General features: G+C 39.2%; 1 protein-coding gene across 1 annotated transcript; it reads left to right on the plus strand.

The window, feature by feature from the left end:
• Nucleotides 1-9881: 9881 nt before the first annotated feature.
• Nucleotides 9882-113368, plus strand: PAK3 (p21 (RAC1) activated kinase 3). The gene is made up of 17 exons (XM_063083211.1): nt 9882-9928; nt 29867-30068; nt 49549-49649; nt 52303-52365; nt 53954-53998; nt 55175-55328; nt 57288-57325; nt 64981-65112; nt 65590-65755; nt 73767-73830; nt 89593-89641; nt 89948-90060; nt 91372-91489; nt 93579-93678; nt 94222-94418; nt 109730-109867; nt 113279-113368. Exons 2-17 carry the CDS (start codon nt 29894-29896, stop codon nt 113366-113368), a joined length of 1743 nt encoding a protein of 580 aa, XP_062939281.1. The 5' UTR covers nt 9882-9928; nt 29867-29893.
• The last annotated feature ends 8528 nt before the right edge of the window (nt 113369-121896 follow it).

A 121896-nucleotide genomic window follows, 5' to 3' on the forward strand; every position in this document is an offset into this window, starting at 1 on the left:
GCAAGAGGAGGGATTTCTTTAATAAGTGCAGCTGCTGGAGCAAAAGATGTAAAGACGGAGAGCCACAAAGACCCAGAATCCACTACTGGGAGTGATTTCTGGCTGTGGGACTTGAGGTGGGGGTGGGAAGGGACCAGGAAATCGAGATTGCTTCTGCCCGTTGGGTGTACATTGCTCCCCTGTACCCAATGCCTGTGCAGGCATGGCTCAGCTCAGCCTGGCACATCATGGCTTCTATTGCTGCACTTGAACCATTGACCTGGCAGCCAGACCTCTTTCAAATAGCAGAAATGGTTTGTTTGTTTGTTTGTTTTGTCTTAATCCAAAGAAGGCTATATTTTTCCTTTTTAATGTTTCTTACAAGCAAAATACTTTATATGCTTATTGTAAAAAAGTACAAACAATACAGAAGTATTGTAGAAAGAAAACAGTTAGCGCCTCCCCACCACACACACTTACCCACATGTCTTCCCTCTCACGTTTTATTCCCAGAGTTACCCTATCAGCAGTTTGGTGCATGTAATTCCAGCTTTAACACACACACACACACACACTTTTTTTTTTTTTTTTAACAAAACTAAAGTCATAGTACACATGCTGTTCTGCAATTTTTCACTCAAGAATGTATCAAGGTGTGTTTCTATTTTAGCACATAAGGATCTACTTGATTCTTTTAGCCAATGCATAATATTCCAATTATCTCATCTACGAAATGCAGATTATAATAATTGCCACGGTAAATTGTTGTGGTTGTTGGAGGATCAAATGGGGAGATTCGTAACCTGAGAAGTAGGATACACATGCCAAGTGGTTATTATGGTAGTGTTGTCATATCTTTCAATCAAGGCGCTCCCAAGCAGAAGAGCAGGGAATGATGGGAGTTGAGCGGGAAAATTACACAAAATGAAATCTTTAAAATATTTCAGCCTAGAATCCCTTCCCTGAATGTTCCCATGCAATTTCTCTATACTCTTGGAGAAGAAACCATGTTGGCAGTAAAGACTGCTTTCTGGTGTCAAGAACAGTGTAGGTTATCACTCACAGGAAGACCAAAAACTGTGCTGGGCTTGGGTCCTAATTACAGTCCTCTTTCTGTGACATCACTATGCTTTAATTTGTCAAGTACCTAATAAGATTTTGGCCCCATGCTAGTTTCTGTAATCACTAGGGAGAGAAGTAATACACACATGAAGTGTTTAAATAACCATGTGCAGTGACTGCGTAAATAGCTCTGAATTATAGCTGAGGTATATGTAAAGATTAGAGTGAAATCAAATACCTTTTAATTACAGTTTAAATCAATAGTCTAGAAGACCCAAGTTAAATCATTAGCCAGGAAAATTCACTTATATCTTTTTATTTCTTTACAAAAAGAAAAAGTGCTCTTGTTTAAAATAAGTCAAATAAATGCATTTTACAAATCAGAGATGTTAAGATTAAGTAAATGACATTCATTTATGTCAGTAATTTTTTAAGGTTACTTTTACCACAATGTAGATTTTAAAAAATCAATGTGATGTGGTTACTTTTTTTTAACCCCAAAGTTAATTTAAAAGATATCTGTAAAATCACTGGAAGCAGAACCATCTCGATTTCAACCTATTAATCATGGATTCGAGAGGGACAGTGTTGGGCATATTTGCATTAGAAGACAGCCAACACACCAAAAAAGCTACTTAAAAATGCCTGATTTTTTAAAAATGCCAATCTTGTATAGTCTGTTTTATTTAAAGCAAGTGTGTATTTTAACAAAATCAGTATTACCACGTTTAATTCTTAGCAGGAGTACACTGCATCATATTAGAAAAAACATGGGCTTCGGACTCAGATTTAGATATAAATCCCAGCTCTGCCATTTTCTACAATGTTCATGTATGCATAATTCTATATTTTTTAATTAAGAAAAATAAAATGCAAAGTGATACTTAAAAATAGTCTGGATTATGTAGTTTACCTAGTCTTTGCCTCTCTCTTTCCTGTTGTCATAGATTGGGCCATTGTTCTCTTTTTAATTCCCTGGAACATCACAATTGAAAATGAATTAGTACAAAAGAAGCATCCCATTCTCCATCTGCCTGAGAAGTTATCTCTGGTGAATGTAGAGATCTGTTGTGTGACTTTTTCTAAAAGGACCTGGTAGATATATTAGTTCACTCTTGGTCTTGAAACTTATTTTGTTGGCATTATGGAGACATGGTTGCTGGATGTTATGCAGTGTTGAGAAAATTGAATAAAAGTGCACTGGGATAAATCATGACCCATTTTGACCATTCAAGTGTGTAAGGATATATTTATCTTTTTAAAAAATTTGAAAGAAAAGAGAAAAAAATCACCCATAATTCTACTACTTTAACCAACTACTATAATTTTATGTTCTTCTGTGGGCATATTTTACATCATTATCATTCATATGTATTTATTATATTATTTGACATTTTTTATGGCTGCTTACTGTCTCCTTGCTGGGATTTTCCATAATTTACATAATCTTACCAAATCCTAGGAAGTATGGATTTTGGAGTAGCAAGAGATGATTTTTGGAGTTAGATTTTAGGAGGCTTTTGACACCTGCAAAAATATAAACCTTACCTTAAAGACAAGAGAAGCCATTGAAGACTTTAGGGAAAGGATGGACAGGAAGAACCGTATTTAATGAAGTTATAATTATATATATATATTAAATTATAGTAAGATAAAAACAAATAATATATACAGTGATATATTATGTATATACACACACTCAATTTGAAGTAGAATAGTTATTTTTCCTTTTTGTTTAATGCTCTGTTTTGAAATGTGTGTGTTTCATGGGCAGAAAAGTAGTTTCCCTGTCTAGATTGCCATCTCTTTGAGTCCCACTGCCACATTTGCCTCTCTCAGTTTTCTAGGTATTTTAGAGACTCTATTGGTGTAACCTGCTTGCCTGACAGGTGGTGTCCCAAATCCAAACCATTTTTCCCCAATAAAGCGTGCCCTTGTAGCTGGGTGGATTTCCTCTCCTGCAAAATCATCCGAAATCCCAGTCTTTCTGAGGTTGACAATTCAGGAAGAGACATGAAATCCCTCCTCCCCTTCCTCCTGTCAGGTGCCTCTCTTTCTCGATGGACTCACCTTTTACCCTCTGTCTAGACAACCCTGACAGTGTAGAAGTTTCCATCATCTCCTTTCCCTCTCCCTGTTCCCTCCCCTTCGGTTTCCCCCCCCCCCCTCCCGGGCGCTTCCTGCCTGGAAACAAAAGATTGGTCCCCGGTAGCCCACTCAGGGCGATTTTAGTTTTATGCTCACCATCTGATTGGCCTAGGCCCGGTGCAGAGCCCGGGTGACGTCATGGGAGAGCAGGGCTAGGGAGCGGTTGCCGAGCAGGGGCTCTACCGCGGGCGGGCAGCTGTGGCAGCGAACCGCCTGCGATCTTGCACTGGGGCTGCATCTTTTCCCCGCCTGGAGCCGGTGTGCGGGGGCGGGAGAAGAGCCGGGGGGAGCGTGCTGGGCCCCAGGCTGCGGCTGCGGCCGCGGGGCTGCGGCTCCCGGGGCCCCGCTAGCTGGAGCGCTCCGAGGTACAGAAAAGATCTTGCTTGACAGGGTGGCTGGAGCGGTGGCAGGTAAATCCCGCGACTTACGGCGCCCGGGCTAGCTCGGGGGAGGGGTTGAGCGGCTAGGCGCTGCTTTGAGGCTGCTGGGCAGATGTTCTGTCTTTCGGGGAGGAGGGGGGCTCCCGTGGCGCCCCAGCTTCGAGTCCCCTACGTGGCTCCCCGGAGCCCTGACACCAGGCTCGCAGTTTGCATGATCCCGGTTCGCGAACGCGGACAAGTGGGTGTGTCAGGGCCGTTCCGGAGGGCCTGGGCTCCTTCTCTTGGTCAAGCCCCTAGACTCGCTACTGGGGCCTGGGCCGCTTGAGGCAAAATCCGCCCTGAGAGCTACGTCAGCCTGTTAAGTCTTATACCATCTTCTCGCACCCACCCCCCCTCCCGCCACAGTAGTGGTGACAGCAGCCCCCCAGAGAAGAGGAGGGGGTGTGGCCACGGTCAGGCCAAGTCCTCGGCAGAAGAACCCGACCTGAGCAAACAGAAAAAGTGACAATTTTCTTAAACGGGCGGCTTCCCTCCTTTCTTTTATTTTTCTTGCTCCCCCTCCTCTTTTTTGGGGGGGGGGCGGTAATGACAGGAGGGCTCTTTTCTTCTCCTGTGGGGATTGGGATGATGCAATAACCTCCCGAGAGAGCCCGTGATCCCTCGGTTGGCCCTCGTCTTTGTCTGGGGAGCAGGGTCATTGGGTCCACTGCCTCCCCCCCTTCCTTGTCCCCTCAGTTTGTGAACTGGCTCTGGCAAAATTACTGCCGCACTTTCAGGCGAACTGAACCTTTTAGATTCTTGCTGTCTTAGGTTTTCCTTCCCTAGATGATGGTTTGAGGATTGGGGTGGGGGATCGGTGGGGAGGGTGGTTCTGGCAAAGAGGGAGCCAGAAGCCCCACTTGTTTTTTTTGGTCCCACCTTCCAGATCCTGGACTTGAGGGTTCTGGGCTGTGGTCTGTAGAAGCAAAGGAGAGAAGGGTGAGTGGCTTGGCTTTGGGAAGCATGATGGGGGCGGTTGCAGTGCTGTTTTTTAAAAAATGGCTTTTGACAGGGAAGCCTATAGCAATATTAGTCTTGCTCCCCCCATGGTTTTGCAGACTCAAATCCAGGCCAACTGTATGACTGTCTGAGGTGTTGGAACAGAAGGAGGTCCATTCCTGTTGGTGACAACACTGTGGCCCTGTTCTGGGATGAGCGAGGTATAAAGGTCAGTGCGGTTTTCACTGGGCCATTTGCAAAATTATAACTGGGCAGGATCTGTGATTTGGTACTTGAGGCCCCCAGTCAGGGGCACCTTTGGGCAAGAGGACTTAATATGATAATGGATGATTAATAGGTTGGGGCTTGGAGAGAAAGCCATGTAAGCCTCTGTTTCTGGAGACAGATGTCATACCCCACCCCCCTCCCATGGGAAAAGCAAAATTGGAAGAGACTGGGAGGTATGCTGGGTAAAGGCCGACAACTGAGAATCTTGAGACCAGAGAAACTTTGGGATGTCAAGCAGCAGACCCTCTAAGCCTATAGACAGGCAAGCAGGCCTTGTTAGGAGAGACCTAACAGAAAAAGGAGGTTCATGTGCAATAGGAGTGCAGGCAGGGGGCCACAACACCCTAGGGACGTTCTCACTAGCTGACTATTCCCACAGGTTGCAGAATTTTTGGTGGAAGGTGGAAATGTATATAGAGCGAATAAGTCTGCTGAGATCTTGGGGGAGGGTGGGCAGTGGAAGTGACAGGTAAGAGAAATGAGTAATAACTGCAGGGATGGGGAGGTCCTGCCATCAGAGACTCTGCTTATATGAGGTCAAAGACTAAGATACTATGAGGTCAAAGAGGGTGGCCAAGACAAAAAGAAAAAAAAATTCAGATCTAGAAATCAGATAGAGTAGGTAGAATCAGATAGAGTAGGAAGAATCAGATGGAGTAAAGGAGAAGAAGAAAAGTCATCTTCTTACCAGGAGCCTAAAGGCCCTGATTTCCCTGGCGACTTGAGGCAGCTACGGCTCAACCAAGAACTAGGGAGACGATTTCTAGATATTTAGGGAATTAGTAGCATTCCCATCTGTGTAACCTACCTTCATGCACCAGTAGCTTTGGCCAAGGGAAGGAGAAGAAACTCACCCGATGCAGCAGCCTCAAAACTGGCTCTTTCCTTACTGGGTACGGAGACCGAACTGGGGGGTGGGGGTGGAAGAGGAGAGGGGACAGGTCTCCAAAGGGGAATGGGGGGGAGTTATGAATCTGGTCTAGACAGGTAGGTTGACTAGGTTGACTGTTTTTACATAGATAGGCTAGGTCCAGGTCTGAGGCCCCTGCTCAAAAAAAAAAAAAAAAGCCCTCCTTCCCAGTGGGACACTGTGTGCCTGGGGGACAGCGGAAAACCTCTGCCCTGGAAGGTAAGGGCAGCTCTCCTTTAGGCATCTAGGGAGCAGCTTAAGCCTCAGCTGCACCCGCGTTACCCCGCACCGAGGCTAGGCGTTTCCCTTTGCAGGGCCCGGGGTGAACTCGCCTGCCAACTCGGCACTACACAGCTTCTCCAGCAGGGGGCGAGAAGGGGCCCGCAGCGGCGCGCGGGACCCGAGTCCTCCATTTCAGGTGTGAAGCCCAAGCCTCGGATCAACTAACAGACATATATTTAAAATCTGATTTAGGGGTACCGGAGAACCAAATGAACTTCCAGTTCTGGCAGTCTGTTTCCATTCCCTCCCAGAAATGCGTCGTTTCCCACCGCGCTCCGCGGCTTTGGAAGGCACTTGCAAGGCATTTGCATTTACATACGCGGTGATTACTTGAGTCACTAGTACACACAGCCTAACCAGGAGTTTAATTGGAAATGTTAATCAATGCAATATTGGTGTCTGATTTGCACATTCGGTCAATTATCTGTAGGTTGGGGCAATCTGCGCTGCACCCAGGGGATGCAATGAGCGACAAATCAGTGCAGCTACAGCTGGGTCTGGGGGAGGAAAGCAAAAATGGGGGAGGTGGACCTTGAAGACTGGGAAGAGATTAACAATTTATTGGTGGGGAGAGGGAATCGTTCCAAAGGTGTGGTCACAGAGAGGGCCTGATCGCTGAGAGTACCCACAGTGGAGGGGGAGGCTAGGGTTTTTCCGTGAGGTGGGAGGGGACTGGATTTGAAGAACAAAGTTTTTTACGCGCTGGAGGACCAGGAGCTGGAGTGGAACGAATCCCGGGAGTCAGAAGTCAGGCATTCTGGTCTGAGTGTGTCTTTCCCTCCCTGGGCCTCAGTTTCCTTGTCTCTCAAATAATGGAATTGGATTAGATGTTCTCTATGATGGAAGTGACATTTTAGGAAGTTGGTTTATTTATTCTTGGTAGTGAAGACAGGTCCACTAAAGTACAGCCCTCCCCAATCCCACCCTCAAATTATCCCTTCTAAATCATGCTCCCTATTTTATGCCCTCTGGTTTGAGGGAAAACAATATTAAACAAATAGCCTTACAACCATTAAACATTTTATCTCTTTCAGCAATGTGGCTTTTCTTTTATTTCATGCAAATGGGGAACAGAAGGGAAAAGAGAAGTCCAAGTCGAGAATCTGCTAGGGACCCTAAAACCAAGCCCTGAAAAGCTCTGTATGGGGGTCTTATATATCTAAGTAGGATGGGTGGGCAGCAGACATTCCCTAGTGACCCTTATTCCTTGGAGGTAAAGAAAGGTCTTGGCTTGGGGCGTATATCCCTTTCCTTTGTGTCCTTCTCCCCCATCTCCCACTGAGCTCCTGGGACTTTTTGGAATTCTGCACCCTAAAGAGACACTATCAGTAGCAATCAGCACAATATCGCCCTCTAGTGGTCTCAACGGGGACACCTTTGAAAGAGCTCTCCATGCATGCAGTGGCCCAGCCTAGGCACCAATGCCCCTGTGCCCTATTACTCCCTGTAGAAAAGGGCACCAGTCCTTCCAACCAGCCTGAAGGACAGACCCAGGCAGCTGCTGCTTCCTGCAGGTTCTTCTCCTTTTCACATATGGATGGAGCTAGGGGTTTAGAGAGGGAGTCCCCCCCCACACACACACACACCAACCCCAGTGCCGTTTCCTTCTTTGGGCCTGAAAAAGGTTCTAAAACTCCTTTCCCAGAATTCCTCAGTGCTGGGAAAGGCACTTGCCATGGGAGGGCTCTGTGGTAGAAAGAGTAGTTGTCCACAGCTTCTCCCTACCCCCAACCCCAAGGTGGCAACCCTAATCTTCAGACAGGGATTCTGGCAGGAAACTGGATTGCAGCAAAGTGGTGGAGGTGGTGCTGGGGTATTGGGTATGTGTGAAATGTGTACACTGATCCCTACTCCGGTCTCCTACAGGAGGCTGAGTTTCAGGTGCACAGCAAGGCAGTATAGACACATGGTGCAGGGAGCACAGATACACGTGACCCAGCATGTACACACAGGGCCCCCCCCCCCCACACTCAGCACAACACACCTCCAGGGAGGTGAGAGGAGTGTGGCCACCATATGGAGTGCCGTGTCCTGCCGGTTGCCTCTGCACTGGCTCCAGCTGCACAACCGGTGGGTTCAAGGCAGGCTGCCATAGAGCTAATAAGCAGTGTTACAAATGGGGAGAGGTGGAGGTAGGCTTAAGGAAAACTCTTGATCTTGCTCAAAAACATGGAGGTTCTTGGTTTGTGTAGGCTGGTGGGTCCCCCTCCCCCTCTCTCCCCACTCTTGCGCTGTCCCACCACCACAGGAGGATTCTGCCTCCCCAGCTGGTCCTTAGCCCCAGGGATGCACAGGGGACTCCTTGAGGCCATTTTTCCTGTTGCCTCCTTGAGCTCCGCCCCTCTCTGGAGCTTTGGCAGCCCTCACACCTCTCCTCACACCCTACCCTCTTGCAGGGTGAGCTCATGCAGTGAGAGAGGGGGGTGGGTACACCACTTGGTGGCCTAGTGGGTGGGATTTGGAAAGGCTGCTTGGAGTGTGCATGTGGGAAGTACTCAGGGAATGCCAGGGAAACTGGGGGACAGACATGCTCTGGAGTCTTGCCCAACAGCAAGAGACAGACCCAGGGTATGGCTTGGTCTTTTTATTTAGGAATGGGTAAGTGGAGATCACAAGGGCTTTTCTTGGCTCCCTAAGGCTTCAATTTGCTATTCCACCTTTAGATATTCATTCATCTATCTCTTTGGATTAGTGCCCTGTGCATTGTGTATCCATTAATAAAATGGGTGCTAGCCTGGATCATGGTTTCTTGGGAATTAGCATACAGTTGCTGCTTTTCTTTGAGGACAAGCACCACTGAGGGAAGGGGAGAGGGAAGCAGATCTGGAAAAATTACAGAGTTTGGGGTTCTACAAAACCAAGTCCAGGCCTCTCCTTTGAGAATCTCAAGTGATTGTGGGAAAAGGCAGAAAAGGGAGAGGTTAAACAGACCCTGTCTGCTTCATGGTTAGACATGGAAACCTTTGTGGAGAGGATAGGGTAAATTGTCACTAAAACAACAACAACAACAAACAGTATATATTCACCCTAAGATACCTGGGGAAGACTGTGGAAGATATCCCTGTGGTGGGGATAGGAGGAAGGTAGAGAGAAGTTTTAATAGGATCAGAAGGTTGAGGCCCCCAGCAGCTGTGAGATAACAAATTAGGCAACCTCAGGGTGATTTTGCTCGGCAGACAGCGTTTTTTACCCGCTGCGGTAAAAAAGGCTAGTGAGAAGCAGAATGGAAATGGAGGTGGAGAAGTGGAGTTGAAGGATGAAATGAGCTGAGTCAGCAGGTACCAGTCGGTCAGGAAGCCCAGATATTCACAGAGCCAACTTGCACTGACCATAATCTCTGTTTTCTATTGTATACCGGATTCTACCACCTCCTGTAATTGTGCAAATGTACCCATCTTTATGCAAATTATAGAACATTTTACATCTGCCTTATTTGATTTAGTCCTCCCAACACTTGTCCAAGGCAACTATGGCAGGTTTTTTTCACTTGTTAGCAAGCAGGGTCAGAGCAGTGAAGTGACTAACAGCAGTTCTCAACTTGTAACTCCCATCTCCTAACTCCCAGTTCTGCGCCTTTTCTGGAATCCTACAGAACAATGCTTTTTGTACACTTTGGCTCTCTGATTCTCCAGTCTTCTTAAGGGATTTTCTGAAATTCACTTTAGTGTATGTGCGTGTTTGGGGGGTTGGAGAAGGGAGTAGTAGCAGCTGGGGAAAGAGGTTCCCTCTCCCCCACGATGCTTCTCTCAGCAGGTTTCCCCCAAGAAAGAGCAGCTGAGTCCTTGCATCTTGTGGCAGCTGGTGTTCCCAGCACTGAGTCCGTCGGAGCTGAAGCCAGCCCGGCCCCCTCTCATGGGCAGCGCCCACCTGTATTGAGGTCCTGCAGCGGTGGCAGTGTGAGGTGAGTAATGGATTCCAGGGCAGGGAGTTAGGGAACTCTAAATCCAGGTAAAAGCTACCTTTCCACCAAAGCTCCCCATATCAAAGACCCTATTTGGGTTTCACCAGTTATGCCTTGGGACATGACCACTATTTTCTGGGGGATTTTTCCCAGTACAGCTGCCCTTGGTCTTTTGATTCCCCTATCTCTAATATGGGAATGACAGCCCTGACCTCCATCTTGGGGGTGAGGAGAAACAGCATAACAATTATTGCCAAGTCTTTTGCAAACATCAAGCACCATCTAAGAGCTTCAGTGTAACATAGGCATGCTTCCCATCAAGCTGTCGTTTTCTTTTCTCCTCCTTTCCTAATGTCTAAGTGGCATTTCAGCCACATGCTACAAATCAGCCAAACAGTTTCTGTGATTTCGACTGCCCCATAACCTTAATTTTACCTTTCTATTCAAAGTGTACCCTCACCCCATCCACCCCTGTTTCTGGGCCTGGCAGTCCTAGCTTAAACCTTCCTGAACCTTCCCTCTGCCTTCCCACCCAACCAGGGCGCACTTCTTCCCCCAGCTCTCCAACAACACTTGAGTCTGTGGCATGCAGTGTAGCCCTTGTTTATCTACTGCCTTGAATAATTCTTGCATGGATTCTGGAGTATGCAAGGGACTGGATTTTATAGGTCTCTAGTCTCCCTTACAAAGTGACGGACAGTTCCCTGGCACCTTTTCAAGTTGGGCCTCTCTCTCTCTACCTCTGCACCTCTTTCAGGTTTCTCAGCCTGCTTCTCTCATCACTTACCTATCTCTTTGTCTCCCTCTTAGGCAGTCATTCTAGCTTCTTCTGTCAGCTCCTCTGTCTGGCCTTCTGTTGTTATACCCAGCAGTCCAGCTACCTGTTCTTCTAGCTTGCTGTTTTTCTGTCTCTCTGTCTGGTCCTCTATCTGTCTCTTTGTCAGCTACTTAGGTGTCTCTCCTATTACCAAAATCAAAAAACAACCAACTAAAGAAAAAAAAAATCCAACAAGAAAACAAACTAAAATAAAAACAAACAAGGAATACACAATGCAGTTCTCTTTCACAATGAGTGTACACGGGCTACAGGACAAGGTAAAACTGCAGCTCAGTGGCAGGTGTTTCTGTGATGCCTTCTCATGAAAGGGAAGCTCCAGAGTTTCAGCCGTGGAATTGAAGGTATGAAATTACAGCCTTACCGATACTGATGCATTCAACTTCTTAGAGATGTTCTGGTAGGAGATCCTCTATAGACCTTGACTGACAGAAGGTAACTAGAACGGACTAAAATAAGAAGCAAGCCCCTGGATCTCTCCTGGGTGTTCTGTGACAACTGTAATAATAACTTATTTGTTGAGAGTCTGCTGTTGCCAGCTCCGTGCCAGGCACTTGACTTGCATGATAACATTTTCTCCTACAGTCACCTGCAAGGTAAGTATTTTTTCTAATAGTTATTGTTTCTGACTACAAGTTAGATATTATTATCATCACTGTTTTATCAGTGAGGAGATAGAGGTTGAAAAGAGCTAAGTAACTTGTCTGTAACTGGAGACCTGTTGTGGCTTTTGGAAGGAAAGACACTTCCTGGAGAGTTTCCGAGCATCCCAAGTCATTTGGTGCCCTTCAGTTCACACACACACACACACGTACACACTTCACACTTACCCCCAAGACTCACGCTCACTTTTTACACTGGGCTTCTTCATAGTGGTGGGCACTCTTACCCTCTGACCCTCACACACAATCACACTTACAAACACACTACATTCAGGCACATTCATACTGCCATGTGCCGCCACACACATATATTTGTTTAGTCACATTTCATATGGACCCACATTCCCACTTATTGTACACTCACCCTCATGTTCACACCCACTCACACCTTTATGCCATGGATTGCATTCTCTCACACACATATTTTTGCACGCACTCACACTCACACAGGTGACACAATCACCATTACCTGCTCAAATTCCTACACAACCACATGCACTCTACACACAGACACACATTGACTTCACCCTTGCTCTCACACAAACTGCTTCTCATACAGTCACACACACACACACACTCAATTTCATGTATCCCAACGTGCATGCACAGATATCATCATCGTTTCCACCTCACAGTCACACACGTAACTCCTCTCAGGGACACACACGTGTGCACACATGCTCCTAGACACATTTATGTGTGCTCACCCCATAAACGCCATCTCAGCCACTTGCACTCTTACACGTTCTTGCTCTCTAGCACTCAAAGTTACGTTCTTGTACTCATATACAGAACACTGAAACCATCCCCCTACTCCTGTCACGTTGACACATAATCGCATGTGCACATGGAAGCACATTTTGACACACATTCACACTCAGACACACACCTTCTTCACACTGAGACATAATCCATCGCACTCTACACCAAACTCACAGGGATACACCCTGAAATAAAACCATACACACACTCATTTTTGTAAACTCAGCCATTTTTGCTGACAACCATCGCTCTCCCCTCTCACACTCATACACAATCACTTTCACACCCAGCCATATTCACATTGACACGCACTGACACACACCTGTGCTCATTCAGATGCAGTACTTATACAAACCCACATTAACACACAGTCACACTGCACACCCATGTTCACGTACTTATACTCTCACACTCTCACATTCATAACCACACACTCAAAATTATACTCTCACACATTCCCATGGACACACAATCATACTGATGTACATTCACATGTACACCCTCTCACATACCAACTCTCACTTGCACGTCACACATTTTCACACTGGCACAATCACACTTACTACACACTTACATTGTTATATATTCCCACTCTCCTGCTCTCATACTGATGCACTCTCACTCATGTTGCTACACACAGTCATACCAGGGCACATGTAGTGACAGGCATAGCCACTGACCTGCATTTATACTGGCACACACCATGCTGACACACACAATTCACCTGCCAGCAGTCAATTCACATATATACATACATGTATTCACACATAGGTAGTTACCGATCCCACATATGTTCATATAGACTCACACTCTGCCTGCAGCATCCTCACTTACGTGGATACACTTACTCACACTGACCCACGTGCCTGTGCAGTTTACACATTCTCCTGTAAACCGCCATGTACTCTTCTTTTTTGAAATTTGTGAATTGTTTATTTCTGTAATTTTCTCCTTTTTTGCGTGTTGTTTTTTGGGAATTTTTTTGTTTGGGGTTTTTTTGACAGTTTTTTTATTGAAAGATAGTTGATTATATATATTTGTGGGGTACAGAATCGAATATGGTGCTCAAATCAGGATAACTAGTATACTCACATTTACAAAATATAATCAGTCTTCGTGACTCTTAGCTAATTTCTCACCGAGCCTCCTCCCCCTCTCCCACCTCTAATAACCACAGTTCTGTTCTCTCTTTTCTTTTTTTGAAAGTTTAATGTATTATTGTGATTCTTTCTTTCTTCCTTTCTTCATTCTTTCTCTCTCTCTTTCTTTCTTTTGTCTTTCTTTCCTTCCTTCCTTCCTTCCTTCCTTCCTTCCTTCCTTCCTTCCTTCCTTCCTTCCTTCCTTCCTTCCTTCCTTCAGCTCCCACTTGTGAGTGAGGACATGCAGTATTTCTCTTTCTGGGCCTGGCTTATTTCACTTGACATAATTTTATCCATGTTGCTAAGTTTATCCATGTTGCTGCAAATGGCAGAATTTCATTCTTTTTTAGTATTATTTAGTATTTATTATTATTATTATTTTAGTGTAGATTCCATTGAGTATATATACCACATTTTCCTCATCCAGTCATCCGTCAATGGACATTTACGTTGGTTCCATATCTTGGCTATTGTAAAAACAGAGCTGCAATGAACATGGGAGTGCAGGTATCCCTTGAACACGATGATTTCCATTCCTTTGGGTATAATACTCAGCAATGAGATTGCTGGGTCATACTGCCTTGTACTCTTACTCAGACTTGCATGGACACATTGACACTGGCGTATACTCCCTCACCGAGATAATCACATTGACCCCACATCTACTCACGTTGATTCACAGGTACTGATAGTGACCCAGACTGTCATGCACATGCTCATACATACCTTCCCAAACTGTTACACGTGGGCAATCAGTGGCCAAAAGAAGAGTGTTGGTCTCATCCAGGATACCAATGAGAAATAGATCCTTCTACAATAGAAAGGAGCAGAATTTATGTCTGGGATTAAAAAGAAATAGCACAAACCCGCAGATCAAGTTTTCTACCCTTTTCCACATAGTTTCCTTTTACAGAGATTGTCTCTAATAGAGCCCTAGCCAGTCCTGTCTAACAGAGGTTGGGGTTTAGATGATGTGTTTATTTTCTGGAAGTTTATGGCTTAACTTGCCACCTCATTTCTCTTTCAAGGGGAGGAAAAAATGAAGAATATGTTTCTTTACGCATTCTTAATGGTTTCCTATGCAAAAGCATGTGTCTCTGGTTTTATGTTTATGATCTGGAATGGCCTGCTGATTACACACATGGAAAGAGCAGACCTGCTTCCACTAGGCATCTCTAATCTAGCCAGGTCCACTTAATATCCTGTTAACCCTGGAACATGGTGTTCAAGAAAGGGAAAGAAAAGGTTAATGAGCTAGCTGGATGATAAAACAAATTTCTCCTGTGAGCATGCAGGTGCATGCATAGACCCCACTGAAATTTCAACAGCTGTTACTTACTAGTTACCAGAGGCGATTTCTCAGTAGGCCTGGGTAAAGACAAGCTGAAGGAAGTTTCCTGAACTCCAGACAGACTGTAGATTTCCCTGCAAGAAGGTAAACAAAAAAAAAGGTACAAACCCAGGAGTCAACCAGTGGATCAGGAGCCTGATGCTAGAACTGTGTGCCACCAGAGATTTAGAAACACGAGAGCACCTTATAAGAGCCTTTCTAGTACAGGACTTCCCCTGCTGGAGTCTCCCTGACGCAAAAATGAGTGCAAAATATGTCCAAGTTGCCATTTGATATGGGTCTGGTATGCCGTGGAAAAGCCTATACTCTAGAATATTACTCAGCCCCTCTCCCCACTCTCTACCCTGCTCCACCATTCGATTAAGAACTTCTTTGATAGCAGGAACTATATCATCTTACTCATTTTGGATTCTTGCTTAGCACAATGCTAGGCCTAGAGCAGCTACTTGTGAAACAATTAAGAAACTAAAAAGGGGTAGGTGGACAGTGACATGTTGTCAGTACAGACCCAGTGTCTTTCTTCCTCAATCCCAGAATTCCAGTGGCCTTACCGTCTCAGATTGAGGATCTTCTATGAGCCCCACGTAGTGCTGGGCCCAGAGGGAGATTTAAATGGGTGAAGAACACATCCTCTGCCCTTGAGGTGCTTTCATTTGTGTGGAGAAGATGAAGTCATGAAATAGTAGTACAAGGCATCAGTCCTGAAGCTTGGGATTGGAGGTGTCTTTATCCAGTGGTTGTCAGGCTCTGAAGGGCTTGAAGGCCCACAAGAGGTTGGGGACAGCAGTCAGGATTTAGAGACGCCACTTCCCAAAGTAAAACTTCTCATAGATATCTTGTTTAGCACAGGGCTGTGCCATCTTCCCAGAAGATTATGTAACAGAGCCCTTTGTCACTGGGCCTAAGGTAGAGGAAAAAAAGAGAGCTACAGACCTTATGGGAATATTGTACTTAATTAAGATTTAGCCACCACCTCCTCTGGAGACAGCTTTAGAGAAACAGCCTGGCAATTTTACATGTGATAGCTTTCTTCTGATACCCTGGCATGCACTAAAAGCAATTTATACAACTTACAGGACTCGCTGAATTTTAGGAAGGGAAAAATGCACCTGCCTGAATTCCCTTGAATTCAGTGTGAAGCACCAAGTGAGAAGACCCACCCCCTTGCATTTATATGACATTTTATACTTTTCAAAATATTTAGTAACCCGTTCTTCCATTATGATAGGGGCACCAGCTCTAGAGTCAGCCAAAGCAGCATTTGAATCCCAGTTTGGCCACTTCCTAGCTGTGTAACCTTGTTTGAGTAATAACTTATCCCCCTTAAGCCTCAGTGTCCACATCTGTAAAATGGGAGTAACACTAATGTCATCTACCTCTTGGAGTTGTTATAAGGATGAAATGAGATAATATATTAAAGCATTTAGCACAATATCTGTCCTATAGTAAGTATTCAACAAATGATAAATATTATCATTATCTTTACTACAGCCCTTTGAAGTAGGCACCTTCAGAGGGACAAAACCCTGGGATAACAGAGAGACAGTATGGTGTTTTACAGCCAAAGATCTGATTTTCACAGGACTTGTTGCCTATTTTCCTTTAAGTCTTTATTTCTGCTTAGCCACAAGCTGGGTGTCAGTGCTCATTCCCACTCAAGAAGTTGAGTGAAAAATAAGATTAATCCGTGGAGAGTTTCCTCAATTCCTGTGTCACTTTAGCACATGGTTATCTTGCCACTACAGCAATGTTTCTTGTTCAATTAGGTGTCCCCTCTAGTCCTACAGCTTCCTCCTTGAAATCAGTGAGGTCCTCAGTGATGCCACCTTCATTCGCTGGTACAGAACCTTGGGGGAAGGGGGTGGAAGAGACTCCGATGCTGGTGGAGCCAGCGGTCAGCTCTCTAACCAAAGGCAATCTTCTGCCCTCGATTCTAATGTTGAAATGTCTGCTTTGTGGGAAGAGGGTCTGCTCATTTCCAGGCTTTAGTCCCAAACACCACAGTGGTGACACAGTTCCCTTACTTGGAAGCCCTAAGAACATTTGTGTCCATGCAAATGCTGTGAGTAACTGAGAATACATCACAGCATATGAAACTGCGTAACTGAGGGAGCATAAGTAAGAGTGTGGGTTTCACAGTCACGCAGATACGGCATTGTATAGTCTAACTCTACCACTTAACTATGACCCTGGGCAAGTGACTTAATGTCTCTGAATGTCAGTTTCTTCATATGTAAAATAGAAATAATAATAATACCTCATGTGGTGATGCAGGTTATGTGAATTTCTACATGAGTAACTTTTAGCAGGGTGCCTGGGACCTGATAAAATCTCAGTGAATGATGGTGATTTTGCTTATGGCTTGTGAAATCCGTAGCAGTAATTGTAAACATTTTTCTATTGGTGAAATGCCTTAAATTACTTCAAAGTGGTTCCCACATGTGGCTCATTTGATCCTCACAACCCTCTGGTGAGGTGGTTACTTTTTCCAGATGACGAAATAGATTTGGAGGGGCTAAGTAGTGTACCCAAGGTTATGCAGCTAATTAGCAGCAGTGCTAGGCTGAGAAGGCACCAGTCCAGACTGAATATTTACATCTTCGCTTGGCAACCCCTTTTGGGACTACAGTTAGCAAAGAAGAGCTATTTGAAAGGAGCATAATCTTTCCTGTGAAAAAATATCAAAATGCCAGCTGCAGTGTATCTACTAGCTGAACTATATTGTGTTTCTCTCTGCATCCTGTGCAATGCCCAGCAAGTTGCAAGAGTCAACAAATGTGACATCATAACAGTACCTTTTGGAACAGGCCATGGTGGTACTATTCACCACTAAGAGGAAAGTCTTTTTCAGGGCATTCTACGTGGTTCTGTTTATGCTGCTCCAGTAGCACCAAATGTCCAGAGTTTGGGAATTCTTAAAACATATTGAAAGACATCAACAGACCTCTGGTGCTACCTGGCCACTTTTCTCCTGATGTGAAAATTATAAGGCATCAAGCTTACCAAACGTTAGGGAAAGGATAAGGGGAGAAAAAAGATAGGAGCGCTTTTGACCTCTCTATAACATTTGCCTCATAGCCATACATTTGTCTTGAAATACTCTTCTCTTGGTTTCCATGACATCATATAGGCAGTCCCTCCACGTCTTCGACCATCTTCCTCAGGGATCACTGGTTCCTCTTCCAGCCCCTATTTGTTGGTGTTCTGCAGGAGTCCTTTCTTTTCTATTATTCTGTACTCTTCCTGAGCAATTGCACATATTCCCATGCTAATGGCCTTCAAATTAATATCTTCAGCCTGCATGTCCAGCTGTCCACTGAGCAATTTTATAATGCTGAATGAATGTGTTAGAACTGCTGCTACAATTATATTTACTGTCTTAATTTTGCTATCTCTATTGAGAGGAATAGATGCAGCTAGAGATATATTTTTTCCACCACATGTGAATTGAAGTTTCCTTCAGCATTTTATTACTTGCTATGTGGTTTATACCTCTCAAAGACAAGATGCTTAGATATTTGTCTTGCTTCCTACTAGATACTTCTAATTTAATTTTTACTGAGATTTCCAACATGTCACTGTTTTTATTCTCTCATCTTTGTATATTGACTTGCACAAAAGTTATATGTTTGAGGTCTATTTGCAGGTATTTAGTCTTTATAGAATTATGTCTGTTGGTAGAATCTGTTTAAAAATTTAAATGAATTTTCTATAAAACTCCTTATAAGTGCTTTCCCACTGGCCAAAAACATTAGAAAAATTTATTCTTATTCTCTCGAGAATACAATTATTAGTAGTGGCCCAATGGCTGCTAATACAAGGCACCTCCAACATAATATTTGTTAAAAGCACACCAACTTCTTTAGTTGTTTTTTAATCACCATTCTAACCTATGTTAGTTTTTCTCATTTTATAAATATGGAAATTGAGGCACAGTTCTGTTTGGTACACTAAACACAAACTAAAGGTTATAAAAACCATTAGGCCTCCCATACTACTCTGGGCCTCTTGGGATAGAAATGTATTTCTACCTAGATTCCATTTAGGATCCTGACACCAGTTAATCCCACCAGGCTTAGCACCCCTGCCATCTTTGGTCAATGTCCAAAATAGAGGCCCCTCTTGAAATCTCTCCTCTCCTGTCCTCCTATTTCTGTATTGCCTGTGCTTCCTCTCCCTGGGCTCATTTTCTTAGTGTTGTCACTTTTCAAAATTATTTCTGTGGTGCTACCTGGAACATCCCACTCCATGGGAAAATGTCCCCGAAGTCTTCAACCTTGGACATCTGCTACATTGTCACCCAAGTAATAATTCTGAAATTCAAAGCTAATCATACTATCCCACTGCTTGAAACCTCTTCGTATAGACAGGAAGAGTCCCAACCTGGTAGAAAGGCATATATGGCCCTTCTTAATTTGTCTCTACTGTTCTTATTTTTTTTCCATCTCCCTTCACACACATTGTTCCCTGTGCCCGAAACACACATTGTTCTTTGTGCCTGAAACATGTCCTCCCCATGGTTTGTTTACTTGTTCTTTCTAATTCAACTCGAGTGTACATCCCCTGTGAAGCCTCCTTTGCACTGTTGGGAGCCCCCCACTCTGTCTTTCCATAGCAGCCTGTTCTCACCTTTGCACTGAGCTGTCATGGCTGGCACTCATTAGATTTTGAGTCTCTTTATGAGGAGGACTGTTCATCTCTTGTTAATCTCTCACCCTAGAACCTCGTGAACTCCTACTTATCCTTCAGTATTCTGCTCAAGTGCTATGTCCTCTGATCTCTCTGGGAACATTAGTTACCCTTCCTGCTGTGACCTTCCAAAGCGTCTTGTGCCTACCTGGGTTGCATCCCGTTGTATTTCTATTGTATGTGTGCGTGGTTGCCTTCCTTACTAGACTATGAGCTCTTTAAAGACATGGACTGGTTTTTATTCATCTCTCTTTGTATATCCCCTGAACTTGACACAGTACCTGGTATATAGGAATGTTGGTGTCACGGGGATGTAAGACCAGGTAGTGAGGTCATTTGGAACAATATCAAATGTGTTCCTTATGTGTGGTAGTGTGATTATTGGCACTGAGTTCTCATATAATAGGATAGCATTCAGTTAAAGAGAGCGTTGCCCTCTTCTAAAGTGTTATAGCCCCCCCCCACTGTTTTTCTAGCACTCTTCACTTTGCAATGCATATACCCTTACTTGTTTTATAGTTCTATATTTGTATGTATATTTGATATATGTTTTATGTATAATGCATGGCCAGGGATGAAACCAACCATTCAAGCCTATAACCTCACTCAGGGCTGGACACTTATTTATCTCTTTATGCCCATCACCTAGCATGTAGGCACCAGTAAATATTTGTTTTTTTGGTAAATGAATGCATGCACAGATGGGTTGTTTAAGGGGCCTTGATAATAGATAACTTTTTGGAGTTACTATCTAACCTCTCAAAGGAGGTGGTAATATATCTGTGTTTTGGTCTCAGGATTCTATGAAATAAAAGTCAACCAGAAATCAACAAGAATAAAACATTAATTGGCGTGTTTTTCTGTAAAAAAACAATGTTGGGCTGATATAAGATCTTTTCCTCTATGCAGTTATTTAACCTATAGATCCTCATCATTAAACTGTGTTGAAAAACATTGGGCATGTCTAAGCAATCTGCTAAAGACCACAAAACCAGCTAAAGGTTGGCTGACATGATTGGGAATGCTGTGATATAGGGAATTTGTCAGACTCAATCTCAAAGGAGAAGAATGTTGAAACGAACATCATTTGATACAGTTATGTATATTTATTATGAACACCCAGGTTTCTTCCTCTTTCTGTCCCCAATATATTTTTGTCAGGATGTATTCTAGGCCGTATTCCAGGCTCCTCAGGAATAATTTGGAAACTACTGACTAATTCTCCCTTAGGCCTGCTGACTCCAGCTTCTTGCACCAAACCCTGCTTCTGCTTTATCTGCAATTTTCTTCCCATAATATTACATCTTCCTTCCTTCGAGCTGCGGGCTAGGCCCTGTGATTTCAGCTTGGGGGCTTCCCAGAGACTTAGGCACATAGCAATCTTTGTTTTGTATGTCTGTGAGCACTGGGGAAGCAAAGCTGATAATGTGCTGCGGTAGGGATCTGGCCTAGCATGAACAAGTGATGAGCCGTATCTTCTATAAGTGGATAGTGGAATCTGCGACCAGGTAATAGAGTAATGGGCAGCAAGAGAAACGAATGACTTGGTGGAGCCAGCAAATTTCAAATGAAGAGCTTGTGTAAGAAGTGCACAGGAAGGCCGTGGGGAAGCCAGCCTACTCAATTGTGAGGTCATTCCTCAGATCAGGCTTTTTCTTTCTAGAGGAATTGCTTTGGGTGGATTATGATCTTTTCTTCTACCCATGGCCAGTTTTCTTTAAGGCTAAACATTTGTTTTTGGTGGGAGTCAGAGATGGGAGATCCTACAACTGGAGCCATGGCCAGCTGAATGTTTATCTCCTACCATTTATGAAGTGGGATAGATGGAATGTAGGTCATGTCATGTCTCATTCTTCCTTCAATATTTGAGGGAAGCCTTTTTTATATATTACATTTCTCCTTCCTTAACCATAGCTCCCAAATAAGAAGTTGAAACACATGCTCAACTCTTTTAAAATGTGTGCATGTACATTAAGATCAAAGGGCAAAAGCTTGAAGACTTGCTGCATTTTACGCCAGCTCACATTCCTTGGCCTCCATTTCTGGCAAGGAATCTTTTTTTTAGTGGAATGTTAGCTTTGCTAAATTGATCTAAGTTGCTGCCTTGTAGCTCTTCTCTTCAAACATGCAGTGGGCACCCTCCCTGTATAAAGCTGATCTGGGTACAGAGAAATTGGGAATAGAGCAAGGGCCTAGGATGATGAGCCATGATGCACAGGCTGAAAAGCAATCTCTATGGTATCTATAAATGGATGGTGGCAGCTGCAACCAGGTAGTAGAGTAATGGTAAAAGATATCTTTATGGTATGCAGTAAGCCCTAGCAAATTCAGGAATTGAATTTCTGAGCGTGAAGTTGAGGAAATTTGTGGATATTTCACTGGGGTGAATCAGGGAAGGGTATAATTATCATCCAAGCATAGTAACAGAGAGCAGCTAGAACTTCAGAGACTCAAGACATTGGTTTACCATACTACTTGGGCTATTAGTCTGCATCTAATTTGTTCCATCTAAGTGCATCCAAGGACGTTACATTCTCTGTTTGAGAACTAAGAATTGTCTTATTATTAGGTTGTATTAGTCTTTTTGGTGTTGCTATAACAAATACCTGGAACTGGGTAATTTAGAAAGAAAACAAAATGTATTGCTTACAGTTTCTGAGGCTGGGAAGTCCAAAGTCCATCTGGATGTGGTGACAGTGACCTAGGGGTCTCACATTGCAAGATGGTGGAAGCAGAGAGAGCAGAGAGAGACTCTCCTTTTCTGTAAAAGCCCTCAGAACCATACCCCTGACCACTATTTTTAATCCATTCACTACTGCGTGGTCCTACAATCCAATCACCTCTTCAAGTCTCCACCCTTCAATTACCATTACAGGATTTCCCACCCTCTTAACGGTCACAGTGGAGGCTAAGTTTCTAATACACAAAATTAGGGGGACACAATTCAAGCTTCAGTGAGTTTTGGAGGGACATAATTCAATCCACTACATAGGTTTTGCTTCCCTTTTCTTTTTGCCAACCATTTTAAGGGAATCTTTTAATTACTTCCTTTTATGCTTAAACATATTTCTGCCTCTGTTCTTTGTGAATCTTATTTTTTTCTTCTTAGAAACATCAATATTAGAAATGAAAAGCTGAAACCCTAATAATGCATCAGTTTGCAAATATAAATACATGTCAGGTAATCATTAGCATTTTTTTGGCATTAGCTCATGCAGCGTACACAATGAATAATAAAGTATGGTGCTGTATATATTTAGAGGTTTAAGAAGTCATTTGAATAAGAACGATTTGCCCCTCATAATATTTGCAGTCTGGATGCTGGGGTATACCTATTGATTTCCTTATTTGTGACCTGACATTGAAATTTGCAACTATAATATGCGGGCTTATTTGACTTAATTAATGTCAAGTTCCTGCTGAAAACAATGGAAGTCACTCATAAAAATGTTAGCAGAGAATAGGACTACAGTAGGACTGACCTCGTTTGCTTGTGCATATGAGAGAGAACATAAATGTATTCTGTGTGAGTGTGCTTGTATATATGTCAGCAGTGAGCTATCTCTTGCATGATCTAAGATTGAAACTAGGCAGCTGTAAAAAGAGCTAGTGCCTCCCTTGCTTGTCCGGCTGCTTTTGCAAATCTCCTGCCTAACAAGTAGCTCAGCTCTTCCTGATCAAATGATCTTAGAAATGGCTTCCCTCCATTACACAGTGTAATGGTATCTCCCTGGCAAGGCTCTCTGAAACAGCACACCCCTGTCTCTGATAGCAGAGTTCCCTTGGTGAGTGCCCCAGAAGAGGTGACTTCCAAAACAAGGCCATCTAAGAATTGGTACAACCAGGCAACGAAACCTGTTGGAGTTCTGTCGGGAAATCACCTAGTCGTGGTTCTCTGGATGGGAAAAGCAATTAAAATCAGTAAGTACCAGCCTGAAGTGGGTTGAAATGAAAAAGCTAGACCTGTTGTATGAATATCTTGGAGGAAAAGTGTATATATGAAGAGTGCGTGCACATTTGTGGGTTTACTTGGATACACATTGTCGTGGTGTAGTGGAAAAGGAATTGACAAGAGTTTAGAAGTTTAGGAGATTCTAGTCTCAGTTCTTTCACTTATTTTGTGACCCTGGGAAAGTCACTTGACCTCCATGCTTTGTAAATTTCTCATATGGAAAATGGGGATAGTACTCTATTCTTCATAGTATTGATGTCAGACTAAAATAAGAGCCAGACATGGAAGTTCCTTGGAACATTACAAAGTCATATATTTTAAAATGAGGTATTAACAAAGAAAGCCAGGGTGCTCGGGATTAACAAGTTTGCAGCACAGCACTGGCACCAATGGCAGAGTAGGAGTCAGGACCGAGACCCAGCTGGGTCTTTCCAGTGGTTCCACCATAGTCCCCTGACATCAACAATCATGAACCTGTACCCTTTGCTCAGTTTACTCCCAATATTTTTGGTGTTAAAGAGACTTAAGTAATTAAAAAATGAAGTGTTAATAATCAGATGGTATCTAGCTTCTAAATGATGCCTAATTGCTTGACAGTTTGAGTAGTGCTGATATTTCCAAACATGCCTTTTTATCTGTGACCTGCTACAAGTAGGCATATAGGCTTATGCAATACTATGAAAAACTAACTCATAGCTGCAACAAATACATAGAACGTGTAGAGTTACATTTCATTACCTCACACATGTATGTACTGCCTATTCGGAAGAAGACATTGTACTGGGTAGTATGAAGGCATACAGTTATGACTGAGGAGCTCTTCCCCTCAAGTAGCTTATGATCTAGTGAGGGGAATGACATGCATAATGACTGTGCAATTTTAGGCAAGATGATGGAAATGCTAAGCTGGGCCCATCTTGCTGGCTATAATTAGTTGTTGAGCTGTCCATTTTCCACCTAGTTTGGGAATGGCAGTGTAGGTTCAGAGCTACTGGAAGATCCAGACCTGGCTCATTCTTTTCCCTGTAAAAATGCCCTCTTTGGTATCTTAGCACATTATGGAAATTAATGTCTGAAAAATCGCAAGAGAACCTCAGATACAAGTTGCTGTAGAAATGCAAAGCAATTTATAATATTTCTTCCAAATCATAAGACATTGACCCCTTTGTGGAAGCCTAAATGAATTTTCTTTTCTTTGGCAATTAAAAAGTATCTGCTACATATTCCTACATTGTCAGTCATGTCTGAGCCAGTTGGTTCATTTGCTAATGGTGCATCCAAGATAAAGTGGGTTTAGTGTCAGCATAGGCTAGTTATCAAAGCGTGGTTTGTTTCCCAGTCAACTCTATACCTAAAAGCTCAGCTAGCCGTCTTGAAAATGTGTGCTTTTGATTATAAGAGAGCCCAGGAAAGAGCCAGCAGGTGTTACTCTTAGATCCCTTTTCCCACAGCCAAAGTACAATTCAGTGTACACATCATTCAGATAGTCAAACCAGCAATATCACCCTCAATACAAAGAACCCCCCTCCCCCTGTGTTTGATGCCATTGTCTAAGGAGACGTTAGCTGACTTTAAGTCTGTGTTTACTTAATACCTTGAAGTCTGGAGGCAGTCATTAAAGTTCAATTCTTCTTGATCTATAGAGCCAATTCCTGTTATAAAGAATCCCCAAATTCAAGAAATTGGAAATACTCTCAAGTTTTAATATAGTGAGAGTTATTTGACCAGTTCACTATGCCTTTGAGATCTTGAAGTCCATCTTCTTTTAAATATGCTTGTGTCAGTTTGTTATTGTAGGGCTGTCATCTCATCAGCTCTTGGTTTCTTCCAGCCCTGTTCTTCATGTATGCGTATCAAAAACATTAGGAAGTTCACCCTCAAATTCCCCTAGGCTACATCTCAGCCCTGTGTTAGATCCCCTCATTTGATATGAAAAAGATATTAAACAGTATTGGTGTGCTCACTGATTTGTGGTAATCGCCTTGTGTGGCTGGTGATTTTGAAGATTTACCCCTGGGTTCATTAGATCATGACTGTACATCAATCTGCTGGCGTGGGCTTTTGTTTTTGAAAGGAAGTCAGTATTAGTTTGTTTTTCATTGGGAAAAATATGCAAATAGTTATTTTGATTTTGAAAGCAGAGAGAAGAATAGATATATGATTGTTTCTCTATGTATCTTAGATGGTATCAGATCTGATAAAAATATTTATTTCAAGTGCTTATGGCTTAATAGATGGCTTTGCAAGTTGTAGGACCAGTGTTTCTGGATTCTCACCCTTCACATACCTGGGTATAGTGCCTGTGGCAAATGGGCACAATTGGTATTTTTGGTCGTCCAATTCCACCCATATGCCATAGTATGAATTTTGATCTCATTAGCTAGAGTATAGTTGATTACCCATCTTTTCCCTTGACTTCTGGATCCATGCAAGTTGGTGGCTTTTTTAACCTACTGTACATTCCCCGAGTGTCTACTTTGGCACTGTACTGATTAAGAGAATGCATTGGAATGAGAGAATAAGGACAATTGTTTATAATTCCTAATCATTTCATTTATAGTTGCCATGAATCTTGGTAATAGTTTTTCTCTAAAACACTTTGCAGTAGAGCTCTGCATCAAAAGGCAAGTCAGTGACGGGCTGTGTATGTGTATTTGCCTGTGTGCACGTGCCCTCGCACTTGTGTGTTGGGGGGGGGATTGAGGGGTTAGAGGAGGGAGAAGGGGAGAGAGAAAAAGAAAAGAGAAGAAGAGAGGGAAAGAGAGAGGTTATCTGTCCTAATACTCTGAAAAATGGGTGTTCAGTCTCCTTGGTCATTATGAAATAAGAGGCTTATTTCTTATTGCTGATGAATTTCAAATATAATTACAGATTATTGGTAAACCACATTAAGTCCCAAGAACTGGATCAAAAATATACAACAGCTACAGAAGCCATTTGCATTATCTCTGAAAAACCTAGTAGCCAAGTATGAAATCAATTTGTGAATGAAAATAAACTGTTGCTGGTAGTCCCTTAAATTTAGCTATTTCTCCACGATGCTAAGGGCTGAGTTCTAAAAGTGAAATGAACGGCCTATGGCTAGATCCGATGTACCACTCACTTGCAAGTTTCTGCTCTCTTGTAGAAGTGAACGACAACAGTTAAACTTCAAAGATAGCTTTTTGATTGGGTTTCTGGAACATAATGGCGCTTTTGTACTATGCTTGAAATAAAGCCTACAGCCACCCCAAACAAAGTAGTCTCTCTCAAGATCTTGGAAATAATGACATCATAGGTAGATTGAACCAGCAATCCATTAATAGTGTCCTTTGTAGAAAGCTTCCTCAAGGGAGTACCTGGCTTAGTAAATTGGCATTGTTTACAAATATAACATAATAGAATCCCCCTTTTTTCTGCATTTGTGGAATAGTAGGAGATACCTTCCACTTGAAAAACAAATACATTAACATCGAGGCTTCTTTACAGATCCCTAATCTCTCTCTGTTGGTCTTCTAAAAGTGTGCTTTGAAGTACTTGCTTTGCAGGTAGGTTAACAATAACAAGAATCGCCTGTACTATTCTTTTGTCACCAAATCAGAATTATCTGGAATCATTAGAAGAAGATGACTATTGGTTGTACCTTGTAAAGGGTAGTAAAGAACTGAAGTAATTTTAGGATAATTTGACCTAAACCAAATCTGAAATATCTAGATAAACAGAGAGATTATTTGGTTCATGCTTTAGGTTCCTGGTGTGGAATTGTACATAAGATGTTCAATTTCATTTCTGCCTTTGTAAAAAGTCTATTTCAGCTCCTTTTATGATCTCCAGATAAGTTGAATTGGGATCAAAACACTTCCAGTTAGGTGGACAGTAGAAAGGTATGTCATATAAACTGGGTTCTTTGCAGGATATCTGTGATACTGACCATAGCAAGTGTGTGTTGTTGAAATTTTGGTCAGGGATTTCTAGTGCAACATAGGGAAGTATAGTTGAGGTTTTAGATCCCAAGTAGTCCTTTTTCCCAACCTAAAATACTCATATACCTGGTCAAATAAGGTCAGGGTAATCAGGCAGCCTGAAAAGAAGCAGGGCATCCACCTGCTTCTCTGGTCAGATGGAGTAATTACGAACAAAAAAGCCACTCTGGGGCCGAGCCCGTGGCGCACTTGGTAGAGTGCTGCGCTGGCAGCGCGGCGACGCTCCCACCGCGGGTTCGGATCCTACATAGGACTGACCGGTGCACTCACTGGCTGAGTGCCGGTCACGAAAAAACGAAAAAACAAAAACAAAAAAGCCACTCTGTTGTTAGCCACACCTATTTATCAAGAGCAAAGGAGCATAGTATTTAAATCATGTAGTTGTACTAGAGCCCTGACTGGCCAAGACTCTTACTTAACCTTATTATGCAAGATCAGCTTTATGTATCGTTTTAAAGAGGTCATGTGTGCTTCTCTGACTTCTTTCATCTCATGTTAAGTAATATGTCATCAGAAAATATGTAATCCAGAAAATGGTGGCTCACTCTCCCTGTGAGACACATTTTTCAGAAATCTGTCTTCTAGGTATTTCTATTTAAATGCTCAGTTCCTTTGCAATAACCAAGTTAGATTTTGTATATCTGAGATTTATGCAATAACTACCTCATATTCAGGCATTAATTTTGAGCCCAGAAAAGTAAATGAAAGGAAGAAAGAAAAAAACTAGTGTCTAGAGGCAAATTCTTCTCAGTGACTAAGTTAAAACTATGAACCTGTTCAATACAGTATAATGCCACTGGCGAAGTCAAGTCTTAAACTGACTTTTCTTCTAGAGCAACAGTGAATTTAGAAGGACCAAAAATCAAACTGCAAAAGATAGTGTAGACACATTCTCACTGGTTTCATGTTCTACTTAAAATATTTACTAGTACCAGTAGCAACTATGAATATACTTTTTCCTTGACATCAGTTATTCTGCATTATACCATTGCCATAGTTTCACCTATATAGGAATATGTGAGGTTTATCAAATTTTTGTTGATGGTGACAAAACATTTATTACTTAGCATTTTCATTATTGTGATTACTGAAAAAATACAGAATTGGTCTCAATTCATTAAGCTAATACAAGGCAAAAGAAAATAAAAGAGATCTGTCCAAATCAAGATCAGGCCAATCATCGTTAGTTGTCATCTGTGCAGTTGGGGAAGCTATTAATTGATACTAACCTATTCTTGAGTAATTACAGACTGTATATATTTGAGAAAATTTAAAATATAATAATGTTTTAAAAATCTCCATATAACATGATGTAACTTAGAGTTAATTGCTGAAAATAGTAAGCACGTTGTAACCACTAAAGGACTAGAAAACATTGTGATAGATTGTTTCTCATCATTACAATAGTTAAAGAGGAGACCTCTGCTTTTGTTATTAGCAAATGTTGTTGGAATAAAGTGATATGCCAAGTCGGCTTGGAGAGTTCTCATGCTTCTAAATTACTGCCAGGTAATACTTAATAAGTTTACAGAGATTTTGTTGTAATGGGATTTGATTTTCCTTGTATTCAAATTGAGGATTCACTTGAAACATACTCTTAGCACCTGACTTGTGCTGGAGAGTGTCAGGACCTAATGGAAGGACTTGAGTTCAAGTTGAGAAATGCCTGGAGACAGAAACATTTCCTCAGGGAGTCCATGCTTTTCCAGTTCACTTTATCCCCCCCAGTGGAATGAAACCCAAATGTACTCATACCTACACACAAGATACTAAAGAATAATGAAATTAAGAGCAAATAAGTTCCTAAAACCCAGACGGGATCTTACAATCCAGTTACCTCTGTCAACTCCCTTGTTGTTCTCTGTTCTGCGACATAAGTATGACAGGGAGTAAGGGTATGGTGTCTCCTCAAAAAGCGGCCTTGTTCTCTGGATCTCCTCCTTCCTCATGGTGACATTCGGCCTGCCTCTGTCTTTTACCTGCATAGGAGAAGATGGGGCATCGTTTGCCCAAACAGTACACCTTAACTCTGCTGAAACTGCCAGATCTACGAGATGGGTTCCCAGTTCATTACCATAAAAGCAATAGAGTGAATTTTGTAAATCAGGTACACACATGTAAGAAATAGACACCAAGGGCCTCCCGTTGTTCAAGATGGTGACAAATTGTTGTGGGCCATTAAAAATCAACAGCCGAACCTGTGTCAATTCCAAACTATGAGGAGGTTGTGTTCCCTGACTATTGCAATCATTAGGGTAGAATTTTTAAAGAACGATTGTAAACTGTCTGTTAAAAGACTTTGAGTGGGCAACCGAAAATAGAGTTTCAGTTTGTACGTATTGAAAAGCCATTCACTACTGAATGGCTTCACTTTCCTCCCTTGGAAATTGCATCATTGGTCTTTGGAAGGAGGAGGCAACTCCCTTCCCTTCAGAAGAGGAATCCCTGCCAAATGATTCACACGAAACCTGAGAAAACCTGAGACCAATGTTTTTGTTTCTAAGATGTTAGAATCCCCATATTTACTAGCTTTTTTTTTTTAGACTTCTCCTTCCTTAATTCCTGTTTTCTCCTCCTTTTCTTTAGGAGCTGTGAAATTGGTTGTAACTGAAAATGTCTGACGGTCTGGATAATGAAGAGAAACCCCCAGCTCCCCCACTGAGGATGAATAGTAACAACCGGGATTCTTCAGCACTCAACCACAGCTCCAAACCACTTCCCATGGCCCCTGAAGAGAAGAATAAGAAAGCCAGGCTTCGCTCTATCTTCCCAGGAGGAGGGGATAAAAGTAAAGTATCAGTGGCTGGGCATTGAAAAGGGGCTAGTTTATTCTTTCACTGTCACTTTTTTCTTGGGTAGTCATTTCTTGAGCATCGGCTGTTTGGGGCCTGCCTGATCTTTACATTTACATCTTCGGAGGTTGCATTTTGTCAGAGAATAGTGTTTGATTGACTTACTGTGGGCTGACAAAATACACTTATGCTCTGTTTGCCTTTCACATAAAATTGAATTCATAGTGGTAAACCAAGGGAAATCAAAGCAACAGCACTATCTTGAATATATAAACAGTGACTTGAGAGTAGAATTTACAGTAATCTCTTCCTAACTGCAAGTTGTTCTTTTTGGAAATTTGAGTACAGGTAGATTTACTTCTGTATACCTTTTTGGTAACTATGAAGATTTTGAATTGAGTATATGGGAGTCAGTCCAAGTTGCCACAATATTGTGCTTCTGACTTTATCACAAGGTGGGAAGAGTGTTCTGAGTCATTTATTTCCTTTCTCGTTCTTTTACCAGTTATCCCCTACACAATCAGCCCCGACTATCACAACAATATATTATAATTTATCCTTGTGTTTATTAATACCATTTGGTGCTTAAAAATCATATACTAATACTTTGTGACATTCGGGGATATGAAATCTCTAGTGAGTAACTGTCAGGTTGCATTAGTTAGCATAAAGCTGAAACATGGCTTCTATATGTATGACTACTGAGGGGAATGAGACTAAAGCACATACAAGAGCACAGGCACCACAGAAAGTTGCCAAAAGGCAAGATGGGTGATGTCTTTAGAAGAGAAAAGGGATATTCTTGATCTGCTTCCTCAAGGTAAAACAAATCGTTTTGTAGGTTGCTTATACAGTGTTAATGAATCCACAATTTGTACCTTAAGGAAAGCTGAAACTCTTATTGCGGCCAGTATTGCCTCTTATACTTACACCACTTAAAAGAAGCTTTATCCCTCATAACCCAAGAACGGAAAAGATGGAAATGATATTAAACTCTAGATTGAAGATAAGCAAAAGAATAATGAAATACTTTTCATGCAAAGGACCTGTGACCATGCAAAAAGAATTTTCAAATACGTGTTTTCAGACAGTGAAGTGGATCTCGAAAAAACATTTTTGCTTGGAACAAGAGACAATTTGAGAAATTTAAGGTGTGCTGTGACCTGGCACCATGATCTCGGTGCCAAAGAATGACTAGATCCTACAGCTCCTGTGCTGTATCCTCCACAACTGTGGATTATGTGCCTGCACAAATCTTTGGTACTACTGAAACTTCCATACTTTGAGAGTCCTTTTGAATAACCCTACTTGCCATTTTGAAGAGCAAAAGCCAACTGATGCTGACATGAGGTCAGCAAAGACTGAGAGGGTGACATTTCTGTTTTGTGCCAATACTTCAGGTGACCTCACAGTGAAACCGTGGCTACTGTATGGAAAACTATGTCCAAATCTTCTCAGGGAAAAAAACTGAGCCGAGTTTCCAGGGTACTAGCGTGCAAACAGAAAAGCCTGGAGGACTCCTTCTCCCCTTAAGGAATGGTTGAACAGTATTTTCTTGTAGAAATTTAAGACTATTTAAAATTTAAAAAAATCTTTAATTTAAAGTCCTGCTGATCTTTCACAGTCTGTTTGGTGCCTCAGATGCATTCTCCAACAGGCATCCTGATGTTAAGATTGTCTTTATAACTAGCCTCATGTCTCAGATCCTTGAACCCTTAGAGCAGTGTTTGATCTGGCCATGTAAGAAGACTTAGGCTAAACTAATACATAAATTTGTTGTTTAAAATCTTGCAAAAGTTCCTCTGCCTGAAGATCCTAGTGCATGGAATTCCTACAGCATCACTCTATTCTTAATAAAAGAGGCGTTAGATAGTTCAACAGAGCCTGTCATTAATGTGACCTGGGAGAAGATATGGCTAGATATGGTGAAATTTCTTTCAGCAGTTTCTCCCAAAGACAATGAATCTTTGGATCAAGAAGAACCTATGGATGAAGGTGAACATCTGGCGCAGGAGGAGTCATTGGCTGAAGTTGTATCTGAACCTGTCAACACTAATTCAAGTGATGTGATGCTGCTAGAAGTTAATCCCGAGGAAGTTTCAGTACTCCAGAGGTGATTATCATAAGTGATGATGAAGACAATTAGGAAGCTATGAGAATGGAGACAAATACAGTTATAAGCAGCAGGAGCAAATTTTTTAGAACAAGATTAAAATCTCCCCAAGAAAATAATAAAAACTGATACCTTTACATGTCTAATCTTACTTGTTCAAAGCTTAAGTGATTTAGCAGAATTCAATAAAGAGGTGCTATGATGCCTTTAAACACAATCCCATTGGACAGAAACCATCTTCAACAGAACTTAAATCAAGTGCCATTTTAATACCATTGCTAGACAGCGAATAAGCTACCTTCAGACAAAGCTAGGATGATTTCATTGAACTCTATAAAGAGCTGCTAAGAGTCTTTTTAAAAGATCATATTGGGAAGAAAGCAACCTCAGAAAAGCCTAAATTATCAAGGAGTGTCATTTAAGTACCTTTACTGGACAGCTGATAAACTGGCTTCAGGCAAAGTTTGAATGATTTAATTGAAGGTGTCTTCAAAAAAGACTTCAGAAGACAGAAGGTGTCTTGAGAACAGCCAGTCTTTGAGGAATGCCACTTAAATTTACTTGCTTGCTAGAGCTAAGGCCACAAGCAAGTTGTTACAGCTTCAGGATTGGACTTCATTGACTTTGAGAGCAGAGCCATCCATAATTTGAACTAAGTCCACCTCTGTACATTGCTTCTCTGTCACCTCATTTTCCACTACCATAATGAGTGAGTGGTACATACATCCTCATCATCTGTGGAAATCATCTCAGGATCTAGGTAGAAACTGTAAAGTCTATCATTTTTACCAATATAAACTATGTAAACTCTCATTATTCTTTTTATGTAATGTACTGTTATTTCACTGTGCATAAAAAAAAATTATGATAGCTTTCAAAAGTTCACTTGTGACCTCATTCCCCCTGCGCATTTGTTTTTTCCTCCTGAAATCATAATTTCCTCTGCTGAACTCTCCCGCCTCTGGGTTTGTTCAGGAGCCTGACCCTGGTGGATGAGGAGAAATTACTGTTTCTCTGTTCCTGCTGCTAGGGAACTACTTGTGCTACTCTGCAATCAGTCTTAGGTTCTGTAGACCTGGGTTCATGTGTAGCTCTGCCAGTGATTGTTGTGACTTTAGGCCAGCCACTTAGCTTCTCTGAACCCCAGTTTCATCACCTGTTAAGTGAGGAAAGTGATACCTGGCCTACCTCACAAGATATTGGTGATATTCAAATGTAATTCTAAATATCAAAATGCTACTAAAAGTAAAGTTTAAAAGTGCTAAGTAATTGTGAGGTGTTATTATATTTGTAGCATTTTGGAACTTACGGACAACCGACCAAAAAACTCAAATTCTTATTTTTTTTAAAAGTAACTTTCTCCCTAACTGAATTTATGTATCAGTTATAGAAATTTTTAAAAGAAAATGAAAATTGCTTGTAATTTCACAAGCCAAAGGTAACTGGGTTGATATTTTTTCTCCTAGTCACTCTTCTTCTCATCATATAGAAATTGTTCATCAATGTTAAAAACTTGGAAAATAAAGACAAGCATTATAGAAATAAAATAAAAGTACCCATAATCACAAATCTCAGAAATAATGTTAACATTTTGTTGGATTTCTTCCCAGACTTTTTCTGTGGCTATATAGGCACATATGTACTTTTTACATAGTTAAGATCATAATATATTCAGTTTTGTATCCTGCTTTTTTACGTAATGTTTTTATCATGAACATTCTTTTACATTTTAAAAAAGTACTCATAAATATTATTCTTGGTGGTATAGAAAATTTCATCATATAATGGCATCATGGTTTATTTAACCATTTTCATTTGTTGGATATTGGGATCCTTTCCAAATTTTTCTCATTATAAATAGTCACAATGTCTATTTCATTTCTTAAATTAAAATGTTTGCATTGGTGACAGCACAGGGGTTTTCTGTTTCTGTTTTTGTTTTTTTAAGAAGTCTCTTTAATTGACCAAATCAAACCTCAAGAGACAGGTAGAGGAAATATAAGTAGTAGTAGATGAAATTTTATGACTGAGAATCTGTCTTTGTTGGAGACAGTTCCAGGAGCTGAATCTTGGTGTTAGAGCAATTGAGGAGGGACAATTTGCCACCATTTTATGATACTTCACTATAGAAAAGTTTTCAGGATTTAGACCAGGAAAAGGACATCCTGAACAAGTGGTTTGATCTTATTTTTTAGAGCCTGTGAAGGGTGGGACTGATCAGGTTTCTCCTTTGTTGGCTGCTAGAAAGCTTGGAGCCAAATGTGCAGGCCATGCATAGCGCTTGTAATGGGACTCTGTATTAGCTTTCTTCCAAGCTCCATTTTATGTTCCTATCTTTGTTTTTAGTTTTTGTTTCCTTTCACTTTCTTATCTACTTTAAATTTATACTATCATGTTGTATTTTGTGTATTCTTGTAAGCCACCTTGCATCTATTTTGGAACAAGGTGAGGAATAAATACAGGAATAAATAAATCAAGGCATGAATAAATAAATGAGTAAATAAATCAATAAGGAAAAGGCAATAAGGCAGATGATTACAGCCAGGACTCTGAAATGGCATAGTGCCTCCAAAAATAATCATTGTTAAGGACTGGAAGCTCAGAAGAACATATGGGAAAGAAGCAGGTGAGGCTGCATTTGGAGGTGACATGTGTTCTGTGTGACGTCTGTGTCTTCTGAAGCGTGCTTATGTGTCTTGTATCTTGTGCTGCACTTGAGCATTAGGCGTGTTTCAGAGGACATGCAGTGCTGTGTTAAGGGCTGTGTCCTTAGCACAATTCATGTGCATTTTTTGTGTGTGGGGAATTCAGAAAGATTTGGGAGCTGGTGAGCCTGGGAATGATGTGATGGTACCTCTTCCTGGAGGTGTAGGAGGGGATAGTTGTATATAAATCAAATCGAGACAAATGGGGAGTGATCTACCGTTTACTGACTAGTTACTGGGTGCCAGGCTGTGTGCCAGGCACTTTACATGTACTGAGCCTTAATCATCACAGCCACTCTGTATTATACCCTTTATACAGATGAGGCAATTTAAGCTCAAAGCATTTAAGTAGACAGCCTAGGGTCACATAGCAAATGATGGAAGCTAGAAATCTCCTGAGTCTGACTCCAGGTGCTATGCCTGTTCTATCTACTCTATCACACTGCCTTGCAATGGGACAAAGGGAATAAGTGGTAGACTGTGGCATCCAAAAGCCAGCAGTGGCTTTCATTTTTCCTTAAGAAAATTGCAGTGTGCTTTGAAATGTATCTGAATTTCAGAAAAGGGGACATTTTTTTTATTGCCACTCAGAAGGAAAGAAAGAACATTTTCACTGTGTGTGTGTGTGTGTGTGTGTGTGTGTGTGTGTGTGTGAAAGAAATGATGGTGAGAAAACATTCTTGACAGTAGAGACGTGTTAACATTCAATTTGGTGTTTTGTAGGTTAGATTATCATTTGATGTATATTCTTAACAGGCTTACATATTGCTTACTTTAAAAAGTTGAGGCTCTAAATGAGTGTGTTCATATATGTGAAAAAGTTCGTAAAGTACTATATAGTTTTGTTATTGTGTTGAATATATATTGTTGTTCTAATATCCTACACAGCAGGAAGCATTGCTATGCAACAATTATATTAAAGGAAACTCTCAGTTATCCATTATGGTCTTGTTAATCAAATATTTTGGTCAATGCACATTACTAATTTTCATCTACTTAATGCACAATAAAATATACTTAGTGTGATAACACTATGCAATCTTTTTTGGTGATGCTGAAGACCCTTTGGGATCTTGCAGTAGCTCAAGATGTGTGAGAGTGTGAATTAATTGAGGGTTCTGGTATGAGAAAACCAGATGTCAGAGACTGCTACAACCTGAACGGTGCTTACATTCCTCTTGGTTCTCCAAATGTAGCCCGTACAGCTCAACAAAGAGTGCTCTTCAAAGATCACTGCACTGCTCTTTGGGAAGCCTGAAAGGCATGATACATTGCTTGTCCTCCAGGTGGCCCAGGAGAAGAGCCTCCTGTACTATACCTTTCCTCTTAGAAGCCCCCTGTTGAAATGGGAAGAAGGTGGGATATGGATGCACTCTGTATCTAGGAGGGCCTGTGGTTCTACTTCGAGTCCAATAAACAGAATTTGGGCACAAATTTGATAGCCTGCTGAAACCACCAGACATATTCAGGAGAAGTCTGAAATGTAAGATTGGGAAATGTATACACTAAAGTGAAGAAGCAACAGGGAGAAATTGAGAGAGGAAATAATGTTTGAGAGGGAGATTAGGAGATGGAGAAGATACAGGGGGTGCATGGGAAGAGGGGGAGGACAGAAGAGCACTGTATCAGACATTAAAATGAAGTGTTGCAAGGAGAGGAAAATTGACAATGGCTAAGGGATACAAAGTTGCTTTCTGCCTTAAAGCAGATGAGGCCTCCCCTTCTCAATTTGCACCTTATATAACTATCCACATGATCAGAGGCGTCTAGTTAGGTAGGACATTGCCTCACCTTTGCTTTTTGTTTTGAAACATTTTCCATTAAAATTGTTGCACATGTGAATCCGATGTAAATGAGAGTGGAACCAATATGTGTTGCCTGGAAGGAGATGAGTAAGAGGCAACTTCCTAATGATTTCCCAGAATGATCACTTTTGCTGAATGTTTTTAAAAATGATACCACTGAAGGTGAAGGCTGTCTCTGTGTGTGAATGGGCATGACTAGAAAGGCTCATGTGGGACTATCATTCCCCCCCACCCCCATCCTATCATCTTCACAGAACATCCAACCTATGATTTGGGCTTGTAACTGCTCTTACCGAATCAGATTACCATTTTGAGTTTTTATCTATACATTAAAGGCTGCTAATTTATGGAGGATATATATTTTCCATAGCCACTGAGGATCTGGTAGAAGAAAATGAGCTTAATATTCTACCAGAAGGAATGACACTAGATAAATAAATTCCAGATAGGCTAATTGGATGCTATGAATTACTAAGAAGGAAATTTTCTAAGTTTTCCATTGGGTCTCTCATGGCTTTAGCAAGTTCTACCTGAAGGCAAGAGAATAAATCTTCCACCACAGGCTATCCCAACTATATGTTTCTGGTATTTGCTAATAATAAAAGATATTATAAGAGCAATGGATGTTTAAAACAGCCCAGTTAAATCCTTTTTCTCTGTAGTTATATTTCCATAGCCATCATTTGGAAGTGCTGGGTTTATAAAGTGGTAGATTATTTGGTTTTCCAGCAAACATAGTCACCCAGTTACTTAGTATATTGCTCGTGAGATGATATATTTTGAAAGGCTATTATAGGGGTATTACTATGTTCAAGTACTTTTGTATTAGTTACCTCCTTCAAACCTCCTGTGATAGAGGTAAGGTAGGGATTATCTTCATTTTATACAGGAAGGCAGAAGTTCCGAGGGGTTAAATGACTTCCACAAAGTTGCTGCATGACTTAATAACAAAGCAAAGCAGACCTCGAGTGTAGATCCCCCAACTGCTAGTCCACAGTGGTTGTTGAACACTATATTACTTGCTGTAAAGTGAGAGTAACCTAACTTGCTTTGAAAAAAAGGTTTTAGCTAATGGAATATGCAAAGAGATTTTTTTTTTTTTAAAGAAGCAGGAAATTTTTCAGAAGCAGGTGAAACCTAGGCAGATCAGCAATGACAGCAGTAGTCATACCTTAGTATTTACAAATTATTCCTCCTGAGAGCCTAATTCACTAGCAGGAAGTAACTTAACCTTTGTTAAAAAAAAAAAAAAAAAAAAGAAAGAAAATTGTTATTTTTCTCAATTTTTGTGTTATTTTGGGTTATTTAAAATTATTTTTAGTATAAAAATAATGTTTAATGCTTATAAAAATTGAAATATTAAAGAACTATATTAAAATAGAACATGAGAGTCACCTATTATTCCTCCTTAGTTTTATTCATAAGCCAGTATTTAAAGGAGATTTGGGCCCTCTTTCTCACTTAATAAACACCCTCCTTTTCTGCTCAGAATCAGTATGTGTTTTGCCCAAGATGTTAGGTGTAAGCCAGAAATATATCTGTTATGTGGAATTTCTTTTTAAATATTTTTTTTACCCATCTTTACTTTAAATACTTAGAGCCAACAATAAGATCTGTGTTTTATTCCTAATTTTCCTTTGTAGTTACCACATAATACTTCCAAATATTTCCAGTGGAAAAAATAAATTTGAAGGCCCACACAATGACATTCTACCAAAAAAAATTAGATGAAAATTAGAGAATTAATCTCTCCCCTGTGTAAAGGAAAATATACATCTTGTAAATCCAGGAGGTAAGAAATTCCAGTGTTGATATCCTCTCACAATATGCCCCGAAACAGGATATCTGTTTCTAGAGCAGATGCGTCAGGGATCAGAACTTTCTCTGCCGAAATCAGTCCCTCTAGGACTATTGCTCTCACAATGAGGGCCTGCCTCTGCCACCACCTTCAGGGCTGCTGTTGCCATAGGAACAACTATTCTAGGATACTTACTAAGTATAAGGAATGCTTCAGAAGGCTTTCCTTTGGAGGGTTATGGCATGGTGTGCTCTGTGACCTGCAAATTAGATGATGGAGCAGAATGACATTTTTAAAAATAAAAAAGGTAATGACCTCAGTACCTAATTCACTTTCCAGGTAGTTAAGTAGACACTGAAGCATTTTAATTCTTACAGGCCACAGAGGCAACATTTTGCAGACAACCTTTGTTGGGCACTGACTAGCAGCCTCTTAATGACTTAGAGAAATCAATGAACCTCTGAAAGCATCTATTGCCCAGCTAAAAGGTGACCAAGTCACTAAGGATCATGTGTTAGGAAAAATGAAGGTGGATGGCCTGTTGAAAATACTTCTATATTTTTCCAGCATGGCTTTCCTAGAGCAAAGCCCAGGAATATTGAGATGAAAAACAGGCCTTTTAATGTGATGGATCTCTAAGCCAGCTATTCCCACCGCCTCTGCCAGATATGACCCCTATGTCTGCACAAGTTGTTTGGCTTCAGGAATACATAACACTGAATGAATACAGATTGCACCTGGGCAGGGTGGGAGAGCAAACAAGACAAAGGGCAGGGCAAGGGAGGAGGGCTTCTGGTGTCAAGCTAAGGGTTGTGGGATAAAGGTACCTCCCAGGAGAATCCCAACCCCAGCAACTCTGGTACAAGCCTCCTAACAAAATGTTTTATGAGACCTCCTTTATCTCAAAGGTCTTCATGGAAGACCATGGGATAGAGACATGTGCAGCCAGCCAATGCATAAATCTGAGCTGCATGCTGACTTTGAGCACAGATCTAATTTATTAGCTATCTTGGTTTAAAAACCACACACAGCATGATCTGGAGCATGTTTTTAACCACCTATATACTTCACTCAGAAAAGATTTGTGCCTGCTTCTTATGTGCCTAACTCTGTGTTGAATATTGTGAAGGACACTACATATAAGACAAAGTTCCCCATCAGGTAATTTTCAGTCTAGTTGAAGAAATCATACATACATGCGCGCACACACACACACACACACACACACACACACACACACACACACACACACACACACGGTTTATAGGAAATGCCCAGTAAGTGATCTCAGTGGCAACAGATGCAGTGGTGGGTAGGTCCTCCCCATTCCACACTCATTTTTCTCCTCAGCCTGAGTGAAACAGCAACCATCTTGAAGCCTGCCTCTGCCACGGCATGTGTACCTTAGCATAGCTACCTAGCTTGTCTTCTGGGAAACACCTTTTCTGTTATGACATCCATCTGCTCAAAAACCTTTCCCAGCACATTCTTTATTACTGTCTCCAATTTCATCTTTCTTTCCTTCCTGATTTCTGACGCTATATCCTATCCATTTACCCTCTGTCCTCTCACTTTCTTATCAATATGTTATATACATTCCTACCTTCAAACTTTTGCCTCTACTGTCCTTCCTACTTGAGATGCCTTGTCCTTTCCTACCTATCCAGTTTTTAAGGCCCATCTCTCAAGTTCTGCCTCCCTCAGTAAGCCTTGACTTCCACCACAGATTTCTATGATCTTCTTTTCTTTTGACATGCACAGCATTTATACTCTAGTCTTCTCAGCTTAGCACCTAATTTTCTTTGTTCTGATAATATTGGTTGCTATTTCTTGTTTGTTAAGCTTATTTCCCCAGTTAGATTGCAAGTTTAGAATATTAAGTTCCCAATGGATCACCCAGCATAACCTGTCACTACGCTGATCTACGGGTCAATGGATACTTGCTAACTGACCCACTGATTCAAAGAAAAAGAAGCTGGGACAGTAGCAGGAGGGGGTTGTCCCTTAGAGACAGGGTTGTGAAATGCTACCTTCAAGTAGCCAGCCTATGTGTTTATTTTTCTTTGGAAAAGTTATTTCTGCATCTTAAAAATATGTTTTATATGATACTTTGTTTTTAACTTTCTGTGTTATTGTGGCTTTCAATGTTGCTTTTTAAATTATGCCGTATACCAGACCACTTTGCATGCTTTCCATTGCTTTTAAACGGTTACTATTGTTTTGTGCTTTTAGGCTAAATTTATATAGGAAAACATTTACCTGTGCCTCTCTTCTGTCATTTCTTTTCTTTTCCTGCATGCTCTGTTTTCAAGGAGCTAGAAAGTGTTCTAAAAATTAATTCTGGACATGACTATATGACTTTAAAAAAGAAGGCTCAACAAAACTTTCATGAATTTTAGGAAAGATGAGAAGCAGAACTCGTACAACAAGGAAGACTCAGGTGACAGTTTTCTAAAATGTTTTCAGAAGGCAAACAGAGTACCATCTAGAGATATCATCTGGGGGAGAATTGGTTGTCTTGCCATACCTTGAACCCTGCCCAGCTGTGTTGCCAGTATATCTTTGGCCCCCAAGTGGTACCTGGAAAGAGATATACTTGAATGATACAGAGTTATCCCCACTGTTGGAGAAAAACAACAACATTGCCACCAACAACAACTTCAACCACAAAAACAACTCTAAAGCATGCTCCCCACCCCCCTGGCCTTCTTGGCAAACCTGGATCATTGTTTCCTCATCCATGAACACATAATAGCAAGTAGGAACTGCCTGTCTCCATATATTGGGTTTCATTCCATATAATGAAGGTCATTCATTCATCCATTCATTTGTTCATTCATTCATTAACTATTGAGTCAGGTACTGTGCTAGATAGATGCTTTGGTGCAGAGGTGAATAAATCCCCGTCCCTGCCTTTAAGGAGCTGATGGCCTAGGAAGGGATACAGACAAGTTAGTCAATGGTTAGAGTTTAGTGTGGTAAGTACAATATGAGCACTGAAGAGGGGCATCTATTCCAGACTCAAGGGAAGGGCGGAAAGGGAAGGCTTCCTAGAGGAAGTGCCCACTGAACTGAGGTGAGTCTTAAAGGAGGAACAGAGCTAGTCATGTAAGGAGTGAGTGGCATTCCAGGTAGAAAGAGCAACATTATGAAGGCAGTAGGCATGACACACTGTTAGTTGAGTTTCTGTGAATACACCTACAAGTGGTTCAGAATAACTAGTGCACAGAGTGGGAGAGGGGTGGGAGATAAAGCTATGAAAGTAATTGGGGATCATATCCTACAGGATTAATATATGCCATGCTAAGGACTTTGAATTTGATTCTGAAGGCAATGGGGAGACATTGAAGCAGGGGAATGATATTAGATTTGTGTTTCAAAATATCACTCTAGCCACAAAGGGAAGAACAGATTGCAGGGGACAGATAGAAGGAGACAAGTCAGGCTGTTGGAATCATGCAGGTGAGAAATGAGAGTGGCCTGGCCTAAGGGCCAGTATCATTACAAATAGGAGAGGACAATGCAGAGGGAATATTTAGGAGGAGAATTAACAGAAATAGGCAACTAATCAGATAGAGAGAAGAGGAACTGGAGAAGGGTGAGGTAAGGGACAAAGGAGAATTTGTAGTTGCATGTTGTTTTAGGTGGGGAAAGACAGTGGTGAATTAGTTTACTTTTGAAAATATTTAGTGTGGGGGGCCTGTGAGGCATCCGAAGAGAGGCGTTCAATAGCCAGTTAACTACATGGGGTTGGGGTGCAGCAGAGAGCTCAGGGCTGGAGGTACATATGGGGAGTCACTAGCATAGGTGGTAATTGAAACCATGCGTGTAGATGAGATGACCTAAGTAAGAGGTGTGTTGATAAGAGATGAGAACCAAGGACAGCTTCTGGGGAATGCTATTTAAAGAGCTGACAGAAAGAGCCTCCTGCAAATGAGATGGAAAGAAAACCCAGACACGTAGAAACAGACTTTAGGAAAGAGATGTGTGAAAGAAGGTAGGGAGGCGTTAGTTTCAAGAAGTACGTGGTCAGCAATGTCAGTTTTGACTAAGAGATCAACAGTTGTAAGGACTGAAAAGTGACCACTGATCAAAGAGGTAGTTAATTTGTAACTTCAGGGAGTTATTATAGTGGTTTGGGGAGTGAGGGCTAAGGAAGTGTAGACTGCCTTTTCAAGAAGTTTAACCTAAAGATGGAAAACCTGAGAGACTGTAATAGCTAAAGAAGGATGTGATGAGGCAGAGGGTTTTAATTTTTTTTAATTTTTATTTTTATTAGCATATTCATTATTACAAATTGTAATTTTTCTTTATATCCTTTACCCAATGGATGGTTTTTAATTTTGAAGAACAAAAGAGATCTCAGCATGTCTTTTAAGCCAAAAGGAAAACGCCAATAGAGAGGGAGAGATTGAAGAGACAAGAAGAAATAGAACATAATTGATTGAGTAATGAGATCCTGGAGAAGTGAGAAGGACTGGGATCTAGAGCACCAGCGGAGGGATATTCCTTAGGTGGAAGGGGAGACCTGCTTCTAGTGAGATGGGAAGAGAGAAGTGCTACTGATGGAGATAAATGCATGGGGATAGGAGAGGAAGTGAAGTCAAAGGAGTTCCCAACTGGTGGCCTCCATTTTTTTCAGTGAAGTAGAAGGGAGGTCATATGCTGAAAGTAAGGGAGGATGGGGTGGAGCAGAAGTTTGAGTGAAATGGTGAGATTCTGGAATATTTGGGGGGGGGGTGGGAAAGGAAGTTCACAGGGAGTGAGGAAAAAATTGCCAAGCACCATTAATGACCCAACTAATGTCTGTGACCTTTATTAAAAGCACCAATCTGCATGGCTACATGATTTTTCCCCAGCAACTCTCAGCAGCCTCAGTACAGAAGTGAAGTTTCAAGGTTGGATTCTGTCAGGGTAGGGGTTTGCAGGACAATTGTAAGAGGAGGCCAAGGGGTGAGAGTTTCCAGGGCAGTGGCTGAAGAGCATTTTAAATGATGTACTATAGAGTCTAGGCCAGAAGGGAACTGAGAAATTTGCTAAAAATGGAGGGATCCAGGGATTGGAGGTTTTGTTGAGATCAAAGAGCAAGTAAAATAGGAGTAATGTCTCAGAGTTAGAAGGCTAGCAGGATGGGAGGCCGGACTCAGAGAATGAGATAACAGGATTGAATATTTCAGAGAAAGGGTCATTCTGGATAATGAAAAGACCTGAGGTAGCTGTGGTTCTGCACACTGGCTGCAGATTATCTATGGAATTTAAAAAATTATTTGCCCAGGTCTCACCTCCAGAAATCCTGATAGAGTAGGTTCTGTGTGGGCTCTACACATTGATATTTTATGGAATTCTACAGGTTATTCTTATATGTAACCCTGGTTGAGAACCACTGGTTTAGAAGATAGCTGTGAGAGTGGATTGCAGAAGTGGAAGGAAGGTGAAGTTCATTAGAGTTGAGGGAGGTCAGGATCCATAAGGAAAGGGTGTGAAGGAGGTGTCCATTTATATCCTATGTTTCACAAAGTGATAGCAGCATGGAGTGTAGGAGGGAAACTGGCAGCCAAAGTCCTCAGGGGATAAGGAGACTTGGCCAGGAGAACTAAGTGGCGACACCTTAAAGGCGAGGATTCTGTAAGCAAGTGCAGAAGTACTGATATCAAGTAAACAATTTATCGTAAAAAAGGGGAAACTCTGCCTTCCTCATTCCCTCTGACCTAAGGACTTGTGATGGTGACGAATGAGCAGCCTCCATCAGGATTATCTGAGGAAGTAATATCCTTGTTGGATAACAGGGGTTAAAGTTGTTGTTCTCAACCCCAGCTGCATAGTAGAAATACCTGAGGAGCTTTAAAAAAATAAAGATTCCTCAGCCTACCCCAGACTAACTGAATCCAAATCTCTGGAGATAGGGCTCTAGCATCTCTCTCTTTCTCTCTCTCTTTCTCTCTCTCTCTCTCTCTCTCTCTCTCTCTCTCTCTCTCTCTCTCTCTCTCTCTCTCTCTCTCTCTTTCCCAGATGAGAGTGATGCACAGTGAAGCTTGAGAACCTAAGGCAAGAAATAAAGAAATAAGCATTTAATAAAGAGGTTGAAAGTGTAGGGGAATTTATTTGTAATGGGACAAGCTCTAGGTGCTAGAAGAACCACAAAACATTGGAGTGGGTCTTATAAGAGAGGATTACTAGAGGGGTTTTTCTTTACAAGGTAATAGAATGGAGAAAGATGTCGGGATGAGAGACTCTGGAGTTACAACCAGAACTCATGCACACCCACAGGGTCCCAAGGCCAAATGATGTTTTCAGTTTGTGAAAACAGTCAGCATTTTGTGGCCTTGTTCTAGGTGCCAACAGAATACGGGGGATATGCTTAGAAAGTGATATTCGTTTGAGCTTTTGCTTTCTGCTATATCAACCCAGAGCTGATCAGGCTAAGTCTCATCAGCCCAAGACTGGGGTTAGGATGAGTCTTGATATAAATGACCAGTACTCAGAATATTCTGGAGAGATAAAGACATTTTAGTGTTCCTAAAAATAAAACAAAGCAAAATAAAACAAAAACCAGTTCTCATTTAAGCTTCATTCAATCGCTCCACATTTACTGAAGGCTAGGGCTCAAATATGTTGAGGTTTTTGTTTGTTTATTTGTTTTAATGTCACTGAGTAATAAGTAGTGTAGCTATTAAGAGCTTAGGTTCTGGAGACATAGTGGGGACATAGGTTCAAATCCTGGCTCTGACGCTGATGGCTGTGTAACCCTGGGTATATGGTTTGACCTTACTAAGTCTCACTTTTCTCACATATAAAACAATGATAATACAATAATATAAGACCTATCTCATAAGATTGTTGAGATTAAATAAGCTAACCCTGGAAGTACTTTGCACATGGTCAGTGTTCCATAAATGATAGTTACTAAGTGTGCAGACCCAAGCCAGGTACTAGGGAATATGAAAATGAATAAGATACAGTCTTTGCTGTCAAGGATCTCAAATTTTATCTAGAGAAACAGGTATGTAAAAAAGAAATAATAATCCAGTGCTGATAAGTGCTAAACTCAGAGTATCCACTAGGAAGTTCTATGGGAGCATGACAGCAAGGGCATTTAACTTTTTCTGTGAAGGGAAGACAGGAAAAGACCTGCCAAAGGAGAGGAAGCCCAAGAGTAAGTCTTCAAGAATAAGGACTAATGGGAGTGAATCACACAAAGCAGGAAGGAGGGTGGAAGAAGTAAGACTTTCCAGGCTTAGGCCTACCATGTGTAGAAGCTTGGAGGAGGCAAAAGCTGGCAGTTTAAGGGGCATGGCATGGGTATGGATAGTGGGTCCATGGTATGGATAGAGGTTGGAGAGGTAAGCTAAGAACAGATAGATCATGCAGGCCCTTGGATAACATTCTGAGGAGCATGAACTTTAAACTTACGGTTAGTGAGGGAGGGCATTTAAGGACCTTAAAGGCAAGAATGCCATCCGGCCACAGAGTAGAGAGATGAATGAGAGGCTGCAAAATTGCAGGCAGTGAGACCAGGTGAGAAATGCTGATGCCTTGGATTGAGATAGAGGTTTGTGGAGATAAAAAGAAGTGGATTCAAGACAAGTTTAGGAGATAGAATAGAGAGAACTTAGTGACTAATTAATGTAAAAATAAAGTAGAAGTCAAAGATGACTCCCAAATTTCTTGTTTAGGCAGCTGGGCCAGAGCTGGATTACCCAGTAGCCAGAGTAAGCATGTGCTTATGGCATCTAGCAAGTCAGGGGTGCCCAGAATGTGGAGAATTTTGATTCTGGATATATAGCTTTTAAAAAGACTCAAATTAACTATCATAGGAACATTAGAACTTTTTGGACTTTCTTACTTTTTTGTGCTTTAGTATTGTTTTGTTTGAATTATATACTTGTATTGGAGAAGGGGATCATAACCTTTTCATTGTTTAGAGCCTCCCAAAGGAGGAGGAGTCTAAGGCCCTACTCTTTCTCTAATCTGGGTGGTTAGTGGTATCATTTCACTGGAGGAGGAGCTAGTTTGGGCTGCCTGCCTCTGTTATGCTTAGCCCTGATTAGGCTGGTAGGGGACTGACAAACAGGTGGCCTTCCAGGGAGACACCGTTAAGCCAAATCTTCACATAACTCAGCACAAGTGGAGTGTTTATGTTTAAGTCAATATGCTACAAATGTGCAGCCGATACTAAAAAGAAGATGAAAGTTTATTTGCTGGCAAGAGAGGTCATGAATGCAAGTTGATATAAAGATTGGAGATATAAATTAAGGTAGAGGCGCTTAACCTGGAGCCCAGGGGAATTACGAACCTCTGAAAGTATATGCAAAATTGTGTGTATGCATATAGTGCATTGTTATGGGCAGAAGTTCCATGGCTTTCTTCTTTATTTTCGAAGTGATCTTTGACCCAAAAAGGTTACCAAGAGCTGGGTAGTATTAAGTGAAAGAAGCTGCTTCTTCAGTGTTCCTCACTTGCCTGGGACGCTTTCAAGGCCCTAGAAGAGACCCTAGCAATTTTCGTGTTTGTGATTAATTATTGTTTTTACTTAAAGGGAGCCTTCCTCTCAAATTACAGTTGACCCTTGAACAATGCAGGTTTTAGGGGCACCAACCCCCTATGCAGTCGAATAGCTGTGTGTAACATTTGACTCCCCCAAAACTTAACTACTGATAGCCTACTGTTGACCAGAAGCCTTATCAATAACATAAACGGTCGATTAACACGTTATATGTATTTTATATTGTATTCTTACAATAAAGTAAGCTAGAGAAAAGGAAATGTCAAGAAAATCATAAGGAAGAGAAAATACATTGACGGCACCTATGGTATTTACTGAAAAAATCGACATATAAGTGGACCCATGCAGTTCATACCTGGGCTGTTCAAGGGTCACTGCATGTAAAATGTTGTTTGGTCCCACAGTAATCTTGATCCACTTGTGCCAACCACAGATTAGGGAATTAACTGAGTTAGTATCTGGGAGTGGATCCAACTAAGAACAATGGGTATAAAGAAAGGATTGCAGAAGGCCAAAGACTGCACTCGGAAAGGCAGAAGGAGGAGCAACAATGAGGAAAGAATTGTCACTGAGGGAAGACAAAGGTCAGGCCACATCATTAAGGAAGTGGAAAGAGAGCTGCTTAACCATGTCCTGCATGGACAGGAGATCAGGAAAGAGGAAAAATAGAAAAAGATTACAGAAGTGGCTGGGACACCTTCAATGGAGTGGCAAGAATAGAAGGCTGGTTGTTCTTTTTTTAAAAAAAGATGGCTGGTAAGGGGATCTTAACCCTTGACTTGGTGTTGTCAGCACCACACTCTCCCAAGTGAGCTAACCGGCCATCCCTATATAGGGATCCGAACCTCTGGCCTTGGTGTTATCAGCACTACACTCTCCCAAGTGAGCCGCAGGCCGGCCCTGAAGACTGGCTGTTCTGTTTGCCTTTCTGAACAAGTAAATATGGTAGCTACAGTCCACAAGCATGCAGGGGAAGTATGAGTATCAACAGAAAGCTCTAAATTTCACTGTTCATTTAGGAATATATCCATCAATGAAGTAGGCTCACTGTAAAAATGGAATCTGTGCTGAGGTTAACTTAGGAGACATATATTTACTTTTTCAAAATGAGTCCTAAATGTGTTCTATGACCAGGCAAAGGCTTTGAGTGACTCTTGTCCTCCTGCCCCAACCTTTCTTTCCTGATCATGTATAGTCCCTCTCACTATTTGAATTTCCATATTTCTGCCCCATATCTCTGTCCTCTGGCTGGAGACAGGGTGAAAAGAGAAAAGAAGTCATTAGAATGGCATTTGAACATGTAAGATTTTGAATTTAAAATTTATCATGGGTAACCCACAAAGCCAGTAATACATATATGGTTAATTGAGTGTTGTCTGTAATTCAGGCCAAGGAACCATCTATTTGAACCAGAATGTTCTAAATTGGCCACCCTGGCAATTCTGAAGTTGATTGGTTTGAACTGGATAAGCCTGGTTCATGCTGACTTGCCCAGTATTAGGAGGGTGAGTATTATTTTTTTTTCAGTGTGAAAAGCAGTCTTATCAGACATACATGCTCAAATCTGCTAATATGTCTTTTATGGAAGCTACTAAATGCCATTTTAGAACATTTCCACAGTAACTTCCTCCTGGGATCCATTTCCAGATAGATAAATTTCATTATAGTTCTAGACTAACTTTATTCTGTGATGATATCTTTAAAAGCTTTTAACTTATTAACTATCAATATGTTTACTCATAATTGTGTCACTATGAAAAATCTGTTACTTGAGAAAAGCAATGATTTGGAATGGCTGATATGACAGAATATAATGGGGACATGGAAACATAGCTACAAACTGGAAAGACTAAACCAAAGAACTGGTTTGAGGTTTCTAAGAACTAAATAAAATTAATTTAGTAAAAAGCGGCAATTTGTGGCTTTTTACTAGCAAAGTGCTGGGGAGAAAATGATTTTAATGATAAAGAAAAATTTGTAACATCATTGATTTGCGATAGTATTCTTGTTGAAAGAAGACCAGGAGTCTGTTCAGATATGCTTCATAATGTAAACATGTAAATTAAAGAAGTTCTAACTACTTGATATTTGGCTATAGTCAACATGGAAACAATTCATAACATTTTTATAGATAGTTGAAGTTCTTTTCTTTTCTTTTCTATTCTTTCTAATAGTAAGCCTTTGCTTGACTTGAGCATAATGAATTTTTTCTTTAGTAAGTGGTATTTGATTCAGCAAAGCCTGTTAAACACACTATACATAGATACCTGTCGATTACACCATTAGGCTGGTAAAGGACATAAATAAGTTTAAATGAGGGTTTTGTTTGAATTGGATTTTGGAAATTTTTGAATTATTTGTACATGACATTTTTTGTCAAACTCTCAGCCACTTCTGCAAATAAAATTGGAATTTTTGGAGTTAAATATTGTTAAAATTGTGTTGAAATCAATTGCCTTTTAACTTTGCAATTGTTTTTATGAACCTAATTGTACAACATATGGATGCCAAAAAATACTCCAAATAAATACATGTTAACGTTTTGCCTTTAGCCAATAAGAAGAAAGAGAAAGAGCGCCCAGAGATCTCTCTTCCTTCAGACTTTGAGCACACGATTCATGTGGGGTTTGATGCAGTCACCGGGGAATTCACTGTAAGTAAGCTCCTCATTTTGTTTTGTAAGCCATGAAAACATTCCTTTGTGAAAATAGGTTTCAAAGAAGAATTGCCATGTCCCAAAATGTCAGACTTGATGTTTTTGATGATTCCAAGTAAGATGAACTTTACCTAGATAATCATAGATGGAAGCAGAGAGTGGCAATGACACTGGCAGAATTATTTTGTCTTAACAAAAATGTCTGATCACTGAAAAATCTTCAACTTAGTTAAGACATTAACTTACCATGGCACAGAAAAATGTGGTCCTGGTAGAGAAACCCTGCCTGAGTCTGTTCTTTATAATGTGAAGTGAATCAAAAAATCATCTACTCAACTTGGCTAGTGAAGACAATTCATCTGAATAATTCAGACATTACATTGGAACCTGGATTTCCCAGATCAGCTAACCACAGTAACCAAAAGTCTCTATAAAACTGACCTGTTCTTTCCCTTTGATTTCAAGAATAGAGCTTATTTTTAGGATTATTAATGGGTACCTTTTGTAGACATTCAAAACAGCAAACCCCATGTTTCAGGAAGAAATGTTGATGGATATGTTATGTATGCTTTAGTGGTTATGTGCTTTCTTTATACATATATGAACAATCAATAATAAATGCTAATAAGAATTTTCTGGAGAGAACATAGCTATAGATCAAGTCTTTCTCTGGATATTTGTAGCGCTCAAGTAGCACAAGATCACCGATCTATGACATTTTATACTTTTTTTTTTAAGATCTGGCAAATTTTTTTTCTTTTTTCTTTTTCTTTTTTGTTTTTTAATGTGGGTGAGGGAAAAGATGTGGCTAGAAATATGTCCCCAGGAAGGTCAACTACCTTTTTTTCATGCTAGTGAAGAACACAATCAAAATGTGCATTCTGAAATTTTGAATTCATTCAGGAAAAAAATTTTTGATAGAATAGAACCATCAACATCAATTCTTGGGTTGTTAAGCCAGAGAAAAATTTCGATATTAAATAGTTGAATTTTCTGTTTTATAACATGATGGTTAGTGAATAGACTGTGTCGTGATTAAGTGAAAACAAAGAAGCAAATTAATTTGCTGTGGAGAAGCAAACCATGTCGTTGAACTGACAGCTAAATTATCTCATTTTTTTTCAATTCTGGAAGTAAGCAATATGAGAATGAAATGAAAACTGAGTAAACATCTTGGCCTCATAAAATGGTATGAGCTGATTATTTCTGCATTCCCAATTACAAGCAGAAGAGAATGTTAAGAAATATTGACAGTGATAGAGTGGAGGTAGGTAAGATTTAACCAATTTCATCATTGGAGTAAGAGACATTCGAATGGCCTTCAGTTTGAGCCCAGCCCTTACTATATTTTCTTAGCTACACTGAGAAACTATAATCTCACTATTACCACTACCACTACCATCATCACCACCAGAAAAAAAGTCATTTTTATAACCTGAAAAAATTTTATATTTTTTAAAAAGTCATAAACAAAGAGATTATTTTCTGACATTTGAAACAGAAAAGGCCCTTAAACTTCATAAAATTTTTGTCTAATAACTCTATTCTTTTTTATTTTAAGAACTTTATCTTTCCAGTTTTGACCTTTTTATTTTCTCTGGGATTTTTTTCTGTTTTAACTTCTCCTATGTTGTCATTCCATATTTTTCTTTTCTGTGTTTCTTTCGTTTTGTTTTCAGATGTGAAAGTTTTCTCCTCCAGTTGTCTCATGTCATGTTCTGATTCCTTTCCAATATTTTATTCTTTCCACTTTTTCCAACCTACCTGACATCTTATGATGTCTCTATCTTTAGCTCTTTCTTTGTTCCTTCTGGGTTCTGAATGGAAATGAAGAAAAGTGAATCACCACCATTTTGCTGACTGCAGCGCCAGCCATTTTCACTTTGCTGTCAATTAGAACCCAAAGAACCAATCAGAGATGGGTGGGGTGGGATATATGATGGGCAGTCTTTCCAGTAGTGAAAAACAGCTGTATTCAACCCAACCAAACAAGACAAATGCCCCACCCCCACCATATAAAAACCCAATTTGAAATGAAACAGCCATTTGGAAGCAATTAGTTGCTAGAATTCCATTGTATATATAGACCGATGCAGGCTAAATTTGGAAACCAGAAGTATTTTATTGTCCTCTTGATGATCTTTTTTAACTACTTGTCCACATGTTATTCTTAAAGACGCCAAATTCTGCTTTTTATATTTGCTGTCTTAACCTGTGATTTACATTTACCATGTTATTATGTTTATTAAATCTATAAATGCCAAATGATAATAAACATTTAAAAAAATATTTTATTGGTAGGATTTAGAATTGGGTCCTAATTGCCACAGTACCACTAATTCATTGTGTGTTGGAGGAGGGATCATATTACTAAATTTTATTATTGTGGTTGTTGAGGTTGAATTTTGAAAAATTTATTGACCTGTCTAATCCAGTTGTCTTACAAAGGTCTGTTATTTTGAATATTTGGACACTGGTTTGGTGTGTTGCTTGGTGATTACCCCATGGCGAATTGGCCCATATATCCTTGTATACCTCGTCATACACTTGGACCCTGAAGCTAAAATTAGGTTGAGAGGTGAGATTTTGGGTATTAAATTATTGCAAGTCCTTACCCTTTATATTGCCATTTTTGTCCCAAATACTTCAGAACTCCCCTTTCCAGACCTCTAGACCTGTGACGGTCGCTTCAAGTCAATCAGAGGGAACAATGGTATGAGTGATATACATTATCGTTTCTTATGATAAGATAAATGCTTGGCCTGTTATATCATGCTGCCATTCTCCTGGGCTACACTGGACAATCCCCAGCTTGATGTACATCTAGTTGTTATCGTATACATGGTCAGACATTGATATGTGCTCCTGCTTCTGATGCTCAGACTCCTAGGTCTCCATTAGCTGTCTAACTTTTGGGATTAGTGCCTCAATCTGGAGTAATGAGATGGCTTTCTGAGTATGTGCCTTTGTGGCATACATTCAAATTTAAGTGGTCAGGTTTTATTGCTAAACTGGTTCGTCTCAACTTAGAAAAAAGAAATTATGTTAGCACTATAGTCATGTGGTAAGTATAGTTGTCTGGAGGATCTTCTGAAATTGACAGCATTTTTTTCTGCTGTCTAGTGATCACAGGACTATTTATCACAAAAGTTTAGAAGTGCCATGGGAATGTATAATATCTGCAAATATTCTAATGATTAGGGTAATGATCATGCCAGTGATGTCTGCTCTAGTGGTTATGTGCAATGCATACCTGACTTCGTAACACTTAATAACTCCTTTGGCCATTACAGTATTAACCAAATGCTATTAATTGCACTTAGAATCAGAACTGGGATCATGCATGAGCTCCTGAGTTCAGATTACTGGCTTAAGGCTTTAGCATCAAACTGCGTGATTAATGCATGTAAAAGTTTCGTTTCACTGTGCTTGGAGTAACCCCAAATGCCAGGAATCAAGGACGTATATCCCAAATCAAACCAGTTAGGTGAAAGCATGTTACTGCAGCATTTGAGGTATCTTTTTTTAGGCAAAGCTGTTACCTTATATCTGATTTTATTTTATGGGAAGTGGGATTTTGCAACTGCAGCATTAAAATGGAAATTATTCATATATGGCTTGAAATGAAATGGTTTCCCTATCCCTGCTCTAAATGTCAAAGAAACTTAAACATAGAGTCTGTCTGTGTGGGAACGTCCTTTATCTAGTTTTCTCTAAACCAGCCATTACTTTTGCTACAAAGAAGAGAAGAATCAATCAATGAGAACAAAAATTTGGTGTTACCATATAGCTATCCTTTGAATTTTAGCCACATGGACACTTCCAACGTGAAACTGAAATTGGTTAACCAGAATTGGGAACTGAAATTTGTAAGTTCATCACATGGCCATTGGCTACCTGTGATCACCAAGTTATAAAAACAACTTACAAATTATTGTCAAAGCTTTTCATTAATGCCATCCTCTTCCCTCCAAATTCATGTTCCCACCTTTTAGTAATTTATCCAGTCATTTAATGGTAATTCTTATCATTGCATATTTACGGAGGAAGCATCTGGCCAAAAATGGAATAGTACATCCAAACTTTGTAGCGTTGTTGTTTTCTCTGTTTTCTTAAATCTGTTGTCCTGTAGCCTGTCCTGTCCCTGATTTAGTTAAAGCCTCCCTATTTTCATAACTGCCCCACTTTAGAAGGGATTCCCCCCCCCATTCAGACCCATTGGTTTCATCTCCTCCCACCTTCTAAGTTGTCCCACATTCTGTTTTAACTTTCTTTTCTTTCTTTATTTACGTCCATTACAGCCAGATCTCTATGGCTCACAGATGTGCCCAGGGAAGCTCCCAGAGGTGCGTCACAGGCCCAAAAGAAGCTTGCATCAAAGTGCTTCTTTGAGATGTCATAGCACTGCAGAAGCAGGTTCATGTGTGTGCAGTAGAGTTGTTGCTTGGCTTATCTCACTTTTTTGTTGTCATTCCCAAACTCTGGAGGCCCACGTCACACATTGTTTTGCCGAGACTTCATAGGACAAAGCCACATAAATTGTGTCCGGATGCACTTAGGAATAGTGTGTCTGTTTCTCTCTCCAAATTGTTCTTAGAGATTGGATAATTTATGAAACGGGGACATCTGTAGGCTGAACGTACAGGAAAGAATGTTGAATGCTCAATGCAAAGCTAACCTTTCTGTACAATTTTTGCAATTCTCCCTGGTTAGATTTCCAAATACTCCCTTTTCTCTGCTCTAAATGCTTCAGATTATTACAATTTCTCACGAGGCTTTGGAATGGTTTCCATAGTCCCCAGGTTCTATGTGGCCAACGAATGAAGTGGGGAGGAAGGGGAGGAGGGCGGAGAGGAGAAGGAGGGCAGGCCCTGGAGAAAGCTGCAGGGAAAATGCCCAACGCAGCATTAATGTTACCATTTAGCATCTCAGAGGTTATTGCTCCTCCACAGTTCTATTTTTGTCTCCTCCCAATCCGCCTTTATGTTAAAGCTCTAGACCCCCAAAACTTCATTTTATGATCACAAGTATAAACTGACCAAGGGTGAGGCTTTCCTTTTATTCTAAAAGATATTCTGATTACAACATGCCCAGAAACAGCTTATGTGATTCCAGTCGTATAAAACCCATTGATCTGCACTATACTATGCTGTGCACAAATTTAGAGAAGTCTTGCTATGTCTGCCCTGAGTCGCCAGAAAAAAATAAGCTAAGCCGTAAACATCATTTCATGGATGAGCAGAGTCAACATGGAGGTGATTTTCATGCGCTTTTTTTTTTCTATCACAGTCATACTCCCACCCACCCTTTTTAAGTTGGATCCTAGTTTTACCTATGTGTTGTAATTAGAGAAGAGAATGATTGCATTATTAAGTTACTAACTTTAAATCTAGAATGTAATTTCAGTTTCCCAAGTGTAATCCTACAGGTAGCATGGGCTTCTTGGTGAAGAACTTTACTGGAAAGTGAAAATGCCACCCGAACGTTCTGAGCTGCGATTCTTTCCCTTTGGTTGTCCACAGGGAATTCCTGAGCAATGGGCACGATTACTCCAAACCTCCAACATAACAAAACTGGAACAGAAAAAGAACCCACAAGCTGTTCTAGATGTTCTCAAATTCTATGATTCCAAAGAAACAGTCAACAACCAGAAATACATGAGCTTTACATCAGGAGGTAAGACAGGTCTAGGGTATTAAAAGGTGAAGAAGTAATTTTAATCTTAGAGCCTCATGATTAGAACAAAATGTCTGTAGAACATTTGAAGTCAATTCTAGTACCTTCTCCAAATGGCTTCAGCATAAGTAAACCAAAAGATGAGTTGTAACTTGAGGTTAACGTTAGAAGATATACATTACTAGAATTTTTTAAAAACCCAAATAAGGAAATGGTTCAGTGAAGCAGTACTTGTTGGCTTGAATGAGCCAGCACAACTGTTTTGTTTCTTTACTGGCATGAGGACAGTCACTTAGGATCAGGCCTTGTGATATGTTCATGAAGTAAGAGGTATATGGATCAAACCATGGTCTCTGGAAATTTATTTTATCACTTAGATTTATCGATTTGCACCATGATGACACAGCACAAATTTTGTGGTTGTCAGGTTATTTTGATCAGACCTCAAAATCAGACTAAATGAAAGAACCCATGTCTTGCTATTTATAGAGATTGAAAGGGCCCCGTTACTGCCAAATCTTGACTTCATTTGATAGTGTATATACCTGGCCTTTGTTTAAGAGTGCTGATGTTCAAATTTGCACTATAAGCAACTGAAAAACTTATAACAAACAGCACTTCTGCATTTTAAGAAAGATGATCTGGATTGTCTCTGTAAAACAGTTAATTCTATTTATTTTATTTTTATTTTAACATTTACTTGTACATATTTGGGTACAGTGTGTTGTTTCAGTACCTGAATATACTGCACAATGATTCACTTAAAGTAGATAGCATAGTTTTGTACCTGTTAGTCTACCATTTCTCCTCCCATGCCCACCCCCAGCATCTGGTAACCATTATTCTACTGTATACTTTTATGACAACCACTTTTTGTGAAACAATTTATTATCTAATATCTAAAGAAAGAAGGGAATACTGTCATTAGCACCCCAACTATAAAGAGCCCCTACCTCTTGGCATTGGACTTAGTATAGGGCAGGCTTGAAGCCTCTCTGAGAATGGTGCGAGGATACACTTGGAAGGGGAGGAGAGTCTGACTTGGCCATATCAAATTTCAAAGCCCAAACTTAAAGGCATGTGGCAATTCACATGCAAAATAGGGCTTTTTTAAATGAGAAAATTGCTTAACTGCCACCATTCAATATAGAAAACCTAAAAAGAAAGACATTAAGGAGGATTTTTTTATGATATTTAGTCTTCTGCACGGAATAAACTATCCAAGAGTTCTGGTGACACATCAGTTTTGAATGTGAGGAAATCAAGAGCTGTACTCCAAATTAGAACCATAGAAGACCAGAACTGAAAATGCATTCAGGAAATCATTTCGGCCTAACCATTAATATCCTTCAGATTCTCAGAGTTTGTTCTTTACTCCAAGTAGCCACTGCTGTTTAACACTTTTATTTTTATGTGCCAAATTCTGTCAACATACAAAGATGAAATTCTGACAACTATGTTAGAACTCAACAGTATCTGAGTTATTGCACTATACTGAGCTGAGTGAAACTTACCTACCGTATGTTCTCTGAATGCTCTAGTATTGAAACTAATGGGATAGGAAGGGAAGAGGAGAAGGGTGGGTGGAAAGAAGGAATGAAAGGGAGGGAGAGAGGAGGAGGGTGAGAAAGGAAAGGGGGAGAAATCTTGGATATAGATGTATAGAATCATACCAATCAGGAGTGAGTATGCTTGACATTCCTCCATATAGATGAGATTCACTGGAGGCCTTCATTAAGGTCTGTAAAATGATTTGGTGAGGATGTAATGCTTTGAGCTATTTAAGAAACACTATGTTGTCTGTCATAATATCTATTCAATACTAAATTGGAGAATTTCCTTCTGGTGAAAGGCATGCTTTTTTTTTTTTTTTTTTTTTTTTTTTTTTTTTTTTTAGTATGGTCTCTAATGAGGCAGTGTTTATGAAACAAAGGTAACCTCTTTATTCTCACTTTTCAGATAAAAGTGCACATGGATACATAGCAGCCCACGCTTCGGTAAGTGAAAAATTGAAAACTATTTCTTATGGTAGGTGTTTCTGGAGATCCAACTGAATATAATTGCACAGATCCACTTGTTAGGTATAGAATCTTTTTAAAACAGATTTTAAAGATGTAATTTAGATATATAAAATTCACCTATTTTTAAAGGTACAAGTTCAACGAGTTTTAGTAAATTTGTACTCCTGTGCTACCATCAACAATCGTCCTAGAACATGTCTCCAGTAAAATCCCTCGTGCCTGCTGACAGCCAATCCCTATCCACCCCCACCACAACCCTGGGCAATCACTAATCTGGTTTCTGCCTTTATAGATTTGCCTTTCTGGACATTTTATGTAAATGAAATCATACAGCATGTGACGTTTAGGGACTGGCTTTTTTCACTCTGTATAATTCTTTTAAGATTCATCCAAATTGTGTGTATCAATAGTTTGTTCCTTTTTATTGCTGGGTGGTATTCCATGGTATGATGATGGTACCAGTTTATTTAACCATTCACCTGTTGAAGGCTTTCTAGATTATTTCTAGTTTGGGGCTATCACAAATGAAGCAACTATGAACATTCATGTACAGGTCTTTATGTGGACAAATGTTTCTATTTCTCCTACATATAGAATCTGGAAAATAATAATCATATTAATAGCAACTTCTCTTTACTAAATACTTGCAATGTACACTTACAAACTACAATGTGGACTAATATTATTTTTATATTCATTTCATCTTTCCTACAACCCAATTAAGTAAATATTACCATTTTCCCCATTTTACATATAAGGAAACTGAGGTTTAGAGAGATGAAATAACTTGTCTAAGGTCACAGCACTATACCCTTTAGTGTCACTTGTTCCAACAAACTAAAGTACAGTTGGGGAGGTAACTTTGCCCAAAGTCACATAGATGGTTTTATCTGATAAGTGACTGAAAAATAAGTAACAGCCCACGGAAGTGCTATAGTATCTGAAAGAATACCCACACATATAAGGCAGAAAATAATCTCAGACAAGGCTTCCCTTTCTGTGATTTTTATTTTGACATCCTGATAGAAATTATTACCTGCCTCGATTGCTTCCTTAGGAGTGAAGGAATTAGCATTAGTGAGAGTCTCCTAACTGTTTATTCAGTCATGGATGGCCAAACTGATTCTTCCTTATAGGGAAGACAAACGCTGGCCTGCTTGACATCACCCTGGGCGGCCAGTGTGACAGCAGTAGATCATTAGTGGTAAAGAATAAAGGCTCTAAAATAGTATGGCAGTTTCTCAAAAATTAAAAGTAGAATTACTGCATGATCCAACTGTTACACTTCTGAATATATACCCAGAATTGAAATCAGAGCCTCGAAGAAATATTTGTACACCCATGTTCATAGCAGCATTATTCACAATAGCCAAGAGGTGGAAGCAACCCAAGTGTCCATCAGCAGATGAAGGGATAAACGAATTGTGGTAAATAGGAACTATGGAATGTTATTCAGCCTTAAAAAGGAAGAAAATTCTGACTCAAGGATAAACCTTGAGAACATTATGCTAAGTGAAATAAGCCAGTCACAAAGAGACAAATACTGTATAATTCTACTCAGAAGAGCTATCCACAGTAGTTATTTTAAACACTAACCTGCTAGAATGGTTTGTGTATTCATTTTTATTGTCTCCTGAGATATAAACTGTTTCTTTTGAGATTGCTCTTATTGGTTTTGTTTGTAGTGTTAAAACTAAGTCTTCATAATGGCCAGAATATTCCACTAAATCCGAAAAAAATGATGATCTCACTGTTTGGAGATAAAAAAAAAAGTAGATAGTCACTTATTTAACATATGCTTTTCAACTGTCTCCTTATGAGCCCTAGGAGGTTTGAAGCCATGTCTGATAGGGGAAGATAAGTTGAACCTAAGAAAGCACAATACAATATGCATAGTATTACATATCATAAAATATGTCCATTTGCTAGGAGAATTCAGAGAAAAGAGATTGCTTTTAGCTAGGGAGGGAAAGGGAAGCGGGCTCTTGTCTCCAAGGGCTTAAGCTCAGTGCCTGTACCAAATAGGCACTAGGTATATATTTGTTGAGTGTTGAGTTAGAAAATGTTTTATACAAAAGGTGGCATTTGAGCTAGATCTTGAAGGTCAATTGAGATTTGGATCTGTGAAGATGGGAAAAGTATTCTAATCAAAAGGAAAAGCATGAGAAAGGGCATGGTGGGGAGAGCAAAGGAATGAGGGGTATGGGTTTGGATGAAGACTGAGATGCAAGAAAGGGAATCATAGGAGTTAAGGCCTGAAAGTTAATTTGGAGCCAACTCATAAAGGCCCTTGAATAGTATTCTAAGGAATCTAGCTTTTCCAGTGTGCATTGGGAAGCCCTTGAAGTGTTTTGGAGCATGAGAGTTAGCTGATTAAAGCTTACATTTTGGGAAGAATAACCTGCCAGAATGAATTAAAGACAGAAGGTGAGACTGGATGAAGGGAGACCAGTTGAGGGAATATTGCAAGCTTCCAGGCTAGAGATAATGAGGGCCGGAAGTGAGGTAGTGGCAATAGAAATGGAGATTAGGTTTCATTTCTAGAGGTGTTTAGATTATTGATTGAATATTTGGGGAAAGTGTGAGGTCAAAGATGGTTGCAGGCTTAAAATAATATGTGGATGGGCAAAAAGGTGAGACTGTTATCTTTCAGGAGAAGCAGATTTCTGTGGGAAGATGCTGAATGTCCTATTGGACAGTTTGTGTTTGAAGGGCTGACAGGACTTCCAGGTGGAGATAATTGACTAAACTGCTTGACTAAAGCTAGGTTTCTATTGATTGAATGAACTAAGTTGGGCCTTTAAGTTCAATTTGGATCACTTTAGTGAAACTCAGTTACTTCGGAATTGAGAACTGCACCTTGTGTTTTCCTTATAGTTCTAGGGTGAAAGTGCATCTCCCACACCTTTTTACATTAGAAACACTCCCAGTAGACCTGCTTATCCTACAGGATCTGATTTAATGGGACTGACTATTCCATATAGACATGGCCTGAACTGATCACAAAGTAATCCTTTAATAGCCTGGGTGGGAATTGTAATAGAAGCAATGCTGGATTCTCTAAATGGTTTAGACTGATGGCTATGTAATTAATATTGAATTCAGTGATACCTCTCATAGTCATATGGCATCTCCTTTACTGCTCGCTTGTGGTAGCTTCTTTGATATTAGTATATTAAATTCCAAGTACCGTTCAGGGACCCTTATTGGATTTGAGGCTAATTTTAAAATTTTACATTTTAATTGCACTGTTGAGAATTAAACAATGTATTTAGAATCCTGAGCTAGTATTCCAAGTGGAAGGTAACAGTGATAATATGAATATGCCATGATTTGTGCCTAGAATAACTGGGTGTGCAGTTGACAGATTGCTCTTTTGTGGTTTGCAGTACTGGTTTGTTTTGTTCATCTAGTTTAGTGGTTCTTTTACTTCAGTATGCATCAGAATTGCCTGGGGAGTCTGTTAAAATGCAGATTCTAGGGCTCCACTCCCAGAGTAGGTCTGGGATGCAACCCTGAAATCTGTATTTTAAACAAGCACCAAATCTGGCCCCCACAACACATTTTGTATTACCTCAAGTTTCCAAAGCCCTTACCTCTAAATCCTTTGGCCTTTAAAAATTAAGCTCAAAGAAAGGAGAGTTTTCTAAGGTAGTTCCTCTAGCTGGTGTACTCCCTAGAGCAGAGTCCATAACCTGGAGTCCAGAGATGGCCTTCAGAAGATCTTGGAACCCTTGAAATTATATATAAAAGCATGTATAAAAACCTGTATTTTTCTGGGGAGAACAGGCAAACCTTTTAAAATTTTAAGATTCCAGGATCCAACTCAGGTTAAGAACTACATTTCCTGTCCCAATGAGTGGCATAATAAGAGTGTCAAAAATATCTAGTTTTGATAAAACAAAAATATTTCTTACTAACTATCCATCTATCTATATTTTTACAAGTTTAGAAATATTAGAAGTAATTCTCAACCTGGAAGAAAGAGATCAGAACATTGCACCATTGACTCCCAAAAAGACCACCAGAAAAACCTGTAAATCAAGCAAAGCTAAGTTTATTAAACTTATGGTATCATGAAAAAGCACTACCCTGAGGGAGTCTTAGTGTCTTAGAAAGGGGATGTCAGGGGAGAATATTTATAGGGTTTTAGGGCCTGAGCTATGATTTTAAAACAAGTCTTGCAAGGCGAGGAACAGGTTCAAATTGTGCAGTGTTTATGATAAAATAGCTCTGTATTGGTGAATACAGCAAGATGAGGGTCTTGAAGTAAGTCTTGGTAAGCATGCTGTTAGTCTTAATAAGCAAACTATTTTATAGTTGGTTTACAGTATCTTCCAGAAACTAGTATATCCTAAAGTAAGAAGCTAAGTTATTTTTGCTCATTCTCAGTATTGTTTAACATAGGAACAGTAAAGTATGTCTGTCCTGATATTATTTAACACAGGAAATAATAATTATGCTCAGTCACAGTATTATTTACACAGGGATAGGAAAGTATGCCTGGTCCCAGTATTTTTTTAATACAAGGGCAGGAGATTGCTAATTTCAGTTCTCAGTACCGAAGACTGGTGTTGTAGGCAGATTGCTGGGAATTAATACTCCCTGGCCCAACCATAATCCAAAATATACTGTCTACTGAAAACCACATATTCTTCTCAGCCAACCAACCAACAGGGCAGGAGAGTGTTTCGTCAGGGGTAAACAGAAATATCTATCTTCCTTCTCCCTCACACACCTCTAGAGGACAATAACTTTCAGGTTTTCTAATAATTTTCTGAGTCCGTCCTTAGAGTTGGGGAATGTCCTTCATTTGAAATTAGAGTAGTGAAGGTAGTAATGAATGTTAGGAAATAGTCATTGAAATTTTGTAGCTGGATTTTATCTAGTGAAGTATTAAGACTTGAGTTGCTCAAGGTTACCTCTTTGCCAGTAAGCACTGATTAGTCTTCGTACTATTCTAAGGGGTGGGCCAAGAAGACTAGACCTTGAGTTATTATATTTGCCACCAAGACCATTTTTAGATTCTTATACACTGTATGTACTACTCGTGGAGGCCACATGGTGCATTGTATCAAACATACTAAAGGACCCCCATATCTCACTTTATATTCTTACTGTAAGTTCTTTGAAGTGATTTTTAAAGTATTGATTTTGAAATTATTTGCTTGCAAATAACGTTTAATTTGTGGTTAGGTATAATTTCTTGGCAAATCATTGTGAATACTGAATTGTTGCTAAATAAGAATATCTAGCCTATAATTTGTTTTTAGTATAATAAAATTTCTATAAATGCTAAATTTAAATGACTAATGATTTAAATTGACACATTCTTATGCTCAATTGACATTTAATTAAGTATTAATTAATTTAGATTTTATAATTTTCTTGTCACTATTTGGAGCTGGTGATTTGTTTCTGACCTCAAACATTTTCATAGGCCCACATAAAGCTTATCATCCCTGGGCAAAGCTTATATTGCCTAATGGATAAAGTAGCACCATTTGCCGTACAAAAAAATACTCAGCTTATGCACAGGTTTTGCCCTTCTAACAAGGAACAGTGATTGGGTGTATTCTTCATCCCAGCAGGCATAAGATAGAGCAAAATTTCCTGGAACATATCTAAGCAAATGCCAGTAACCCAAGGGTGATTTCCCCCTGTGCCCACTGAAGTGCCCTGAAGAGTTAGTGTTTCCCAAGAAGAACATTTTTCTTTAATCTGGAAACAATGTCATTAACAAAGGATGGTACTTCAAAAAGTTCATGGAAAGATTCGTATTATCTTTTAATTCTATTTTTCCTTGAACTTTTTGTAGTACCCTCATATGTTGCCATCCACATAGCCATAATACAATATAATAGCCCAGTTGTTATGGCTAAATAAAGAATAAATATAGGTGCAAAACTTAGAAAACCAATGTCCAGTAAACATGTAAGCTTCAATCTATAAACCACTGAGCATCTATATCAGGGCAATCAAATATTCTTTCAAATACTTATTTATAAATTCTAGATTGTCTTCTTTCTCACAACAGATAAATCTTGCTGGCTCCTATCAGATATATGATTACACCTTATTAGTTTCTACATGATTGTAAAAAAAATCCACATTGAATTTTTAATCATAGACTGAGGTGCTTTTATATAATAGTCTACAAATAGGCTGCCTATAACTGCCTCAGGAACTTTGTCCTCAAGGTATGAAAATTTGTTGTAGGATCACCTTGGGCCAGTACACCCAGTGGTATAAACAAAAAACAAATAAATACACAAAAAGGAAAACTTTTTAAATCACCTACAATAACACTGTCCAACAGAAATAGAATATAAACTATATATGCAACTTTATATTTTCCAATAGCTACCTTTTTTTAAAAAGTAAAAATAAATAGGTAAAATTAATTTTAATAATATATTTTATTTAACCCAACATATTAAAAATGTTATCATTTCAACATATGAGAATACTTCAAAAAGTTCATGGGAAGATTCATATTATCTTTTAATTCTATTCTTCCACAAACTTTTTGAAGTACTCTCATATGATCAATATAAGAAGCATTAATGAAATATTTTACAATTTTTCTACATTAATTATATAATATCTGGGATGTACTTTGCAGTTAAAATACCTCACAATTTAGACTAGCCATGTTTTAAGTGTTCAATAGTCACATGTGGCTAGTGGCTGCCATATCGAACAGAACAGACCTAAACCATAGTTCATGTTTTTTAAACTTGAGCATGCATCAGGATCACCTGGGAGACTTGTTATAACACAGATCGCTGGGCCCCACTTCCAGAGTTTCTCACTCATAGGTTGGATGGAGCCTGAGAATTTATATTTCTAACAAGTTCCTTAATGATGCTGATGATGCTGATCTGGGGGCCACACTTTGAGAACCATGGTCATAGTTCTTTCAGAATCCAACCTTGGAACCATTTTACCCCTGCATTAATGTGAATGATTAATAACTGACCCTAGGTACTGTGGTTGTTGATGTTATTGTTGGTGGTGCTATTATTGCAGTTTGTAAAACATTGCAAATCACCATTTGCCTATTGGTTAATACTGAGTAATTATTTATGTAGATGGGTGTTCCTTAGATCTTCATGTCTATTATTCTCTGAGTGCTTCTTTCCAGGAGGCTGAACAGGGAAGAAACATTTATTGGCTTGCTTGTTCTTAGTGAGTATTTGCAGAGCTGTATTATTACCATATCCATATGCATGCTCTGATCTTTCGGCAGAAAGTAGCCCTTTTCAAATTGACAATCTGCCCAGTACAGATTCAAAACTTTAAAAATTAATTTGATTTTATTTAACATATTCATTGATTTCAAAAACATTGAACTTGAAAGCATTAAGCGAATAGTTCACTGTTTTTGAGCTCAGTGAAAAGTAAAAATCATTTTTTAGAATTCATGGTCCTTTAAACCATGCCATGAATTTATCTCTGAATGTGAGCAGTTCCTGGCCACCAAACTGTAGATGGTGCTGCTCATTTGCAAAAGATATAGCTCCTTCACATCCCTACATGCTTAAATATTTCATTTTCCTTGTCTCATTTCTGAAGAAAAATAATGAGTTAATATCTGGTCTCTGAACTTTTTTTTTTTTTGTCATAAGAGTACAAAGACAGCATCTGAGCCTCCTTTGGCTCCTCCTGTGTCTGAAGAAGAAGATGAGGAAGAGGAAGAAGAGGAAGATGACAATGAGCCCCCACCTGTTATTGCACCAAGACCAGAACATACAAAATCAGTAAGTCACGAGTGACTATTGCCAAATGATTCAAAAGATACCCTTTGGAATAATCATAGAATTAGGATATAGTTAATCAGCTAGTACCTACTGAGCAACTCCTGTGTTCCCAGAACTAGCGTATAAGATAAGACTCTGGTTTTGAGTTTGCTGTTTGAGGATACATTATTAGAGCATTAAAGAATTAGAAGATGATACCAAATAGTGCATAAATAACTGCTAAGTTACAAAACTACTGCAGAAGATAGAGAAGCAAATCCATGCACCTATACCAGAATTAGCAAGACATGTATAGAGTCTTCCAAAGACTAGCTCCCAAGATCTTTCAAGGGTGGTATACTTGAAGCTACTTAAAGTTCTTTTTAAATAGAAAACCACTTGTCTTTAAAAACTTATTGGTATGACAGTGCCTTGACACCATACTCTCTCCTTGGCCTGCTGTTTTAATTGTAGAACTTTATGTGTTTTGTCTTTTAGATCTACACTCGTTCTGTGGTTGAATCCATTGCTTCACCAGCAGCACCAAATAAAGAGGTCACACCACCTTCTGCTGAGAATGCCAATGCCAGTACTTTGTATAGGAACACAGATCGGCAAAGGAAAAAATCCAAGATGACAGATGAGGAGATCTTAGAGAAGCTAAGTGAGTTTTTTTTCGCCATCATTACTTTCATCATGGGAGGGTTTCTCATAAAACCTTTAGAATGGGAATTGATCCTCTAGAAGTTTGAATCTGCTTGTATGAACTTCAGGCTCCCTGCAGTCACGAGATGAAAAGTTTGGGACTCAGATTGCTTTCTCCCTCACACTCCTAATTTGACAGAAACTAAATATTTGTACTTGAAAAAGTCAATTAAGGTGAAAACTTGACAAAATAAATAAAGTAGTAGGTTTTGTTTTAAGATTATGCCTCCAAAAGGGATAAAATAGTCTTATAAAATATCTTATGATCATATCCCAAGGACCTCCAACTGATCAGTCATGATAGATAAGTCAACCTCAAAGCCCAACACAGTCAATCAAAACTTGCAACCATAATAATACTCATATAGCCTTTTCTCTTAATTTAGGAGCATTTCTGTGTGGGGAGAAAGGCAGAGCCAGCAAATGCTAGCAGTCTCCTTCTGCGGTGTCATTAGGGCATGCATGCTTGTTGCCCTGCTTTTGCATAACACTCTCCTTCTACATAGCTTTCTGGATCAGGAAGATACAAAATCGGTTCTATGCTAAAGAGAGGTCTGTGAAGCATATTCATTAAGCTCATACTACAACAGCATCTGACAAATTGCTAGATATCAACAATCATTGCCCCCAGTTTGACTAACTCCTACTCATCCACCAAAACTCAGCTCAAAATTGCCTCCTCGGGAAAGCCCTCTTTGTCTCTCCCAGTTAAGGCCCCTCTTCTTTATTGTTTTTATCTTAGCAAATATCATACTGTACTAGGCTATCTCCTTCACTAGATGGTGAGCTCCTCAAAGGCAGGGACTGTGTCTTTTTTTCCTGTATGTCCAGCTCCTAGTAAGTGCCTGTTACGTAAAGGCACTCAACAAGTGTTTGTTGAGTGAATGAATGAAAAAATGAGCACACAAGTGCATTTTTACGAGTCCCTACTTGTCTGTTCTATGCAAGAAATTTTGGAGGACACAATAGAAAGACAATTTCCTGTCATCAAGAAACATACAATTTTCTTTGGAACATAAGATTTAACACTGTGAAACAATTAGAGAATAGGAGCCTATCTCATTTCATGCAACTTTTATCTAAAAGACCTCAAAGAAGGAAGAGAGCAATTCCAGCTGTAGGCCACAGGGAGGCTCTGCAGAGGTGGCGGTAGGGCCATTTTGCCCTCCAGGGGATGATTGGCAATGTCTAGAGACAGTTTTTATGGTCACGATTCAGAGTGCTACTGGCATCTAGTGGACAGAGTCTCGGGATGCTTCTAAATATCCTATAATGCACTGGGCAGCTTCCTTAACCCCCCACCTACCCCCTATTTGCAACAAAATATTATTCAGCCCCAAATATCAACAGAGCTGAGGTTGAAACGTTTTGAGCTAGAAGTATTTTGGAAAGGCAAAGGTTGGGGTTGCAGCTGTCAGTGAGCACTCAGAACTGGAATCACTGGACTTTAGGGAACTGACTTCACTATACACAATTATGCCTCTAGTGCTAATACCCCCCATTTACTATAATAACAACAGTAATAATTCTCATTTATTGAGCACCTTCTGTGCTGGCTGCTTTACATACATTATCAGGATTAATTTTCACAACAATCCCTTACAGTAGATTTTAATGTCCTCATTTTACAAATCAGTGAAAGTAAGCTTTAAAAAGCTTAAGTGACCAAGTCACCAAACTAATGAGTGGCAGAGCCAGAGTTTGAACTCAGGTCTGTTTGCCTTCGACGCTTATACTTTTTCCATTACCCACTTTGCTTCTGCATATCATATCTGTGTAAAAAGGAAGGCCGGAATGAAAGAATTGCCGGGATAATTTAAGTTCAGTTTTTCAGGTAATTGTCTCAATTTTTCCCTTATTTTGTATATGTAGACATGACCTATGAGATTGTCAGATTTTTAAAATCTAACAGCCCTGCTTTAGTGAAAATGACTGTTATTTGGTATCTGTTTCAAATATCAATAGATTTATTATAATAAAAATATATTTATAGCTTTGTTAAGTTAGCTGACAGATAAATAGCATTATTGGGGGTCCAAAATCTTGCTTTGCTTACAAGCTGTAATGGTGATGGAACTGTGGCCTTTATGATCTGTTATTCATTCTGCTCTGCGCTGAGCAACATGATGAAGAGGGGGAAGCTAACTGATTACATTTTAATTAAGAGTTAAGTGTATTTTTTTTCTCTTTTGGACTTTGTGCTTGGGCCTAGAAAGAATCATTTTCCTTCTACCAGTGGGCCACCTGTGACTGCCAACCTTACCTTGTACTTGTGGATCTTGGCAGGCAGAACCTGCAGAGAAATGGATTTTTGTGAAGCAGATCCAGGCTGAATTATACTTCAAAGTCTGCAAAGTTGGGCTTTCCTATTCCTGCATCTTCATCACCCTCCCTGTACCCTCTCTCTGCTGCTTACACACTGGGTAACCGTAGACAAATCATTTAACCTCTCCGAGCTTCAGTTACTTATCTGTCAAATGGGAAAAGAATCATAACTACAATTTAGGACTCTGTCTATAGGATGGATTTTAGGGAGCTCAACCTATGGTTAAGAGGACAGAAAGATCCAGATTCAAATTACAGACCCATTGCTACTGGCTATGTCACTTTGGGCGAGTTACTTAACTGTTCCTTATCTAAAAAGTGAAGATAATAATAGTCCCAACCTCATATCAGTATGATAATTAAATGAGAATAATGCATATAAAAACCTCAGCAACAGTACCCGGCACATAGTAGGTGCTCAGTAAATGGTGGTTATTATTTTATTGCATGAGTGTAAAGTCTTAATAAAATAATATAATGGGGCAAGCTTTGAAATGAGTCATAACTGGATCTGAGTGATAGACACAGTGCAGTGTCCTTAGGCAAACCACTTAACCTCTATGAACTTTAGTTTGTTCATTGAAAAATGGAAATAATAATAGTACCTATATAATAGGGTTTCTGTGAGGACTAAGTGAATTAAAGAATGTACGACATCTAGCCCAGTAAACAGTAATGTAAAATTATTATTATGCTATTTTTGAAAAATGAGAGTGATCATATTTTTTCGGTATAAAAAATGGTGGCATGGGGTCTTACTGTGGAACAGAATATTTAAAATCAGGAATAATCCCAGATGTATGGTCTCTAGACAGAAGTCATCAGGGACCTTTGAATCAAGGGCCCCATCGGGGCTTGGGGAAGGAGTAGAGGAACCTGTGCTGAGAGGCAAAGGAGAGAGAAAAGGGAAGCAGGAGGTAGAGGGATGGCCAACAGCTCATACCAGAGTGGACCTCACAAGCACGAGGAAGAGGAAATGGCAGCGTCTATTAAATTATTGTTACCTTCAGCCTCCGGATCCAATTACTAATAGGTGGGCAGCCTAGAGTACAGAGCCACCAGGCTATTCATCTTCCACGTGGATACCGATTGTTGGGGCCAGACCAAGGAATCATTAATAGCTGAAATGAACAAATCATCTTTCAGTTTTACACAGACAGATAGCCTGGGTCTGGCTTGTATATTGTGGTCTGTTGGAAAATAAAGAAACCCCTACATTTTAGTGAAATTTTTCAAAAGGCACTGACAGCACAATTGTACCATGCACGAAATTTGTCTTTGGCCTTCCTGTGGGCCCCACAAGTCACCTATTTCTCTTGCCCCTTTCCTCCCCCAGCATTCCCCACTCAAAATTCTTTCTCTTAATTCACCCTCCGATAGAAATTATACTAATTTAGAGAATTATTTTTTTCTGAGGAATCAAAACTTTGATTATGCTAAAGGGATGATAATATTTCAATGGTGGGGTTCAGCTTAGCGTAATATGTTGGAGAATATATTGATGGGCTTTTCTGCCACTAAAACCATGTCACAAACCCTATTTTCAAATACCAGTATTTAGTAATTTCTTAAAACCTTGTACTATAAAGTGGGTAATTTGTTTCTTATTTAGGGAGTTATTCTGGTTGGGACTCATCTGATATTGCTATCATTTCTTTTTTCTTTTAATTTTGATTTGCTGATTTTTCTCACTTTTTTCCCTATTGTGTCACAATGTTTTTTTCTTTATTGTAATTTATAAAAGCAAATTAGAATGAGTCTGATGAAAGAGATCACTTTAAAAGTCTGTTTTGTGATTCAGCACTGTAAACAAGGCCTCCTGTACACTTGCCTAACATCAGTAGATGCCAGCACACACTCTCTTGTGAGGGGTAATGTGCTGGGGACGCCATTATATTTGAATATCAGTTAAATTCAGAAGCAGAAACACATCACAATGGTTATCTTTTGGTAATCCTTGACAAAGGATTTATTTCCAGTGTTTTTTTTTTTTTTTTTTACCCTGCATACCATGGTAATAAAGCTTGAATAATTTACTACCATAAAGCCTCATTAACTGAACCCCGACAATTGGAATTGGTCATAATTCAGAAAGTGGCTTGGGCTGAAGCTTATTTGCTTTTGCTCAATCTATAGAAAAGAGTTTGCTCAACAACTTAATAGTAAAACTCTCTTAGAAGACTATAAACTGCTTAATAAAACTATGGTTTCAAGTGAGTTTAAAATTGTCATTTCATAAAAAAAAAAAAAAAAAAAAAAAAAGGTTCAGGCCCTTACTCATTAATGGCTGACTTGAATAGGGGCTCTCAGTAATGTAGAAATCTCTTAGACAATTTGGAAAATAAAGTAAAATAAAGTTTAGCAACTCAGAAGTTACTAAATTGGTGGCATTCTATGAATGTACTCGTAGCTCAAGTACAATGCATTCTCCAACCCCTGTCTTAAACTATGGGGTATTTACAAAAGGAAATACCTAATTTTATTCAAGTTTAATTCAATAAATGTTTATTGAGTATACAGTATTGTGTGAGGAGGAACTGAGGATCCAGAGATGAATAGGACCTGGCTGCTGTCCTTAAGACACAGTCTAAAAGGGGACATCAGATAGATACAGCTATATGGTATATTAAGTACAGATAAGGAGAGCAAGAGGTAAAGTGAGAGAGGGAGAAACAGGGAGAGAGAAGATATAGTAGCAGCAGAGAGAAGAGAAGTGATTAACTTTATTTAGGGAAGTCTTCCCAAAAGAGGCAACATCTAAGTATGAATAGGAGGAAATGTGGGAAGGACATTACAGGCAAAAAAATGGCATGTAAAGAAGACTCGAAGACTTATGCTTGGGGACTCTAACTTATTCAATGTTACTTGAATGAAGAATCAGTGGTAGAATGTGGTACTGGAGTTGTAGGAGAGGCAACTAAAGTGTTAAGCAGGAGCTGATCATGAACTACAATTAGTTTGTTATGGTCAGAGTGGAATGTTCTAGTGGGGAAGTGGTGAAAGATGAGATAGAGAATGAAGCAGGAGCCAGATCATGAATGAGGAGCCTTGCCTTACTCCATGCTAAGGAGTTTGAGCTTTACCCTGTAGGTGTTAGGGAACCATCAAGGAATCCTGAATCAGAGAATCCCATCATTAGGTCTGCACTTAAAGCATCCTGATAGAGGTGTGGAGTCTGGACTGGAGTGGGCAGAGGTTGGAAACAGTAAGTCCGGTCAGGAGGCTGTTGGCATAGCCCAGGCAAAAGATGATGAGGGCCCAACTAAAAAATAATGAGTAGTAATGAGGAAGAGACAGATTCAAAAGGTGTCTAGGAAGTAAACCGATATGTGCCCAGGACTCACTGGACAACTGCATGTGGTGAGTGAAGGTAAGAGACAAGTCAAAGATGAATCCCAGATTTCTGACTCAGGCTACTGAGTGGATTGATTGGTGATACTACTGACTGAGATTGGAAATACAGGAGAAAAAGTATTATAAGAGCTCATATATTATCTAAGACCTATGTAACCTAACTGAAACATGGATTTCCACAACAACAATAAAAACCAACAACCTGATGTGAAATATTTAACTGATTATTTTTCTCAAGGTATAATATCTCCTGTTAGGTCTGAGTTAGGTTGTCCACTAGGCCAGAGAATAGATTATTGTCTAAATTAGCACGAGCTATTGGCTGTAGCACCCAGGTTAGTACTTGAATACATATTTTTCTGTTCTCATTTATTTAATCCACAAATATTTGCTCAGTGGCAGCCACTGTTCTAGGCATCGAAGTTACAGAGATGAAAAGACAAGTTCCTGCCCTTAAGAAGAAGCATGTACGTCTCATCAGAGGAATCTGAGAAGACTTCACAAAGGAGGCTGATTTGAGATTATATTTAAGTGACAGATATGAATTTATGGGTTAGATAGAAAAGGGATAGGGGGAACCTGTGCAAAAACCTAAGTATTGGATAGCGATAGCATTAGTAGGGTCTAAAGTAGGAGGGATGAGGAGAGAGGAAAAGAATGACATGAAGTTAGTCTGGTTAGGAAGGAGCCAGATGGTGCTGGATGGAGCTGGGCCTTCTGTGCCCAACTAAGGAATTTGGACTTGATTCTGTAGTGAGGAGGAACTTTTGAGGAATTATGAACAATGGAGCAAAATCATCTGAAGTAGGGTGACCATACATCTCAGTTTGTCCAGAACAGTCTTGGTTTATGAATTATATCGTCACCCTATTCTAAACACATTGTGGAAGAGAAATTAGAGAAGGCAGGCTTCAGAAGTAGATTATGACTGGCACAATTTTTTGGACAAGAGATGTTGAGAGTCTGAACAATGTCAGTGGCCTTGGGCATGGAGAGAAGGGGATGAATAAGAGTGACAATTAGGAGATAGAGTCTACAGATCTCTCGATTCGTTCACATGTATAAGTCTTGTCTTACCAACCAATCCTACACTTTCTGGGGCTGTGCGTTAGTAAGATATAACTCAAAGATAGTAATACTGATATGTTTACTTCCAAAAGGAAAGAAGGGAGAGAGACAGAGGCATCCAAATAAATGATGCCCTTCATAGTAGTCCCCTTGAGAAGCGCACCCTTATTCCCATAGTGCTGCTATGGCCCAGAATTTTTCTGGACCTATTTGAGCACTGCCTTGAAGAGTCAATGTCATTTCTTTGGGATTTATTCTGAATGATAGCAAGTATTCATCCTCTGAGTGGTAGAGTTAATTTTTTAAAATAGCAAAACCAATATTTTTTTCAAAGCCAAACGTGATAAAGTAATGGTTTTCTTGGATGGCTTATAAGCTTACTAAAAAATGTTTGGAACAATCTATAGAAATAAAGTCTTGCCTAGGGATGGTTTGGGAAGCTGAGCTGGGATAGGGAGTAACTGCTCACAGGTACAAGGTTTCTTTCTGGGATGATGACAATGTTCTTAAATTAGATCATGATATTTGCACAACTCTGTATATGTATTAAAAACCATTGAATTGTACACTTTAAGTGGATGAACTTTATGGTATGTAAATCATATCTAGGTGAAACTGTTTGAATATTTGGGTCAGTAATAGGGTCCTAGGTTCTGAAATATATGTTTTTGAAAAGCATGATTCTCGTTATTTTATGATCAAATTTTCTTCTTCTTTAGATCCATCCCTGTCGCCCTGAGCACAGTACTAGGTGCATAGTAATTACTCAATGAATATTTGTCCACCAGAATTGAATGTAGTGTAGTGCTCAGCCCCACTTCAATTCAGAGAAGGTAGTAAAATAGTGTGTACAAGTTCTTAGATTTTTTTTTTATCTCCTAATCTCTCATATCATTTTATGAGAACTTTTATAAATGTTGGGCTGTGATCAGTCCTTTTTGTTTCCCAAACATCATCAATTTTGAATAAAAGCAGCATGGGTTATTATTACTACTTTAATTAATATATTACTATTTGTTATTTTAGCAAATAGAAAGTATCATTTTTATATAAATTGTTGAAATCTTTTGGGAGTATTGGTCAAATTTTTTATTTGTCATTAGCTGTGGCATCTTAATTTTCATTATTAAGTTTTAAAAAAAGACCAGTAGATCAATTTCAACCTTCTCTCTCTCTCTCTCTCTCTCTCTCTCTCTCTCTCCCTTTTCCCACCCCTCTCTCAGGAAGCATTGTGAGTGTTGGGGACCCAAAGAAAAAATACACAAGATTTGAAAAAATTGGTCAAGGGTAAGTGATTATTTTTCGAAACATCAAAAGGTGAGCACTAGCAACAGTCGTTAAAATTCAATAACAGCTTGGATTTCTGGTAAATTATGCTTCTCATTTCCTGGATTATATTTGTGTTTTGCATTCTTAGTATTGGCCTTTCCAGCTATCAGGCTGACTGTGAATTTTGTAAGGACATTTTGATCCCATATAGTTAGATGATTCAAACTGATTTCTCAAAAAAAGCAGTAGAGTTATAGAAACTTCTAGTTTGTGTGAAAAACCCCTTTTATCCATGTCCCCCCTACATCTATATGGATAGCAAGGTTAAGATACTATGTCACTGTCAAACTACAAAGTGATAGAGTGAGGGTGAGGAAAGCTCTTATTGATTGATCCAGAGGTGGGCAGAGTTGCCTATCAAAGTATGGAGGAAACAGAATAATAATCCTTAAATGAGATGAAGTGCATTATTTTCACCTAGTATTCTTGTTTAAGATAAAGATTCCCCGGCATCACTGCCAGAGATTTGATTCAGAGTCTGGAGTGGATCTTGATCATCTGTGAGCCATGGGAACCATGGCATTGGATCATTCACTAGAGCTGAAGGTGGGAGTCACCAGTTCTTCAAGTCAGCTGTAATTAGGAATGTCTCCCAGGCCTCAATGTGAAACGAAGTGAGAGGGTCTGAGTAGACAACAGCATTTGAAACAGGGAAAGTTTATGTTTAAAGAGAAATGGAGTGTTCTTGAGGGGGGTCCTTAAATGGGGAATGAGACACATATTCGGGTGTACCAACTGTATGACAGGAACCAAGATGGCCCCCCAGAGGTCTCCTGGCTGAGGAAAGGAGCTGAGAAGAAAAGGATACAGCTAATATGCCTGAAAAATTGTGTTAGCCCATCAGCCATTAGAGTCTAATTATTTTAGGATAAGGGAATATGGGATTTCTTCACGCACCTCACTTCTTTTCCTGGGATTCTTAGGTTCAAAAAATTATATATCGTGTATAAACTTGACTATTTTTCATTATTTTTATATTTTCTTTGTTTTTCCCCCTAGCTTTTGTACTAAAGTTTCTTTTAAAATTGCCAACATATCTTGGGAAATAGGGAAAGCATTCATTACATATTTGGGCTAAAGAGTAAGAGGGGCACTTGTGGGGACTGTGTCTTATGGGAATCAAGGTGAGAAAATCCTCAGAGGAAGACAAAAACTCAGGGAGAAATATAGGGCCAAGTTTATTTTTCCAGTGGAAACCACAATAGCATTGCATATGAACTTTCCAAGAGGCTAAAATATATACCTGTTAGTGCTTTTGCTTCTTTCTTTGTTATTTAATATCACTGGTATTCTCCCTTCCTCACACACACAAAAAAGAGTTTTCTTCTCTCTAGGGCCCCTGTCACCTAATGAGTCAAATAGTATTTCTACCAATTGCTCTAGAGCAGTGCTGTCCCATAGAACTTTCTGTGATGATAGAGATGTTCCATAACTATGCTAACCAATATGGTAGCCACTGGCCCCATGTTGCTATGGGACACTTGAAATGTATCTAGTGCAAATGAGAAAGTAAATTTATTTGAATTCATTTACTTGTTTAGCAGACATTTATTGAGCATCAAACTATGTACCAGGTACCATGCTAAGTGCTAGAGACTAGAAATGGGTAATGATGGCGTAGGCCCTCAACTTACAGTCTACAGTGATAAATGCTTGACAGGAGGCTACACAGGGCAAAAGGAGAACGTTGAGGCAAGCTTATTCAATTCCCCTAAGTGCAGAACAGGGCTGGCTTCTAAAGCCATTATCTCCCACCTGGAGTTTTCCCTCTCACCCTCTGGTGGACTAGTTGCTTTGCTTATACCTTCCTAAGTTCGCATTCAAACCTCAACTCACTTTCTTCATGCCGAAAAGATAAATACCACAAGGCGGGTTGCAAAAAGGCAGTATTATGTACTAAGGAGGCTCAGAGAACAAAAGTTGGCTTTTAGTTTTATTTTAACCTAGTTAGATCTTTGGTAGAGCTAACAATAGGAAAGAATATGCAATCCACTTGGAAGTAGCACTCCAAATCTTTGTTGTCCAATATGGTAGCCACTAGCTATATAGGTCTATTGAGCCCTTGAAATGTGACTAGTCCAAATTGAGATGTGATGTAAGTATAAAATACATACCTGATTTCAAAAACCTTGTATGAAAAAAGAATGCAAAATATCTTATTAATACATTTTATATTGATTACATGTTGAAACTACAATATTTTTCATACTTTGAGTTCAATAAAATATATTGTTAAAATTATTTTTACCTTTTTAAAATCTTTTCAGTATAGCTCCAAGAAATTAAAATATGGCTCACATATTTCTAATGGACAACACTGCTCTAGTTGTAGGTTTAAATGGGAGCTATTCATTTGTTTATTCATAGAGTGGTTTTGTTCAGAGTTGTTTTTTTTTTTGAGGGGTGGGAGTGGAAGATGTTATGATTTTGTACTTATTGTTCTTCCCCACTACAATCCAACTGAGCCAAAAATAGCATTGAATTTAAAAAGAAAAATGTAAGAGGTGGTTTCAAATATCTCCCAGATACCAGGTAGTGAAGCAAGACTAATTTCTTCAAGAGCAAAGATTAGGCCGCCAGGCAACTGTACATACCAAAGAGATTTTCCCTCCTGGCTGTTATTTATGCCTCTGACTTTTAAAGGTGAAAAGAAAGTTCTCCATTTCTGAATGCCTTTGTAAAGTCTTTATATATCTAAAATGAAAAATCAAAGCAGAAATCCTGCTTGCCACTGCAGAAAGGTCTATTTTAAATTCTCAGCCAGTTCATTTTAAAGAATGATGAAATCAGCAGATAGTTCACTTTATATGCCCAACACAACTTTTTAATAAGTCCTTTGAGGGTAGGGAATTGATTTCATTTCTCTCTTTGTCTCCTTGAGTGACTAGCACAGTGCTTTTACACTTAGTAGGCCCTCAAAAACAATTTTGTGCAGTTATGGTCAACAGTTGGGTTTACTTTGGCCTGACTCGAAGAACTACAGAGCTTCCCTTGTCTGTTGCCCCTGTCTCTCTGGGTTTGTTTTGCCTTCATAAATATTTGTTGAACTAATGAAAATGTTTGTCTTTCTACCTCTCCCTTCCTCTGTCCTCTGTCTTTTCACGTATATACATGTCTGTCTTGCTCTTTCTGTTTCTCTCTCTTTTTCCCATTGAGTCTTCATCTCTTTGTCTCTTGCAACGACGTGGTCTGCTTCACCACCTCTGATTCTCTGTCATTTGGGTATCTGTGTGTGCTGTACATCCATCTTTTCTACTTGTATTTTTTGTTCTTCACTCATAGATTGTTTGCTCTTCTTCATTTTTAATGTGAATAAGCAAAATATTTTTCTTTCTCTTTAGAACAAAAAAAAAAAAACCAAAAAAACAGAAAAATACACATATTAACTTTCTTTTTACTTTTAAATGGCTCTCAATTGATTTTTCCATGAATTATTAGCCTAAGTTAGACAAACTAGTCTCTACTCTCAATATATAGAGTTTTTATTTTCTTTTCATTAAGTCTGGGTTTTTAATTGTCTTCTTTACCTGTTGTTATGGTGGCATTCAAAATCGTGTCAGTAATTATTTAGTGCTAGAAATAATCAGCCCCAGTATTCCATTTGCAGCTCCAGGAAGCACAACAGTTCACTCTTGGGAGCTGGAATTGAGAAGAACTTCGCCATTAATCACCCTCATCTACTTGGAAAACTAAATTTTTCCAGCATGGGTTTCTGCTGTTCCAGCATCCAGGCCTGGGGCCAGAGAATTGGTCTCCATCTTCTATAAATCAAGTTCAGAATTGCATGTCTAATCATTTTGAGGCCTTAGCTGTGAGTCAAAGGCTGAAAGTGACATTATTTCACTAGGTTTGCTGTGAAACGTGTTCTATAATTGGCCACCAAATCCAGACATTTTGAGCAGATGTATGCAAACTTTAAAAAGGTGGGGGGGTAGAAAAAAGGTCAGCTACCCCTAAATTATCAAACATGAGTTTGTCAGAATATATCTGCTGGAGACTTAAGTATCTTTACCCTCTAGGATAGTTATGTAAAAGAACTTGCTTAATAAATGGGGTAGGGTGAGACAACAAAATCAAATATTTATTTTCAGTCAACAGCTATCATTGGCAAGCCTGTGCAATTCCTGAATAAGCAGTAACTATGTAACAGAGGGCTGAATTTACTAACGTTGGCAGCTGTCCTCACAGATTTCTCATTAATATATTTGAATTCATTTTAAGGCCTTTCCTTAAATGAGAATGCACTGAAAAACAGACCCTTTTTCTCCTATAGGTTCATCTTGTCTTTTCTCTTTAACATTTATAATAGAAACTTTTTTTTTTGAGGAAGCAGCTCAGAGGAGATGGTTTTAATCTAGATTAACAAATATCTTTTTTAATCCAGGGAACTTTTATTGAGTGTCCACTATGTGTAACGCAAAGTAGTACCAGGTTCTGGGAGTCCGCAGTGACCTCTATGCTCATTGTCCCCCTGAACATCTGACAGGGAGAAAAGGAGAGTTGTATCAAGAAATAAACAGACCTCCCCATGCCTGTGTCTTTCACCTATATTTCATTCACACACTCATCTTTGCTGTCATCTCTCCCATGAACCCCTCTTTGGCTGCCTTCGCCTTAACTGACTTTTTCTGTCTTCCGTCCTTCTGAATCCAACAGATTGTATCTGTGTCAGCATGTATTTACCACTTATATCTTAGCTTGTCTAGATGTATAGTTGCTTGAAACTTTGAAGAAGACCATAGAGGAATAAAGGGAGAATTTGGGGAAAATTTGAAGAAAAAGAAAGAGCCAAGATTCTGGACTCAGAAGGCTATGGGCAAATGATTTAATTTCTTTAAGCATCAGTTTTCTCATTTATAGTAAGCAGAATGCACGTATTTCTCATAAGGGTTGTGAAAAATAAACAAGAGAAGGCATTTAAAGTGCTTAGCATAGTACATGGTACACAGTTAAGTGCTCAGTAAATGCTAGTTATTATTTGGAGTGAAAGACAGTCCCACACATTACTATTATGTAGAGCAGAATACAGTAAGTATTGTAGTGCAGTTACAAAGAGCTATGGGGGTAGAGAGGAGCGACAATTGATTTCTAGCCAGGGAGAGGATATGAGGAAGGAATCTTAGAGGAGGGTAAATTTGAGTAGTGATTTGAGAGGGTGTAGGAATTTAACAAGTGGGGATTATGGGAAGTTTTATTTGAAGGAAACCAAATGAATATTCACTTCACACTGTAGGTTTCACTCACTTTGGGGTTCCTAGGGTCTGCAGACTTGTCTGGCATAGAGTTAATATTCAGTAAGTATTTGTTGAATGCACACCAAAAAGAGCAGAGGAATTAAATCAACAGCACCAGTTCTATAGACACTCAAAAGTCCAGTTTGGCAGGGGAGTGAATAGGAAAAAATTCTAGAAAGATAGGTTGATGTTATGTTATGAAATAGATTGACAGATGCAAGCTACAATGTGTTTTTTATTTGTTTAAGCTTATTGTTTTGAGTAGGTATTACTTGGACATCATGGTATAACATTCAGAAAGTATAGAAGAGTAGATGATTCTGACTATGGATATTTTATTCCTAGTGACAATTACCCATTCATATAACATTAAGATGATTGTTTTCTGAATCTGTCCTGTAGTGTATATCTAGATCTTCACAACATAACTATCTACTGTCTCACTTTTGAAACTTTTCATTACAAATTGTTTAACTTACACAAAGGTAAAGAATATAGTACAGGAACTCCCATATTCTTATCACCCAGATTTAACATTTATTAATAGTTTTTAATAAAACCACAATGCCATTGTGAAACCTACAAAAAATGAACAATTGCTTGATATTGTCTAATTCCCAGTCTGTAATCAGAGTTATCTTATTATCTCAAAATGCTTTTTTATAGTTGATTTGTTCAAATCAGCATCCAAAGAAGATCCACATATTGAGTTTGATTGTGTCTCCTAAGTCTGTGTATATTAAAGCAATCCCCTGTCTTTTTCCAGTACCATTGATGTCCTAAAGAAACTGGTCATTGTTCTGTAGAATGTATCACTTTCTGGATTTGTCTATTAGTCTCATTTGATGTCATTTAACTTGTTCTCTATTCCCTGTATTTCCTATAAATGGAAATTAGCTCTAAAGGCTTAATTAGACTCAGGTTCCACCTTTGGCATAGGTGGTGCTACGTGTTTCACATTACATCACATCAGGATGCACACAGTGTCTCATTGTCCCATAGTTGAGTGATGAGTAAACTGATCAGAAGATTCGGTGTGTGACTGTTTTTCCCTCCTGTGTAAAGTTCCCCATCAGCCTTTTATCCAGTGGTTTTATCTATTGATGATTATTGCTCAAATCAGTTATTTTATTAGAGATTGCAAAGTAGTGGTTTTCTAAATCTATCATTTTCCCATACTTATTAGCTAGACTGCTTTTGTTGCAAAAAAACTTTACATCATTAGCTAAGGCTCTTTAGTTACCCTGAAATATAGTTCACACGGGGAAGTCAAGATAAATGCTTAATTTTTAAATTGCCAACTTTCAGTATAAAGAGTTTGGTACCCAAGTTACTTTTAAAAGTGCCCAATGAGAGGTGTTTTATTTTATTTTATTTTTTTCAGTAGGAGAAAGAGGTGTTCTCTTTTATTTAAAAACAATCTTTATGAACTCAGGGGTTTTTCTTTTTTCAATTTCTTTTATTCAGTTACATTCATTATTGTTTTGGATTGTCAACCTGTGCCATCTTTGGCTAATGGGAGCCCCTTTCACTGCATTAGTTTGAAAAGATATCTTTTAAAGGCTTGTTTATGACATCTACATTTGCAGTTATGTGGTTATATCGTCAGAAATAATTTATTGACATTATTTCCTTCCAATTCTGACAGGTACTCTCTCTGAGCATCCAAAATTAGCATTGATTGAGAATATTTCAGCCTAATACATCTTTCCCAAACTATACTTTGTGGATAAAAATAAATGAATATGGAGAAGTACCACATTACATGAAAGATTTTATGAGGGTTTAAATATAAGGCAACTCCCTTTTTTCTATGGCAAAAATGTGGGGGAAAAACCCCTTACCTTGTATTTGGGCATACATGGTATATTTCTGTGTGTGTGTGTGTGTGTGTGTGTGTTGTGTGTTTTAACACAATCAGTTACATATTATACTGGTATGTCTTCTTTCGTACTATGTGCCTGTGTTTTAGAGATGGTTACATACCAATACCTCATTCTTTTTAACAGATGCATAGTGCTTTGTTGTTTGGGTATACCATAATTTATTTAACCAGGCCCCCATTGATGGACATTTAGTTTGTTTCTGACATTTTGCTATTATAAACTAGGCTTCAGCAACAATTCTTACAAATAAACCATTTCATACATATGCAAATTTATCATTAGGATAAATTCTTAAAAGTGGAATTGTTACATGAAAGGATATGTGCATTTTTAATTTCCAAGTTGCCCTTGATAGAGTTTGTTCCCTTTAACACTCCATCAACAGTGTATGAGAGTGCCTCTTTGCCCACACCCTTGCTCACATAGCTGTATCCATTTATTTGGGATTATAGTACTACAATAAACCCATCCCCATACTGATTTTTAAAAGGAAAAATGTATAAGAAAGGAACTCTAAGACAAAAGTGTGTGGCAAAACAAAAGCGTATCATGAAAAATCCACTGACCAATGTAGTCCATGTCTGTATATTACCAAAGTATCTTTGTTACATAGATTAGATCAGCCGTGCAGCTACGTTTAATGGAAAGTGACAATGGAAGTATTTCCTGAAATAATTTTCTTCCTAGGCATAAAGATATACAACTGGCCAAAAGAATTTTGCCTGACATGTGGATCTTCAGCAATCATATCATTATATAGAATGATAATATGATCAACTCATTGATAATTGCAAACAAACTTTACTGCTAGCTCATGCGTAAATCAAGCACTCGGTCCCTGTCCTCCTAAATTAGTTTTAGTTTTAAGGCTTGAGAAAGTAAATATATCATGTTAGGTATTTTTCTGACTTATCCGTGCTGCTCAGTGAGGAGCCTGTTTCTTACTGTAACATGAAGTTCCCATAGTGAAGATGAATAGTTTTGAAATTTATTTCTTAAAGATATTAATGAATAACAGCTTGGTTTAGAGAAACTGACAAAGTAGTGTACGGCACAGAACTCGGGGATAAGTGCTGACAATAAAACCTCTGACTTTTGTTTTGTTTGTTTTGTTCAGGAAACTATGGGCAAGAGTAGAAGTGGTGTCTAGTGTGTTACAGAAGCAATTCTTTGGGTAGGACCACCCACCCAAAAAGTATTTGCTTTCTCATTGCACCCATTTTGGGCCACACAAGGTAGAATATTGCTATGAAGCACTAAATAGGTGTAGTTTGAGCTTGCTTTGTGAAGTAGATTTGAAATACATTAGCATTTGTGAAGAACAATGTTTATGGAGCAATGGAACATGCTCTTTGTTATACTTAATGCTCTTAAGTGCACTGTGTTGTTTGCTGTCCCTTGTACGGAAAGATGATGCCGCTCAATCCACCACCATTTGTAGAGTTTGCACATTAAGTTGTTTTTTCCAGCTATAGTAATGAGCTTGCATTAAGCCACCTGCCCCCCTTTCTTGTCCAGGCCCTCTTGAAACCAATGGCACACACTGTGAACCAGCTGCCTAAACTTAATGTTGTCGTGAGTAGCTGAGAGTTATTTGGCCTTTCCAGGGATTAAGCCCTGTAACTATGGCCTCATTATCACTGGACTATACCCCACTGAGCTCCCTGGCCCCACACCCATAATGTGTTACAGCTCTATTTACTAGATGACCAAGAATACTCTGGGAAAAGTCATGCCCTAACTAAAGAATAAAAAAATTCCTGCTCTGATTTACATAATCCTAGAAATTATTTTATTGAAACATAATTGATTATACATATTTGGGGGGTACAGAGTTGAATATCAATACCTGTGTACCTGTGTGATGATTAAATCAAAATAATTAGCATGTTCGTAATTAGAAAACATAATCATTATTTGTGCCTATTAACCAATTTCTCGCTAACTGTTCTTCCACTTCCCCTTTCCCACCTCTTGTAACCATAGTTCTGTTCTCTTCTGAAAGTTCAACGTATTAAGTAATCCTGGTTATTAAAGACTATACCACCTAGCTGCATTCTATGTACTTAGGTACTGAGATAACATGATTTTTTACATAATTTTATTTTTTTAAATTTAGAGAGGCGTTTTGAGAAGTAAATTACACGAATGAAAACACTCTGAAACTCTCTCTCTGGAAAAGTTACTGCATGTAATGGTAACATTGTTCTTCACCGTTCCTGAGCCCTTAGCAAAACAAGTATGGCAGTACTGAACAATATTCATATCTGTGTATTTTTATGTCAAGTGCACTAATAGAGTGAGATCATTTCTAGACAGGGGCTTACAATACTTAAATACTTAGCAGAAGATAAAGTCCAGTCCTAAAAATTAACCCCAGGCCCAGTCTACTTTCAGCCATATGACCAATCTTAGTGGAGTTAGAAAACAGAAGAACCACCCTATATTGTTATGCCAAAGGAATCAAACATGTCGTGTCCTGGGACAAACTAAATGGCTCAAAAGAGACATGTGGACTGAGTGAGCAAAAAACTAGAGGCAAGATAAATATTTGGGGGAGGCAGTTTAGCATAGCAGATACAAACGTGAGCTTTGAGAAGTACCATGCTTGCACTTAGCATTGATATAAAAATGCTACAGATCTATAACAAACCTGAAATGGTGGTTAAGAGCATGGGTTATACAGTCAGACTGATGCATTTTTAAGCTCACCTGCTGACTCTGTAACCCTGAGTAAGCTGCTTATCACTTCTCAGTTTCAATTTTCGCATTTGTAAAATGAGAATAATAGAACTTACTTCATAGGATTGTATAGGGTGGGCATTAAGTGAGATTATCCATTTACAGAGAGCTGGCAGAAATAAGGCTGAATAAATGATCTAGCCTTTTCTAGCAGCAACAGCAGTAGAAGTAGGAGTAGTAAAACATAACCATCCTAAAATGGGGATTAAATCCCTGCCTGTGACCTCAGCACCATATTTATACTTGTAAAACTTTAAATGGGAATGTTGCCTATTCTTTTGGCTCTCTCACTCTTATGCCCACTAGACTCACGTTGGACCTCATTGAGCCCTCTACTCCTCTTGCCTTTTTTTTTTCCTCCCAGTCCACGAGCTTCTTCTTAGTCTTGCCTCCTTGCCCTTCTTTTCCTCCTCTAATCCGTTTCTGTGCTGAAATCAAAGTGATTTGTCTCAATTATTAGTCCCACCATGTTGCTGCTTTGGCAACTGCTCATGATCATGGTTGAACATGGCTCCTAGCAGGAAACATCAAAACCTGATGAAGATTGTTAATAGTTAAACTGACTTGTCTTGTGAGAAAAAGGGAGAAATGGTGAATTGTTTCTTTCTAGACTGTTTGAGCTAGATGCCAATGTTCCATTTGAGTATTGAACACTTGGCTGTGTCAAGGAGGGACTGTTGATAAAGCATCTAATGTGATGCCAGCAACCCAGCAGTACTCATCACGTTGTAATTGATGATAATGCCTAATGGTTGCACAATCTGTTGGTTTAATATTTTTTAACCATAGTGTAGGTTAACTGAAAGATTTATAACTTAGATTTAGGAGACCTTTGTTACGTACTAGCTGTGTCATCTCAAGCATATCCTTCCTGCTCTCTGGGCTTCAGACTTCTCATCTGTAATGAAGAGATAGAAGTGTAAGATCTCTTTTTTCCCTTGAATCCTAATAATGCATGGTTTCTTTGTACCATCTGAGGGACTGAGATTTGGAATAAACAAAATCCCCATCATAAACAAATGTTCTCCTTACAGCAATCTGGCTTCAATATAACTAGAATGGAGGGATACTAGGGATCAATGTAATTAAATGGTTAGCAGAAAAATCAAATTGACAGTGTTGACCATTTTAACACACCAGCCCCAATATTTCAGAGAATTAGGAGTTTTAACCCCCATCTTTGTTAGTTTGATTTCTGGCATCCTTACATCCTAAATTACTGCATAATACTGACATTTTTTAATTAAAGCGAATTAAAGTTTCATTTTGTAAAGACATGCATTTAGATACTTTGATATACCCCCAGGCTGTTGCAAATCTCATCTATTGGGAATCAGTGTGACATATGGTTAGCTAGAAGATTGTTTCTTTGGGAGTATACACTCCTGTGCTTTAATTGTTATAAGGAGAGTGCTTCCCAGCTTCACCACCAAAGACCCCTGCAATTATTTGCCCTTATGAACTCCAGATTATAAATAATTTTGACAATTAAACTGTATTTATTAGGTAATAGTTTATCTCTTATACTTTATTAAGCAAAAAAATATATGTAACTGCTGCTGCTTAGAGGTTTTGATCAGCACCTGATATCCAACGTAATCACAAGTTGATATAACTCTAGCTAAAAAGAAATATATGTGATATTTAGATTAGCTGTATCTTAGGGAAATGTCAAATTTCCGTTATGAATTTTGAAAAATTAAATATCTTGAAAACTCCCAGATACTTAAAGAGCTTCTTAGTAATCCACATACTACAGCTTGGGAACTTAATGAATCTATTAGGGAACAGTCAATCAAATAATAATAGTTACCATTATTGCTAATATTTATTGAGCAATTACTATATGTCAAGACTATACATGTTTTAAACACTGTATACATTTAATCCTCCTTTAATCCTGAGCCATAGAAAGATTAAATTACTTACCCAGGGTAATAGCACTAGGAACTGGTAGGATTTGAACCAGGGGAGGTTTGAGTGAATGAGAATGAGGACTACTGTTCTCAGCCCACTGTTCTCAGCCCAGCTGTGGGCAATGAGAATGCTTTGATGAATCTTGAAGGAGATTGTGATCTCTTGAAGGGAGAGATTCATGTTTATACCAGTTGCATCTTAAATTGTTGGAAAATGGAAAGGCATCAAAACTGGGGTACAGAGAAATGTTAGGGGTACAGAGAAACCTTAAGATGGAGCTGGGGATAAGGTACTAAGTTTTACTCTGCAGGTTAGTGCCTGAGTTTGTGCATTTGAGTTGAGGGTTCTACAAAGGCTGGAAGTTGGGCAAACCAATAATTTAATGGTTAGAGCAATGAATTCTGACCGCCTAACAACATATTTGGTTTGGAGGGGTGGTAAGTGGTGTGGGGAAGATATCACCATTTTAAGACAGGGAACAAGGGATGAAGAAAAGGGAAAATGGCTCCCACCAGAAAGTTTCATATATGCAATAAGGTGGGGGAAGGAGAAGTAAGAAGGAAAGCTCATTTTTAGTTAATAACAGATGCTCTAGAATTTCAGGGTCTTTAAACCTCTGTGGATTAGGAATTTGTGGCAATTCTATACCACTGAATGCCATAAAATCCAGGATATTGAGATTCCAGAGTTAGGACTCTAGCAATTTTCAGACAATGAAATGCCGAGGGGGATAAGGGACAAAAAACCCAAGGATTTAAAAGGTAAAGCTCCAGAGATGTTAAACACTAATCCCCCTTGCACTCCAAGTCAGTCACAATTTTAACCCCTAGGACAGTGGAAATGGGCTTGGGGAGTTAGGGGGATGGGGCTGGTGAATAAAGGGAAGGCCACCTGGGCAGACATTTGGGGCCTTCCTCCCTAGCTTTAGCTGGAGAAGCTCCCATTGTATTTGTTTTATATACTGAGGATTTCTGAATACAGTTTCATTTGATAAAGGTGTTCCAAGCTTATAAGAAAAAGGAAGAAGGCAAAACCACTTCCCTAGGGGGAAAAAAGGATATGGAACCTCTGAAATTCCAATAGGTCATCCTCAGCATCTGTCCTTTTTGAATACAGAGCCAGACACTAGCAAGGGTGCTTTGGCTGGGACATTGGGAGGGGCCAACTAACAGTTCTGTAAATCAGTCATACCCTATGTGAAGCCAGTAACAACAGCAACACCAACAAATGCTAGTAGCAGGAGCAGTGATCTCACTAAGCATCAGCTCTGATCTGAGTACGGGGCTAAATGCTTACATAGATTGTACCATTTGATTCTCTGCAGTTCTATGAGATAGGTGCTATTATTATTTTATTTTGCCGATCCTGTCACTCTTTTGCAACTGATGGAATTGTGCAAGTGGCCTAAATATATAGGAATAAACCAAATAAAGGCATTTTAAGTAGTTGCTCATGGCAATACACACAAGGTCAAGGTAATCTATTCCTTTGAACTCAGGACAATTCTGAATTCAAAAGGACAAATCACACACTGGTCCCTGAAGTCAGGAATGTTTGATAGCTTATTCCAAGAAGAAAGTGCTTTACGTACATGTAAGTAGAAGAAGAAATGTTTTCTCCACAGAAAGGAAAGGTCTAACTGCAGTTCCACGTTTGCTTGAAAAAATTTTTAACAATTTGTTCATTCAACAAATATTTATTAGGTTCCAGCTATGTGCTCTGAACCCAGAATCTTAAACATATAAAATTGAGAGAATGATTCATATGATATAAAACTCAAGCCTAAGAAATTTCCCTCAAACCAAATCCTGGTTGTAGGGAAAATAGGATAATTTAGTCAGGCTCCCACAGCTCAGGTCTTGTTGGGGGTCAAGCAGCACATTCTTAATTCTTTGTAAAGAAGTTGTGTGTGGGTGAAGTTAGTGTGCATGTGCACCAATGTATCTTTTTAGTTTTGTTGCTGTTGTGTGTTAAGCAGGCTGCTCCGCAGAGAGCGCACGACTAAAAATAGAACATGTTTATTCTGCTGGCAGCTACTCAGTTTCAGTTTGTCTTTGGACTCTGCCATAGCAGTTGAGTTTCGGAGTTTCTCTGTGGACTGCCTAGCTCCTAGACGTGTGTGTGCTGAATAAAGACTATTCCTTCTTCAACCAAGGCTCCGAGGACCTTTTTGCCAGTTACCTAGCTCATAAACCTGCGTGTGAAGGGTTTGTGAACGGGCTCAAGGGGTCTGTGAGCTCCAGACCCCAGCTCTAGCTCTACACAGGTTTAGGTGGCACCTATTAAGTGTGATTTTTCAGCCTAGTTCCAATAGATGTTTAAAGACTTAAGCGTTATGAGGAGGGCAGTAAAGTCATAGATCATAGATGATAGGATTAAAGAACCTTAGAAATAAAGCAGTCTGTTTCCTGTACTTTACATGTAAGGGAGTCAGACGGACTCAGATTATAAACTGTATAACTTTGGGCAGTTTACTTAACCTCTCTGAGCCTCACATTCCTTATCTATAACATGGGAATAATAGCATCTCCCTTATCGAAATATGGTAAGGATCACAAAAGATAAATTACATAAAGTTCTTGGTGAAGTATCTGACACACACGACCTGGTCAATGCATGTTTACTATTATCGTGATCACTATTTTCCATGTGAGGGGACTAAAACTCAAAGAGGGTAAGTGACTAGCTCAAGGTCACACAGCTTGGTGATGTTAGGGCGAATATTAAAACTCAGATCTCTACGAATAGTCAAATATTCCTTGTACTACACTATTCAGTTTATTCCCTGGGAGCAGGTAATATAAATTTCCTAGGCCAGTGAGAAATATTTTGGTTTATCCAGGGAGAAGAATTACAAAGAAATGCCTGACATAAGAAAAGAATTCCTGAACTCATAAAACAAAACATCAAGGGATAAATAGAGAGCAAAGGAGAAACAACAAATACCAGAAAGTTTAGATAGCAATGTTGGAGCATGACAATGCCCAGTAAATCACAGGACTGATCTCTATTCTAATTCCTTTATTCACCACAAACAAAATTGACTATGTTTTTATTCTTTTTCTTGGGGTTGGGGGTGGGAGGTAGTTCAAAATGCATTTGTGATTCACAGACAGTTACTGTGAATTCAGCTGTACTATACAATTTCTATTTGCAGTACAAGGGAACCCTGTAATTGAAGTTAGAATGGAAATATGAGCACTACCAAGACTAGAGGAATGATACATTTTAAAAGGATATTGGGCTGGAGTGACACTTCACAGTAGTTGTTCAAAAATTCAGCAAAAATTAAAAAGAGTGGCTCAGAAGTAAAGCCACATTGTTATTGCTCTGTTTAGCTTCAATACAGGTACAGCACTGAGAGTGATTGGTTTGTTAGATGAAGATATTCTTACAAATTAGAAATATATGAAAAGAACCACTCTGTCCCTATGCTAAAAGTGAAGGTTAATTGACAGTTGCCTAAGCAAACGATAATACATTCTTTCCTAAACTATACTTCAATTTATTTAATCAGAGACCTGCAATGTTGGTTGTTGCAAGATCCAAGGAATATTCAGAATACTCCAGGGGTTTCCTAAGAGGAGCAAAGCCATTTTACTCAATTTATTACTGCATAGTGCATGCATGACACACAAACTGATGCCAGAAAGTCTGACTAGAGTTCCTATCCCACCACAAGGGATACATTGTGATTGTTTCAGGTACAATTACTACATAAAAGGATTGTTCCAGTATTGTGTACTTAAAAATTTAATAGGGTAGATCTCAAGTTGAGTGTTCGTACCACAGTAATAATTTTTAAAAAGGCTTTCCTTTTTTACTTTTTCCTTTAGAGTTTGCTAATTTTCCTCTTCTGAAAATAAGTACATTTTAATTCAAATGAAGTATATTGGTAACACTTTGGTTGCTTATTCATTTGATAATTTTCACCTTCACAGGGCATCAGGTACTGTTTATACAGCGCTAGACATTGCAACAGGACAAGAGGTAAGTGCTAACATTCAATACTGATTTTTATTTTTCTTTATTCATATTTATTATATTTCCTTTTTGATGACATATGCCTGAAAAAATAGGTAGCACTGGATTGAGATGAGTATCTCATTAGTATTCAAGACATCTGACCTAAATGGTTGACTCATGATTGCCCAAAGAAAAAGGGCATGGGCTTGTGGCACAGAGAAAGCTTAGTAGATAAAGAATTTGTATGCCTCACTCTGTGTCCCCAAAATATGGATGTTTGTGTTTATTGTAACAACTGTAATTCATTCTTGTATTTTAATTGTCATTCAGGTTGCCATAAAGCAGATGAACCTTCAACAGCAACCCAAAAAAGAATTAATTATTAATGAAATTCTGGTCATGAGGGAAAATAAGAACCCCAATATTGTTAATTATTTAGATAGGTAAGTGTTTTCTCTCATTATGTACTTGTTTTCTTTATGGGATGTCATTGTCTTGGCAAATCATTTTATTTGTGATTTATTCATTTAACAGTTATTCTACAAATATTTCTCAAATGCTACAAAGTAGTAGAGTATTAGATCTATTGCTAAACTTGCACCCACTTATCTTTATCTATCTATCAAAACCTTGAAGAAACTACTTTATGGTCTTGGTTCTAAACATAAGCAGTTTGTGTAATTTCCTTTTGAGGATAGTGGATCCATGTTGGCAGGAAATAGACTATCGCATATAGGAGAGAGCAGTGGTGTTTTAAACATTTCATCAAGTGTTTCTTTGGTGCTGGGACAGTCTCTGGGAATCTAAGTGAAGAAGGCTGACTACAATGGCTCTGTTTTAATGGGTGCTTTGTGATTAACTGACAGTGAGGTCTAGGGAATTGAGACTTTAATCTCAAACCTTTTTCCTAAACCAAGTAATTAATGTCTCTTTCATCAGCGGTATTAACAGTGTGTTATAAATAACACACTGTTAATGCATTTAAAGAGAGCGCTAACACTTCACTTGTGGTTAACGTCTGTCTCATTCAATTTCAGTAAGTGTTTGTTTAGCACCATTGTGCTGTGTTCTGGGGGGAGGATACACAGGAAGTCCTCAATGAGCTTAAGATCTTGCTTTCTGTGTTTGAGGCCAGGTAGACCAGTGATACAGAAGAAGGAAAAAAGGGGTGAGAAAAAGGAGGGTTAAATTTTATAGTCTTGATCAAGTTTTATAAAGTGTTGTTTATGGACCACTTGCAGCAGAATGACCTGGAGTCACTGTGCATTTGTAATTTTGTAAAAATTGCATTTGTATTTGTAAAAAAAAAAAAAATGCAGATTTTTAGGCTGACTTACATAACTAATAACATAGGGCCTGTGAATTTTTAACAGCCTTCCCAGGACAATATTATGCACATTGCAGTTTGAGCGCCATTGGATAGAAAATCTTACTTCATATTGATGTGGGTCTTAGGGCAGAGTGAAATCACTGTATTCCCTATAATTTCTCTCTCTTGCTGAACAGGGGTCCAAAATGCCTTCATATGGTCTCAGGTGATTTGAATAACCTCATGCTCTCTCTGCCTGAATTGTAGAGTTCTGGTGACCTTCCTCCCCATATTTGATCATTTGGGGTATGTTTCTCAGTAACTACTTGAAGATAACGGGCATGGCACAACTAGCAATTGACTTCTATCAGAACTGAGATCTGGAAATCTTAGAGTCACCACTTCCTTAGTTCCAAGTCAAAGTCTTTTTCTTTTCTTGTTACAGCTACTTAGTGGGTGATGAACTATGGGTGGTTATGGAATACTTGGCTGGTGGTTCTTTGACTGATGTGGTCACGGAGACCTGTATGGATGAAGGACAGATAGCAGCTGTCTGCAGAGAGGTAAGAAAATGGAGCATTTCTAGCTGACAACACCAAAATTGGCAGCTCTTCATTCCTGATTATTCAGAATGTTTATAACATCAAAGAAACAACAGCACAACTTTTCTACTGAAAAACAAAATGGAGAGCCTAACCTCAATTTAAATCCTAACCTAATAATGTTCCCGTGCACCACCCTCCCCAGCCCCTTGTTTATTTTAGTTGTGTTTCTATGTATCTGTCAAGTTCTGTTACACCATTTGCAAGGTGCTATATCTAAGCCTCACATGTAGTCGTCTCAGTGAACATGGAAAACAGGGATGTTGGCATAGAACTTCTTTCTGATTTGGGGTAATTTTTACATGACAGTTGTTTTGTCTTGCATAGTGCAATGAGGGCCATGTAAAGTACAGATAATTTTACATTCCCATTATTTTCTAGAAGGCAGTTTAAACAAGGTCCTCCCTCAGCCCAGAAAGTAGTTGCTTTCACAGTATAATCTGAATATCCCTCATAGCCCACCAGTGGGCCTGAGGGTCTGTCTCTTTTCCAGTAACAGTGTTCTACCCCTAGCTTCAAACTAAATTAAGTATATTTTATTATTTTGTTTTGTTCAATATTAAAAACACACACACAGTCTTCATTGGAGTCTCATCTTGGGCATTATCACCTTATCTCATTGTGGTAAGGAACTCTGACTCACTGAAACTTGAAAACCAGTGGTAGGGAAACAAAACTCAATGATATCAGTTGATCTTTGCTTATTTTTGATGTTAAACTGTTCACTTAAATTTCCTTCTTTCTTGCTCTCCTCTCATTCCCATTACCCCTACCCCAAACTTGCATACATATCCTCCAAACACATGTTTTCTATTCAAATAAATCAAACTTACAGTCATTTGGGGGAATATTCTACCCTGAGCCTGTGGTTTCCATCTTTTATTTTTATTAAGAATATTCACGAGATACAAAGCTAATTGTCCCCCCTCCTGCCTATGATGTGAGGGCCAGATTCATACTGGGGACATACCCATTACCAGAAATTACTTTTGTACCTTTTGTCCCCTCCCAATTATCCCCCAGCCTCCCTTCCCTTCCCCCTCTCCCCTCCACTCCTATTTGTAGCCCTAGGAATGCCCCCCCCTCCGTTAGACCACAACACTACTGTGGTCCTTCTTTCCTTCCTTCTTTCTCTCTTAGCTCCCACATATGAGTGAGCACATGTGGTATTTATCCCTCTGTGCTTTGCTTGTTTCACTCAACATAAGTTTCTACAGGTTCATCCATGTTGTTGCAAATGGGAGTATTTCATTCTTTTTTATGGCAGAGTAGTACTCCATAGTGTATATATACCACAGTTTCCTTATCCAATCATCCATTGATGGACATTTAGGTTGGTTCCACATCTTGGCTATTGTAAACAGAGCTGCGATAAACATGGGAGTGCAGGTATCTCTTCGACATGATGATTTCTATTGGCCATTTGTGTGTCTCCCTTTGAAAAATATCTATTCAACTCCTTTGCCCATTTTTTAATTGGGTCATTTATTTTTTATTGTATAATTGCTTGAGTTCTGTGTATATTCAGGATATTAGTCCCTTATCCATCTTGTAGTATTACAATACAAAGGTGTTTCCAAACAAGTACCTATAATTACTTCATAGCCTGGGAGTAGTTCCCAAACCTGGCTGTTTGTCAGATTCCTGGGTCCCATTCCAGACCTACTGAATCAAATCATACCACATACACAGAAACTTATTACATCTATATAAGACCAAACTGAATCCATATCTTCCAGATATGTAGGCCAATTTATGATTATATTACTTGGTTAGTTTGGCTGTATTAATGGTCAGTGTTACTTATCACATTATCACTCTTCATGTCCTAGTCTGATATGGGAGCCGTCATATGTATAATGCTAAGTAACATCACTGATGTAAATGGTAAGGTGTTTTCAAAGTGGTGTTAAAGCTTTTAGTAACCTATTTCACCTGACAACATAAAATTATACCCTTGCCCAAAACTTATCTAGAAATGAAATTTAGAACTAAAAAAAAATTCTTTGTGGTATAAATAGAACTCTTTTTTTTTTTTCTGATTCAATAGTGTCTCCAAGCTTTGGATTTCTTGCACTCAAACCAAGTGATCCATAGAGACATAAAGAGTGACAACATTCTCCTTGGGATGGACGGCTCTGTTAAATTGAGTAGGTATTTTTGTTTAGATGGTGTTTGAGAGAGTATCAGGGAATTTCTGCTCTTTTACTGTCTGTCTTGAGAAGATAATGGCAACTAAACGTGATTGATTTGAAAACAATTAGAGCCCAGTTTGAAGTAAGGAATTTCTCTAACACTGTGTTCCTGTAGATGGTGATTTGTTGGATTCAACATTTTTTCCCAGATTTTTTAGATTTAATATTTCAGAATTTCTAGTGACTTCTAGAATGGATGGATTACAAATCCCTAATGTGAAAACTGAATGATTCTGCAAGTTTGAAGGAACAGTAATGGGGAGGGAACTAGATTGGAGTCTAGTAAAAATGACATCACATTAGGCACTTATTTCAGACCCTCTTAAAATCAGGACCAACTGATATATCCTTTTGTTATATCCTCATAACAAAAGGATATGAGCTAGACAATGTGGAATCTCAGTGTCTAACAAAGGAAGGTACAGCCATGTCTGAAAGCGACCTATTGTAAAAGGAAAATAATTTGGGTACATTTTAACTAACTTTTCTTCTGTGCAGCTGATTTTGGGTTCTGTGCCCAGATCACTCCTGAGCAAAGTAAACGAAGTACTATGGTGGGAACTCCCTACTGGATGGCACCTGAGGTGGTGACTCGAAAAGCTTATGGTCCGAAAGTTGATATCTGGTCTCTGGGAATTATGGCAATTGAAATGGTGGAAGGTGAACCCCCTTACCTTAATGAAAATCCACTCAGGGTAAGTCAGAAGAGAACTCAGGTACTTCGTCCCCAGGAAAGGGGGAAAGACTAAATGTCATCTCTTGCTTCCACCTAAAGTGACCAGATGAGCTCTTTCCTGTGACAAGTAACACAGAAACACCAAGTTATAATTTTCAAAACTACTGTGAATTTTTTAAAGTTTATTTTACAATGTCTCAACAGTTTATTTTAAAATGCTTTGATATCAGTATTTCTAGTGATGAGGGTATTTTAGATTCTTCAGTATAACTTTCTAATGTAGAAAAGGTAAGTTTTTTGGTTTTATATTTTTTTAAGCTAGATGTGGGAAGAAAAGCATTTTTATCACATGCCATGGTTAAATGATCTATCTAGGAAACACTTGACACTTGCTTTATAATTACTTTAACAAAGTAAATAAATGCATTTCTGGAACAGCTTTAATTTTTTTTAAATTAGATTTTCTTTTATTATCAGTAACGATTTATTGAGCAACAATAGCTAGGTGGGTATTGAATGGAACACAGAGATAGACACAGCCAGACTGGTGAAATCACAAACTTAATTAGACTGTCAAGTAGAAAATGAATGGAAATAGTTTGGGGGGTTGGGTAACTCAGTTTGATCCTCACATGATCTGGTTACCTCTGCAAAGAGAACAGCTCCATTTCATACCCTGACCCTATCATCTTTAATCAGAGATGTGCTCTTGATCATGAGGGGAAAAGGCAGAGAGGTATGAAAAAAATGCTTGCTCAGTGCAGAAGTGAGCCAGGAGCTATTTTGTTGTATATAGCCTAAGGGAGAGCCGCAAGCTGTGTTTTGTATCTACGAGTATAATTTTGAAAAAAGGAAATATGCATAGGTTCAAATTTTGCTGTCAAAACTCATGCACAGCGCTAGTGCCAAAGGCTTCTTGCATATTGCCTGTGTCATTACCACTGAGTCTGAAATTGAATTTACCTTTGGAATACAAAAAACAGTATCTTTAGTAAGCAGTTAAGTGTTTTTGCATTAAGCTAATAAAATCCATATTCAGCCAAATGTAAGTGGCTTTCTATACATGTAAAGAAACCTACAAACTAATTATCTAGGTGGTTTTGCAGTTGAACATTTTGTGATTGGGAGCTGCATTCCCCCATGTATGGCAAGGGGGACAGCCTCCTCCTGTCCCCCTCCCAATTCTTCTTTGATACTTGGCCTCTTGTCCTAGGCTCTGCACTGATTAGAAAACAACAGGTATGAGTGAGTGCCCTAATGAATGCTATGGGCTATTGCTCTGGTCTCATGAAACAATCTGGAAGTGAGATGTGCACGTTGGTTAGCTGCCCGCAGGGTTGAGTGGAAAAGAAGGGGCATTTTCCCACCATTTGTGGGTCAGCCCTCCGTAAATTTAATCAAGTCCACCCCTGACCTATGGACCAGTGCATCAGGATAATTACACAGATCTTTCCTTATTGTTTAACCACCTTCGCCCATTAAGAAACAGCCCTGAAAGAACACATTAGGCCTCTTGTTTCCATGGATTTCCTCCTCTAAGTCTTCAGAGTTTGGAGGCACTAAATGGATTATGGCTATTTTGTTTTCTGCCTTCTAATGAGTAATTTACAACCTGCAAAATTTAAGGATTAAACAAATGACCCTGTAAAGAAACTGGTCTCAGTAATGCATTTATTACCTTCTTTAGTTTCCCAATTACAATTGATCACACTTTAGCTAGGCTGCTAATTGTTAGAAAAAAGGAAACAAGTTTTAATCTTTATAGGCATCTTCTAGCCTGGAATTAGAACTCATAATTGACAGCTTGTCTCTTAGAATCCACAGCCTTATATCTAAACAAGTACTTGCAGATTAACAAACCACAAGATTCAGGAAGCCTACATTAAGGCTATAACAAAAGACCAATTCAAAAGACCATCTAGTTGAATTCCACTGATAAGGATTCACTCCAACTTTGCTCATTACTCTCTGTGTATGATCAACTTCCAGTTAATCATCAGGTACATATTCTGACCCTCTCTCTCCTAGGCACCAGGACTGCTGTCCTCATGTTCTCTTAAAGAAAACACCATGTCTCAAGCTATTTGCCGTTATTTGGGATTTGAACATTGTCACTGAAACCATGGCAAGATTGGAGAGAAAAAGATATAACAAGTCTGTAGGGAGCCTACATTTTCTTGGATCCTGCTAGCCAGGCCATGTGTGGGGAAATAGAAAATCATTACAGCTTTAAGAGAGGTATTAAAAAGTACTAGATCAGTCCTTCTCTCTTTAAAATCTTTCCAATACTACCAGTCGTCCATCATTTTAGGCCTTGAGGCAGAAAAAAAGTGGAAGAAAGAAAGTGAAATAAGTGGAAGGAAGACAGAGGGGTAAGAGGGTAGTTTGCTGATGTGAAAAAACAATTGGTCCAGTAGTCAGGCAGATCTGGGTGTGTCCTGGCTTCACAACCTACAAGTTCTGCCCTTTTGCAAGGCACTTAAAATCTTTCTAAGTCTGCTTCCTATCTGTAAAATAGGGAAAATACCTATCTTGCAGAGTTAGAGTGAAAACTAAATAATGTTATGTAAATCACCTAGCACAGTGTCTAGCTCTAAAAAAATTATATATGAATAGGAAAAAAAAAAGGGGATGCTTAGAGTGCTTTTTACCCACTCATGAAGGGAAATTGGAATCACCACTCCCCCAAGAACCTCCCCTGCTCTCTGGAGGCATTCACACCTTTTCCAAGAGTAGAACGTTCTGCACAGTTCATTTCAGTTACCATGAACAGGTAACGCTGAACAGGAGAGGTTCAAGGTGAAATCTGGGGCTATACATTTCAAGGTTGTTTGCATTTCACTGTGGCTTTTTTGCCTTTGTTGCATCAGTTCCAACTGAGCAAACCCTCTGTGAATATTGCCTATTAACATATTGTTGTTGCGAGGAATTAGCTACTTTTTCCCCCTAGTTATAAAGTGGTTGGGATTTTTTAAATGTAAATTGCTCTATACTAATTGACCTAATTTGCTCATAAAATGACTTTTAAAGGTCAGAGAGTTATTAACTGTACTGATGTTATGAGGTTGGTACCCTTCCAGAGACAGAGAGGAGACAAACTTCTTACCGTCCCCCACTGCCTGAAGTCTTTACGCTCAACATAATTGGCCTTGGACATGTTGTTCTGTGACCCATGGACATTTTTAATGGAGCCCACAATAATAGAGTGTCTTGTTTCTTCTGTTTGCGACTGGGGTTAAAAATCGAACTTTTCCTGTGGCTGTGCATATCAAATGTTGGTGCTGATCGCCTCAAGTTTTTTATTAATTGAAGATAGATTTTTTAAAACCTGTCATTATGACGACCTGATTCTAAATAAAGAGGCACAGTCATTTCAAAACAAAACTTTGGTTTATTTTGTTTCTTAGCTCCATGAGAGTGCCTCTCCATTAACTTTGCATTCACATATAATGGGGCCATTCTTATCAACAGGTTTTGATGGAATTTGGTATTTGTAAAATGTCTCAGTGACATCCACTTGAAGTCCCTACTAGATCCTTTGTAACCCTTTTTTTAAATGTGTAATTTTCCAAACTTTTATCCAACTTGAAGTGAACTTTGTGTTCTCTTTCTACCCTTGTTTTAAGCATTTATGAAGCTGTATCCAACATTGGATCACTGGAAGACAGTTATTGGTATCAGTCAGTATGCAATCAGTACATGGCATAGCATGTGAACCACAGATCCTATTCCAGTGCTTCTCCTCCTTGAGTGCACATTGGAATCATCTCCACAGATGATTACAGTAGTACCAGATTCCCATCCCCAGGGAAAAATGGTAACCGGGACTAGGCCCAATACAAACTCTGTGATAAGCCCTTTGTAGAACACTGTCCAGAATGAAAAACAATTCTTCATCAGCCCTCTTCGAGCATGGTGGTTCAACCAGAAAAGAATACATTATTGTTCTCCCCACATTTCTTTATTTTGTCTTAAAAAATTCAAGTAACACTGTTAAAGCCTAGTTGAAATCCTGACACACTCTATGTCATTCTGATTTACCAGTCCGGTAATACTATCAAAAAAGGAATAACATTAGTTTAGCATATACCTCCATGGTATGCCATTTTCTTTTTCAATTTTGCTTCTCCTGAAAATAGAGTTCATTGTTAAAATGTGCTAGCTGCTGACTGAATACCTAGCACATATTGGTGCATAATAAAGCTGTCAGTCTGACTAATCATGATTACGAGTACACTACTTGTATGGCCAGGGAGAAATCTAAATTCAGACCTGTTGTCTACACTAGGAGGCTTTCTACTCCCCCTTTTCCCACACTTAAAGCACTACACAACTGTTAGTTATTCTTACTTTTTATTATAGGAACAGGGAAATTCTAGTTAATTCATATGTCTAGGGAAGAGAGTTAAGCAGAGTAAAAGAATCTCAAGCAACTGAAAAACAGCAACTAAGGGCCAAACTGCTTCTAGCTTCCTCCAACCACTGGAACCTGTACTGTGGATTGGAATGTCTGGGTTTGATGGCGCGTGCTCATTTGGAATTAAAGTCAGACATAAACTTCCTGAGCACCAGAGAAGCAAGCATACTTTGCTAGCACTCAGTCAATATTGTTTTGAATGTATTTCAGGAAGAGCTGGGAGCATTCCCTTATTTTTTCCATAAGCCACTATGGAACAGCAAGGTTTATTGATGGTTTGTTGACACTCCTACTTTGAGGGCAAACCTATCCCTAAAAGCGGGGGGGGGGGTAGTGAGTTGGGATAACTACAACTAAAATAATTATAAAACAGTAACAGCGTTTCTTTTTAATCTGAAAAAATATTGGCTGTCAAAAGAGAGACAGCTCTTAAGAATCATTGGTTGTCAGGAATTCAGCATAGGAAAATGGGACTTAGCCATAGGAAAGCTGCAAGTCTCATTTAGATTGTAATTCAGAAGCAGACAGCTCAAACTGGTGAGTTATGACCCAGAAGACAGCCACAGGAGAAATTGATTCCGCAGCAAACTAAAAGCCAAGAGACTCTGACCAGGCAAAGAGCGGGGAAAGAAAGTTTTAAAATGTGGTGACCGAGAAGCCAGTGTTGGCCAAGACTGATATTCCCTTATCTTACTATTATTATCTTATCATTCCTCAGAGTCCTTACTGCATGGCTTGGGAATAAGTTAAGGATGCATATGCCTATTGCCCTAATAGGTACCATACCTATAACTTAGCATTTAAGTTCCTTGAAATCAAAGATCATTCTAAAGAGACAAATCATGGAACGTGATGATGGGCATTTGCCCACTAAAATACCCACTCACATGTTTTATCCTAAGGCTTTTGAAATCTGCATTTTTGCCAATGAAAAATGACTTTATCAAGAAAATCAGGGTTTTCTTTATAATTAAGATCATTTATGACCTTTGTCATCATTTTGATCTATACCTTTTCCAACCTGGTTGCAACATCATTTTAGAAAATCCTTTGCATTCTGATGAAATGATACTCTGAGATGTCTTAGTTATAAGCCTCCCAGCAGAGAAAGTTAAATTGGTTAAGGCAGTCTTAGCTGTGTAGCTGGGAGAGCCAGAGTTCTAACATTACTCCAAGAATCAAGCTGGCCTTTTTTGCTGTAGTGTTTCTCTCTCCTCTCCTCTCCTCCCCTCTCCTCCCCTCTCCTCCCCTCTCCTCTCCTCCCCTCTCCTCTCCTCCCCTCCCCTCTCCTCCCCTCCCCTCTCCTCCCCTCACCACTCCTCCCCTCTCCTCTCCTCCCCTCTCCTCCCCTCTCCTCCCCTCTCCTCTCCTCCCCTCTCCTCTCCTCCCCTCCCCTCTCCTCCCCTCCCCTCTCCTCCCCTCCCCTCTCCTCCCCTCCCCTCTCCTCCCCTCTCCTCTCCTCCCCTCCCCTCCCCTCCCCCCTCCCCTTCCCTCCCCTCCCCTCTTCTCCTCTCCTCTCCTCCCCTCCCCTCCCCTCCCCTCCCCTCCTCTCCCCTCCTGCAAATTAATTTCCCCCTTTAAGTAAATCTCATGTGATAGCCAAATACAGGAAACAAATTAAAGAGGAACTATTCTAGTGGAACCAAGAGCCCTACCCAGGTGACTTCCCCCTAGGCCCCTTCGATAGACAAAAAAAATCTCCACAGAACTCTAGGGCTCTCCCCATCTCCCTCAGCTGCTCTGCAACATCATCATTCAATACATACATACATATATATATATATATATATATATATATAAACTTAAAAGTTAAATAAATAAATTAATTAATTGCGGGTCCATTTCTCTGATTCTGTGTGCTTTGGCTGTAAATAGGCTACAGCTTTCCCTGACTCCACCAAAGGGGCCATGCTTTGAGTGTGCGCTGTCTTTAGGAATACTTCCAGAGGAGGGATCTTCAGAAGGCAGCTTGGAGACCCCTCTCTCATTACCTCCTAACTAAATCTGTATCCCAAAGAGTGGAAAGATCCTCCTTTTCCTACTAAGTGAAGACACTTGATCATGATATGAAACATGCTGTGTGACTTGGTAATCTTGGGGAGAAGCCAGTGAAGAGCACTACAGGGATAAAGCTGTTGCAGGGACACATGGTCTACACTCTGGGGTGTAATAAAAAGAATTGTATGTTATTGTGTACAAAGCTGTTCAAGCTAATGAACTGCATGTAAAACAGGAGAGTTGAAATCAGTTTATGTGAGCAATAATGCATGTTCCACAGATCAAATCGTAGTCAGGCTGTTTTGATCTTAATATAGTAATTTGGAAAAGCCCCAAAAGAATCAGGGAATTAGTCCCTTCCTGCTCTAATATTCTGAAATGCAACATGAAAAAATGTGTAATGCTAAATAGTACCTTAGAACTAGATATTAGGTGTGAGTTGAAGAGAAAATGAGAGGGGAGGAAGTCAGTATGCCAAATATAGATGATGATTGGAGAAGTTTGTGTGAAAAGGACCAGAGAAATGGAGCAGTCGTGGAATGGGACCTAGGATCCAGGTTCCCTAGATGCCACAGATTTTCTAGCCTCTATCTTTATTTTTCTTCCTCATCATTCTACCAGGTACCTTCTCTTCCATTGTCTTTTGGCCCCTGTCCTTGCCCTACTTTCTTCTGTTCCCTCTGCTTCTCAAAGCTTCTCTCCTCTGCCTCCTGCACCAATTTGCTTTCCTTCCTTTCCTATCTCTATGCCTACCCCCACCCACTTCCAAATCCCCTATACTTCAAACCTAGGGTACTGCTTGGGCTGCCCAGGGTTGCTTCATGAGCATAAGTAGCCTGCTCCATGCTAGTATTTCTTAACAAGCAGTATTAATCCTGAGAGATCAGAATGAGCGGATGCATAGAGTCATGTAGTATTTATATTATGGCATTGGTCATTCCTTTGTGCTTAAAATGAGCATGATAAAGCTAGGCTAAAGCCTAATCAGTTAGAACTACTTAATTACCTTTTACTATCAACCTGTAAGAGGATAGATTTATAGTAGGTTCATATTCAACGGCTTTTTAAGGATTAAACAACAAAATAACAACAACAAAGGCCTCCCATAATTTGGTGAGAGATGAGAACTTCTATGCAAGACAAGTAGGGAGCTAAATTAGACCACATTGCTTCTTTGGCTATCACACTGGACTGTTGAGTTGAATAAATCAAAGTATGGAATACAAGATTTGTTATAATGCAGTGATTTCTTTTTGCAGATTTGGCCTTATTCACTCTCTCCTTGGAAAGAAAGAAATGTTGGGGCCTTTCATGAAATCCGTAAACACATCAGAGGTAGCAATACACTCTGGCCTTTAACCTCTGAAATCCCAGGTCATGAGTAAACTAAGACATAAGATGTTAAGTCACTAATTGCCAAATCTCTCTCATAAAACACTCAAACTTAGGTGAAAATTCTAAAATGAGAAAGGAACCAGGACAGCAGTAGGTTGCAGGCAACAACCAGACTGCAAACTGCATTATAAACCTTCAACATATACATATACATATACATTTATGTGTTTGTATATATAGAAAAAGAGAGAGAGAGAGACTGGGGAGTACAGTATGAGACCCCTCTAACTGGGTGCCTGCCCTTTGTTCCCCATTTCCAAGCAGGTGGAGAATGGTTGACCTCGAGGGGGCCCATTTCCTCTGCAGAAGTAGAGGTGGATCAAGTAAGCCAGTTGCTCATGCCCAATGTGCCTCATTTCTTAAAGAGCCCTTGTCTGCCTCTGCTAGGAGAACTCCTATCCCAGAGACTGGGAACAGTGAGAGGTGGTATTGTGTAGTGGTCCAGAGCATGGACTCTGGACTCACGCTCTCTGTATTCAATAATGATACTCCCATTGTATGACAATGGGCAAGTTATTATTCTTAACGCCACAGGCCTCAGTTTCTTTATCTGTCAACTGGGTATCATAATAGAGTCTATCTCAGGGGGTGGTTGTGGGGATTACAGGAGCTAATAGTAATTTTTCAATACATGGTATGTATTAATACTTCCCATGGACATAATATTTATACCTATATGAAGATATAGATGAATAGCCCTCTTGCTTTCATAGTTCAGTTACATTGTATGTTAAATAGATTTTTTAAAGCTAGGCTGGGAGCCCATTTACCACGTATAACTGATTTCCATGGGAAAATGTGTTTTGAGTCCCAAATATTCAGCTTACAAAGAAATTTTTGTACCACACCCTATCTTCTTTGTAAAGTGAGTCTTTATATTGGTGCCCAGGCCTCTGATGGTTGCTAATATATTTCCATGTAAGTCCCTTGGTTGGTTTTCTAATGTCTTAACCTAAACTTTATAAACTGTTGTGATGAACTGAAGTCACAAACTAAAGCTTTTTAATTAAATGGTTAGTCTGGCTGCAAAACTGCCTTAATGAAAATTTATTGGGTACATATGGATTGGTTTGGGACTTCTTTGGAGAAATGTGGTAACTTCTATGATGACTGCTTTGATCTTTTTAACTGAGGAAATTGCCAATAAGGTAAATTGAATTATTCCTTCGACTGAGTAAACTCGTTTTCTCTTAGTACTTAGATAAATTCAGTTGCACATCAGGGTCCGTGAAAACTTCAATATTTGCATGTTACTGCCAAGATATTTATAGTTATTATGAGGATTTCTAAAACATCAGAAACTTCTAGGTAATGTGTATATCACAATGAAGAAAAGCACCATTTTTTTGGCCAAAGGTTGTGTTTCTTTTTCTATTTTTAATTGACATGTATTGATTGTACATAATTATGGGACACAGTGTTATATTTCAATACATACGTACAATGTGTGTTGTATTTTTAACATTATAAATAAGCTCAATAGGTCATGAGGCCTATATTGCCTCATTTAGGAATAAAACAGACCTTGTCTAATGATCTAACAGATTAATCAAGAGCACCCTCTCTGTTGGAGATCAGCCAGATAAGATAAGTTTTTGAACTATGTTTCAAATTCCAGAGAGCACTGTTTTCTCCCCTTTCTCTCTGGATTTGTCTGCATCAGACATATGTGGTCATCTTTTTCCAGTTTTCTCTCCCTTTAGCGGTATCTCTTTGTGTATACTGCTCATGGAGCTCTCTTCCTTGTCCAGCACTGAGAAGTGAGTAGTCAGAAGTTACCACACCTCAGGCCTGCTCAACTCAGAAAAGGTGCTTTTTTCATTCTCTGTGTATCTTTTTATATTGTCAGTAGGTTACTTTAGGTTCTGAGCTTTAATACTTTGTATGTCAATCATTCTCTCATATTCCCAGTTCAACTAAATTTATACATTTTGGTTTTCATTTCATTCAGCATCAAAAACATTTATTGAGCACCTATTTTGACCAAATTGCCACAAAATTCGGAGATGATCATGACACAGTTCCTACCTTCCATGGACTCACAGTCCAGTAGGGAAGACAGACCCGTAAGCAAGTAACGAGTATTCGAAATATAATATGAAATAGACATATGAACAAAGGGCTATGGGAGCTCAAAGGAGGGAATGGCTAACTGTATCTACAAGGTGACCAACTATTTCGATTTGCTTGGGATGGAGGGACACAAGACCTTCAGTGCTAAAACTCAGGACAGTCTCTAGAAAACCAAGGTGGTTGGTTACCATATGTGGAGAAAAATGGAGTAGTTTAGTCAGGCTCCCTCGACTCAGGTCTGGTTGGGGGTCGAGCAGCACATTTCCTGTAAACAAGTTGTGGGTGGGTGGAGCTAGTGCGCATGTGCACCAATGTATCTTTTTAGTTTTGTTGCTATTGTGTCTGCTTCAGTTTGTGAAGCAGAGCTGGCCAGCAGAGCTCGTGTCTAAAAATAGAGCATGTTTACTCTGCTAGTAGCTGCTCAGTTTTTCTTTGGACTTTGCTGTGGCAGTTGAATTTCTGAGTTTCTCTGTGTATTGCCTAGCTCCTAGACATGTGTGTGCTGAATAAAGACTATTCCTTCTTCAACCAAGGCTCCAAGGACCTTTTTGCCGGTTACCTAGCTCATAAACCTGCATGTGAAGGGTTTGTGAATGGGCTCGAGGGGTCTGTAATCTCCAGACCCAGCTCCAGCTCTACACAGTATCTACCTGGAAGAGACAGAGAAGACTTTAAAGGAGAGATGCTATTTGAACTAGAGTTTGAAAGCAAGTAGCAGTTTACCAGGTGTGTAGGGAGATGAGGATAACATTTTAGGCAGCTATGAAAGAGCATTTCCTATTCAGAGAATAATGAACAAATTGGTGTGAATAGTGTGAGAGCTTTGGTTAGTGTGCATGGGGGTGGGGGCGGGGGAGGAGAAGGGCCCTAGGGTGAGAAAAGAACAGATGACAGCTGAGAAGGTGGGCAGGGGCCAAATCATGGAGGATCTTATATGCCATATTAAGTAATTTTTACTATGTCCGGTAGACCAGTGGTTTTCAAACAAATATAGTGATCCCCTGGTTCCAAGGAAACCTTGCTTGAAAGCATAAATAAATTGAGGGGAAAAAGTAAACTTCCCCTGATTGAAACAGATACATGTGTGTGGGGGGGGGTGGTATGGTCCTAGAATATCTGCTCTTATCTCTCTCTTCCTTCTCTTTTCCCTCTTAGCTACTCTTGAGAGGAATTTTGGTGAGCACAGTTTGAAAACCACATGGGAAGCCACCAAAAAATTTAAAGCAGAGAAGTGAATGACATGATGAGATAAGATTGTTAAGGAAAATGGACTGAAGAATAAAAGGGCTTGAGTAAGGAAAAACAATTGTAATGTCTGAAAGAAGCCCAACTTTAAGCAAAGACAGGGGGGATAGAGAGGAGTGAATGAGTATGAAAGACATCTCTAAAGGTTGCATGAACAGAACCTGGTAGACTGATTATAGTGAGAATGGGGGGAAGAGAGGATGAGTCTGTGGTCCTATAATGTTAGAAGCAACCAACTATATGGGAAATCTGTAGCCTAATTTCTAATAGCTAGCTCATTTTCTTTGCATTTTCACTAACTCAGATAAAACTAACATGTGATCACTCATGCCTAGATACATTTTCTCAATCTTTCTTCATCTAAGACTTGACTTTTCTAGTAAAACCCTTTTTGCTGTGATTGTTGTAGTGGCTACAACTGTATTTGTATCTCAGCAGGGCAGTGGGTAGCAATTTTCTTTTTTACTAAAATAGTCCCCCAGTTACACACAGGATGTATTCCAAAAGTTCATTTTTAAGTTAATTATTTGGAACTCAGAGTGCATTTTCCCATAGAAGCAGCATTATACATAGTGGTTAGGTTCCCAGGCCAGTCCACAAAAGCCAGTTTAGCCCATGATATAACTGCATGTGGATTTTTGCAATGGAAATTAGTTGGAAATAATACTGTTGCAATTAAACTGAAAACAATGGTTGAAAAAGAAATACTCTGGGTTTTTGTTTCCCTCAAAGGGTACCACTTGATGAAAAGCAGGTTTAATCCTAGGAAGATAAAGAGAAATAGATGAGGGTTTCTGTGTAAATTGGACACCACAGCTTTTCAAATTTATTTTTTAAATAATGTTTTGGAGGTTTTTAAAAAATAATAAAAGCAATCGTGTTCATTGTAGAAAATTTGGAAAATTAAAAAATATATTTAAAAATTAAGTCACCAATAATGCATCCAAAGAGAACTACTGTTAATGTGTTGTGTTTCAACCTTTTTCTTAGTACAAGTATTTTTTTAATCAGTCAGACAAAAAAAATGGTGCATCCATTTGATGAAGTATTATGCAGCCCTTAAAATGATATTTTAAAAAATTCTTAAATATAAAAAATATTTATGATATAGTGTTGAATAAAAGGCAACCTTGCATTTGATACCTAGATTAGGGATGAGGGAGTGTAAACAGATTAACGCTAATCAAACAGAAAGAGTCAGCTCTTAGGCTATCAACCAAGACTCCCTACCATCAGTCCATCCCCCAACAAAAACCACAGTTAGGCTTTTTGTAGTTCTGAAGAGTTCTTTGAAGTGCTGTAGAAGTTTGTAGCACTGGCTCATTACTTCCGATTTTCCTTCAAATTACAGGCTCTCTTATCCCTGGATGCACTGTATTTAACAACTATGATTAAGGTCATTTTTTTTTTTTTTGATTCATACATGGAATAGAAAGAGGGGCACGCATTTCCTGAGGCCATTAGGCATGGATTGAAGAGAAATGAGAAAATGTATGTTCACTTATAAGGAAGAAGATTGGATAGAGTAGAATGGATTGAACTAAGAATGGTGAAGGAAAATGAGAAAATGAAATAGTACAACATGCATACAGACCTAAGGAGAGTGAAAGACCTAGAGAAAGGGAGAAAAGAGAGGTGTTTGTGTAAGACTGGCCTTGGCTACAGAGCTGAAAAAGCAAGAACAATGAGTCTGGGGGAGTTGTAACCAGCTGAAATAAGAAAGTTTTAGGAGGCAGCAAATGTAATTTGCGGCCAATTTACTTTCTTTTCGTAAGGGAAAAGAGATGGTTTGCAAGGACAGGTGCTTCAAGCACTGATAATGCAAGAACTAAAACACTCTGTTTGAACTTAATATAGTCTCTGTGATTTTGCAACACCTGATTTTAGCCCAGTCAGTGATTTCTTTTTTTTTTTTTTTTTGGACCAGTAAGGGGATCGTAACCCCTGGCTCAGTGTTGTCTGCACCACACTCAGCCAGTGAGTGCACTGGCCATCCCTATATAGGATCCGAACCCGCGGCCTCCACGCTATCAGTGCCACCCTCTCCCGAGTGAGCCATGGGGCCGGCCCCAGTCACTGATTTTTTAAAAGCAGTTCGTGCATCCCTTTTCCACCACACCTCCTTTTAATCAAGATTGGATTTGCCACTGACTTTTATTTTGGCCTGGAAGTCCCAATAGCTGCGACCTATATTTGCTGTTTATCAGTAAAGGAATTGAAAATTACCAAGCAATGAAAGGTGGGGGAAAGTAAGGTGTTCCTTTGGAGGGAGGTGTATTTACATGTGGGTTTTTTAACGTACTAGGAAAAAAACCCCAAAAGTTTCGTTGCACACTGTAGAAGCATATGGCATTGCAATTCTCACACATCGCTATGCAAGAGAATCTCCTATGAAATTCTGTGGCTTAATGATGAAGAGATTCTAAGTTATTAAGTCTGGAGGGGGCTGCAGGTCTTCGGCCAGTGGTTCTCAACACTGGCTGCAAATTGTAATCACCTGGAGAGCTTAAAAATACTGGTGTCTGGGTTCTGCTCCCAGAGATTTTTTACTGAACTGGGGATTTTAAAAAATCTTTCCAGGTGATTCTAATATATAGACAAGTCTGGGAACCTCTAATTTATCCCATTGCTTAATTACCTGCGTGGATCAAACCAGTTCTTAATGTGTGGCCCTGGAAGCAGCAGCTTCAGCATGAACAGGGCACTTGTTAGAATGCAAATTCTTGGGCCCCTCCCCAGATTTACTGAATCAGAAACTCTGGGAGTGGCCTGAGACCCTGTGTTTTAACGAGCCCTCTAGATGATTCTGGTGTACACTGTAAGTTGACAGCCTCTAGATTAAACAGTCCTTACAGACCCTTTCTTTAGTACATCTGTGAGAGTTGCTGGGAAGAAGAGATGTCCTCACCAACTGATGAAGACTTTGATAGAAATACTTGCAATGATAATATTAAAGCCATGGTGTGGAAAGAGGATGATAATTTGCTGCAAAGCCCAAGCAAGTTCAGGAGGGAGCATGTCTTCATAAGAGTTAGGGGGTTGGTTGCATGAGCAGGCATGACCCTTGTGGCAGAACCTGCAGGCAAACTCCTACTTATCCTTGAAGAACCTGTTCAAATGCCAACCTTATCTATGAAGCTTTCTCTGAGCTCTGGTGTAAATTGCTTCATGTTTCCATTTACTTAGCACTTGCTATGTTCCTCTATTAGTTTTTATCTCACTGTATTATAGCTCTCTATAAATCTCTCTCCTTCACTAAATTAGGTGATCTCTGAAAGCAAGATCACTGTCTTATTCATTGCTAGTGTCTAATACAATACGATGTACACACTGAATGTTCTAGAATTATTTGCTTAGGAAGTCATTAGTAATGGCCAACTTTTTTTGGCTATCACAAACCTTCAAAAAATGTGTTTATCTTTGTGAGTTAATCATGGTTTAGGGTTCAACTCTCTGCCTTGAAGGCTAAGAATCTTGATTCTGTCAGCATACCATGAGTTGATGTCTCTCTGTGGTGGCCTTATACAACAAAGATCTCAGAAATGTATATACAGTTATTAGCAACTTATTATTTTACAGGACTACCAAAATCAACTTTTCTCATATTTCCTCTCATTATAGGTAGACCTTCATAGGAAATCTAATTAAATCAATAGGTATACAGCTGCTACAGTCACTGCAATCTTCTATACTTCTCTAATTCTATAAGCTACTGTCTTCATCCCATGTCTACTCACAAATATTCTTCAAACAAAATAAGCACTTAGTAAATTACAATCACCTTTCCATTGTGCCTTCCTGAAGTTGTACTCAAGTCAACATGATTGGATGTATATATGTTCCCCATCTCTTTAGAATCACAGATTTACAGGCAGTCCCTTGGTTTAATTTCCTAGGTGGTTAATCACACATTCATTATATATGGATTTTTACTGGCTCAACTCTCAGAGAACAACCTTATAACCTTATTTCCAAGTTTAGTTTTTTGGGGGGATGGAACACCTCACTGTTACCTAAGTTACTGCCAAGACAAATAATTTCTAAATGTTATAGAAATTTTGAAATATGTCAGTGTCATTCTTCTAAAGTGGAATTTTTAAGACCCAGAGGGTAAACCAGAAGAAACTGGATTTGTGCCTTCTGTGCCAACCTACGATCCTAATATGTATATGTTGAATATATTTTTCTCTTTTTTTTTATAGGCATTATATCTGATAGCCACTAATGGAACCCCAGAGCTCCAGAATCCCGAGAGACTGTCAGCTGTATTCCGTGACTTTTTAAATCGCTGTCTTGAGATGGATGTGGATAGGCGAGGATCTGCCAAGGAGCTTTTGCAGGTGAAAAAAAAATAGGACAATTACAAAAAAAAGAGTCATTAAATTGAGCTTTTCCATCTCAATGTTTGACAGTAAGAGAGCTCTGTCAAGAGATGTCTAGTTAGAGTTAGGCTATTGCCATTTGATTTTAGACCACAGGCATGTAAGTATAGGCATGCATATAATATATGATTGACATGTTGCCTTTCTTCTGAGAAGTTGGCAGTTTAATCTATCAATCTGTTTTGTTCTTCCTGGAGTCTTATTTTGCAAGGAAAAAAAAAACAAAACAATGTGACCCTCTGGTGTTGCTCTTTTATTCTAAACTTTACTTGTGCCCCTGGATGTTGTATGCAGGTGCTCTTGGCTGGAGGTAATTCTCTACATAACTATGCAATTATTTCCGTGGCATTTGCTACTGTAATGCTTTACTGGTCAAAGCCCCTTTGTTTGTGATGCCAAATTGGCAGGCACCTGCTTGCCTGGTGAGTACCATCCAGTGGTGAGTGCCTCTGTAACCATTTGTCCTTTTCATGGCTCTCAGGGATTAGTATACATGATGATAATTAGTACCTATTATATACCAAATTCTTTACATACATCATCTCATTTAATTCTTACAACAACTCTATAGGGTAGGTGTTCATATCCCATTTTACAGAGGTGGAAATTGAGGCTCACACAGCTCTTGAATGGAAGGGCTGGGTTTTGAGCACTGAATTGCCTGACTTTCCACCACACATCACACACAAACCAATTTAGATTTTAATAATGTATTTATTTGATAAAGTAGCACATGCCCAGGATTACACACATAACTTCACTGCAGGGGACAGTTGCTCAGAGACATGTATCAAGATCTGTAATATCTAAGAATAATGACTGCTTATTCTCTCTGTGACTTTGAACATGTAAGCCAGTTTTTAAAAAGGTGCAACACTTGGTTATACAGAGTGTTAACCACGGATTCAGTCTGTTCCAGACCAACCTCTCAAAGAAAAATCTGTTCCTGTTGCTTCAAACTCCCTTTAGAGACAGAGAGTTACACCCAAGCAAAAAATATCCCACCCCAACCCAAATCACACCTGTGATAAACCTATTCGGAGGAATTGAAGAAGCTACACCTTCTCTTTTCTGCTACCTGTGAGCATTTCACAGGTTGTCATAGGGCCCTAAAATGTCAAATCTGGAATGACCCTTTGTTATTCCTCTAATTAATCCAGCCTCAGATTTGAAATGAAAAACGTGAACGTTTGAGTGCTTCACCTCCACATCTTTTTCGCTTCTCCCACCACCCCACATACACTTCCTGATACACATTCCTGTTATGACTTCTTCCAAGGATGAGTGAAGATTGAGTTTCTTTTAATGTAGCTGTACAGCTAAGTAGATTATTGAATCAATGATTTAGTTAATTCGTTCCCCAACAATGCTTTTATGTGAACCAGTCAAATAACCAATGCAAAACTATATTTTGAGTCTAAATTGAATAGTTTGTTTGTTGCATCTTTTCATTTTGTTCTTGTAAGCAATGACCTGTATATCTCCTTAAGTCCATATAACTCCATTTTTTGACTCTAGCCTATCATTGCCCACTTAGTGGTTATAAAAAAGAGAGATGCATGACATTTATGCCACTGGAAGGCTGGAGAAAAGACACAGGGCTTGAATATTTGTGTGCCTTTCTGTATGGCCTAAGTCAATTCTCTTTCCATCAATTGATATTTATTGAGCAACTTCAGTTTGCAAAGCATAAATGCAGTGGGTGATACAAACCTGTTAAAGGCACGATTCCTATTCTTAAGAAGTTCACATATCCTTGGGTACATGAAAAGATAATGCAAGGCTGTTTAGAGACTCCTTCAAACCAAGTGGCTGTTTAAATAGTAAATGACATGGTTGATTAGAGAAATACCTCTGTAGGCTAGGGCAATCAAAAAATGCCTGTGAAAAGAGGAGTTCAGCTAAGCCTTGAAGGCCAGATCAGTTTTAGATAGATTGAAGAAAAGAGGGAAAGGGATTTCAGATGGAAGTGTTATAATGTGACCAAAGGCAGGTAGGCAAGGTTTAAGGGAAATTATGTAGAAAGTGTTGTAGTTGAAGTAAAGAGTTCAAATAAGGAAGCTGCAGGAGATAAAACAGTAGAGGGCTTTGAACATCAGGCTAAAGAGTTGGGACTGTAGGCAGTGAGGAAATGCTGAAGATGTCTAAGGGACAAACATGATGAAAGCTCTGTTGAGGAAGATTAATCTGGTAGCATACAATAAGAATTAGCAACTAATTGCTAATTAGGGGAAACTAAGGGGAAGTTATTATAGTTTAGGATTAAGTTGATTAGGCCCAGACTAGAAAAAGCAAGAGATAAATGTAAGAGGCATTGAGTAAAAAGTACTTGGTAGCTGATTGCATGTAGAACATAAGGGAGAGGAAGACAAAAGTGACTTCAGGGTAACAAACCAATGGTAGCATTCAGTACAAGGACAAGTGATAGAGGATAATATAATGACTAGCATTTCCTGGCCCCTATGTAGCTTTCAAGGGACTGTTGCTTACCTCATTTAACCATTATAATAAGCAGAGGTGAAGATTGAACCTAGGTGCTCTGACTCCAAAGCCCCTGTAGCTTATATCACACAAGAGCACACTGTTTAGTAGACTTTAACATAACTTTTTAAATGTTGGATTTATGGTAACAAGAGAAAATTCCAGAGAGAGTAGCCAGCAGGCAACTGGAGAACTAGGACCAGAACTCAGGAAAGAGACCAGATCACACACTATAGATTTGGGAGTCATCTCCATAAAGTTGATAAGCTGAAACAATGAAAGGAAATCAGGTTGGTAAGGAATTAAATTAGAAAAAGATGGTGAGAGTCAAATTCTGGTATGGGAGAGGTAGGAGGAGGAAATGAAACCGGGGAAGATGGAGAGGGAGTAGCAGTGCACATGCTCACAGAGAAGAACCAAGACAGTAGAATGCGGCAGGCCCTGAAGGTGAAAACATTTCAAAGTACTGCAGAGGGGCCGAAAGAGAGACGGTGGAGGCACAGCTATTGGGTTTAGCAGTTAGGAAACCATTGGATTCAGGGTAAAGTTCTTCGGCTGTCAACTGAAGACACTTTTTCAAGCATGAGGGCTGCTCCAGATACATTCCTCAGTTTAAGAAAATCAGAAAGTCAGACTTTTGCAAACACTGAGATGTTACAAGATCCCTGCTCAGAGTGTCTAGTTGTGCCACTCAGCTTTCAGAGGATTTCATGACACTGAAGGACAAAAACATCTGAAGGACAAAAGCTGGCACCTTTTTAAATTAAATGATGTGTAATTCGGTGCTCAAAATATATTTAAATGAAAAAGGGGCTGCTTGGAAATCTAAGGTAATGTACTTGGAAGAAAGAATTCAAGTAATTCCTCTCTTTTTTTCTTCCTTTGCAGCATCCATTTTTAAAATTAGCCAAGCCTCTCTCCAGCCTGACTCCTCTGATTATTGCTGCAAAGGAAGCGATTAAGAACAGCAGCCGCTAGGACTGCCAGCCTTACCCCTCACCATCTCCCTCATGAGTAAGACTGAAATAAAACTCTGCTGCAGGAAAGATGGAAGAAAAGACAGTCAAATGGGGTGGGGGTTCTTTAATTTTCAAATGAATAGAAACTTCTTATAAGCCTTTTTCCTACTCCCTCAGATTATGTAATTTATTTGTAAGCCTGAATCGCAGCCCAAACAGGGCAGCAATGTCGAAGTGGCCATAAAGTGGTCACTTCCACCGTGAAGCGAAAGAGCCAGTAGTGAATCCCCTCATTTTGTGCATTCACTTTGAAGAAAAAGTTTTCTCAAAGATGCACTCTTCCTCTTCATAGTGTTGTGTTTGTTTTTAAGTTAGAGAGTAGTCCCTCTTGCATTCGAACCTCCTTCAAAACTCCTTACCCAATGTGATTTTTTCACTTACATTGTCATTAGATGTCCAGAAAAAAGATGTCAAAATGTTTTTTTATAAAAAGACAGCAAAAAAAGAAAAGCAAAAAAAAAAAAACCCAAAAAAATAAAAAACAAACAAAAAAACAAGTACTGTGTGAACATGTGGAAGTCCATGCCCTAATAGAGTTGCGATTTTTTATTCTTCTTCTGTAGTGGTGGCCTGGTTTGTGTACCTATTTTTCTTCATGTGTATTGGAAAAGATTTCTTTTAAGACATTTTCCAAAAGCAGAGAGGAATATGTGTGTTCGGGAAGGGCTTTTAAAACTGCATATTTAAGTAAAGCTCAAATGGTGAAATCCTGTCACATTTTCACAATGATGCTTAAGAGGTAGTTGACTTATTTATGTAAACCAGCATGTTAATCTTCATGATAACTGAAAAAGGACACACTGAAACTGTAGCATCCCTGTTGGGTGAGTCTAGATCCTGAACCTAGGAAATCTTGATAGAAGAAACTGTGTTTAAACAAAGATGGGACTTTCTCTGAGAGCCAAAAGGAAAACAACACGTATATAATACTAAAATCCTTGTTGGACATTAAGTAAACAAAGGTAAAGATACCTAATTTAATCCTCTCTTGTGCTTGTGGAACACATGCACTGTAAAATAGGCACATCAGCAGGAAATAGATCCATTAACCAACATTTCCTTATGATAAAATTATTTATTTTGACAATCTATAGCATTTAAAAATTTTTTCAAAAGATCTGGAAAACAGATTTGGTAAGCATTCAATCCTGTAAGAAATAGGAGGTAAGTGAAAACTACATCCTGATCAACATTTGGCTCTAAGTACTTGTTCCCATTTTCCTATGTGTCACCAATTTCCATTTCAGGATATGGTGTGTTCATGCTTAGATCCTTGGGCTTCTGAATTCCAAAAGCTATTCAAAAAGATCTTGAAATTTTCTAGTGAAAATAATTTTGGTATGCAATCATATATCCCAAGAAATGTCAGTCCAACTGAATTCCTTTTGTGGCTTGGGGAAAATACCAAAATTTGATGATTCTTTCACCATATATTTACTAAAAATTCAAGAGTTGGCGCTTCCTGAATCTTTTGAGAGTAGAAAAATATCTGGAGGGTGTCTGCATAGAAAAGGATATGCTTCTCTTTTGAGTGTATTGTTAATTTTACCAATTCTGGAAAAATTGTTTCTCTAAACCTTTGAAAAGCTAACAATTTGTGCTATAGAAGGCTTCTTGATTTGTAGTAAGGAATCTGAATAGAACCTATCTACATTTAGTAAAAGAGGGAAAGAGATCAATGACATAGGCTTCTCTCTTTCTCTGCCGAGGTACATCCATCCATCTAACCATCCATCCATCCATTCCTTAAAATGAAAGCATTTTCCTTAGAGTTTTCTGCTAACCATATAGTGTACATGTTTATGTTTAGGAGATGATGCCACTGGTAGATTTCCTATTTTCCTATTGTTTTCTTTGACTATAATAGTTGGAAGGGGCTTACCCCCCCCCCACCTCCACCCTGGGAATATCCACAGTTGGATAAAACAACAAATGTGAAAAGAAAATCAAATGGTAATATTAATTTGAAGCATACTGTGTTATACTTTGCAAAAAGGTGTCTGGGCCCGAAATCTTTAATGCCACACTGCTCTAATGAGAGTGAGAGAGGCCTTAATTTTTATTTTATTTAAAATTAAGCTTATTTGGTTTTTGGGTTTTTTTGTTTTTTTGTTTTTTTTGTTTTCACTCATAGTGCCAGAGAATTCAATGAAATACCTAGCAAATAAAATTCACTAACTTGATGACTATGCCCCGCCAGTAGAGAGAGCCCTAAACCTGGCTGGGAAGCCCTAGTCGTCAGTTAGCATCCCTTAAATGTTGTTAAAGGCCTTTTGTTGTTATTTTGGAGACCCTGGAGCAGTGATCCTTCAGATCACTGTAGGCAGAGAAATGGTTGCTCTTTTATGCTTTCTGTTCAGCATTTTAATGAGGGGTCAGGTACTTCTTTACCACCATTTTGTACCAAGATTTGATAATACCTCCCAGTAGGCATTACTCTTACAAATTTATATCTATGTGAATTTTCAAATGAGAACAGCTTCTAAAGCCCCTTCCCTGTGTTGGAGAGTTATGTATATTTCTAATAAGTATTAGAGAGAAGCTATTTCTTGTGCCAAAATGATGCTGAAGGATTCACATTTGGTACACTTGAACAACTTGGACTCCAGATAGTTAATAGTTTCTTCCCATTCCTTGGATTTCTTTTTTAGCTCATCTTGACACAGGTGAGTCTATCCAGATCTTTAATGTTGCTAGTGTGCCCTGAAATAATGAGGGCACATTGTAGAATGTTGATTCCAAAATGTCCTGAGAGAGGAGTAGGGCAGTGGGAAAGTCAGGGAAGGGTGAGAAGCACAGTAGAGATTATTTATTTAAGAAAGAAAAGAACATTAATGTTGTAGCAAGGATCCGGTGCGTTGTCATAATCCCATGAGGATTTTTGGATGACACAGTCCCCTCAGATCAGTCACCATGTTGGGTAATGACTTCGTTCTTACTGATCTCGTCTACGTGTCATTGTAAATATTTGTGTGTCCATGTTTCATTTTGGCTACTGGATGGCCAAGTCATGTAAGAAGATTTAACTCAAGTATTTATTCTATGTGTTATTCAGATTTCTTTCAGGCTTGTGAATTGCACCTCAATGTTTGAGTTTAATCACCTGATCCTTACGTCTATCCCTCCCCTGTGAAGCACATTCCATTGCTAAAAGAGAAAGAAATATGAAATTGCTTCCTGTTGTCTGTATAACTGTTTTGATAGTTTGAGATGTTTGTCTATAAAGGATATTTCTCAGCTCAAAGATCGTGTAAATAATTATATTCCTTTGCTCAATGGGTTATTTATTTCTAACAAGGCTGCCAGTTCTCAGAAAGATTCTATAAAATCACTTTTAAATAACAAACAGGGATTACAACTATGTAAAAATATGTGTGCATATGGACAAAGACTGGGAACACAGATAATTGAAATCAGTTGTTAGGGTGGTGGGATCATGTGAAAAATTTTTTCTTTATAAATTTTCTTTGATGTCGTTATAATATTGTTTTATAATAAATAAACATCAGAAAGGGAACTATAGAAACATAGAAAAGACGCCAGAAGCAGATGCCTCTGGCCAGAGCCCAGAGCATGCAGGGCACAGATATTTGCTAGTTACAATTATTCCATAGGCTTTATACTTGCCTGGGTGCTGAAGTTTGCACACACTCGAGTATGGCACGTGCTTTCTTAGGAGACTATTATCTATAAATTAAAGCTAGGGAGATGTCACTATTAGAACTCTAAACACATCCTTCTGCTTTAAAACAAGCTACCCTCCACTTTGGTATGGCATCCAGGTGTCTGTTTTGGTTACTTTACATTGGAGGGGTGACCATTTAATTAGCCCCTTTGATAACATCTGTTTCAGGTATCACCTTTCTGGATTGTTTTAGCAAGTTTTCAGGTTGAATTTTGGAGTAATAGAAGGCTAAAATCCCCAGCTCCCACCATTTCCTTGTCCATCAGGATATTAGATCATTCAGGTAGGATTCTTCTTATAATAACCAATAGGCAAGTCCCACTGATTTCAATAGCAGTTATGATTTGCAATTAAAAGCTGACTCAAATCATCAAGACAAATATTTAGTACTGTCTCTGACTGTTGACATTCAGTTCGTAGTCCTGTTAATTTTGGCTTGAGATGGTCTCTATGTGTTTTTGTACTGCCTAATTATAGGATATATGCAGTAGTAGTGATTTTTAAAGAGAGAGGGAGACCATCTACCAAAAGAAAGGAATTTTGTTCTAACTCACCAGAGAAATTTTAGGTGAGGACTTTAATAATAAGGTAGTGGCTTCAGATACGTAACTCAGTTTCACCGAAAGCAGACCTTATACTTAGAGAACTCATAGGCTTTTCATTGGCCGTTCTCAATGTAAAATGCTTATGGGAGTCTTAGTCCTGCCATCCCTCATTGAATCTCCTGGTCCTTTTCTGAGCTACTCGCAGTTAATATTCAGTTAAACAAAGGCATGGCTGGTGTTGCAAGTACCTGACAGTCTCTGAGCAAGAGGACTGACGTTCAGCATTTGTAAACTGACAGTCTCATGGGCTTGGGATTTTGAGTGAACTTAACACACAGTTCTGAACATATATGTGCATGTGGCTTGGGAAGGAAATAAATGGGACCTTGGAAATAATGGAAATATTTTTCCTATGAAAGAATTTTCCATAAAAGATTTGTTTCTAATATAATTTTTCTGTTGGTTAGCTTTTATTTTTTCACTCCTTTTCTGATCCACACTCCTTTAGTGACCAAATGAATATAATGCAACTTCTCATGCATTGAGAATGTCTGTAAATATTAAACAATGTCTAACCGAATCTGCGAATGCGGGAACTGAGATGTCACCTTCACATGCACGCCTCTGTGTGCAAGTATACTATTAAACTTGTAGCATTTACTGCAACTTAATTTAGTTGAACTTGCAAGATAAACTTATAGAAGCTGGTTAGTGGCATCAGAGTCTCCTTTGGAAGCTGCCATCACGTGAATGCTATCCCATAATACCAGCAGTAAGGCAGGTACCATGTTTACTTGATTTAGTACCTAAGAGCAATTACAGATTAATGAGTCAGATGTAGTGGAAGAAATACTAGCCTAGGAAGAAGGAGACCTGAATTCTCATATGGACTTTATTACTAACTTGCTGTGTGAACTTGGACAAGTCATTTAACCTTTCCATGGATGTTTCCTCATCTATAAAATAAGGGTATTGGACTAGATGATCTCCGAGGTCTTTACAAGAGCTCTAACATTCTATGGTATTATAGGTTTCCTTGTAAATTCAACCTGCTGAAGTAATGGCAAATATCACATGCCTAAGCCTGGGTCTCTTATGCTTCAGTTAAATGATACAACTACGTAAGGTGATGAAAAAACTCAAGTAAATGAAGTTAATAATACTAAAAAATGTTGGTGAAACTTGTGGCAGCTTTCCAATTCATTCACAGCTGTTTTGTTTTGTTTTTGTTTTAATGGCCTTTTTCTGTGAGTGTTCCCAGTTTCATTTTCCATACATTCTGTAAGTAAAGTGTGGTTTACATTAAGCTGTGGCCAGTATTTACTACTAGAACAGAAATACACTGTCACACTTACTAGAATAGAGCTGTACTTGGGCCTCTTTTTTCCTATGAAGCAGTGCTGGGCTTCATAGAGTTTAATTTGTAAATGGCACAAGATGGCAGAACCCATGCATTTTAATGGCTGGGATTACTAAAAGTGGACCTAAGCACCTACAAGTTGCAGAGAGAGAAATGAACATGTAATTACATGCTATTAGCATTAAGGGTTGTTGACAAATTCACTTGTTGGGATCCAAAGATAGCATTTCTAATGACAACTCCCACAGTGATTGGCCAGTTGTATGTATATGCTGTTGGAAAGAGGGTAAACTGGAAGTTAGGTGGTGGACACCTGCAGAAGAGTGCCAACCAGCCCTGAGTGCAAAATTCAAGTTCAACGTGTGTGCCTGTGTGTGGTGTGTTAATCGACCCGCATATACTATATACATTGGTGATGATAAGATCTTTCACAGAATCCTATAACCATTGATGGGTTGAGTTTTAAATCTCAGTACATCAGCCAAGAGGAGCCAGATCACAAGGAAACTGATGTCTACTGGGATTATACTCATAATATCCAGACAAAACAAGTTGAGGAGGATCTACATTTTCATTGTTTATCAGAATTGTATCTCATTTGGCTGTGCATTACTTTCGTCAAAATGTGTTATCTGTAAACCCATGTGTAGTGAAATTCTTCTGTAACTTTGGATTAAAGATATTTATAGTCTTTCTGTTTGTTTGATTTTTAAGTAAGTTATTTCTTTTCTAGACCTGCTGACGGTATGGTTCCATCCTTCTGACCTCAGCATCTATCTTTTAAAGAACTTTTGTTTCCAATATTGTTATTTTTAATTGTGGTTGAAGCAATAGAAAACTGAAATATGGATTGTGCATGACTGTGTCTTGAGTGTAAAAATATTGCAGTTTGAAACTTGGACCTAAAGTATTGCAAATAAAAATGACAAACATCAATGCTTCTTTCTTCTGTCACCTTTCTACCACCCCTGTAGAATTGGCCATTTTACCTACTTCACAGGTTAGAGGGTAGCATTGTCTCATAGGTAGGGAAGCAGGGAAATGCCCAGTCTCGTGAGTAATACAGGAATTGCCCTGTAGATTCTAAATAACTTAGACCCAGACTCTCCATCTGGTTTTTATATCGAATAGCTCAGAGAGGTGAATGTGTATACCCAATGCAAGGCAAAAGCCCAATAGATCCCAAAGGCAGATGAAGGAAAACTGCCAAAAGAAATTGCATGTAACAAATAGTTTGTTTTTGATCATCTTTCTGCATGAAAAATTCTGAACACATAAAGCCATCTGCGTAATGTTTAGTTTTTGTCTTATATCTGATGTCAAGGCCCGTAGGTCACAGGAGAGATTCCAAACCCACATTACTGAGAACCTTCATTCATTCATTTGCTCGTTCACTTAAAAAGCATTTATTGAGCTTCTGCTATATGTCAGGCACTGTGGACATTTTTGCTAAAGATAACTTTTCCTTTAAAAATAACCTCTAAATGTGACTAAATGACAGTAAAGCTCATTGAAGACTGCTAGATACACCTGTTGGAGTCAGGTTTGTTAGAGACTCTCTTGAGTCCTCAAGACTCAACACAATACCTCCAGTTTTACCAAACTGGAGATTTGTTCCACCAGTATTATTCATACAGTAGGCACAGTGCTCCTTCTGCTGCATGTGTATATAATTTTATACCTTTGTGTAAGTGGAAACATGCAGATACTGTATTCCCTACAAATGGATTATATACCTTGTCAAATGTTATTTGTTTTCTAGTTCACCATACTTACATGAAAGCTTTATTTTTCTCACTGAATCTCTACATGTTGAAAGCCGAAGGGATACTTTCTGTAAATATGAGTGGGCAAGCGAATGAGAATCTCAGTAACTAGCCTTTAGCCAAGTTCTCTACTGCCCACGTGCACAAATTGCTGCATTGTCTCTCCCACTGTTAGCCTCACATCCTTCCAACCTATTAAATGAAGTAGAAATACTTATGTGATAGTAAATTACCGATATCTTCCATCAAAAGGAAAAGCATAAATGGCATTTCCCTTTGCCATAATGGCTTAGAGTAACAGGGTCCAAACAATGATAAGTGTATTATTCCATAGCTCAGCCTGCCTTGTTCTATTGCATGAACTCTACCCTCATCCAAGTCCCTCCTCTATTGAAGTGGGGAGGGGCTAATACCTGTAGTGCCCTACAAATTATGGTTGTTCTCCACATCCCCTGGGGCATAGACCCCCAGGCACTTGGATGGCATCTGCTGGCTTCCCACACACCTGTGTTAAGCACCACCGCTATCACTGCCTTCTGCTAATCCTGTGCCACTGTCCAGTTGCTCCTGTGCTTGCCATTCTACTTATCTGTATCTGCAATATCCACACCAGTCCCTAGTGCTAGGATAACTCTGGGTAGGACACGGGTAACACATCCACGTTGCAGTTTCATAGCAGGTTACTTTTTACTTGTTTTCTTTTTCATACCGGACAGCAGAAACTCCTCCCATGGCACCCAACCATTCTGCTGCATCTTTGGATCCGTTTTGGTGGTTCTTTTTCAGTTCTTGGTACCTCACTGAACCAAGGAGCAAGTTTGGTCTTGGTTTTTCCCCTCTCCCTTCCTGGGGTCTGTCAGGTCAAACTTTGCATATTCCAGACCCTTTCAGGCCCGCCACCTCTTATAGAGGTTAATCTGCAGCTTTTTCTATAGCCATTGCTTTATACACTCTCCATGTTCTCCCAAGCAACCAACCTTGGTAAAGAGAAAATTGAAAGTTTGGCCCCATTATACATGTACTTTAATGTTTTACCCAGAGTACTCTAGTCCTATTTCCTAGATATATACATTCCCACAAAGTAAGAAGCAAGTCTATGTTACCATTGAGGGGAAACGAGTAAAAGGTGCA

Source organism: Cynocephalus volans, chromosome X (assembly GCF_027409185.1).
Source record: "Cynocephalus volans isolate mCynVol1 chromosome X, mCynVol1.pri, whole genome shotgun sequence".
NCBI lineage: Eukaryota > Metazoa > Chordata > Mammalia > Dermoptera > Cynocephalidae > Cynocephalus > Cynocephalus volans.

Excerpts from the sequence above, each read along its gene's own strand:
- PAK3 (XM_063083211.1), top strand. The coding sequence starts at position 29,894 with ATGTCTGACGGTCTGGATAATGAAGAGAAACCCCCAGCTCCCCCACTG. Across the intron at positions 65,756-73,766 it reads GGAGATCTTAGAGAAGCTAA|GAAGCATTGTGAGTGTTGGG; the intron begins GTGAGTTTTTTT and ends CCCCTCTCTCAG. Across the intron at positions 89,642-89,947 it reads ACATTGCAACAGGACAAGAG|GTTGCCATAAAGCAGATGAA; the intron begins GTAAGTGCTAAC and ends ATTGTCATTCAG.